We start from the raw sequence: 144,179 nt of genomic DNA on the forward strand, positions 1-144,179 counted from the left end.
TCCCTGTCAGTACTCTGTACTGGAAAACGGCTCGGTCCGCTGGATAAGCTCCAGCGGAACACTTGGACACAAGATATCCCGAACACTTGGTTCTGCCAAAATACATCTACACTCTCTGCAGTCAGGTGAATAGAGTCTGTCTGTCAGGGGAAGCGTTTGGAATCCCGATCTCGACCTGTGTTCACTGCTTGACACTGGTTTACTGGAACCATTGGTCTCTCAGTTGCCCCTCTGCCATTCTGCTCCGTGTCTCTGACACTCCAGCACTGCAGTATCCGGCTCTGTTGGTGTCCTTACCTGTCACAGTTGCTCCAAATTTCTGAGGAGCCAGAATTCTTGTTTTATTCTCCCTCATTACATTCCCTTGCTATGTATGGATCTGTCCTAATTATCATATTTAGTATGGACTCGAAAGGGTCACTGGCTCGGAGGCTCTTGTTCGTTTTTTCTTTATATTCGGGAGACTGAACAGTTGTGCGAAAGCGAGTTTCATTCACCCGTGATTGTAAATCCCGCTGTTCTGTTATGGATATTTTACTTTGGAGGCAGAAGTTGTCAGATGTGTGTAACCCCTTCACGGTTCTCTAGTTATATGTGAGGTGTGGTCTCTGTTGTAGACAGTATTCTATAGTCCAGTAAGGAGATCACTACTACAATGGCTTAATTCTTATTATCTCACTTTATAGTTTTAACGTCAGACAGTATAAGAAGATTACGGGTCAATGACCTAAATTAGACATTTGCATACATTAGAATGAATCTAGACATAATAAACATACATTCTCCATTTATATGGATTCAAAGGAGAATCTGTCCCTGTGTCCAAATTCGAGTGCACTCTTTCATTGGTGCGCTTAAGTTGGAGCTCATGGTATGTATAATGTCTGCAAGACTTACGACTCCGAACCCCTTCGTTGAATTCTCTTCACGATCACTGAATCCCACTTTGAGTTCTGGATGCAGAGCTACTAATACGAAGGGTGGCAGCCGAGTTTGGAAGCCCAGGAAGGGATGCGGCAGCCATTTGCCTCCTGAGCCCTCTTTTCAGAGCTCCTGCCCTCTTCTCTTCCAGTCGCTCCTGTTCCCGCTCAAAAAACCCGACTCCACCCCTTCCTCCTGGGGTTTCTGCCTGGAGACTGCGCAGCCTCACTGTCTGCAACAGTTGATACTGGTGCAGAATTATGGAAAGTCTGCTCTTAGTCACATTGTGTCCTTAAATGTTCTTGCCGTACCTTCACATGGGCAACTTTAACCCAGGGATTTATAACAATGATAATACAGTGTCTAAGTTAAAGATTGATAACCATACTTAGCGTACATAACATTTCCAGTGGGTATTACACTCCCCCCCCTACCAAATATAGGCATGTCCCCATGACTAATGAACTTTACACATAAATGGTTGCATGCTTCCCAACCATGTATAAAGGGAGGTAACATATCGAACCGTCGGGGCTAGCATTACACTTGGCACTCCTGGTGTACTGTATGTCAATCTTTCAGGAACCTTCTAAACTCGCTGTGAGCTCCTTATTTCGGATACCCGGTCTTCTTCCTTAGTAGTAATAGGGACAAACTGAACTGGCCAGGGACCAGCCTCTTCAGAAAGCCCAACTGCCTCAGGTAAACCATGACCTCTCAGGTTCTCTGATGTCTGGATCAACACAAACTGCTTCTTGGTAGCTGTATCCAAGCAGCGCTCAACTATCCTAACCTTTCCAAAGGCTTTGACACAATTCAGAGCCCTTAGCAAGACATCATCAGGGGAAGCATTAGCAACACCATTCAGCACAATGGCATGAGTAGTAGCTATTTGCTTCCGTTTGCACCAAGCTTCAATCTCAATAACATCCATCTTTTCTGCTCAAACAGCCCAGTAGAAACCACAAACCACTCTCTTAGCAATGAGCATTCAATACTGTTAGTTTACTGACATAAATAGACCACAATCCCGGAAGAGCCCCCAAAATGTAACCCCTTCACGGTTCTCTAGTTATATGTGAGATGTGGTCTCTGTTGTAGACAGTATTCTATAGTCCAGTAAGGAGATCACTACTACAATGGCTTAATTCTAATTATCTTACTTTATAGTTTTAACGTCAGACAGTATAAGAAGATTACGGGTCAATTACCTAAATTAGACATTTGCATACATTAGAATGAATCTAGACATATTAAACATACATTCTCCATTTATATGGATTCAAAGGAGAATCTGTCCCTGTGTCCAAATTCGAGTGCACTCTTTCGTTGGCGCGCTTAAGTTGGAGCTCATGGTATGTATAATGTCTGCAAGACTTACGACTCTGAACCCCTTCATTGAATTCTCTTCACGATCACTGAATCCCACTTTGAGTTCTGGATGCAGAGCTACTAATACGAAGGGCGGCGGCCGAGTTTGGATGCCCGGGACGGGATGCGGCAGCCATTTGCCTCCTGAGCCCTCTTTTCAGAGCTCCTGCTCTCTTTTCTTCCAGTCGCTCCTGTTTCCGCTCGAAAAACCCAACTCCACCCCTTCCTCCTGGGGTTTCTGCCTGGAGACTGCGCAGCCTCACTGTCTGCAACAGTTGATACTCGTGCTGAATTATGGAAAGTCTGCTCTTAGTCACATTGTGTCCTTAAAAGGTCTTGCTGTACCTTCACATGGGCAACTTTAACCCACGGATTTATAACAATGATAATGCAGTGTCTAAGTTAAAGATTGATAACCATACTTAGCGTACATAACATTTCCAGTGGGTATTACATGTGATATCGGGAAACACAAATGGAGCTGAGCGACAGTTTAGTCTGCATCTCCTTCTTCACCAGACCCAGTCATATAGGCCGCCAACTAAAGGGGGATTGCCCGTGGATCGGCTCTCTACCCCTGTATAGTCCAGGGAGATGAACACACGGGGACGCTGTTAAAGTGAATAAACCAAACACTGAATCTTTGTTCAGAGTTAGATCATTATAGCTGCAGTGCCGGGGGGAGCCACTGCAACCATTCTGGTGCCGATCACTGATATTAAACTGCAGCTTTAGTGCGCGTAAGGGACGAAGGGAATTTTACCGCGTGATTAACAATCACGTTATTTATCCGGAATGGAGAATGAATTCATATTAGCTTGTTACATATAATTACCTCAATATGTTATAATTTAAAGCAACTGCTGCTATAATGTGTGAGGTGACCTGTTGCTGCTCCGGGCCTGTCCCAATGGGATTATCGGTCAGCTCTAGCCCGGCTGGTGCCGACCGCCAGCGGGAATGGTGACCGACCCGACTCGGGAAGCTCCCGGCTCGGAGTCTTCATTGATCTCACATTCTCCTCTCTGTATCGGTGAAGTCAATTAAAAAAGTGAGCGCCGCTCCACTATGAACCGCTCTTGGGAAAGGCATTAACTGGGATTGAATCCATCTGATTGTCGGTGTTTAATCACTCAATCCTGTTCCATTTATTTCCGTGCTGGGGAAAGTGCTGCAGCACATCAGAAAGTGAGCGGATTCAATCTTCTTTATATGTAATAAAATGATAATATCAGTAATAATGATCAGTAAAGTTGGTCTGAGACCAATGTTATCTCTCATGCGGCTTTACGATCTTGTTTCCCTGATTGACCCATATTTTCACTCACAAACCGGTATTCAGTGTTGAATAACAGTCCGGGTGAAGTTAGCTCGGGGGCTTGCAGTCAGAAGCAAATGCAGGCACTGTGGGAGTCTGGGCCTCACAGTGGGGCACAAGATAGTGTAGCTCTGGGGGGCCATTGGAGATTTGATAGTCAGGGGAATAGACAGGTATTTCAGCAGTCACAAATATGAGTTCCCAATCGTGTATTGCCTCCATGGTGCCCAGTGTATCATTGAAAGGGTGCAGGACATTTTGCGGGGAAGGGGAACAGGAGAAGTTGTGGTCCATATTGGAAACAATGGCATTGGCAGGAAAAGGGCTGAGTTCAAACAGGCAGAGTTTCAGAAGCTAGGAAAAAGATTAAAGAACAGGTCCTCAAAGGTGATCTGCTGTGAATGACTCCCAGTGCCACGTGCCAGTGAGCACAGAAACAGGAAGAGAGTGCAGGTGAATGCATGGCTGGAGAAGTGGTGCAGGAGGGAGGGCTTCAGATTCATGGGGCATTCTGACCAGTTATGGGGTAGGGTGCCCTGTACAGGCAGGAAGGGTTGCACCTGAACAGGGCTGGGACCAATGTCCTCAGGGTAGTTTAGTTCTTGCTCTGGGCGAGGGTTTGAACTAATTTGGCCGAATAAAGGGCACCAGGACGCAGCAGCAGTGAGGAGAGACCAGGTGCATAGAAATCTAGGAGGGAAAAACAGCAACAGAACAAACAATAACTTATTAAGAGCAGTAAGTAAATGGAGAAATAAAACAAAGCCGACTAGCACGGTGTAGGAATGCATGTGTGTCCGTACGAGGACTGCTACAAATCAAGTTGACGAGCTACAGGTGCAAGTTGCCACATGGGATTATGATAAATTCACTATGACGGCGGAAATCTGACTTAAACATGGGCAGGAATGTGAACTAAACATTCATGGCAATAATGTAGTGAGGAGGGGGAGGGAAGGCGAAAAGAAAGGAGGGCTGGCAGATTTGAGCAAGGATAATATTACAGTTATAAAGAGGGACGATATACTAGATGGTTCAAACACTGAATCTATTAGCTTGAAGTTAAAGAACAGAAAATGAGCTGTTACATTTCTGAGGAATGAAACAGCACTGGACCTAGTTCTGGGAAACAAATAGGGGAAGTGCAGTGTGATTCAAAGTGGGAACATCTGTGTAATAGTGATCATAATATAATAATGTGTAATTTGTTATGAACATGGTACAAGTAAAATCAAAGTTGAAAATAATCAAATGGAAGAGAACTAATATTTCACTGATTTCTGAAGTGGAATAAAAAAATTATCCACGAAAAAAGTAAAGGGACAATGACCGTCCTTCAATGTGGAAAAAGTTTGTGTACAGTACACACATATCCCCATAAAGACAGAAAATTGGGCTTCCAAATCTAGAGATCCCCGGATGACAAAGGAAATAGAGATTGAAATAAAACAGAAAAATGCGGTTCTTTAAGGTACAGAATACAACTGAAAACGAGGCAGAATACAGAGAGTGCAGAGGGCAATTGAAAAAGGATATAAGAGCAAAGGGAGAGTATGAGGAAAAGATTAGCTTGTATTGGTAAAGGGAAACCCAAAATCTTTTATAAACCTATAAATAGTGAAAGGATAGTTAAAAGAATTGTAAGGCCGATTAGGTGCAAAAAAGGAAGTGTAGAGGCATGACTGAGCTACTGAATGAATACTTTGCAAAAGTCTTCACAAAAGAAGAGGAGTGGGGAATAGAGATCTTGGATAGGATGAAATAGATTGAAAGGAGGTGCTAAATATGATGGCATCACTCAATGTTAAGAAGTCACCCTGTCAAGGTGGGATGAATCCTACGTTGCTAAGGGAAGCTAGGATGGAGATAACAGACGCGCTGACCACAATCTGTCAATCTGCTTTGATACTGGATTGGTGCCAGGGGGCTGGAGGATTGCAAATGCCACACACCTGTTCAAAAAAGCTGCGAGGAATAAACCAGGAAACTACAGGCAAGTCAGTCGAACATCATTGGTGGTTCGAAAAAAATATTAAAGACCATTGTCAAGCACAAAATTAATTCTCACTTGGAGAAACATAGGTTAATAACGGACAGCCATCAATTATTAGCTAAAGGTACTTCGTTTCTGACTAACCTGATTGAGTTCTTTGGTGAAGTAACAGAGATGGTTGATGAAGGTACTGCAGTACATGTTGTACCTATGGACTTTCAAAAGCCATTTAATAAAGTACCGCACAGAAGATTAATTGCGAAAATAGACGCTCATGATATTGAAGGGACGGTGGTAACTTTCGTAGTACATTGGCTATGGAATAGGAGGCAGAGAGTATTGATGAATGGATGTTTATCTGTCTGGAGTGAATTATGAAGTGGGATCTCCCAGGAGTCGGCATTAGGACCATTGCTTTTCTTGCAATCTATAAATGACCTGGATTGGGTACAGGGAATACACTTTCGAATATTGCGGGCGTTATAACATTTAGCAACGTATTAAATAGTGAGCATTATAGTAGCATAATTCAGGAAGACATAGACATATTGTGAAAGGGGCAGATGCAAGGAAAATGCAATTTAACGTGGCTAAGTATGAATGTTGCACTTTGAGAGGAATAATATGGAGAGACAGTACAATCTAAATGTACTATTTTGAGGTGGTGCAAGAACAGAGGGAACTGGGGTGCATATTGACAAATCTTTGAAGGTGACTGAGTAAGTTGAGAGGCTGGTTAAGAAAGCGTGTTGGATACTGGGCTTTTTAAATAGGGGCATTGAATATAAAAAACGAGGCAATGATGCTAAAACTTTACAAATCTCTGGTTATGCCTCAGCTGGATTATTGGATACAATTCTGCACACCACACTTTAGAAAGGATTGTAGGGTTATAGGCAAAATGCTGGGGATGTGGAACTAAATTGAACAGCTCTTCCGAAGAACCAGCACAGCCGTAACGGGCCGAAAGGCCTCCTTATATTCTGCATGAGTCTGTGATCCTGATGCAGGGTCGGTGACTCATTTCGTTTATCAGACTCACGCAGCTCAACGGCAGTGGGTGGAACCTGGCACCTGGCCTCTTCACATCTATTAATGGGCAGGTTCCTTCTCATTGGCGTACATTACCAGGCTGCAATTCACGGTTAACACCTTTCAAAATCTATTGGTTATTTTGAAAGAAACATTGGTTTCTGTAGAAACAGTTATCCACAAATTAGGTTCCAGTTCAGTCGGGGTGTCGGAAGGTGCTGGAGGGCCCGCTCGGTATCTGCGAACAACATTCGGTTAATGTTCAGGTCCCGTCACTGTAACCGGCTCCGGGGACGATGCTGCTGTCCTTCCTGACCCTCTTTTTACTGCAGCTTCTCAACTGTGAGTCATCGTTGATTATTATTATTATTATAATATGTGCCTCATTAATATAATGATTACTGAACTATTTGAGATGATGTGGAAAGTAAATGTTGTTTTCCTGAATTTTAATCGTTTCATGAAGAGCTTAATGAGATATCGGGGCTGGTTTCTCAATCATCTTCCACCTGCGGCTCTTGTACAGACAGAGCAGACTGGAGTTGAAAATCTAATCAGATTATTTAAACTGAGCCTGGTAGAAGTAGAGCGCGTTCACTGATAGATTAGACTGTATCGGAGCCTCGGTCCATTTACAGAAAACTGGCATATTTTATTCAAATTTGTCCTTCATTGGGACCGTATGAAGTGAATATTGCAATTGTTATTTAATTTGTAGAAGTTTCATTTAATACATATTTTGGGCTGTTTGTTTGACTTTAAGTTCCATCAACTTCAAATAGGGAATCAATTCTCAATTTCTGTCGGTGACAATCAGCACGCTTAAAATATTGTTCATCTGATTAACACTTATTTTAAATTCCCAGTAGAGATTTGTGTCAAACTTAGATTTAAATCCGAAATCGGTCACAAATACCGCGGCAGTTTATTTTTCTTTTGTCCCCTGCGGCTCTTCTGCAGACAGAGGAGACTGGAGTTGAAATTCTAATCGGATTATTTAAACCGAGCCTGTTGGAAGTAGAGCGCAGTCACTGTTAGAATAGACTGTGTCGGAGTCTGGGGTGTAAGTGAACTCACTGAGTGGAGAACACCAGTCAAAGCTGCACCTACTGCCGACTGAAACCACACACACATTTCTGTCACAATATTTCTCACTAGAAGTTCTGTCTGACCCGGTGTGATAGAGTGAACTGAACTATTTAAAAAACGTTATTCAGCATTAGAATGTTGGATAAGGTTTATACATAATGTACAATAAAATATTTACTAGTGGTGGAACTAATAGTGTATCAATTAGCCTCAACCATTTGTACAATTATAATTACATATATTCTCCAAATATTGATGTTTGTAACATTTCCTAAATATTTGGAGAATTTGCTGTGTGAGTGTTGTTATTTAGTTAGAGTATCTTCAAAATTATGAACTTTTAATATTAAACTATTTTTTTGTATCTAATACATTTATATGTACAGGCTGATGTAATAATGAAGCTTTCTCAGTCCCAGTCCACATGCCCCATACTTTTCATACAGAATCATGTAGAATTTAATGAGATATTGGAACTTGTTTCACAATCTCCCTCCACCTGCTCCATGCTTGTTAAACAGTGTCGTGTAGGGTTTAACGAGAGTTCGGGATTTGTTTCTCAATCTCCTTCCTCGTGCTCGCTATTTTTTGCTGAGGTTTTTTGTCGGTGACTCCGTTCAGTTTCCCTCTGTTTCCAGTGTGTGTTTGGTTATATTTATTAATCTCTATCAATAACAAATGCTGGTTTACTGACAGGGAAACATTATCGCACTGTTATCAGATAACTTGTGAGTTTAACGAAATACATTTCCGTGGTTAAATTTATTTTATTTTATAAAAGTGATTGGATACTAAAATTCTGTTTTGTAGATAATTTAAAGAACATTTTCTGCAAATCATAGAACCGAGAAAAACATCATGAAATGTATCTCACCCCCTGAATCATTTTCACAAATCCCCTGCTGATCAAATTCAATCTGAAGAAAATGGACATATTTTATTCAAATTTTTCATTTATTGGGACCGCATGAAATGAATATTGAAATGCTTTATGCAATTTTAAGAATTCTCATTTAAAACATATTTTCGGTTGATTGTTTCATTTTAAATTCCATCAACTACAAATAGGGAAACTTTACCCATTTCTGTCGATGGCATTCTATTCAGATGTAAGAATATTTTACATCTGAATAGCACTTATTTTAAATTCCCCGGTGAGCCTTGAGTGAAATTTAGCTTTTAAACCGAAATCTAAGACACTACCGCAGCAGTTTTGTTATTTTTTGTCCCCCACGGCTCCTGCACACACAGAGCAGACTGGAGCTGAAATTCTAATCGGATTCGTTAAACCGAGCCTGCTAAAAGTAGAGCGCATTCACTGTTAGAATAGAGTGTATCGGAGCCTGGGGTGTAAGTGAACTCACTGAGTGTAGAACACCAGTCAAAGCTGCACCTACTGCCGACTGAATCCACACACAAATTTCTGTCACAGGTAATTCTCACCAGAAGTACCGTGTTCAGTGAACTGAACTATTTTCAATCGTTTATTCAGTATTAGAACTTTGGAGAATGAATTTAATATTTTTAAATACTAACTAGACATGGAACAAATACTGTTTCAATTTGCTTTAATTAACAGTATAATCATTGTTAAGTTCACTCTCCAAATAAAACTGTTACTGAAATTTCCAAACTCTCCGGGATTGTGCGTATTGTTTTTTACTCAGTGATGATCTTGAAAATTATGAACTTCTTTCTGAAATTAATCATTCTATTTCATACATTTATATTAAATGTATAACGTAATAATTAACGTTTCTCAGTCTCCTTCAACATGCCCCATGTTTTTATACAATGTCATGTAGTGTTTAATAAGATTTCGGGACTTGTTTCTCAATCTCCTTCTAACTACTCGATACTTTTTGCTGAGTTTGTCGGTCGATTACTTCATTCAGTTTCTCTCTGTTTCCAGAATGTGTTTGGTTATATTTATTAATCTCCATCATTAACAAAGTCTGGTTTACTGACAGGTAAACCTTCTCGCACTGTTATCAGATATGTTGTCCGTTTAACGAAATGTGTTACCGTGATTCATTCTATTTGATGTTATAAAACTGATTGGATACTAAAATCCTGTTTTGTAGATTTAAAGAACATTGTCTGCAAATCATAGAACGGAGAAAACACATGATATGTACATCACTCCCGGAATCATTTTCACAAATCGCGTGCTGATCAAATTCAATTTACAGAAAATGGGCACATTTGATTCCAATGCGTCATGCATTGGGATCATATGAAGTGAATGTAGAAAAGGTTTCTTTAATTGTATAATTTTAACTTAATACTTATTTTGGGTTGTTTGTTTGATTTTAATGTTTCATCAACTTCCAATTGTAAACAATTGTTCAATTCTGTCGGTGTCAGTAAACATGTGTATTATATATTGATTCTGATTAAGACTTACTTTAATTTTCAGAGGAGATTTGTGCCAAATTTAGTTTTGAAACCGAAATCCAGCACAAATTCCGCGCCAGTTTGTTGTATTTTGTTCCCTACAGCTCTCCTACGGACAGAGCAGACTGGAGTTGATATTCCAGACGGGGTTTCAAACCGAGCCTATTGGAAGTAGAGCGCGGTCACTGTTAGAATAGAGTGTATCAGAGTCTGGGGTGTAATGAACTCACGAAGTGTAGAACACCAGTCAAAGCTGCAGCTGCTGCCGACTGAAACCACACACACATTTCTGTCACAGATATTTCTCTGTGGAAGTGATGTCTGACACCAAGTGATGCAGAGAATTGACCTAATTTTTTTTAAATAATTAGTTCATCTTTGGAGTGCTGGACAAGGAATATAAATATTGTGAAGTTAAATATTAACTAGAGGTGAAACCTATATTGCTTCAGTTGGTAATCATAAGTGTACTTATCAAGTACACTCGTCAAAAATGATGCTATTGAAAGATCCTAAATCTCCCCGGGATTTGCTGTATGAGTATTTTTGTTTAGTTAGTATCATCAAAACAATGAGCTTTTTATATTAAATTAAGCTTTCTACTTCATACATTTGGATGAACAATGTCAAATAATAATTAATGTTTCTCAGTCTCTTTCCAAATGGTCCATAATTTTTCTGCAGAATCATGTAGTGTTTAATGAGATAACGGGACATGTTTCTCAATCTGCTACCACGTGTCCCATACTTTATATATTGTGCCATGTCTTGTTTAATGAGTTATAGGGCCTTGTTTCTTAATATCCCTCCAATTGTACAATAGTTTTATATCGTGTCATGTAGTATTTAATGAGATAGCGGGATTGTTTCTCCATCTCCTTCCACATGTGCCATGCTATGGTAGCTTTGTGTAACAAACCCTGAATTTGTTTGTATATTTAACTACGGCAGATAGCGATCAGAGCGCGTTGTCCTGTTCTTGTCAATATTCGATGCGTCTTTGTTGATTTTCTAACCATTGTAACTTTTATCCAGACACTAGTTAAGGGCTATGGAGATATTTTGTTTGAAATTACTCTTTGTGCTATTAACGCTCAGAGTCGGGATTGTTTGGTGTGAGCTCCCTCTGGTGTTTTACTGAAGGTTTTAACATACAATTAAAGATTTTCAATTCATTTGCTTCCTAAAAATAGCAGGAGCTCATTTAATTGTGAAAGTTGATCAGGTCGGACTTGAAATAGTTTATTATAAAATAATTATTATGATTCTTGATATTCCTGATAATCTGACATGAGAAGAATTTTCATATAAACACTCTCTATTGACTCTATTTTCTAATCTCAAAATCAGCAATTCTAAAAGAAGCGTTGAGTTTTTAACGTTTTTGAGTAAAAACTGAAAGATTATTCCCACTAGTCTGTCAATGGATAACAATAAAATATGAATTTGCAGGACAGAAGTGTGTTGGTAAGGACTGCTGAGGCTCTCCTGGAGTGGAAGCTTGTAACGCTCTGTCAACATTACAGAACCCGGACCAGAACGAGACCACAGAGATTCTGTTTGGAAACTGCACTCATTCAAGAAATCTTGACAATCGCTGCTGAGGACAGGAATCGGTGTCACCTTGTCTGTAATATATAACCGAGGGAATAGAAAGAGACCTGGAGATCTGTAGGACACAATGTCATCAGGGGGATGGGGAGCAGGTCAACACGCACTCTCTAATATGTAACATTCGGAATAGAAAGAGACCTGGAGATCTGTGGGACACAATATCATCAGGGGGTTTGGGAGCAGGTCAACACGCACTCTCAAATATGTAACATTCGGAATAGAAAGAGACCTGGAGATCTTTGGGACTCAATATCATCAGGGGATTGGGAGCAGGTCAACATATTGGCTGCATTTTAAAAAGAAGCAAAGCTTATCCAGTAAACGAGAGGTCCATTATCCGAACATCATTAATGGCTAAAATGATGGACCAATCGGTGAGGACAGTTTACAAGAGAATTCGCTCAGCAGGAACATAATGACTAAAAGCCAGCACGGAGATAGGAGGCGTGAACCCGCCTGACAAACGGTTCATTTTGTTTTGTTTGTGGAATTTAGAGGTAAAATGAGAAGCAGAAACATCCTATTGCAACTTTACGGAAACTTTGTAATTTCCACGTGGAAAACATTGGTTTAAAATAAAAGACACTGAAATTCATCACACAATAAGATAATCTATAATTTAATTTCAATTATATTTATGTTCCATCATGAACTTTGGACGGAAATCCTATACTTCACTACCAAATATCACTGTGAGAGCGCCCTCAAATTCGGCTGCCCTCAAAGGTTTGTCACCATCCTCCGGCTGCTTCATGATGACTTGCAAGCCGAGACCCTGACCAACGGATCCACCACGTATGCATCGGGTCAAGCAAGGCTGTGTCATTGTATCAACGCTCTTCTCAATCATCCTAGCTGCAATGCCCCATCTCACCCTCAGTAAGCTCCCCGCTGGAGTGGAGCTAATTTATAGCAAACCGGACACTGTTCAAACTCCGTCACTTCCAGTCCAGATCCAAGGTCGTCCCAGCCTCTGTCATCGAATTACAGTATGCAGACGATGCTTGCATCTGCGCACACTCGGAGGTTGAACTCCAAAACATAGTCAACACCTTCACTGAAGCGTTCAAGAGCATTGGCCTTACACTAAACATTCGTAAGACAAAGTTCCTCTAACAACCTGCCCCCGCCACACAGTAATGCTCACCGATTATCAAAATACATGACGACGCCTTGGACAACGTGGACCACTTTCCATAACTCGGGAGCCTACTGTCAACAAGGCAGACGTCGTTGACAAAGTCCAACACCGCCAGTGTGCCAGTGCAGCCTTAGCTCACCTGAGGAAGAAAGTGTTTGTAGCTCAAGGCCTCAAACCCAGCACCAAGCTCAAGGTCGACAGAGCAGTAGAGATACCCGCCCTCCTGTATGCTTCAGAGGCATAGGCCATGTACAGCAGGCACCTCAAAGCACCGGAGAGGTAACACCACTGCTGTCTCCAGAAAATCCTGCAAATCCATTGGCAGGATATGTGCACCAACGTCAGTGTTCTCGCTCAGGCCAACATCCTCCGCATCGAAGCTTTATCCATGCTCAAACAGCTCCGATGGACGGGCCACAACGTCCGAATGCCCAATACGAGACTCCCAAAGCAAGCGGTCTGCTCGGTGCTCCAAGACGGAAGGAGAGCCCCAGGTGGGCAGAGGAAACGCTTCAAGGAAACTCTTAAAGCCTCCTTGAAAATGTGCAACATCCACAGCGACACTTGAGATCACCTGGCCCAAGGCTGCACAAAGTGGAGCAGAAGCATCCGTGAAAGCGTCGAACCCCTCGAGTCTCTTTGCCAGCAGCAAGCAGAAGCCAAGCACAAACAGCAGAAGGAGGGCACATCAACCCAAGCACACCACCCGCCCGCCCCTTCAACGACCGTCTGCACCACCTGGGACAGAGAAAGTAGGTCCCTCGTTGGACACATCTGTCACCTGAGGACTCGTTTTTAGTGCGGAAGCAAGTCATCCTCGGTTCCGAGGGACTGCCTAAGAAGAGGAAGAAGAGTATTGCAGCTGTGAAAAGAGCGGGCCTATCACCACCGCCTGCTCAGGGCAACTGCACACGGGTAAAGAATGGTCAGAGCACCGTCACCACTAATTTCAGGGCTACGGGGAAAGGGCACGGTACTAGGACTGATTGGATCGCTCTATCCAAGAGCCAGCACAGGCACGATGGGCCGAATGTCCTCCATCTGTGCTGTGTCATTCTAGGATTCTACAAGGAGCAGCTCCATCACCACCGCCTTCTCTGGGCACCTACACACTGGTAATAAATAGGGCCCGAGCACCGGCACCACAAGGAGAGAGTGCACCCAGGTGTCAGTCTGTGTTTGTGTGAAAATCATTCTCGATAAACTGTAAGCACTTTACAAATGTCAGCTTGCTGCATAGATTGTATTTGCGGTATTATAAGGAATGAAGAACAGATGAAATTACAAATCCCTTATCAGTTCTTTCGCAAAGTGACGGGAATTCTTACCCCGCAGTTCTTTGTATTTGTGACTTTTCTTTCTGACAGTTTTATTAATTTCTTGCCCCAGTGAACTCTAATTCACAATGTCTCATTTCAGGCAGACCCGGGAACAGTCAAGCTGACCCATCAGGTAAACGCCTTTTATTTTCACGTTATCTGGTATCTCTCTGTTCTGATCCATCCCATTGAAAATTAAGGCTGGGTGACAATCTCAGGGCCTTTTTGATCACCGATTAACCCGCTCCTCGTGTGTCCCTCGGACGGGAAGAGTGTTTCCCACGGACTGTTACTAAAGATCTTTAATTCCAGCTGAGAATCGGCTGCTGCCTTCATGCAGAGCGACAATAAACGGGGTCCCTGAAGGGCAGAGTTTGAAGGACCGGCTCCTCTGACACTGCTGCCGGTCCCACAGCAGCTCTCACATTCCACCTCACCAGTCAGTGCTGACATTTGGATCACATGACAATTCAGCCCCGCGTCTTCCTCTATTTTCTCCGGTTATTGCGGGGAATTTCTTCGAATCCTGACTGGGGCTGAGCTCTGACGACGTTCGGCCAATTGGTACTGATCATGATGGATAGCTGACCATTGCAGCCACGCCCATCTGCCGACCTCTGGAGGCTGGAATATATTCTGAGCCAATCGCTACCCCGGCCCCGTGGGAGCCGCTCTGGTGCTGGGAACTTCCCGCTGACTCACGGTGCCCTGCTCGTTTACACCGTTTATTAATATTTCCCTCTTCCTTTGCCATGTTTAATATTTATTCCCGGTTTAATTCGGGGTCTGGGCACTGTCGGCTGTTCCCACTGATTCCTCACAAGGTCCCTCTTGCCTGGTGAATGGGGCGGTCCGTGCGCCTGCAGACTGTGGTTTTCAATCACTCTAACCGCTTGATGTTATTTCTGATATATTACAGAGACGGTGAAGCTGAGACTGGTGAATGGGGGCAGTCCGTGCGCTGGGAGACTGGAGATTCACTACAGGGGACAGTGGGGGACTGTGATTGATTATCTCTGGGACGTGCCGGATGCCGCTGTTGTGTGCCGGGAGCTGGGCTGCGGGGCCGCGCTGTCAGCACCGGGCGGGGCTCACTTTGGTGAAGGGTCCGGGCCCATTGTGACGTCAAGTGTTCAGTGCGGCGGGACCGAGGCCGCTCTGCGGGAGTGTGATTCAGTTCGATGGGATCACTATCGCGGGTTACACGTTGATGATGCCGGCGTCATCTGCGCAGGTAAAAATGTATCTTCTGTCTCTCATCTCCCGCCGCCTCTGATTGTTTCCTGAATAAAGCGGAAGTAAAATAATCAGCGGGTGTCCGTCCCCGGAAAGCGAGAGATTATAATTCCAGTATTCCCCGGTTACTTTTAATGTTATATTATTAATATTACGATTACTGTTTGTGTTATAATAATATTACTATGATTATATACAATAAACACCCCCACCGGGAGCAGTAAATAGCTGACACTCGGCACATTTGCAATGCAAACAGAACAAGTTTCCATTCAGATTTGCTACAAAGCCGCAGTGAATGAGCTGACCCGCTGGAAATGTCACAATCTCAATCCAACTCTCCATTCTCAACCCAACAGCCGCTACCGGGCATGCGCCGTGAGCCCGGCTCTGCGCCTGCGCTCATCGCTTGTTGTGCGATCTGATATTTTCCACAGACTGTGAATCTGGGACTGGGGAGGGAGGTTTCTCCGCCTCGGGGAGCCTGGGCAATGGGTCCGCGGTTACTGTGGGCAGCACGGGAGGAACTACAGAGTAAGATCCCACAGTTGCCTAAACATTCCCATTCATTTCGAGTTCTGATAAATATTGAGAAGATAAAAAGTACAGAATCTCAGGCAACTCTCTGCAATAGGGAATTCAGGGGGAACAAATTTACCCAGAGAGTGGTTCATTTGTGACGTGCTTATATTTATGGCTCCTAGTTTTGCTCAGCCCACAAGTTCTCTATTTTACCCTATCAAATATTGTCATATTCTTAAATGCCACTATTTATTCACCCCCTCAGCCGACTCTATTCTAGCTTGTTCAATCTTTCCTGATACCTATTGCCTGTCAGTTCCAGTATCAACGTTGTAAATCTTTATTTTCTCAGTGCCTCTTTATCCATTTTATGAAATGGAAATCCGAACTGTGCGCAGTAATCTAAATATGGTCTACTCAAGGTTCTATACAAGTCGAACATAACTCCTCTCCTTTTCAGTTCTGTCCCTCTAGAAATAAACCCCAGGGCTTTGTTTGCATGTTCTATGGCTTTATTAACTTGCGTCGCTACTTTTAATGATTTGTGTATCTGTACCTCTAGATCCCATTGCTACACTACCCAAATTAGGCTCTTACTTTCCAAGAAAAAGGACCCTCTCATTCTGCAATCATATTAATGCCATCTTGTGTTGTTTATCGCAGTCTTCCTCAGTATTAACTATTGCGCCAACTAGATTTCATCCGCAAATTTTGAAATGTTGTTTCCATTTCCTGAGTCCAGATCATTTATGTAAATTGTAAACAACAGTCGTCCCAGGACCAATCACTGTGGCTCAACATTTCCGACCTATTACCAATCTGAGTAATTACCTTTTAACGATTACTCCCTGTTTCCTGTTTTGTGGACAAATGTAAGAAGTCACACAACACCAGGTTATAGTCCAACAGTTTATTGAAATCACATCTTTCGGAGCGCTGCTCCTTCGTCAGGTGAATTGGAGAGATGCATAAAGACACAGCTTATATAGTCAGAGAATAATGCCACATGATTACAGGTAATATTTCTAACTGCCATTTATCACACCTCAGCAGAGAGATAATCACAGCAATTAACGTGTGAATGGTGTCCAAACAGGTTAGTCAGGTAAACATTACATCAAAGAACAATGAGGTGGGATCACAAGGGGTCAAATGTTGCAGATGCTGGGGTCTGTATGAAAAACAAAAAACAGACAAAAGAACATTTTTTTTGCTGGAAATCACAGCAGGTCCAGCCGCATCTGTGTAGAGAGAACAAGCCAACGACGACTCGACTGGGTGACCCTACGTCAGGTGGTGTTACATGTAGCGTGACATGAACCCAACATCCCGGTTGAGGCCGTCCTCATGAGTGCGGAACTTGGCTATCAGTTTCTGTTCAATGATTTTGCGTTGTCGTGTGTCTCGAAGGCCGGCTTGGAGAATGCTTACCCGAAGTTCGGAGGCTGAATGTCCTTGACTGCTGAAGTGTTTCCCAACTGGGAGGGAACACTCCTGACTGGCGATTGTTGCGCAGTGTCCGTTCATCCGTTGTTGCAGTGTCTGCATGGTCTCGCCGATGTACCATGCTCTGGGGCATCCTTTCCTGCAACGTATGAGATAGACAACGTTAGCCGAGTCACATGAGTATGTACCATGTACCTGGTGGGTGGTGTCCTCACGTGTGATGATGGTACCTGTGTTGATGATCTGGCATGTCTTGCAGGGGTTGCTGTGGCAGGGTTGTGTGGGTGTCGTGGTCGCTGAAGGAACGCGATGGGCACCTACAGATGCTGAAATATGACCTCGTAAGAACGGAGTATGAAACTCGACTCATCGATCGACAGTTCTGACGGGCCACAGCGGAAAATCGCATAGACCTCCTCAGAAGATAAACACGGGACACAACCAGCAGAGTACCCTTCATCGTCCAGTACTTCCCCGGAGCGGAGAAACTATGCCATGTTCTTCGCAGCCTTCAACATGTCATCGATGATGACAAACACCTCACTAAGGCCAGCCCCACGCCTCCACTACTCGCCTTCAAACAGCCGTCTAACCTCAAAAAGACCATCGTTCGCAGGAAACTACCCAGCTTTCAGGAGAACAGCGACCACGACACCACACAACCCTGCCACAGCAACCTCTGCAAGACATGCCAGATCATCAACACAGATACCATCATCACACGTGTGGACACCACCCACCAGGTACATGGAACATACTCATGTGGGTCCAGGTTTTCAAAGGGAGCGGTCTGGGTCCCGGTTTCCAAAGGGAGCGGTCTGGGTCCCGGTTTTCAAAGGGAGCGCTCTGGGTCCCAGTTCTCAAAGGGAGCTGTCTGGATCCAGTAATATAAGGGTTGTCCGGGATTAAGATATCCTGTTTACTGAGAGCTATACTGAGTGTGGATTTGCATTGCCCGAAATCATTCCGGGTAATTCGGGGCATGTGCTGAATGGTTACTCGTTGTTAGTGCCGGAGGTCAGTGAGGAAGGATTGGAATCACTGTGGCTCCCTTCACATCAGCATTCGCTGTCTCAGTTAAAAAGCAACTGTGGGTAGGGGGGAGTGGGGAAGAGAGAGAGAACATGGCTGGAAATCTGCACTCCGGCCCGTGTTTCTCATCAATCATGGTCACTTTAATCGTCGTCTTGTGAGGACTTTTGCGGAAGTGTTTGATTAAATAAATAAGTGGCTATGGGAATGTCACTGTAAAATGTTGAATCTGATGTGAGAGATCGGTCCCTATATGGTGACTCCCGTTGTTTTCGGACGTGTTCTCATGTAGTTTCTGTCAATGGGAGAAATCAGAAATTGTGCCGGATGTTTGTTCCTTGCATTGTAGAGAAATTATATCCAACTAGTCTGGACGGGTCTCTTTCATTTATTGAAACTGCGATGCCAGTGGGATGTTACCCAGCATCATCCGCCAGATGTATAATCTGACGTATATTTTAAGGAGTGGCAATTTAAGGGAAGTCTGGGAATGGATAAGAAGTGGGGGCGATGAAGATATTTAGTGGAGAGCACCCACTAATACACTTGCAAAAATCTGGTCCAAACTGATCATCTTTGTGAATAAGATCACACTGGGGGAGGAGAGGGGAGTTGAGGAGACGAACCATAGGAGCAGAATTAGTCCATTCAGCCCCTCGAGCCTCTCCCGCCATCCAATTAGGTCGTGGATTATCCGGACACCATCTACCAGCCTTGCTTCATGTCTCATCAGAAACTTGCATTGCAAAAATATATTGGTCTCAGATTCAATATTATTAATTGAGCTTGCATCTACTGCTTTTTTTGGGAAAGATTTCCACACGTCTGCCAACCTTAATGTGAAGGATGATTCCCGAACTTCTCTGTGGAATGGCCTGGCACTGATTTTAAGGTTCTGTCCACTGGTCCTAGACTCCCCGCCAGTGGAAGATGATTCGATCTATCTGTCCTACCAGCTCCTTTCAAAATTCGATAAACACAATTTAAGCATTCCCTTAAACTTCTAAACTTCAGGAAATACAAACCTAGTTCATGCCATCTGTCCTCATAATTTAACCCTTGGAGCACTGGCAGTGTTCTGGTGAATTTGCGTGGCACTCCTTCCAAGGCCAATATCTTCGTTCTGTGGTGCGGTGCCCAGAACTGTACCCAGAACCCCAGCTGTGGTCTAACCAGGGCGTTGCATAGCTGTAGGAAAACCTCCTACCGTTTACATTCTAGCCCTCTAGATATAAAGGCTAACATTCCATTAGCCTTTTTTATGTTTTTGTAACTGACCACTGCAGTTTAGTGATCTGTGTACATGTACCCCTCAATTTCTTTAGACCTTCACTGTTTCTACCTTTTCACCATTTAGAAATTTACAGATCTATCTGTTCTTGATCGAGCGTATTTCTTGGCCTTGATCCTCAAATGTCTAATCAGCGAACAACAGCAATCAGCAAACAAACCGAATGCTCAACTGTGTAAGCAAAGGAGTGCAGGACAAATCATTGTGTCGGGATTTCACCGAAGAGAGCTCCATCCAGTCACGCCTTGTGCTCTGTGTATAGTTCCAGTCAGGAGGTACAAGAGGTCAGAGTTAAACTAGACAGAGCTCTGTCCAGGCCCCACATTGTGCACCATGTATAGTTCCGGGAACCAGGTACAGGGGGACAATTAAACCCTTGTAGTGGTGTGGAGCCAAAACTGGATTCGGATCTCTACAAGCCGCTGTGCTGAATAATGGGCCTTCTAGCGGGAAGTGAGATGCTGGAGGCAGGAAATGGAGCGAAATTGTGAATCTGAGAACAAACTTTAATTTGAACGTATCAATAGAATAAGGTGTGAAACACTGAAGGGTGAGAAAGACAGACTAAGGACTGCTGTCCGGATATTCTTCTCAAAGAGAACGATGGACGATTGGTCTGGACTCCGGTGTAGATTGATTGAGGAAAATAGAATAATTGAAAAGACAGATGTGAAAAGTCATCTTTAGGGGCATTCTGGGTTAATGAGTTGCACCGGCTCCAACTGTCATCATGAAACGGATGCATCATGTGTTGTGTAAAGGCAGGGTGTGCCTGGAGGGAGACGGGGTGGTCGGGAAATTCTCCCCTCGGTATCCTTCAGTTACAGGGTGAAAGCGGGGGCGCCCTCTGCCGGCTCATCTCGGCCTCTGCTTTCTGGAGGAGAACATGGATGCGGCCGGCCGCGGAGTGAACCCAAAGTGGGTGCAGGGAGGACAGAGATTGCTTGACTTCGATTTATTCTTCTCCCTCTATAGAGACTTTGCCGCATTCTCTCTGCTGATACAGTGCGTGTTTGTAACATCACAGTGTTCGCCACTGGGTAAGGTACCAACAAATAAAGCAATATTATAAAAAGCCAGAAAGACACAATATAACCAATAGCGTTAGAGGAAAAACAGTATCATCGGCACTGGAACAGAATGGAACCAATCTGAGAAGCAATAGTGTCAGATCAGTGATAAATCAGCTGTGTATTTATTTGTAAATATTTGTATTGTGATTATCGTGATTACTGTGATTATTATGAATTTTCAGATCACAGAATTCCTAGACTAGTTTCCGGAGACTCCCCATGCACAGGCAGACTTGAGGTCCAGTACGGCGAAACCTGGGGAACAGTGTGTGACCTTCACTGGGATTTGAATGATGCCAATGTCGTCTGTGCTCAGCTTCAGTGTGGAGTCGCGGTGTCCGTGCCAAGAGGGGCTTATTTTGGAGAGGGCACTGGACAACTGCGGAGCGATGTCTTTGAATGTACAGGCAATGAAACAAGGCTGATGGACTGCCCTGTTTCTCCAGTAAATCACCACGAGTGCACCCGCAGGAACGATGCCAGTATTATCTGTTCCGGTGAGTAAAGACTTACTGAACAACAGACAAGTTCATCCTTAATATTGGGAAAAATGAGGAAGGTGACATTCCTCTGTTTCTCTCAAAAATATCAGATATAATCGAGTCCTTACAGCTAACTATAATTTTTATAGGTTTGGACTAACACGTCAAAGTATCCACACTTAGTTTTCAATAGAATGTTTATAATCTTAAAGGTTTCTTCTGAAGTAAGCAGATTTGTTGCTAGTTTATTTACCGCCTGCACCGAATGTATTTTTCTCTTACACAGTTGATGTAGCAATCGGTGCCTAACAACTCATTGGTCGCGCACTGCCTCATTAATCTTGTGCACACATCATAGACCATCACGGTAGGTTCATTAATAGGACACCCCCTCATTCACTATGGGTTATCTTCACTAATAACACGCTGACATCATTGACCGTGCACATCTTTCAATGTACTTTTACTCATTAACAAATTACCCATCAGCTGACGTCATTAAACCGGCACTGTCCTCAACCCCGGGCACCATTTCCATTGCTGATGCTCCTGTGTGATGGCGCCTGCATTGCGGTCATTAGCCCGACAATCATTTGATTATCGGCGCAATGATGTCACCAGCCATCAACGTTAATGGTACACTGACTTAGGAGTCCCGCACTGAACTTCTTAGTGGTGCAGTCACTTTAATTAGCGTCAATCGTATTAACACGACACTGATCACTTATCTCATTAACTGTTCACTGACCTATATAATTGACCATTGTCCCCAAAAGTCGGACATTGACTTCATAAACATGCATTGACCTATTTAGATACTTTGAAGTGAACACCAGGCCCCATTAATTGCCCCACGCGGCAATAGACTTTCGACCCACCCTGTCCAGAGTCACACTTACTTAACAGCCGGGTATCAGGGTGCGGCTGTACTCCCGCAGTACAAGCAGGCCAGAGGGAAAAGATTGTGCAGTTATATTATAGCATCTAAGCACTTTAATCCCCACAGCTGATATGATGGGAAACAAATCCATATGAACAGAAGTAGGGGAGTTAGTAGTTCTATTCTGTTCGGTCATTCAATTAGATCATGACTGATAAGTACCTCAAGTCTATTTATCTGCCTTTGAACCATATTCCTTGATACCCTTAACTGACAAAAATCTATCACAGTGTTGAAATTTTCGATTGAACACAGCATTAAAACAGAAAGGAGAAAAGCAAAAGTCGGAGGCAAAGAGGCCAAGTGTTTAAATCAAATATGCCCACAGTACATAATAGTTCTAAAAGGTCTAAGAGTGTTAATAAAAGAAGCCTGAAGTCTTTGTTTATTATTGTGAGGAGCATTCATAATAAGGTGGATGAATTAGCTGCGCAAATAGATGTAGAAGAATATGTTATGATTGGGATTACGGAAACATGGCTCCAGGGTGACAAAGGCTGGCAACTCAACATCCAGGTGTAATCAATATTCAGGAAAGGGAGGCAAAAAGGAAAATGAGGTTGGGTAGCATTGCTAGTTAAAGAGGAGATTAACACAATAAAAGAGGATATTAGCTCTGAAGATGTGGAATCTGTATGGTTAGAGCTGAGCAATACCAAAGGGCAGAAAAAGTTAGTGGACTTTTATGCAGTCCCCCAAACAGTAAGGCCGAGGTTGGAGATGGCATTAAACGGGAAATTAGAGATGCGTGCAATAAGGTCACAACAGTTATCATGGGTGACTTTAATCTACATAGAAATTGGGCTAACCAAATTAGTAAAAATACTGTGGAGGAGGAATTCCTGGAGTGTATACGGGATGGTTTCCTGCACCAATATGTCAAGGAACCAACTAGGGATCAGGCCATCTTAGACTGGGTATTTTGTAATGAGAAAGGATTAATTAGCAATCTTGTTGTGCGAGGCCCCTTGGGGCGGAGCGTTCATAATATTAGGGTATTCATCATTAAGATGGAGAGTGACGTATTTGACTCAGAGACTAGGGTCCATAATTTAAATAAAGGAAACTGCAATGGAATCAGGCACGAGCTGGGTAGGATGGATTGGAGAATGTTACTTAACGGGTTGACGGTGGATATACAATGGCAAACATTAAAAGATCGCATGGATGAAGTATAGAATTTATTCTTCCGTGTTTAGCATAAAAATAGAACAAAAAAGGTGACTCAGTCGTGCCCAACAAGGGAAATTGGTGTAGCTTAAGATCCAAGGAGAGGACATATAAATTGGCCAGAAAAAGCAGCAAACCTGAGTTTGGGAGCAATTTAGGATTCAGCAAAGGAGGACACAGGGATTACTTAAGAGGGGGGAAATAGAGAATGCGAGTAAGCTTGCAGGGAATATAAACACTGACTGTAAAAGCTTCTATAGATATGTGAAGAGAAATATATTGGTGAAGTCAAGCATAGGTCCCTCGCAGTCATAATCAAGGGAAATTATAATGGGGAACAAAGAAATGGGCGACCAATTAAATAAATACTTTGGTTCTGTCTTCACAAAGGAGGACACAAATAACCTCCCAGAGATGTCTGGGAGCATAGGGTCTAATTAGCGGGAGGAACTGAATGAAATCAGTATTTGTAGGGAAATGGTGTTAAGGAAACTGATGGGATTGAAGGCCGATAAATCCCCATGGCCTGATAATCTACATCCTAGGATACTTAAGGAAGTGGCCCTAGAAAGAGTAGATGCATTGCTGATCATCTTCCAAAATTCTATAGATTCAGGTATAGTTCGCATCGATTGGAGGGTAGCTAATGTTACCCCACTATTCAAAAAAGGTGCTAGAGAGAAAACGGGGAATTATACACCAGTATGCCTGACATAGGTAGTGGGGAAAATGCTAGAGTCCATTATAAAAGATGTAATAGCACTTGGAAAACAGTGACAGGATCTGACAAAGTCAACATGGATTTACAAAAGGTAAAACATGCTTGACTAATCTACTGGAATTTTTGAGGGTGTAAGTGGCAGAATAGCTAAGGGAGAACCAGTGGATGTGGTTTATTTGGACTTTCAGAAGGCTTTCGATAAGGTCCCGCATAAGAGATTAGCATGTGAAGTTAAAGCACATGGGATTGGGAGCAAGGTACTGACTTGGATAGAGAACTGGTTGGCAGAAAGGAAGCAAAGATTTGGAACATACAGCTCTTTTTCTGAATGGCAGGCAATGACTAGTGGGTTGCCGCAGGGATCAATGCTAGGATCCCAGCTATTCACAATGTATATTAATGATCTAGAAGAAGGAACTAGATGTAATATCTCCAAGTTTGCAGACGACACAAAGCTGGGTGGGCGTGTGTACTGTGAGGAGGATATCGAGGAACTCCAGTATGATTTAGACAGTTTGGGTGATTGGCAGATGTATGGATAAATGTGAGGTTATCCACTTTGGTGTCAAAAGCAGGAAGGCAGATAATTATCTGAACGGCAATAGATTGGGAGAAGGGGAAGTGCAACTAGGCCTGGATGTTCTTGTGCAGCAGTCGCTGATGGTAAGCATACAGGTCCAGCAGTCGGTTAATAAGGCAAATGGTTTTTTGGCCGTTGTAGCGAGAGGATTCGAGTACAGGAACAAGGATGCCTTGCTGCAGCTGTACAGGTCTTTGCTGAGATCACACCTTGAGTATTGTGTGCAGTTTTGGTCGCCTTATCTGAGGAAGGCTGTTCTTGCCTTGGAGGGAGTGCAGCGAAGATTCACCAGACTGATACCTGGGATGGCAGGAATGACGTATGAGGAGAGATTGAGTCGATTGGTCTTATACTCACTGGAGTTTAGAAGAATGAGAGGGGATCTCATTGAAGCTTATAAAATTCTAACAGGACTAGACAGACTAGATGCAGGAAGGATGTTCCCGATGGCGGGTGAGTCCAGAAGCAGGGGTCAAAGTATAAAGATAAAGGGTAAGCCATTTAGGACAGAGATGGTGAGGAATTTCTTCACCCAGAGAGTGGTGAACCTGTGGAATTCTCTACCACAGAAGGCAGTTGAGGCCAATTCATTAAAAATATTCAAGAAGGAGTTAGATATATTTCTTAAGGCTAAAGGGAGAAGGCAGGGACAGGGTACTGAGTTTGGATGATCACCCATGATCGCTTTGAATGGCGGAGCAGGCTCGAGGGGCCGAATGGCCTACTCCTGCTCCTCTCTTCTATGTTTCTATGTTTCTTTCCTTTGGGCAGCAGGTGGAGAAATTCAAGATTTCCACCAACCATTTGTGATAAGTTTCATCCATATTTCAGTCTTTGGCCCAACTATCGTCAGCTGCTTCGTAATTGTCCTCCCTCATACATAACCTCAGAAGTGGTGCTGTTTGCTGATGATTGCATAGTGTTCAGCTCCATTCTCAATTCTTTAGATAATGAAACAAGTCATGCCCACTTGCACCAAGATGTGGACATCATCCAGACTTAGGCTGATAGGTCGCAAGTAACATTCGTGCCACACATGTGTCAGGCAATGTCCATCTGTACCATGACAAAGCCTAACAACCTCTGCTGACATTAATTGGCATTACCATCGCCGATCTAACCACCATCAATATCCTCGGTGTGGCCATTCGCTAGAAACCCTGCATGACCAGCCTATAAATGCCGTGACTAATACAGCAGGTCAGATGCTGGGTATTCTGCAGCGAGTGGCCCACCTTCTGACTCCCCAAAGCCTCTCCACCACCGACAAGGCTCAGGTCAGGAGTTGATGGAATACTCTCTAGTTGGGTGCAGCTGCAACAATACTCAAGAATTTCAAAACTATCCAGATGAAAGCCATCCACTTGATTGCCTGCCCATCCATCACATTAACACCCACTTTAATCACTGTTGTTATTCTGCTGAATCTGCGCTGCACCACCTCCAAGGCCTCCAAGGCCAATATAGCTTTCCTGAAATGCGGTGCACAAACTGAGAGCAGTGCCCCAGATTGGGTCTGACCAAGACTCGGTACAACTGAAACATCACTTCCTCCCTTTTATATTCCAAGCCCCTTGAGAAAACGACCAACATTCCGTTAGTTTTTTCAGGAAGAGCTATCAACTTTGAGTTATCAGACAACTTCATAACGGGGTCCTGCAGTAACTGTGATTGTTACAAAGAAATAATTAATTGATAAATTACAGATGTGCGATAAAGGTGGATAAGCTTTCCCTGTTTTCTATTTTGCCCCGTATATATAGTAAATGTGATTTCCAATCTATTTGAATCTGTATTTGTTACCAAAACAGGGAACCATGGACCCCGCTTGGTTGGTGGGGAGAACAGGTGCTCCGGCCGGGTGGAAGTGCTACACGGAGAGCAGTGGGGGACGGTTTGTGATGTTTACTTTGATTTGGAAGACGCCAGCGTGGTCTGTGAGCACCTTCAGTGCGGGGCAATCACCGCAACCCCGGGAGCAGCTCACTTTGGGGAGGGAACCGGCCCAGTATGGAAGGAAAACTACAGGTGCCGGGGGAACGAGTCCCGCTTGTGGGATTGTCCGGTTTCATCCTGGGATCAGTTTAGCTGCTCACATGGAAATGACGCCAGTGTCATCTGCTCGGGTGAGTCCACTCAGTGTATTGAACTGAAATACAGCAACTGTTCTCCTGTCGAGCAGAGTCTCACACCAGGGGCTCTATTTCTGTAAGTCACTGATTCACTCGCTTTACTGATCAAGATCACCTTCTTCCTCTGACACTAAGCGAGTCTGAGGTGTGTGTGTCGGTCGATTGGTCTGAAGTAAATTAGCAATGAATCAAAGGGTTATAATCAAGTGCACGTTTAATACAAACATATCTCGTGTTACGGTGAAAATCTCTGTAAAAAGGAAAAATCCCCCGGGACCACTGCTATAGCATGGAAATACTGCACCAGTATTGCAACCGATATCAATGTTACCGGCTCAAATTTGAATCAACATAGAATTCTCCGCAGAGATCAGCTGTATTTTAACAGAAAATGCTGTTAATTTAAACGAGATAAATAGTGCGAGATGAGTTTTAATATCCATAAACTGCACTGTATCTCTGATTATTTCACGAACTTTTCGTACATCACCGTTATCCCAGTGTCCTGGAACACATTTATCCCTCAACAAGCACCACCTTGCAACAGATTATCTGGTCCGTTATCTCATTGCTGTTTGTGGGAACTTACTGAGCGCAAATCAGCTCTCGCGTTTCACACTTAAAACATCGCAACTTGTGGACAGGAGGAGGCCCTTCAGCCGCTCCGGCCTGTCTCGCCGCTGTCGCAGTTACTACAAATCTGAAGTACTTCAGTGGCTGTGAAGAGCTTTGGGCCGTCCGGTGTTCGGCGCTTTGCTTCAATTGAGGCCGCGCCACCCGGAAGGGCTGCAAAGGAAAAGCGAGCTTCAGCCACACCATTTTGTTGGGCGGAATATGGTGGAAAATTTGGGCGCAAACAGGGTCCACAATGGATCACATCAGCTGAACTGTTAGCAGCCAGAAGCTATTTTAAGCCCGTGCTCCTGCCTTTGATCACAGCTCATATCAATAGCCGACCTGGGCCGCACGCCCTCAGTTAGTTTTTATCACATTTCCCCAGATTAGCCTCCGGAAGCTGCTCGGCATCTCTCTAAAATCAATTCACAGAGAAAAGATAATGGCGGAGAGGATCGGCCTCCAAGCCTTGTGGGTGATTATTATACAAATGTGATCATTAAAAATTAATAATAACGGTCTGGGTGAGAGTTAGTAAATTATGGGATATTTTGGCTCAGTTTAACCGTAGCTGTCAATGTGTTTCTTTTTGTAGATGAAGGTTGGCCGCCGAGACTGACTAATGGGGGAAGCCGCTGTGACGGGCGAGTGGAGATTTACTACAACGGCAGCTGGGGGAGAGTGCGAGACAACCTCTGGGACCTCAATGATGCCAACGTGGTCTGCAGACAGCTGGGCTGCGGCTCTGCGATAGCCGCTTATAACTCTTCAAAGTACGGAGAGAGTGAAGGGCCCGTGTGGGTGAATGATGTCCAGTGTGAAGGAAACGAGCCTCAGCTCCGCAACTGCAGCTCATTCACATTGAATCCATCTCTCAATGACAGCATCGGCGTGGGGGTCCTGTGCTCAGGTGAACAAATGGTTCAATTTTACAGAACCATAAATGGGAATATCTTATCTGCTGAGAAAAGTGGTAATATTGGTCATTTGTTCCTCGGTGACCCTACACCAGTTATTTAACTCAGGGGGTGACAGCAAAGCGAGAGGACACCGGCTGAACAGTGAAACAACAACAACAATAACTTGCATTGTTTTGCGCCTTTAACAAAGACAAACGTCGCAAGGCGTTTCAAAGGAGCGCAATCAGAGAGGAAACTGAAACAGAGCCCAACAAGAAGAAAGGGCGACTAAAAGCTTGGTCAGAGGGTAGATTTCAGGAGGCCGGCTAAAAGGTGGAGTGGCTGAGATGTTTAGGGAGGGAATCCGTGGTTGCAAATCAGTTACATTGTGCATAATATCAGTGTGGACATTTGTGCTGGAGTTGTACTGGAGTAAGTTTCATTATACTGTGTATAAATGTCGACAGATGTTTTGGCCTGTACTGGTTTAAGTGACATCATACAACATGTGAATGTAGACAGACGCTCTGAGGCTGAAATGCTGTAAGTTCCATTTTGCAGTATGTTAGTCCAGGCTAATGTTGTGGGGTTTTATTGATGTAAGTACACTTACACACTGCATAGTGGAACTTACATCAGTGCAGCCCCAGAACATCTGTCTACACTTAGATACTGTATACTGGAAGACAGATGTTCTGGGGTTGTATTTGTTTACGTTGCATTATGCAGGACGCAGCCAAAGTAATAAACAGGTTTGTGGATAAGACTTTAAACTCGTCAGACGTGGGGGATTCTGGTGAAATGAACATCAGCCTGAAGTTAAAGGAAATAGGAGATCGGAGTAAATATAATACAAGGTAAAACAAACGTGTGTTACATAAACGGGCAGGAAACATATACAGTTATGGAACATGAGTATAAAATGTTTGTTAAAATAGAGGAAGTGGAACGATTAATAACGCATTCAATTGCCTGAGCAACAATGTGCGCAGCATTCGAAGCAAAATGGGGGAACTGGAGACAATAAATCCCAGCAGCCTTGTGTAAGAGGAATATCTGAAACATTTCTGTGCTGTGCATTCTATGTAATATGTGAGGTGAGACAGATGTTCTGCTGTATCGTTTCATTTAGCTGTCATAGATGCATTAAAAGGACAGAATGTTTTCACTGGAAAAGATACATTGGGTTAGATTAAGTGATGAAGTTCATGTGTATTGGAAGTATAATCCTCCTGTATTGTTCTTCAACAGATAACGTGCAGTTAAGGCTGTCCGACGGTGGAAGCCCATGTGCTGGGCGGGTGGAGGTTTATTACAATGGGACCTGGGGCTCAGTTTGTGATGATTCCTGGGACCTGGCCGACGCTGACGTGGTTTGCAAACAGCTGGGTTGCGGGAATGCGGTTGACATGGATCTTCCTGCTGATTGTGGACCAGGACCAGGCCCAGTTTGGTTGGATGAAATGAACTGTTCTGGCAACGAATCGTTTCTCTGGGAATGTCCCTCAGCACCGTGGGGTAAACACGACTGTGCTCATAAAGAAGATGTGAGGATGATGTGTTCAGGTAAGGGCATTTTCAACCTCCTCATTTTCTGCAGTCTTATTCGTGATGCTGCAGACGGGAGATATTACATGGAATTGCACAAAATTACAGCACAGAAACAGGCCATTCGGCCCAGCTGGTCTGTGTGGTGTTCATGCTGCAGACGAGCATCTTCCCACCCTAATAACAGCAGAAAATGTTAGAAATACTCACCAGGCCAGGCAGCATCCGTGGAGAGAGAGACAGGGTTTACGTTTCAGGTCTGGGGTTTCTCTCTCCACGGATGCTGCCTGGCCTGCTGAGTTTTTCCAGCATTTTCTGTTGTTATTTCAGATTTCCAGCATCCGCAGTATTTTGCTATTATCTTCCCACCCTACTTCATCTAACCCTATCTGTATATCTTATATTTCTTTCTCCCTCGTGTACTTATCTAGCTTCAACTGAAAGGCATTTATGCCATTCGCCTCAACTATTCCAGGCGGTCGAAGTCCCCAATTCTGGCCACTCTCTGGGTAAAGAAGATTCTCCTGAATTCCATATTGGATTTATTGATGACTATCTTATATTTATGATCATTAGCTTTGGTCTCCGCCACTTTTAGTGATTAGTGAATCTGTATCCCACGATTCCTTTGCTCCTCTATCCCAGTTAGACTCTTATTTTCCAAGGAGCATGTGGCCTCCGTATTCCTCCTACCAAAACACAACACCTCACGCTTACCTATATTAAAATTAATTTGCTAATAACACGCCTATTCTGCCCGTTTATTAATGTCTTCTTGTATTTTGTCGCAGTCTTCCTCAGTAATAACCATACCCCCCAATTTGAAGACACTCGTAAATTTTGAAATCCTACTTCCCATACCCAATTCAAATCGTTTATGTAAATGATGAGTAACAGTGACCCCAACACCGGTCCCTGTGGAAGAACACTTCCCACCTTCCACCAGTCGGAGAAACGACCATTAACCCCTACTCTGTTTTCTGTTTAGTATCCAGCTAGCTATCCATCCTGCTACTTCTCCACTGACTCCACATGCTCTGGCCTTAGTCATGATTCTACAATGTGCTACCTTATCGAAGGCCTTTTCAAAATACACGGATCTTACACCTACTGCTTTAACCTTGTCTACAATTTCTGTAACTTTTTCAAATAATTGAATAGCGTTGGTCAAGCATGAGCTTTCGTTTTGAAATCCGTGCTAACTTTTCTTTCTTATATATTCGGAATGTAAATGTATTTCCATTACATTTCTGAAATAATTACCCAGTGAGCACAACCGGTGCAACATAAGTTGTGCAGTGTGAACACACAGCGAGTTATCAATCGAACCACCTGGATATTTCTTCTTTCGTTGACAGAGCACAAAGAGATGCGGCTGGTGAATGGAAAGCATCGCTGTGAGGGAAGAGTGGAAGTGTTCTACAATGGGACCTGGGGAACAGTGTGCTCGGACCAACTGGATCGACATGATGCAAAAGTGATCTGTAAACAGTTACAGTGCGGCCCCCTCACATCTATTGAGTATAACACTCGGTTATTCAGACCGGGATCCGGACCGATTTGGCTCGATGAGATGGAGTGTAAATCACATGAGTCCTTCCTTTGGCAGTGTCAGACAGACCCGTGGGGGGAACACAACTGTCATCACTGGGAGGATGCAGGTGTTGTTTGTTCAGGTAACACAAGGAAACTGTCAGTGTGTGGGTGTCATTTCTAAAATAGATTTCCAATACAGTCAGCATATTTCCCTTCTCAACAGGAACAAAAGTGCCGGAGAGATCCCACAGTTCAAGTGTCTGCTTTCGGGAATCTGGTTCTAAACATGGACATTCACCAGGTGCTTCCTCCTCTTCATTATACCAACTATCTGACTTGTATTCCAGGCTTGCACTAAATAAATAACAGTAACTGATTCTCTTTGATAGACTCGGGACAACCGTTGCGCCTGGTTGAAGGCAACAGCAACTGCTCCGGGAGAGTGGAGATATTGTCTAATAACAGCTGGGGCACGGTGTGTGATAACTCCTGGGATATGGCCGATGCCAATGTTGTCTGCAGACAGCTGGGTTGCGGCCCCGCTCTACTGGCCGCAGGAGGGGCTGCAATTGCCCAGGGTGCCGGTCTTATCTGGCTGGATGAGGTGAAGTGCACCGGAAGTGAATCCTTTTTGTCCGACTGTCGTTCCTCACTGCCAGGTCAACATGACTGTGATCACAAGGAAGATGCCAGTGTGGTTTGTTCCGGTAACATGCCTCATGGATTTCGGAAATTAAGAACAATGTTAATATTTTTTATGTAAAATCCTAATATTTGAAATTGATGAAATGTTTGTACAATATATTCCACAGGGCTCGATTTGCCTCCTGCGGCTTCTCCGCCCACACCTGCAGGTACCTACAATTATTAGTACTATTACTAGTATTAATTTTAGCGTTCGTATAATTTTTATTGGTGTTATTGATATTTTCTTGGTTTTGTTCATTTCTGAAGATAATGTGAGCGGTTTCAAATTGACTGGAACTTTTAAAAAAATACAAGGCGGACTGTGTCTGTGTTAAATCTCTCTTTAATCTTGTGATTAGAACAGGGAGGTAAAACCACCTCGATCCCTGTTGCCGTCTGCATAACCCTCGGAGTTCTTCTAATCTGTGAGCTGATCGCACTGATGGCGGTAATACAGAGAATGTCAAAAAGAAGAGGTGAGGCTCAAATCTTACCGCTGAATTAACACTTGATCTCAGTTCGCTTCATAACCTGGCGAGTCACCAGTTCATTGCACTTTATCATATGGCCTCAATTGGCTCCCCTTTAAGCAACGCTTCGATTTCATAATTCTCATCCTTGTTTTCAAATCCCTCCATGACCTCGTCCCTCCCTATCTCTGTAATCTCCTCCAGCCCCACAAACCCCGAGATATCTGCGCTCCTCTAATTCTTCCCTCTTGAGAATCCCTGATTACAATCGCTCAACCATTGGTGGCCGTGCATTCTGTTGCCTAGGCCCTCAACTCTGGAAATCCCAGCCTAAACCTCTCCATCTCTCTTTCATCCTTAAACACGCTCCTTAAAACCTACCTCTTTGACGAAGCTGTTGGTCATCTGCTCTAATTTCACTTTGTGACTCGGTGTCAAATCTGTTGTCTAATAATACTCCTGTGAAGCGCCTTGGGACGTTTTACTACCGCAAAGATGCTATATACGTACAAGTTTTTGTTATTGTATATGAGTGCCACATGGTATTGTTAGAAATAAATCTGAATCCACTTTTGGCGGATTGTTCCATTCAATGTGCTGCCCGAATTAGTAAAATGGGACATTTAACATAGAGAGTTTATAAAGTGTCTACATTCACTGTCCCAGTTCATCAGCTGGTACATGAGATTCTAGAAGAATTTACGTGCTGCAACAGTGGGACAGAAATCTTATTGATCTGTTTGGGCTGTGCGCTCAGTTATTTATTGGTCTGTTATTCTTCCTTTATCAGTTGGGTATCCATTCCGCCCCTTCAGTTTCTGGGTCCGGATTCCCAATCTCGAACTCTCTGACCGGCTCTGCCCACCATTTTGAGAAGTGACAGTGTTATAGGAATTTCTGCATTCTCCGGTGACTATTCTACATCCCAACACAACTATTTCACGCATATCTCACCCAGCCAACACACTCCTGCTCTGTGTACACAGCAAGGCAAAGAACCATCACCGCCTCACTCGCGCTTCCAAACTGATGCTGTCCGCAGAGATCAGTCAACTTCACCCAGCTTCTCTTCGGCTGAACCCCCCGTGCGGCCCCGTAACTGAGCGATCAACTGGTGATCATTTCCCCTGATACCCACTCATTCCCTCTTCCCGAGGTCAATACAACTGGCCGCAGTCTGCTGGAGGTGAACATGTGTCTGTACAGAGTCACAGACACACACACGGAATCACACACACAACTAAACTCCTCCACATTCACGCTAACTGATTCTGTCCCTTGACTATCACTATATCTGTTATTTGGATTTATTCTCAGATGAATTCCTGTGAAATGCGCGTGAAGTGAATCAAAATGTTAATCTCCCCGCCCTCCCTCCAACAGGTGCTGTCACTCGTGGCAGGGAGTCAGCTGTTGGTTTGCACCAAGAAATTTATGAAGAGATTGCGAATATTCCAACCGGCGAGGATTCCACTCAGACCCAGGATTCAGGTCTGTATTTTCCGTTTGTTATCGAATCTTCACTGGACAAATGTCGCCTCCCCTTAAATACCCCTTTCAAGGTTCAATATACTGACTGGACACGGACAACAGTCCGCTCACTATCCCCATGTGAGGAGTTCTATAACAGTGAGAGTGTCTCTGTATCCGTGTGTATAGTGAGAGCAGCAATGGATTTGGGAAGATTCCCACTGGTCGGTATTTGTCAAAGAACGGGTTTTCGGTTTGGTTGTAAATAGCGAGCAGTCGCTGTTTCCATTTCCCACACGGCTCCACACGGTCTCCCTCAGATATCTGAGCCCAGGAATAATAAACCCATCGGCTGATTGTATTCTTTATTTTATATTCACTCAAACATCACCTGAAGACACAGATCGATTGAAACCATCTTCATTCCTTCACTTATAACCTTTCCTTTACAATGGCCCAGATATTCAGATCCTTACATAAGAACATAAGAAATAGGAGCAGGAGTAGGCCAATCGGCCCCTCGAGCCTGCTCCGCCATTCAATAAGATCATGGCTGATCTGATCCTAACCGCCAATCCACTATCACAGAACCATCTCCTGAATCTAACATAATAAGACACACGAAATAGGAGCAGGATCAGGCTACACGGCCCCTGGGCCCGCTCCGCTACCCACAGGGCCATGTCCGATCCGAACCCAGACTCATGTCCAAATTCCTGCCCGCTCCCCATAACGCTTAATTCCCTTTACTTCTAGGAAACTGTCTATTTCTGTTTTAAATTTATGTAATGATGTAGCTTCTACAGCTTTTTGGGGCAGCATATTCCATGGACCTACCACCCTCTGAGTGAAGTAGTTCCTCCTCATCTCAGTTTTGAAAGAGCAGCCACTTATTCTAAGACTATGCCCCCTAGTTCCAGTTTCACCGATCATCGGGAACATCCTCCCCGCATCCACCCGATCCAAACCCTTCACAATCTTATATGTTTCAATAAGATCGCCTCTCATTCTTCTGAACTCCAATGAGTAGAGTCCCAAGCTGCTCAACCTCTCCTCATATGTCCATCCCCTCATCCCCGGGATTAACCGAGTGAACCTTCTTTGTGCTGACTCGGGAGCAAGTATGTCCTTTCTTAGGTATGGACACCAAAACTGTACGCAGTATTCCAGGTGCGGTCTCACCAATACCTTGTACAACTGAAGCAATACCTCCCTATTTTTATATTCTATCCCCCTAGCAATGAAAGCCAACATTCCATTGGCCTTCTTAATCAGTTGCTGCACCTGCATACTAACCTTTTGAGTTTCGTGCACCAGGACCCGTAGATCCCTTCGTACTTCAGTACTTTCCAGTTTCTTGCCATTAAGATAATAACTTGCTCTACGATTTTTCCTGCCAAAGTGCATAACCTCACACTTTCCAGTATTGTATTCCATCTGCCAAATCTCTGCCCACCTACTTAGCCTGTCTATGTCCCCTTGTAGGTTTTTTATGTCCTCCTCACTCACTACTTGCCCTCCCATCTTAGTATCATCTGCAAACTTTGATATGTTACACTCGGTCCCCTCCTCCAAATCGTTAATATAGATTGTAAAGAGTTGGGGACCCAGCACTGACCCCTGCGGAACACCACCAGTTACTGATTGCCAGTCTGAGAATGAACCATTTATCCCAACTCTCTGCCTTCTGTTAGATAGTCAATCCTCTATCCATGCCAGAATATTACCCCCAATCCCATGATTTTTTATCTTAAGCAATTATCTTCTGTGTGGCATCTTGTCAAATGCCTTTTGGAAGTCTAATTACACTACATCCACTGGCTCCCCTTTATCCACCCTATATGTTACTTCCTCAAAGAACTCCAGCAAATTTGTCAAACATGACTTCCCCTTCATAAAACCATGCTGACTTTGTCCTATTAAATTATGATTATCCAAATGTCCTGTTACTGTCTCCTTAATAATGGACTCCAAAATTTTACCTACCACAGATGTTAGGCTAACCGGTCTATAGTTTCCAGCCTTCTGTCTACTGCCCTTTTTAAATAAGGGTGTTACATTAGCAGTTTTCCAGTCTGCCGGGACCTTTGCGGAGTCCAGGGAGTTTTGGAAAATTATTACCAATGCATCCACAATCCCTACCGCCACTTCCCTCAAGACCCTAGGATGTAAGCCATCAGGTCCAGGTGATTTATCCGCCTTGAGTTCCATTATTTTACCGAGTACCACTTCCTTAGTGATCTTGATCGTGTTTAGCTCCTCCCCCCCTTTAGCCCCCTGTTTGTCCAGTGTTGGGATATTCTTAGTGTCATCTACTGTAAAGACTGATACAAAATATTCATTCAATGTTTTTGCCATCTCCATATTTCCCACCATTAATTTCCCAGTCTCATCCTCTCAGGGACCAACATTTACTTTAGCCACCCTTTATCTTTTTATATAACTATAAAAACTCTTACTATCTGTTTTTATATTTTTTGCTAATTTACTTTCATAATCTATCTTCCCTTTTCTTAATCAATCTTTTTGTTATTTTTTGCTGTCTTTTAAAGTTTTCCAAATCCTCTATGCTCCCACTAGATTTGGCTACCTTATATGCCCTTGGTTTTAGTCGAATACTATCCTTAATTTCTTTACATAGCCACGGATGGCTGTCTTTTCTTTTACACCCTTTTCTTCTCAGTGGAATATTTTTTTTTTGGATGTTGTAAAATAACTCCTTAAATGTACACCACTGATCATGTATCGTCTTACCCTTTAATCTATTTTCCCAATCCACTCTACTCAATTCCGCTCTCATACCTTCATAGTCTCCTTTATTCAAGCTTAGCACGCTTGTTTGAGATCCATCCATCTCACCCTCTCATTGAATATGGAATTCAACAATGTTATGGTCGCTCATTCCAAGGGGATCCTTTACTAGGACATTTTTAATTAATCCTGTCTCGTTACACAGGACCAGATCTAAGGTTGCTTGCCCCCTGGTCGGTTCAGTTACGTACTGCTCAAGAAATCCATCCCTAATAGGGTGTTTCCGTGTTGTGTACGCATGCGCAGGGACATCAGAAATGCCGGTTTCATGCATGCACAGCGCATGCACTGAAAAACGGGATTTCCAATCTGCCAAAAATGGTCTTCACAGATCCTCTGCCTGCCTGGTGAAGGGCCTCCGCGAGCAGAGAGTTACGCTTCTGGAGACCCTCCACCTGCAGAAAACCCTTACAATTCTTATGCCTGCTAAAAGCAGGCCTGCTTTAAACAGGATAAGAGAAGAAAAAAGTAAAAAAAAACAATGTTTTCACTCATTTTTCATTTGGAAATTCTTTCAAAAAGGTAAGTTTATTTTTAGCCCCGTAAAAAACTTTAATTATTCTTTGCAAAAATTTAATTTTTGTTTAAAGTATTTAATTTATTGTAATTTCAAATAGGTGATGTTTTTAAAAAAAATTTACTTATATTTTACTATATTTTTGGGGTCGTCGTAGTCGTACCTGTCTTCATACTGTTCCCATTGGGGAACTGTATCAAGTGGTGGAAGGATTTCTGGCTGCAATTAATGGCCTTCTGTGACCGTAACCATCTTCATACCAGCCATTATGGTGGTTTGTCCTATGGCAGGAGGGTTTTACGGGCTCCCACAACCCATACGAGGAGTGGGGGGGCACCCACACCGACGGATGCAAGAATCCCGCTGGATGTCAACCCAGAATTTAGAGCCGGAGCTCCGACTCCACTTGCTGGGACTGTCTGGAGCGGGGTTAGAAACCCTACGCTTTCTGGCCCAGCGACGGGGATGGTACCACTACGCCAAAGGCCCACTCCGTTTCTGGGTTGATATCCATTCATATATTGGACAAGACTCTCTGTCAGTTGTATGAACTGAGATTCCCATCTTTAATTGGCTCCCCATGGCCCACGTGATCCCAGGAATGATTGGGAACTGCATGTGCCTCTGGGATACGTGGGCCCTGAGCACTTGGAGTTGGAGAGATCCAGGAGTGGAACTATACGCACCTCAGGAGACCTCAGGTAAGTGCGTAGATTTTTTTCAGATTGTAGGCCTCCGCACGTGGGAAGTCTCCAATCGGAAAATACGGCCCAAAATTGGCCTCGAAGTTGCGATCGGAGGCTTGCCCTAGACGAACTTCTCTGAACCGGCAGAAAAGTACGCAGCTACCTGCTGCCTCCAGACTGTTCTGCCCCTGTGCCTTCAGGAGCCAACTGGGTAAATGTCCCGTATCCCAGGGACACAAGGGGTTCGCAAGCAGATTTTCCGTGCCGGATGACCGAGTCCACGGTGTGTACGCAGCCGTTAGTGCCCCACAATTCCGGGTTTCCACGATGCGCATGCATAAATACCCAGAACATGCGATCTGTCAAGTTTCTGCTCGAAAAATCCACCGCATCCCCGGAATTTAACATTTGTTGGCAGAGAGTTGGGTTATTTACCCAACTACTGCCCAGCAAATGCCCGTGAAACTCTTACAACTGGTAAAAGCAGGGGTAAAGATTTACTTTAATAGCATAAGACTTTAAATAAATATTAAAATATTTAAAAAAGTTACTCAAACTTAATAAACCTTAAAATTTGTTTAGGTTATTTATAGCCCCTTTAAAACTTTCAAATTTATATTTCAAAAAAATAAACCTTTTGCTTGAAATGTTTAAATAAATTGTATTTTAATTAATTTTGAATGTGTAATTATTTGTTTTTATGTAACTGGTGTGTAATTGTCTTTTTTAGGGGATTCCTTTTCATTCTTTTGGGGATTCCGTCCGTAATCATATTAGCATAATGGCGACTCCCCTTTATGATTGGTTGAATCGGCCCACGTGATCCGAGAGGGGCTTGTGAACCACGTGAGCCCCGGGTGTGCGCGGAGAGGCCCAGGACTGCATGTGTCCGAACCTCCGAGACCATCAGGTCGGATCGCACTATTCTTGTGATTCGGAGGCATTCGCCCACGGGAAGCCCCCGACCGCAAATTGAAAGCGCAGTTTCACACCACTTAAATAAAAATAAATAATCACAGGCTCCAAATTAGATAAAATACAATTTTATTAAACATTTTAAACAATTATTTTTGTAGAATAAATATAAACATTTTTAAAGGGGCAAACAATGACCTAAACTAATTTTAAAGGCTTAAATCACTTAAAAAAGTGTATTTCAATACTTATTTAAACACTGGTAAAAGAAGGCGTAAGGGTTTCGTGGCCATTCGCTGGGCAGTAGTTGGGCATTCCAACGATCTGTTAAAAAGAATCTGGACAGATTGCAATTTCTAGGTTGTCGTGCATCACACGTGGAACCCCGGAACTTGCGGGAAACTTACGATGGTGTGTGTACACCGTCATAGGCCAAGGGCAATCCAGGCCATCATTTCCTGTGTCAGCTGACCTTGGAGTCTCTGTCACTAACATTTCATTTTATTCCCTTTAAACAATGCCATAAAAACTCACTGCTTTTATGAGGCGACAGCCGCATTGTCCCAGATTCCATTTCTCTCAGTGACTGGATTCCTGTATCTGGAACACGTTCCTCGCAGGAAATCCTAACCAGGGATTGGTTGTTTCTATCCGACGTATTCTAACAAGTTGTATTCTGATATATAACATTAATTTACAAATTGTGCTGTAGGATACTACAGAAATAACGCTTATTGAATCGATGAAACCTTTGTCTTGGGCTATTTTTAGGGAGGGATTTAACCGTTAACATAAATCACTCGGGTAAGAAACAGATTGATGAACGAATCGGATATTGTCCTCCTTGCACTATTTTCTGACCCATGTGTGGGGCGGGGGTGCAGGGATCATGATCAGGACACCCCGCTCACTCTCTGCATTAACCAGCTACGTTATACAATATTTTCTCCGCTCTGATACCTCAGATATTACCTGTACTAATGGGCTGTACTGTATGTTAATGTTTCTGACCGCCGGGAGCCGTCATTTATGGTCCATTCTTAGTTACCCTGATAAGGTGGTGATGGGCCTTCTTCCTGAACCGCTGCAGTCCTTGTGGTGAATGATCTCCCACAATGGTGTCAGTTACCAAATTCCAGGATATTGTCACAGGGAAATTGCCTCTGAACCACAAGTAAACTCCGCACCTACCTGGTGCCTCTGGACCTTTGGACACTTGTGCTCCTGGGCCTCCAGGCATATGCCTGTGTAAAGGCCCACGTATCCCAGGAGCACATGCGTCCCTGGGATCACATGGGCCAACCCAACAAATCACAAAGGGGGAATCTCATTATGCTTCTGGAGATTCAATTTAAAGAAAGACTTGCATTTATATAATGCCTTTCACGACCACTGGACTAAAGTACTTTTGGAGTGTAGTCACTGTTGTAATGTGGGAAATGCAGCAGCCAAGTTGCGCACAGCAACCTCCCACAAACAGTACTGTGCTAATGACCGGATAATCTGTTCCTGTTATGTTGATTGAAGGATAAATATTTACCTAGGAATCCACATCAGCATAATAGGAATCCTCTAAAAAATACATTTTAACAACACTGCAATAAAAATAGATCATCACATGGTCCAAATGAATTGAAAGAAAACGTACATAAATATTTAAAAAGAAAATTTAATTTTTTGAAAAATAAACGTTAACTTTTTTCAAGGCGCAAATAATAAGAAAACTAATTTAAATAATTTAAATAAATTTATTTTACTATGTATTTAAATGCTTACACTGGTACAAGAGGCCTTACTCCTGCTTTTACTAGGTGTAAGGGTTGCGTGGTCATTCGCTGGGCAGTAGTTGGCATATAGCCGAACCCTGCGCCAGCGAATGTCCATTTCCTGTGGATGAGCTTGATCTCTCAAACAGAATCTTGACAGATTGCAAGTTCTGGGTTTTTGTGGGAGACTTATGACGATGTACGCTGTGTGTATGCGCTCATAGGCACTGGAAAATCCGGGCCATTATGTTATCTGCTCCGATGTCCTGAACAATACCTCCAATAATCCATTTTTTGTGTTTGACAGTTGCGGGTTCCATTGACTCGCTCAATCAGATTGAAAATTACACCAGTGACATTTTGTGTGACACTGACCCGGGATCAGAAAATCCTGAAGGGAAATCCTTCAGTATACAGGGTGGGTACATTTTTACTTCCTCTAATCTCTTTTTTGGACTTCACACTTTCACAGAAATCACAGAAACCCCACAGTGCAGATAGAGGCCATTTCGGCCCATTGAGCCTGCACCGACACATATCCAACCCGATCCCCGTAACCCCTACACCAACACATATCCCACCCTATCCCCGTAACCCCACGTATTTAATCCCCCTAACACTAAGGGTCAATTTATCATAGCCAATCAACCTAACCCGCACATCTTTGGACTGTGGGAGGAAACCGGAGCACCCGGAGGAAACCCACGCAAACACGGGGAGAATGTGCAAACTCCACACAGACAGTCACACTTTCTACTACTTAAAACCAAAAACTAAAGATAACAGAGCTTACTTGCCGATTAATGACACTGCCAAGGACCCGTAGTAAAGGACATTGATTTTAGTTGCAAAATATTGTAGAAACAATTTGGGTTGGAAACAAAATCATGTCAATTTCCCCCAATGGAATAATGGATTTTTTGTATTCCTGGATTTGTTGGCAAGGCCGGCATTTATTGCACACTCCTAATTGTGCGTCAGAAGGTGGAGGTGAGACGCCTTCTTGAACCACTTGATTCCCTGTGTTGAGGGTACTCCCTAAGTGATGTTACAGAGAGAGTTACAGGATTTTGACCCAACGACGATGAAGCAATGTCGATATATTCCCATGTCGGTGGTGGAGGGAGTGAATGTTTAAGATGGTGGATTGGTGCCAAACATGCGGGCTGCATTATCCTCGATGGTGTCGATCTTCTTCAATGTTGCAGGAGCTGCACTTATCCAGGCAATTGGAGAGTATTCCATCACACTCCCGACTTGTGCCTTGTAGATGCTGGAAAGGCTTTCGGGAGTCAGGAAATGAGACAATCGCCACATAAGTACCAGCCTCTGATCTGCTCTTCTAGCCATAGTATTTATGTGACTGGTCAATGGTGACACCTTCCATTACTTTGCTGATGATTGAGAAAAGAATGATGGGGCGGTAATTGGATGGAATGGATTTGCCCTGCGATTTGTGAACAGTTGATACCTGGGCAGTTTTCCACATTGCCAGTGTTGTAGCTGTACTGGGACATCTTGGCTAGAGGTGCGGCTGCTTCTGGAGCACAGGTCTTCAGCCGGGATGTTCATCGAGCCCATAGCCTTTGCTGTACCCAGTGAGCTCAGCCGTTTATTGATATCACGTGGAGTGAATTGAATTGGCTGAAGAATTGCTTCTCTGATGGTGGGGACTGAGGAGGAGGCCGATATGGATCCTCCACTCGGCACTTCTGGCTGAAGATCTTTGCAAATGCTTCAGCCTTGTATTTTGTACTCACGTGCTAGGCTCCACCATCATTGGGGATGGGGATACTGATGGAGCCTCTTCCTCCTGTTAGTTGTTTAATTATCCATCACCATTCACTACTGGATGTGGCAGGCCGGCAGAGCTTTGATCTGAACCGTTGATTCTATAAATTCTATACCCTTGCTGCCCTCAGTGCTTCTTCCAAGTAGTGTTCAACATGGGGGAGTACTGATTCAGCAGCTGAGGGAGGGTGGCAGGTGGTAATCATCAGCAGGTTTCATTGCCCCTGCTGGGCCTGAAGACATAACACTTCATGGTTCTGGGGTCAATGTTCAGCACTCCCATTGCCACTCCCTCCCGACTGTATAGCACTGTACCGCCACGTCTGGTGGTTCTGTCCTGCCAGTGGGGCAGCACATACCCAGGGATGGTGATCGAGGACTTACCTAAAGGCTTTAAGGTATGATTCTGTGAATATCACAATGTCAGGCTGTTGCTTGCTAGTCTGTGGGAGAGCTCTCCCAATGTTGGCACAAGTCCCCAGATGGTAGTGTGCAGGACTTTGCAGCGTTGACTGGGCTGTGTGTGCCGCTGTCGTTTCCAAGGGGGATCATGATCAAGAAACCCCGCTCACTCTCTCTGAACTAACCGATTACGTTATACACTATTTTCTCTGCTCTTATACCTGAGATATTACCTGTACTAATGGACTGTACATTATTGTGTCCGACTGCTGGGAGGGCCGGCATTTATGATCCATCCCTAGTTACCCTGATAAGGTAGTGGTGGGCCTTCCTCTGAACCACTGCAGTCCGTGTAGTGAATGATCTCCCACAATGGTGCCAGTTACCAAATTCCAAGATATTGTCACAGGGACGATGAAGGTATTATATTGCCTGCTCCGATGTGCTAATACATCTCTCCAAATCAATCCACTTTTTGTGTTTTACAATTTCTGGTTTCATTGAATCCCTCAATCAGATCGAATATTACACCAGTGACATTTTGGGTGACAATGATTCGGGATCACAACATCCTGAAGGGAACGCCTCCAGTATTCAGGGTGGGTATATTTTCACTCCCCACGATCTCTTTTTTAGACTTCAAGCTCTCTACCAACAAAAACCAGCAACTAAAATCTTCAGAACTTACTCGCCGAAAAATGCCACTGCCAAGGATCTGTAGTACTGGAAAATGATTTTAGTTACAAAATATTGTGGAAATACTTTTCATTTGAAATAAAATCATATCGATTTCACACAATGATATAATGGAAGGAAACATTCAGTTCATTGTGTTTCCTCACCCGCCTCTGTGGGCCGTGAAATGTGAAATGTGTGTGCAGATTGGTTGGGTGATTCAGTGGGATATTTGTGACTTTAAAACGGAGACTGAAGTACCTCGAAACGACCCGATCCAATCATAACCCAGGATAACGCCACTTCACCCGAAGACCAAATTGGTCCACTCACCCACCATGCAGGGCCCGGGTAGATTGAGTTATAATATTATCATTCTGAGCACTCAGTGCTGGCATTTGGTTTCAGTGGCAATCTCTATTTCCTCCCAGGTCCGGTTCCGGGAGATTATGACGATGTTGAGACTGGAGTCACTGACACTCAGGGCGGTCACTTTCTGCTGGACGGTGGTCCTGATGATCTCCTCACACTCAGAAATGCCGGCGGTGAACGCTCCACTGTCTGTGAGTTACATCTCTGACATTCCCGCAGTCACCAGCCCTCTGTGCAGGAATGGACTGGCGCTGTTTTAAATTCGCTTTCAATCGGCGGTGACACAGAGCGATGGTTGATTTAAGTTCATGTTGTGATTACAGGGAATGAATTGTTCTAGAAACATAGAAGATAGGAGCAGGAGTAGGCCAGTCGGCCCCACGAGCCTGTTCCGCCATTCAACGAGACCATGGCTGATCATCCAAATTCAGTATCCTGACCCTGCTTTCTCCCCATATCCCTTGATCCCTTCAGTCTTAAGAAATATATCTAACTCCTTCTTGAATATATTTAATGAAGTGGCCTCAAATGCCTTATGTGATAAAACATTCCACAGGTTCACTACTCTCTGGGTGAAGAAATTCCTCCTCATCTCAGTCCTAAATGGCTTACCCCTTATCCATAGACTGTGACCCCTGGTTCTGGACTCCCCGCCATCAGGAACATCCTTCCTGCATCTAGTCTGTCTAGCCCTGTTAGAATTTTATAAGCTTCAATGAGAAAGGAGACGTTCTAGAAAAGAGATCCTGATGCTGTTCAGTGTGGATTATCTTCCTTGTTAATACTCGCACCAGGAATCATTCCAGTGCTCAAACTGAACCGCCCGATTCTCGGATATTAGATGCACCTCGTCTGCTGTCACCCAGCGGTAAAACACAGCACGGGGGTGTGGGTAGAAAACAATTCTCTTCCACTCACAGACCAGCAAAATCCAGCCCCTTCACCAAATTGACAGATATATGTGACCCACACTGATGCGAGTTTTACCGCCATCATTAACCCATAATCTGTCTCTCCCACAGTGTACAGCTCTCAGACCCGCACTGATCCCGGTTTACCGGTTCCTTCTACTCCTGGTAACAATGACCATGTTCACCGTGACACGTTGACAACCCCGGACATTCCGCCACCGATGGGCAGTAACTGTGTGGCTCAAAATGTTACAACTACGTCAAGCTGGTAAGAGCAATGTTTTTTTTATCTGTTGCATTGTTTGTGCCCCAGTGCTGGGGGAGTGTCCAGTCCCGGGTGGGTTCTACTGTGTGACAATGGGCAGTGTGTTCAACCGTTAGTGATACTGAAACTAGCAGAGAGAACATGCTGTGTATTTACTGTTGAAATAAATACCCCATTATACTGGCTGTAATTAATTCAATTCTGCGATTGTGGGGAGCGTGTTTAACGGCAAATGATACTGAAACTGTCAGAGAGAAGATGTTGTTTATTTATTTAAATAAAAGGCAAATTGAAGTGACATATCAGGGAGAATATTCTGAGTAGTGAAAAATACTTCATTTGATTGTATGGTCTGTTTGTGAATTGTTTAATCCTCTCTCTCTCTCAAGGTGTTTGTTTTTTCCTTCAGGTGAAAGTCAGCGGAAAATCCCGGATGCGATGTCCCGGGGCATGTCACAGAGAGGTGGGAAATATTCTGTGTGAAATCTGAATGTCCATTAATTTTTACAACGGTGTGAACATGCTGAATGTGCTTCTCTTCACGATATAAACAGCACTTTGTTAATCAATCGCCATGTTAATTTCTTTTGAAATACATAGATTTAACTTTTCTCGATATTTTGGCTGCGTTCTGCTTAACTAAATGTTATAAAACAGAAAGAATGTATTTCGGACCGTTGCTTTGTGTACACTAATAGTGCAAGTTACAGCTCTGCGTGTATTAAAACTTTGTAACCGAGTTTAAGAACCTGTATTTATTAATGAAGGGTTTATATGAACTTCATTTTGTAACCGCTTCATTTTTTCTTACTCCATTTAAGATGGTTCAGAACCCGCAGGGGGTCAATTGAATGGTCTGTCTGTTTTATCTCCCTTTATTGTAACTGTTCCCTGCACTGCCATATAGTCGACGTACAGAGACTGCTGCAGTCACATAATGGAAGTGGTGATGTACATATTAAATATTATGTTTGAAATGTGTGCCATTGTCGATGTTCATGTTTGTATTATGTCCCATTAATAAACACAGACCAATTTCTAGTTACAGCACAACGATGGTTTACTGCACTACACCTGTCCCTGGGGAGTCGGCGTTTGGCGGGAGACCAGGAAAATCTAATCAGAGTCTCACGGCCACTGTTTTAGGACTTTAATTCTAAAAGCTAAATATTACAGTTAGACGCAGTGAGCAATGGTCATTCAATGAGCCAAACCACTGTACCGTGGTGTCCGCGATGCTTATTCCATCAGTTTGACCACTGCAATGGCAAGCATCCACCAGCAGAGGGCGCACATTATTATAAATAAAAACAGAAAATGCTGGAACCACTCAGCAGGTCAGGCAGCATCTGTGGAAAGAGAAATAGTTAACGTTTCATGTCAGTAATATCTTCAGAAATTTAAAATGTTAGAGATTAACTGCTTATAGCAAATAAAGAGCTCGGTAAAAGGGCGCATGAAAAGGATGAAAAGGCAGCAGATCTGTGTCAGTAGGGAGGGCAGGAGTGATTCAGTGAATCCTCGCTTCTCTCACTCTGATCTATGTCCCTATGAACTTGCAGCAGTCCATTCTCTCAGGTCCAAACCTGACATTATCATTAAATCTGCTGATAAGGGAGTCGCTTATGTTCTGTGATGAAAATACCTCTACCTTGTGTAGCCTAAACACAAACACTCTGAAATCTGCTCCTCCCTCCCCGGACCAGGACACTAACACCAAACATCAAGCCATCCTTTCCCAGACTGTCACTGACCTCATCTCCTCCGGAGACCTTCACCCCACGGCCTCCAATATAATAGTCCACTAACCTCACACAGCCCCTTCCACCTGCTTTCAAACATCCACAAACAGGACCACGCTGGTAGACCAATCATGTCAACCTGACCCTTCCCCACGTAGGTTATTTCTTCCTATCTCAACTGTAACCAAAAGCGGTTCGCAAGCACTCCTGGGATCACATGAGCCGGCCCAACCAATAAAAGAAGGGAATCCCCATTCATAATAATGGGAGTTTCTTACGTACTGAATTCCTATGAGTACGAATGGGGATCACTTAAAAATACACGAACACATAAAATAAATAAAACATTTATATATTTAATATTAATTAAAATGCCATTGAATTAACTATTTTAAAATCAAATTTAATTTTTTTTGAAACAGGTTATCGTTTTAACGGGGCTACAAATACACTTACCTTAATGGACCGGGTTGTTAATGTATTAATGAGTGATAAAATTATATTTTGCTATTTTTTAAAACTCTTATGCTGGTAAAAGCAGGCCTTACACCTGCTTTTGCCAGGCTTAAGAATTTCACAGGCATTCAGCGAGCGTAATTTCGGACAAATAGCGCAAAACTCCACCCGCACAGGCCCATCTCCCTGGAATGCAGAGGATCTGTCAAGAAGATTCAGGTGCCTAAAACCAGAACGTGCGCGGCCCCTACGGTCGGTACACACATCATACGCACCCGTACGGGTCACAAAATACGGCCCAAACTCTCTGACATCTCCTCGTCCCTCCCCCGCACCATGACCCCACCACCGAACATCAAGCCATCCTTTCCCAGACTCTCACTGAACTCATCTCAACTATATATGTTCTCCCCTTGTTTAATATCTTCCGATGCCATCCACCTTTTTAACTATTCCAGTTTCTTGGCCATAGTCATCTTCTTTTCACCGTAGACGTCCAATCCTTCAACAACCTCATCCCCACCAGGACATTCATCCCCTACTCCTCCATCGCTCACCAGGTTGTCCCGTCCCTTTACATCTCCAGCTCTCATCATGACGTCCAGTCCCTCTACACCTCCACCCCTCCAGGATGGCCAGCGAGCCCTGCGCTTCTTCCAAGCATGGCGGCCCAACCAATCCAGATCCACAACCATCCTCCTCCATCTAGCCAAACTCGGTCTCACATTGAACAGCTTCTCCTTTGACGCTGCTCACTTCCTCCAAATAAATTTGTCACTGGTGAACCCATATGGGTCCAAGCAATGCCTGTCTTTAAAAGCTATATATGGAACATTCTTTGCTTCAGAACTTGTCAGGTCACATCCCTGACATCTTTTTTCCGGTATGTTGATGTCTGTGCGGCTTCCTGCTCTCGCCCTGAACTGAAACATGTAATCAACTTTGCTTTTCACTTCCACCGTTTCACATGATCCGTCTCCGACTCTTCCCTTCCCTTCTTGACTTCCTGCCTACATTTCTTGGGTTAGGTTACTTAAATTGTCTACTGCAGGGCCACTGAATCCCACAGCTACCCTGATCATACTTCCTCCCAACTGCTTCGAGTAAGGTCTCTATTCCATTCTCCCAGGTTCTTCGTCTGCCTCACATCTGATCCGATGATGCCACCTTGCATTTCGGGACTTTAGAAAGGCCTTCGTTTTTGCTTTCCCAAGGATTCTCCTCCACAGATGTTGACAGGGCCCTCGACTGTGGAGGGAGAGAAAAAACAGGGAAATACAGGCCAGTTAACCTGATATCAGTCGTCGGGAAAATGCTGGAATCCACTGTTAAGGAAGTGGTATCAGGGCACTTATAAAATCATAACATGATTAGCCAGAGTCAGCATGGTTTTATGAAAAGGAAAATCGTGTTTGACAAATTTATTAGAGTTTTTTGAAGATGTAATTAGCAGGGTACATAAAGGGGAACCAGTGGATGTGGTATATTTGGATTTCTAAAAGGCAATCGATAAGGTGCTACATAAAGGGTTATTACAGAAGGTTAGGGCTCATGGGGTTGGGTGTAATATAGTAGTATAGATAGAGGGTGGTTCACGGACAGAAAACAGAGGGTAGTGATGAACAAATCTTTATCAGGTTGGCAGGCTGTAACGAGTAGGGTGCCACAAGGATTAGTGCTGGGGCCTCAGCTATTTACAATCTATATTCATGACCTAGATGAAGGGACCGAGTGTAATTTATCCAAGATTGCTGATGATACAACGTTAGGGGGAGCAGTAAGCTGAGAGGAGAAACAGTCTGCAATGGGATATAGATAGACTAAGTGAGTGGGCAGTAAGGGGGCAGATGGAGTATAATGTAGGGAAATGTGAGGTTAGTCACTTTGGTGCAGCCAGGTGCATGCACATATCGACCTTGCACTTACCTCCTCAGCAATCTCCAGCCAGGCTGCCTTTGTCTGCTGAGGAGGCTTCCTCCGGCCTTCGGGATTCATAGAATCATCGAGTCATATCGGCACAGAAGGAAGCCATTCGTCCCATCGAGTCCGTGCCATCTCCTTTCAGGGAAAACCAGTCAGTCCCATTCCCCCGCTCTATCCCCCTAGCCCAGCAAGTTTGTTTCCTCAAGTGCCGTTCCAGTCTCCCCTTGAAAACTTTGAGTGTGTCCACTTTCACCACTTCCGTCGGCAGCGAGTTCCAGATCATCACCACTCGCTGCGTAAAAAGGTTTTCGTCACGTTTCCCCTCTATCTCTTACCCAAAATCTTAAATCGGTGTCCCCGAGTCCTTGTAACAGCAACTAGTGCGAACAGCATTTCCCCGTCTAATCTTTTACACCTCTATCAAATCACCCCTCAACCTCCATTGCTATAATGAAAACAAATCCAACTTTTCTAATCTGTCCATGTAGCAAAGATCCCCCATCCCCGGAACTATTCTGGTAAATCTCCTCTGCACCATATCAAGGGACTTCACATCCTTTCTAAAACTTGTGGTGACCAGAATAGTGCGCAATACTCCAGTTGTGGCATAACCAGCGCTTTATAAAGATTCAGCATAACTTCTGTACATTTGTAACCAATACCTCTATTTATGAATCCCCATATGCTTTGCTAACCACTCTCTTAATATGTTCTGCCACCTTCAGGGACCTATGTACATTAACTCCGAGGCCCCTCTGACGTTGCACACTCTGTAAATCTTTGCCAATAAGTGTATATTTCATCTCCCTGTCCCTTCTGCATCACCTCACACTTCTCTGTATTAAATTACATCTGCCACTTGTCTGCCCATTCTGCTATACTTTCTATATCCCGTTGCAATCGCTTTCTATCATCCTCAATGTATACCACACCCCCAAGTTTGGTGTCATCGGTAAATTTAGAAATTCTACTTTGTATTCCAATATCCAGGTCATTTATATATATCAAAAAAAGCAATGGGCCCAGCACTGACCCTTGGGGCATACCATTGTCTACCATCCTACAGTGTGTAATATCCACACGATCCTGCTTTATGCAGCCACTGGCTGTTCTATCTGGTTCACATTAACTTTCACCTTTGATCAATTTGTGGTCATTTCAGTCATAGAGATATTCAGCACAGAAAGAGGCCCTTCGGCCCACCGTGTCCGCGCCGGCCATCAAGCCCTGTTTGTTCTAATCCCATTTTCCAGCACTTGGTCCGTAGCCTTATAAGCTATGGCGTTTCAATTGCTCATCTAATTGCTTCTTTAATGTTGAGGATTCCTGCCTCTACCGCCCTTTCAGGCAGTTAGTTCCAGATTCCAACCACTCTTCGGGTGAAAAAGTTTTTCCTCAAATCCCCTCTAAACCTCCTGCCACTTATCTTGAAGCTATGCCCCGTGGCTATTGACCCCTCTACTAAGGGGAAAAGTTCATTTCTACCGACCCTATCTATGCCCCTCATAATTTTGTACACCTCAATCAGGTCCCCACTCAGCCTTCTCTGCTCTAAGGAAAACAACCCAAGCCTGTCCAGTTTCTCTTCATAGCCAAAGCCCTCCAGCCCAGGTAGATCCTGGTGAATCTACTCTGCATCCTCTCCAATGCATCCTTCCTGTAGTGTGGCGACCAGAACTGCACACAGTATTCCAGCTGTGGCCTAACTAGCGTTTTCTACAGCTCCATCATAACCTCCATGCTCTTGTGTTCTATGCCTCGGCAAAGGAAGGCAAGTATCCCATATACCTTTTTAACCAACTTATCTACCTGCCCTGCTGCCTTCAGGGATCTATGTACATGCACACCAAGGTCATTGTGATCCTCTGTCCTTCCTAGGGCCCTACCATTCATTGTGTATTTCCTTGCCTTGTTAATCCTCCCAAAATGCATCACCTCACACTTTTCACTGTTAAAATCCATTTGCCACTGTTCTGCCCAACTAACCAACCCGTCTATATCGTCCAAAGGATTCCTTCCTCGCTGTTTACCACTCCACCAATTTTTGTGCCATCTGCGAACTTACTGATCATACCTCCAACATTCATATCTAAATCATTAATGTACACTACAAACAACAAAGCCAAAAGCTGAAAACGAACTAGAGCTTCCTGGGAGTCCTCAGTGAATCGGAGAGCAGCCTTGGAGTTTGCAGCACTCATGGTCACCTTGGCCCATTCAAGCTGCAACAGTAACAAGAAATGAGAGGCTGAGGCTACATGGAGCCCTTAAAAACAAGTGTAGCAATGACCTCATCAGTGCAGACCAACAGACCCGCTCCCAGTCACTGCAGCAGGCAGCGCGCACCTCGGGACTAATTGGTCCAATTAAATCAAAATGGGACATCGGGAGCGGCTGAAACCGGCAACGGGTCCGAAACCCGTCCACCAGGCAATCCGGCTCCATCCCGCCTCCTCCATTAAAATCGAGGCCAGCTGCAAATTTGACCCCGAACTCCATCAAAGTTCTGTTTTTGCTCCCAGCCTGATGTATAATTACCCTGATAATTTATCTTCCTTAAAGTTAACTTAATGACAATGTGATTCTGTCTCAGGGTAAGTGCGGGCTCTCCAAATGTGTCACTCGCTAACTGGTGGCCATGGCAACACGGATCTACTGGTCGTTATCGTCAGTCTGATATTGAGGCAGATTCCTATTGCTTTTTGGGAACAGTTTCGTTTTGTGGAGTCCATTCCAATGTGTAATATCCACACGGTCCTGCTTTATGCAGCCACTGGCTGTTCTGTCTGGTTCACAGTCACTTTCACCTTTCATCAATTTGTGGTAATTTGTTGCCAAAAGCTGAAAACTAATTATTGCACCAAGCTAATGGCGGCTGTGGTTCTAGGAACAGTGACTGTGCTGAGCTGTTTAAAGAACATTTTCCGGTTCTTTATGTTAACAGATTGGAATATGCTTGGGAACTCGCCCTGGTTTTGTTTTGTCACAAACTCGGTTCGCATTTCAAGGGAGTGGGGAGCTATCGAATTCCTTCATTATATTCTAACCCCGTGTGTCCCATTTATTCTGATTTTGTTCCTCAATGCTTTAACTGTCAGACACATTTTCGTGGCCAAAAGTCTCGTGCCTGTTTCCGAATTTTAGTGCTTGCATGTTGCAGTGACATTACTTTAAAGGCAATTAGATGAATGTTTGGAGAAGTATATCCATCAATATTAGGGTTTGGACTTTACCCATGACACTGTCCTACAAGCTGATCCATTGGATTGCGTCAGAATTTGCATTGAGGAAGAATTAGGTATAAAAACATGATAAAGAGAAAAGGCCTGATGGACTACAGCTTACTTATGGCCTGTAAAGCTCTCTCTAAACAGCTACAGGAGTGACAAATCAAGTGTGAGGATCTGGAACCTGCAAAGTTAGCAGAATGTGAAAAGCAGTCGGTTAAAAACTTGAATGTCTCACTGACTCCCCAGTTAATATGAAACAATAGGTTTGGAGGGGGTGAATGCCCGAGTGCAGCGTGAGTATTCGCAGCTGAACGATGATGTGTCAGAGCTAGATCGTGCATTCAGAATGGTGCTTCAGGACAGAAGTGACGGGAGTGCGGCGAGCTGTAACTCGGAGACAGCGTCCGTTGCCTCTGTGTCCGAGGGCCGATCAGCGGCGGGATCCCTGTATCCCCCGGTAGCTTCCACCAGAGGTAGTTACAGAGGGTAATGCGGTGGGACAGGGCTTGAGATCTGAATCTGACAGTGAGGGTGATGAGCTTCTGATAGAGGCAGTGCTGAGATCAGGACAGTGGCCGGTGCCTCCGGTATCGGGGTTGTTGCGGTTGGGTTTGCAATACCCAGATGCAGATGCGGATAATGTGGAGCCACCAGCAGCTACTGCGGATGCTGCTCCCCGACCTCGGGGAAAGTTTTAAAAGAATTAGCGAAGGATGGAGGGATGTTCGACCCTGACAAGGGATCGATCTTTGATCATGTTAGGCAGGTGGAAGATGTGAGGATCAGGCTGCAATACAGCCGGAGGACCTGATCCAGCTTCTTCCTCGCAGCCTCCCTGTGGGATATGGCTCTCTATTCCCGCTAATCGGCAAGAGGTCGGGAAAACCCCGCATCAGTTGTTGGGAAGTTAAAGTAGACTCTACAGCCGGAGCAATCAGGGTGGCCTTGGTTCCTGGGACTAGGCAGAGTCCCAGTGAAGTCCCGGTTGAGTGTTGTGATGGGTTATGGTGCTGATGGACGCGTGTCCCTGAACTGCCTCAGGCTGCCGATAACTTGTCTCACAGAAAGTCGCGAGTTCGAGGTCTTCAGCCTGCCCGGCGGCAGCGCCTGGACGATTCATGTCACTGGCAAACGCTCTGCTTTTCCCATTTACAAGCAGCTCTGATTCGCCTCTGGAGCAGCCGGAGACAGGCAACGGGGTAGAACAAGCCTAAAATATTCGGGTTTGAGGAGCCCAACCAGCAAAAGCAGGCGGAGCCCCTGAAAGCAGAGGGGCCGATCAGAGCGATAATTGGGGGCCGGATCTGGAATCCACCGCCACACAGCCCCGGGTGGAATAAGGATAGCGGGTGCCAAGAGAGACAGTACCCTTACACGAGGGATACAGTGTCCCTACCCGAGAGAGATAGAAACCCATTCCCGGCAGAGACAGTACCTCTACCCGAGAGACAGCATCCCTATCCGAGGGAGACAGTGCCCCTACCCGAGAGAGAAAGAGCCCTACCCGAAAGAGACAGTACTCCTAACCGAGAGTGGCAGTACCTCTACTGAGAGAGACAGTACCGCTATCTGAGAGAGTCAGTACCCTTGCCCGGCAGAGACAGTACTCCTACCCGAGAGAGACCGTACCCCTACCCGAGGAAGACAGTACCCCTACCCGAGAGAGACAGTACAACTACCCGAGAGAGACAGTACCCCTACCCGAGAGAGACAGTAAACCTACCCGAGAGAGACAGCACCCCTACCCGAAGCGACAGTGCTGCTCCCCGAGGGAGACAATACCTCTACTCGAGAGAGACAGTTCCCCCACCCGAGAGAGATAGTGCCCATAACCAAGAGAGACTACACCGCTACACGAGAGAAACCTTACCACTACCCAAGAGAGACTGTACCCCTACCCGAGAGAGACAATACGCCTAGCTGAGAGAGAGAGAGTACCACTACAAAAGAGAGACAGCACACTTACCAGAATGAGACAGTACCCTTACCCGAGAGGGAGAGTACCCCTACTCGAAAGAGACATTAGCTCATCCCAAGGTTGACAGTAACACTATCCGAAAAAGACAGTACCATTACTCGAGAGTGACAGTGCCCCTATCCGAGAGAGACAGTACCACTAACGGAGAGAGACAATACTTCTACCCGAGAGAGACACTAATCCTACCCGAGAGAGACAATAAACCCAACTGAGAGAGACAGTACCACTACCCGAGAGAGACAGTACCCCTACCCGAGAGAGACAATACCTCTACCCGAGAGAGACAATACGCCCAACTGAGAGAGACAGTACCACTACCCGAGAGAGACAGTAATCCTACTCGAGAGCGACAGCTCCTCTACCGAGAGAGACAGTGCCCCTAAACGAGAGAGACTACCCCTAGCGGAGAGAGGCAGTAATTCTACCGAGAGAAACAGGTACCCTACCCGAGAGAACCGGTACCCCTACCCGAGAGAGACAGAGCCCTACCCGAGAGAGACAGTAATCCTACCCGAGAGCGACAGCTCCTCTACCGAGAGAGACAGTAACCCTTCCCGAGAGCGACAGCTCCTCTACCGAGAGAGACAGTAACCCTTCCCGAGAGCGACAGCTCCTCTACCGAGAGAGACAGTAACCCTTCCCGAGAGTGACAGTCCCCCTAGCCGAGAGAGAGGGAGCGCTACCCGAGAGCGACAGTACTCCTAACCGAGAGAGACAGTACCTGTACAGTAAGAGACAGTACCCCTATCCGAGAGAGTCAGTGTCCTTACCCGGCAGAGACAGTAAACCTACCCGAGAGCAGCAGTACCCCTACCCGAGAGTGACAGTACCCCTACCCGAGAGAGACAGTGCCCCTACCCGAGAGAGACAGTAAACCTACCCGAGAGAAACAGTACCCCTACCCGAGAGATACAGTAACTCTACCCGAAGAGTCAGTGCCCCTACCCGAGGGAGACACTACCCCTACTCGAGAGAACAGTACACACACCCGAGAGAGACAGCGTCCCTATCCAAGACAGACTACACCTCTACACGAGAGATACTTTACCCCTACCTGAGAGAGACTGTACCCCTACCCGAGAGAGACAGTAGCCCAACCCGAGGGTGACAGTAACACTATCTGAAAGACACAGTACCATTACTCGAGAGAGACAGTACCCCTACCCGGGAGAGAAAGTGCCTCTAACCGAAAAGTCAGTGCAACTACCCGAGGGAGACAGTACCCCTACTCGAGAGTGACAGTTCCCCCACCCGAGAGAGACAGTGCCTCTATCCAAGAGAGACTACACCACTACACGAGAGACACTTTACCCCTGCCCGAGAGAGACTGTACCCCTACCCGAGAGAGACAATATGCCTAGCCGAGAGAGATATTACCACTAAGCAAGAAAGACAGCACATCCAACAGAGTGTGCCAGTACCCCTACACGAGAGAGTCAGTACACCTATGCGAGAGAGAAAGTAGCCCAACCCGAGGGTGACAGTACCACTATCCAAAAGTGCCTGTACCATTACTCGAGAGAGACAATGCCGCTACCCGAGAAAAACAGTGCCCCTATCCGAGAGAGAGAGCACCACTAACCGAGAGAGACAATACCTCTACCCGAGAGAGACAATACACACAACCGAGAGAGACAGTACCACTTCTCGTGTGTGACAGTACATCTACTCGAGAGAGACATTCCCCCACCCGAGAGGGACAGTACCACTAACCGAGAGGGACATTACCTCTACCCGATAGAGACACTAACCCTACCCGAGAGTGACAATACCCCAACCGAGAGAGACAGTGCCCCTACCCGAGAGGGACAGTACCTCTACCGAGAGGCACAGTACCCCTACCCGAGAGAGAGTACCCATACCCGAAAGTGACAGTAACTCTACCGAGAGAGACAGTACCACTACCCGAGAGTGACAGTACCCCTACCCGAGAGAGACAGAGCCCTACCCAAGAGAGTCAGTACTTCTAACCAAGAGAGACAGTACCTCTATAGAGAGAGACAGTACACCTACACGGGTGAGACAGTAGACCTACCCGAGAGAGACAGTAACACTACCCGAGAGAGATAGTACCTCTACCCAAAGAGTCAGTGCCCCAACCCAAGGGAGACAGTACCCCTACACGAGAGTGACAGTACCACCACCCGAGAGAGACAGTGCCCCTATCCAAGAGAGACTACACATCTACACGAGAGCGACCTTTCCCCTCCCTGAGAGAGACTGTACCCCTACCCGAGAGAGACAATATGCCTAGCCGAGAGAGAGATTACCACTAAACAAGAGAGACAGCACACCTAACAGAGTGAGACAGTACCCCTACCCGAGAGTGACAGTACCGCTACACGAGAGAGACTGTAGCCCAACCCGAGGGTGACAGTAACACTATCCAAAAGTGCCAGTACCATTATTCGAGAGAGACATTGCCCCTACCCGAGAAAAACAGTGCCCCTATCCGAGAGAGACAGTACCACTAAACGAGAGAGACAATACCTCTACCCGAGAGGGACACTAATCCTACCCGAGAGAGACATTACCCCCAACCGAGAGAGACAGTACCACTACCCAAGAGAGACAGTAACCCTACCCGAGAGAGGCATGGGGGGAGTACAGCGAAGATTCACCTGGCTGATACCTGGGATAGCAGGAATGACGTATGAGAAGAGATTGGGTCGATTGAGCTTGTACTCGCTGGAGTTTAGAAGAATGAGAGGGGATCTCATTGAAACTTATGAAATTCTGACAGGTCTGTACAGACTAGATGCAGGAAGGATGTACCCGATGGTCGGGGAGTCCAGAACCAGAGGTCAGAGTCTAAGGATAAGGGGTAGGCCATTTAGTACAGAAATTAGGAGGAATTTCTTCACCCAGAGCGTGGTGAACCTGTGGAATTCTCTACCACAGAAGGCAGTAGAGGCCAATTCATTAAACATATTCAAGAAGGAGTTTGATATATTTCTTAAGACTAAAGGGATCAAGGGATATGGGGAGCTAGCATGGACCGGGTACTGAATTTTGATGATCAGCCATGATCACATGGAATGGCGGACCAGGCTCGGGGGCCGAATGGCCTACACCTGCTCCTATCTTCTATGTTTCTATGTTAAGTACCCCTATGCGAGAGAGATACAGTAACCTACTGGAGAGGGTAAGTAACCATACCATTGTGAAACAGTACCCCTACCAGAGTGTGAGAGTGTCCGTACCCGAGAGAGACAGTACCCCAACTAGAGAGAGACAGTACCTCTACTGGAGAGAGACAATTCCCCTACCCGACAGAGACAGTGCCACAAACCTAGAGAGACAATACACCTAGCCAAGAGAGAGAGTACTCTTACACCAGAGAGACAGTGCCCCTACCCGAGAGAGACAGAGCACTTCTCGAGAGGACAGTACCCCTACCCAAGAGAGACAGTGTCCTGGCCGAGTGAGACAGTACCCCTACAAGAAAGAGAGTTTCCAACCCGAGAGAGACAGTACTCATACCCAAGAGAGACAGAAACCCACACCGGACACAGACTGTGCCCCTACCCGGGAGAAACAGAATCTCTACCCAAGAGACACAGTGCCTCGACCCGAGAGAGTCAGTACAACTACCCGAGAAAAACAGTACTCCTAACCGACAGAGACAGTGCCCCTACCCGAGAGTAATCCTAGCCGAGTGTGACAGTACCCCTACTGGAGAGGGGCGCTAACCATAATGGAGAGAGACAGTACCACTACAGGAGAGAGACAGTCACCCAAGACGAGAGTGACAGTACCCCACCCCGAGAGTGACAATATCCCTAGCTGAGAGAGACAGTACCACTACCCGAGGGAGACACTGCCACTACCCGAGAGAGACAAATTCCCTATCTGAGAGAGAAAGTACCCTTACCCGAGAGGGACAGTGCCCCTATCCAAGAGAGACAGTGCCGTACCCAAAAGAGACAATACCCCTACTCCAGAGAGACATTGCCCCTACCCGAGAGAGTCAGTGCCTCTACAAGAGAGAGAGAGTGCCCCTACCAAAGTGAGAAAGTACCCCTACCCGAGATAGACAGTACCCCTACCCGAAGAGTCAGTACCCCTACCCAAGAGAGTTAGTACCCCGACCTGAGAGAGACAGTAGCCCAACCCGAGGGTGACAAGTACCACTATCCGAAAGAGCCAGTACCATTACTCGAGAGAGACCATGCCCCTACCCGAGAAAAACAGTGCCCCTATCCGAGAGAGACAGTACCACTAACCGAGAGAGACAATACCTCTACCCGAGAGTGACACTAATCCTACCCGAGAGAGACAATACACACAACCGAGAGAGACAGTACCCCTACCCGAGAGAGACAATGCCCCTAACCGAGAGGGACAGTACCACTAACTGAGAGAGACTTTACCTCTACCCGATAGAGATACAAACCCTAATCGAGAGCGACAATACCCCCAACCGAGAGAGAAAGTGCCCCTACCCGAAAGAAACAGTACCTCTACCGAGAGGGACAGTACCCCTAGCCAAGAGCGAGTACCCCTACCCGAGAGTGACAGTACCTCTACCGAGAGAGACAATACCCCTACCCGAGAGCGTCAGTACCACTACCCGAGAGAGACAGAGCCCTACCCGAGAGAGACAGTACTCCAAACCGAGAGAGACAGTACCTCTACAGAGAGAGACAGTACCCCTACTCGGGTGAGACAGTAAACCTACCCGAGAGAGACAGCAATCCTACCCGAGAGTGACAGTACCTCTACCAGAAGAGTCAGTGCCCCTACCCGAGGGAGACAATACCCCTACTCGAGAGTGACAGTACCCCCACCCGAGAGAGACAGTGCCCCTATCCAAGAGAGACTACACCTCTACACGAGAGAGACTTTTCCCCTACCCGAGAGAGACTGAACCCCTACCCGAGAGAGTCATTATGCATAGCCAAGAGAATGATTTCCCCAAACAAGTGGGACAGCACACCTAACAGAGTGAGACATTACCCCTACCCGAAATTGACAGTACCCCTACCCAAGAGAGACAGTAGCCCAACCCGAGGGTGACAGTAACACTATCCGAAAGTGCCAGTACCATTAATCGAGAGAGACAGTGCCCCTACCCGAGAAAAACAGTGCCCCTATCCGAGAGAGACAGTACCACTAACCGAGAGAGACAATACCTCTACCCGAGAGGGACACTAATCCTACCCAAGAGAGACAATACCCCCAACCGAGAGAGACAGTACCCCTACCCGAGAGATGCATGGGGGGAGTTCACCGAAGAATCACCTGGCTGATAATTGGGATGGCAGGAATAACGTATGAGGAGAGATTGGGTCGATTGGGCTTCTACTCGCTGGAGTTTAGAAGAATGAGAGGGGATCTCGTTGAAACTTATGAAATTCTGACAGGACTGTACAGACTAGATGCAGGAAGGATGTACCCGATGGTCGGGGAGTCCAGAACCAGGGGTCACAGTCTAAGGATAAGGGGTAGGCCATTTAGTACAGAAATGAGGAGGAATTTCTTCACCCAGAGAGTGGTGAACCTGTGGAATGCTCTACCACAGAAGGCAGCCGAGGCCAATTCATTAAATATATTCAAGAAGAAGTTCGATATATTTCTTAAGGCTAAAGGGATCAAGGGGTATGGGGAGAAAGCAGGGACCGGGTACTGAATTTGGATGATCAGCCATGATCGCATTGAATGGCGGAGCATGCTCGAAGGGCCGAATGGCCTACTCCTGCTCCAATCTTCTATGTTTCTATGTTAAGTGCCCCTACCCGAGAGAGAGACAGTAACCTACCGGAGAGGGCCAGTAACAATACCGGTGTGAGAGCATACCCCTACCAGAGTGAGACAGTGTCCGTACCAGTGAGTAACAATGCCACAACCCGAGAGAGACAATACCCCTCGCCAAGAGAGAGAGTACTCTTACACGAGAGAGACAGTGCCCCTACCCGAGAGAGACTGAGCCCTTCTAGAGAGGGACAGTACCCCTACCCAAGAGAGACAGTGTCCTGCCCGAGAGAGACAGTACCCCTACCAGAGAGAGAGAGTCCCCTACCCGAGAGAGACAGTACCCATATCCGAGCGAGACAGAAACCCACATCGGACACAGACTGTGCCCCTACACGAGAGAAACAGAATCTCTACCCGAGAGATATAGTGGCTCGACCCGAGAGAGTAAGTCCGACTACCCGAGAATAACAGTACCCTAACCGACAGAGACAGTGCCCCTTCACAAGAGAGACAGTAATCCTACCCAAGAGTGACAGTACCACTACTGCAGAGAGACACTAACCATAATGCAGAGAGACAGTACCCCTACAGGAGAGGGACAGTCACCCTAGCCAAGAGTGACATTATCCCACCCCGAGAGTGACAATATCCCTAGCTGAGAGAGACAGTACCCCTACCCGAGTGTGACAGTGCCGCTACCCGAGAGAGACAATTACCCTAGCTGAGAGAGAAAGTACCCTTAACCGAGAGGTACAGTGCCCCTATCCAAAAGAGACAGTGCCCTACCCGAGAGAGACAATACCCCTATCCCAGGGAGACAGCGCCACTACCCGTGAGAGTCAGTGCCCCTACCCGAGAGAGACAGTGCCCCTACCAAAGTGTGACAGTAGCCCTACCCGAGATGGACAGAACCCCTACCCGAGGGAGACAGTAATCCTACCCTAGAGTGACAGTGCACATACCCTAGAGAGACTGCACCCCTACCCGAGAGAGACAGTGCCCTACCCGAGGGAGAAATTACCCCTACCCGAGAGACACAGTACCCCAACCCGCGAGAGGCAGTGCCCCTACTGGAGAGAGAGTCATAGAGTCATAAAGTCATAGAGTTTTACAGCACAGAAAGAGGCCCTTCGGCCCATCGTGTCTGCGCCGCCCATCCATCCCTGTCCAGTCTAATCCCATTTTCCAGCATTTGGTCCATAGCCTTGTATGCAATGGCATTTCAAGTGCTCATCTAAATGCTTCTTGAATGTTGTGAGGGTTCCTGACTCTACCACCCTTTCAGGCATTGAGTTCCACATTCCAACCACCCTCTGGGTGAAAAAGTTCCTCCTCAAATCCCCTCTAAATCTCCTGCCCCTTACCCTGAATCTATGCCCCCTTGTTATTGACCCACCTACTAAGGGGAAAAGTTCCTCTTTATCTACCCTATCTATGCCCCTCATCATACTGGAGAGAGAATGTGCCCCTACACGAGAGAGACAATACTCCTACCAGAGAGATACAATATCCCTAGCTGAGAGAGACTGTACACTTAACCGAGAGAGACAGTGCCCCTACACGAGAGTGACAGAGCTCTACCCGAGAGAGACAGTACCCCTACCATAGAGAGACAGTGCCCCTACACGAGAGTGACAGTGCTCTACCCGAGAGAGACAGTACCCCTACCCGAGAGAGAAAGTGCCCCTCAGCGAGAGAGACAGTACACCTACCCAAGAGAGACAATACCTCTACACAAGAGTGACAGTGCCGCTACCCAATGGCAACAGCACACCCACCCTTGAGGTACAGTGCACTTACCCGAGAGAGACAGTAACACATAACCGACAGAGAGACTGCCCCTATCCGAGAGCGACAGAACTTCTACTCGAGAAATAATGTGCCCCTACCCGAGAGAGACAGTGCCCCTACCCGTGCGAGACCATACCACTAGCCAAGAGAGACAGTAACCCATACCCAAGAGAGACTACCCTTACCCGAGAGAGTCAGTACCCATACCCGAAAGAGACAGTAACCCTTCCCGAGAGAGAAAGTACCCCTAACCAAAAGAGGCAGTACCCCTACCCAGCAGAGTTATTGCCCCTACCCAAGTGAGACAGTGCCCCTTCTGGAGAGTGACAGTGCCCCTACCCGAGAGAGAAAGTACCCCTACTGGAGAGAGGAAGAACCCCGACCCGAGAAAGACAGTGCCCATACCCGACAGAAACAGTGCCCCTACCCGAGAGAGACAGAATCCCACACCGGACAGAGACTGAGCCCTACCCGAGAGAGACAGAGTGCATCGACCCGAGAGAGACAATACTCCTACCAGAGAGATACAATATCCCTAGCTGAGAGAGACAGTACCCTCACCCGAGAGCGACAGTTCCCTTACCCGAGAGAGACTGTGCCCTACCCGAGAGCGACAGTACCACTACCCGAGAGAGACAGAGCCCCTATGTGAGAGAGACAGTGCCCCTGCCCAAGAGAGACAGTACCCCTACATAAGAGTGACAGTGCCGCTACCCAAGGGAGACAGTACACCTACACTTGAGGTAGAGTGCACCTACCCGAGAAGGAGACAGTAACCCATAACCAACAGAGAGTATGCCCCTATCCGAGAGCGACAGGACCTCTACTCGAGAAATAAAGTGCCCCTACCTGAGAGAAACAGTGCCCCTACCCGAGCGAGACCATATCACTAGCCAAGAGAGACAGAAAGACATGTCCGAGAGAGGTAGTACCCAGACCCGAGAAAGACAGTACACCTACCCGAGAGAGACTGCCCCTACCCGAGAGAGACAGCACCCCAAACAGAGTGGGTCAATACCCCTACCCGAGAGAGACAGAACCCCTACCCTAGAGACACAGTACCCCTACCAGAGAGAGACAGTACCCCTAGCCGAGAGTGATAGTACACTTTACCTGAAAATTCAGTGCCCCTACCCGAGAGAGACAGTACCCCTACCCGAGAGTGTTAGTACCACTACCCGAGAGAGACAGTACCCCTACCCGAGAGATTCAGTACCCATACCTGAGAGAGGCAGTACATCTACCGGAGAGAGACAGTACCCCTACCCATGAGTGACAGTACCCTTACCTGAGAGAGTAAAAGCTAAATTGGATTCCTACCAAACTATAGAACATCAGATCATATCTTCACCCTACAGACCCTAATTGACAAACATGTTCATCAAAACAAAAGCAAAATCTATGCATGCTTTATAGATTTCCAGGAGGCTTTCGATTCCATCTGGCATGACGGTCTATTCCTGAAACTTATCGAAAGCGGGGTAGGGGAAAAAACATATGATGTAATTAAATCAATGTATACAAACAATAAATGTGCAGTTAAAATTGGAGACAAACAAACAAAATACTTCCCACAGGGGCGGGCGGTAATGCAGGGCTCGCCCATCTCACCGACACTCTTTAATATTTACATAAATGAATTAGCAAACTACTTGAACAATCTACAGCACCCGGCCTCAACCTATATGAATCCAAGGTTAAATTCCTCCTCTATGCAGATGACCTGGTTCTGCCCTCACCAACTAAGGAGGGTCTGCAGCAGAACCTGGATCTGCTGGAGTCGTTCTGCCAGACCTGGGCCCTGACAATAAATCCCCAAAAAACCAAAGTCCTTGTGTTCCAGCAAAGATCCAGACATCAGGGCCCCAAAATAAATTTCACACTAGGAACAACCAAAATTGAACAAACCACTAACTACACATACTTGGGCTGAAAAATCAGTTCTACGGGAAATTTTCATCTGGCTGTGAATGAACTGAAAGAGAAAGCAAGAAGGGCTTTTAATGCCATTAAAAAATCAATCCAAATAGAAATCCCAATTAGCATTTGGCTCAAAATTTTTAAATCAGTATTTGAACCAATTGCACTCTATGGCAGTGAGGTGTGGGGACCGCTAACACAACAAGAATTTGCAAAATGGGACAAACACCCAATTGAGATCCTACATGCAGAATTCTGTAAAAGTATCCTCCGGACTCAAAGGAAAACCGTAAACAATGCATGCAGGGCAGAACTAGGCCAATATCCATTCATAATCACTATCCAATAAAGAGCCACCAAATTTTGGAAATACCTAAAAATGAGCAACCCCCACTGCTATCATTACGAAGCCCTGAAATGCCAAGGGAGGACCATAAAGAAGAATACCCTCAGTTAACTGGTCCTGGGACACAGTGAAGTAACAACTAACACTACTAACAATAAGCAGCCCCAGGACAGTGACAGCGTAACACAAAGAATTTGACCCAACACAGTCGTCATTAAGCAAAAGGAAAAATATCTGTCATATTGGGCAGAAACAACAAAAACCCCAAAAAAACTCAATTGCTACTTGGCCCTAAACAGACAATACAACATGGCTGATTACATGACCATGGTAAAGGATAGCAAACTGAGAAAAACCTTGACAATGTACAGACTTAGTGAACATAGCCTGGCGATCGAAAAAGGTAGGCACAGGCAGACCCGGCTACCAAGAGAGGACAGGATATGCTCACACTGCAGTCAGGGAGTGGTGGAGACAGAGATGCACTTCCTCACAGTTTGTAGAAAATATCAGGGCACAAGGGAGAATTTCTACCCAAAATTCACAAAAACATGCCCGGAATTCAGAAATTTGAATGATGATCAAAAACTCCCATATCTGCTAGGGGAAGAGAGAAATTGTGTAACCTTAGCGGCACACTATGTTACAGCTTGCCATAAACAGAGGGACAACCACTAAATATAAGAAAAGAGTATAGACAAATTATATGAATGTATATTTATACACTCAGGGATATATCTGTTTATACACTGTATGGATAGATCTGTATTTATGTGTTCAACCATGAATGTTTTTCGATGCTTTGGCAACATAAGATGCACCTTGTCATGCCAATAAAGCGATTTGAATTGAATTGAATTGAATTGAGAGCCAGTACATCTACCGGAGAGAGACAGTTCCCCTACCCGAGAGGGACAGTACACTTACCTGAGAGAGGCAGGACATCCACCGGAGAGAGACAGTACCCCTACAGGAGAGGGACAGTACCCCTACCAGAGATAAACAGTGCACCTACCCGAGAGTGAGAGAGCCACTATCTAAGAGAGACATTACCTCTACCCGAGAGGGAGAATACCCCTAACCAAGAGAGAGACAGTACCTCTTTCCGAGAGTTCCAGTACCCCTGCCCGAGAGATACATTACACCTATCCAAGAGAGACAGTGCTCCTACCCAACAGGGACAGCATTCTGCCACAGATAGAGAGACACACTACCCCGCAGAGACAGCGCCCCATCCCGAGTGAGACAATGCCGCTACTGGAGGGAGACAGTGCCCCTCCCTGAGAGAGGCAGTACACCTACTGGAGAGAGGCAGGACCCCTACCCGAGAGTGACAGTACCCCGACCCGAGAAAGACATTACCCATGCCAGAGAAAGACAGTACCCCTACCCGAGAGAGACAGTAAACCTACCCAAGAGAGACAGTACCCCTACCCGAGTGAGACATTACCCCGACCCAAGAAAGACAGTAACCCTACCTGAGAGAGAGTGCCCCTAACTGATGGAGACATTGCCCCTACCCGAGAGATACAATACCCCAACCTGAGAGAGATGGTACCCCTACGGGAGAGAGACAGTAAACCTAGCCGAGCGAGACAGTACCCCTACCGGAGATAGACAGTACCCCTACCCGAGAGAGTCAATTTCCCTAGCTGAGAGAGAATGCACCCTTACCCAAGAGAGGCAGTGCCACTACCTGAGAGAGACAGCGCCATGGCGGAGAGAGACAGTACCCCTACACGAAAGAGACTGTACCTCTACCCGAGAGAGACAGTGCACCTACCCGAGAGTGACAGTACCCCTACCCGAGGGAGACAGTATCCCTAACCGAGAGGGACTGTACCCCTACCCGAGAGGAACTGTACCCCTACCCGAGACAGACAATATGCCTAGCCGAGAGAGATATTACCACTAAACAAGAGAGACAGCACAACTTACAGAGTGTGACAGTACCCCTACCCGAGAGAGTCAGTACCTCTACCCGAGAGAGACAGTAGCCCAACGCGAGGATGACAGTAACGCTATCCGAAAGAGCCAGTACCATTACTCGAGAGAGACCATGCCCCTACCCGAGAAAAACAGTGCCCCTATTCGAGAGAGACAGTACCACTAACCGAGAGAGACAATACCTCTACCCGAGAGAGACACTAATCCTAACAGAGAGAGACAATACACACAACCGGGAGAGACAGTACCCCTACCCGAGAGAGACAGTGCCCCTATCCGAGAGGGACAGTACCACTAACCGAGAGAGACTTTACCTCTACCCGATAGAGACACTAACCTTACCCGAGAGAGACAATACCCCCAAACGAGAGAGAAAGTGCCCCTACCCGAGAGGGTGAGCACCCCAACCGAGAGGGAGAGTACCCCTACCCGAGAGCGAGTACCCCTACCCGTGAGTTACAGTATCTCTACCGAGGGAGACAGTACCCCTACCCGAGTGCATCAGTATCCCTACCCGCGAGAGACAGAGCCTTACCCGAGAGAGACAGTACTCCTAACCGAGAGAGACAGTACCTCTACAGAGAGAGACAGTACCCCTACCTGGGTGAGACAGTAAACCTACCCGAGTGAGACAGTAACCCTACCCGAGAGTGACAATACATCTACCCGAAGAGTCAGTGCCCCTACCCGAGGGAGACAGTACCCCTACTCGAGAGTTACAGTACCCCCACCCGAGAGAGACAGTGCCCCTATTCAAGAGAGACTACACCTCTACACGAGAGAGACTTTACACCTACCCAAGAGAGACTGTACCCCTACCCGAGAGAGACAATATGCCTAGCCAAGAGAGAGATTACCCCAAACAAGAGGGCCAGCACACCTAACAGAGTGAGACAGTGCCCCTACCCGAGAAAAACAGTGCCCCTATCCGAGAGAGACAGTACCACTAACCGAGAGAGACCATACCTCTACCCGAGAGGGACACTAATCCTACCCAAGGTAGACAATACCCCCAACCGAGAGATTCAGTACCACTACCCGAGAGAGACAGTACCCCTACCCGAGAGAGGCATGGGGGGAGTTCAGCAAAGATTCACCAGGCTGCTAACTGGGATGGCAGGAATAACGTATGAGGAGAGATTTGGTCGATTGGGCTTGTACTCACTGGAGTTTAGAAGAATGAGAGGGGATCTCATTGAAATTTATGAAATTCTGACAGGTCTGTACAGACTAGATGCAGGAGGGATGTACCCGATGGTCGGGGAGTCCAGAACCAGGGGTCAGAGTCTAAGGATAAGGGGGTAGGCCATTTAGTACAGAAATGAGGAGGAATTTCTTCACCCAGAGAGTGGTGAACCTGTGGAATTCTCTACCACAGAAGGCAGCAGAGGCCAATTCATTAAATATATTCAAGAAGGAGTTCTATATATTTCTTAAGGCTAAAGGGATCAAGGAGAATGGGGAGAAAGCAGGGACCGGGTACTGAATTTGGATGATCAGCCATGATTGCATTGAAAGGCGGAGCAGGCTCGAGGGGCCGACTGGCCTACTCCTGCTCCTATCTTCTATGTTTCTATGTTAAGTACCCCTACCCGAGAGAGAGACAGCAACCTACCGGAGAGGGACAGTAACCATACCGGTGTGAGACAGTACCCCTACCAGAGTGAAACAGTGTCCGTACCCGTGAGTGACAGTACCCCAACTGGACAGAGACAGTACCTCTACCGGAACTGAGACAATTCCCCTACCCGAGAGAGACAGTGCCACAACCCGAGAGAGACAATACCCCTACCAGAGAGAGAGGGATTCCCCTACCCATGTGAGACAGTACCCATACGCGAGAGAGACAGAAACCCACACCGGACACAGACTCTGCCCCTACCCAAGAGAAACAGAATCTCTACCCGAGATATACAGTGCCCCGACCCGAGAGAGTAAGTCCGACTACACGAGAAAAACAGTACCCCTAACCGACAGAGACAGTGCCCCTACCCGAGAGAGACAGTAATCCTACCCGAGAGTGACAATACCCCTACTGGAGAGAGACACTAACCAAAGTGGAGAGAGACAGTACCCCTACAGGAGAAGGACAGTCACCCTAGCCGAGAGTGACAGTACCCCACCCCGAGAGTGAAAATATCCCTTGCTGAGAGAGACAGTACCCCTACCCGAGGGTGACAGTGCCGCTACCTGAGAGAGACAATTTCCCTAGCTGAGAGAGAAAGTACCCTTACCCGAGAGGGACAGTGCCCCTATCAAAAAGAGACAGTGCCCTACCCGAGAGAGACAATACCCCTACCCCAGAGAGACAGTGCCCCTGCCCGAGAGAGTCAGTGCCCCTACCCGAGAGAGACAGTGCCCCGACCAAAGTGAGACAGTACCCCTACCCGAGATAGACAGTACCCCTACCCGAGACAGACAGGAAACCTACCCGAGAGTTACAGTGCCCATACCCGAGAGAGACTGCACCCCTACCCAAGAGAGACAGTGCCCCTACCCGAGAGAGAGAGTGCCCCTAACCGAAAGAGAGAGTTCCCCTACCCGAGTGAGACTGTACCCCTATCCTAGAGAGACAGGACCTCTACCCAAGGGAGACAGTAACCCTACCCGAGAGTGATAGTACCCCTAACCGAGAGAGACAGTACTCCTACCCGAGGGAGAAATTACCCGTACCCGAGATAGGCAGTACCCCTACCCGAGAAAGACTGTGCCCCTACCCGATGGAGACAGTACCCCTATCCAAGAGAGACAGAAACCCAAAACCGACAGAGACAGTACCATATCCGATAGCGACAGAACCTCTAATCGAGAAATAATGTGCCCCTACCCGAGAGAGATATTAACCCTGCCCGAGCGAGACAGTACCCCTGCACGAGCGAGACAGTACCACTACCCGAGAGAGACAGTACCCTTACCCGAGAGAGAGAGTACCCCTATCCGAGAGAGATAGTAACCCTACCCGAGAGAGACAGTACCACTACCCTAAAGAGACAGTACCCCGAACCGAGAGATAAAGTACCCCTACCCGTAAGAGACAGTACCCCTACCCAAGTGAGACATTACCTCTACCCAAAAGAGGCAGAACACCTGCCCGGCAGAGACATTGCCCCTACCCGAGTGAGGCAGAGCCCCTACTGGAGAGAGACAGTGCCCCTACCCGAGAGAGACAGTACCCCTACTGGAGAGAGGAAGTACCCCGAACCGAGAAATCCATTACCCATACCCGAAAGAGACAGTGCCTGTACCCGAGGGAGACAGTACCCCGACACGAGAGTGACAGTACCCCTACAGGAGAGAGACAGAAACTCTACCCGATAGACAGAGTGTCTCGACACGAGAGAGACAGTACCACTACCCGAGAGTTCCATTACACCTACTGGAGAGGGACACGAACCATACTAGAGAGAGAAAGTACCTCTACACGAGAGAGACAATACTCCTACCAGAGAGATACAATATCCCTAGCTGAGAGAGACTGTACCCTTACCCGAAAGAGACAGAGCCCCGACATGAGAGTAACAGTGCCCTACCCGAGAGAGACCGTACCCCTACCCGAGAGAGACAGAGCCCCTACACGAGAGTGACAGTGCCCTACCCGAGAGAGACAGTACCCCTACCCGAGAGAGACAGTGCCCCTAAGTGAGAGAGGCAGTGCACCTACCCGAGAGAGACAGTAGACCTACCCAAGAGAGACAGTACCCCTACACAAAAGTGACAGTGCCTCTACCCGAGGGAGACAGCACACCCACCCTTGAGGTACAGTGCACTTACACGAAAGAGACAGTAACACATAACTGACAGAGAGACTGCCCCTATCCGAGAGCGACAGAACTTCTACTCGAGAAATAATGTGCCCCTGCACAAGCGAGACAGTGCTTCTACCCGAGCGAGTCCGTACCACTAGCGAAGAGAGACAGAAACCCATATCTGAGAGCGACAGTACCCAGACCCGAGAAAGACAGTACCCCTACCCGAGAGAGACTACCCCTACCTGAGAGAGACGGTACCCCTACCCGAAAGAGTCAGTAACCCTACCCGAGAGAGAAAGTACCCCTAGCCAAAAGAGGCAGTACCCCTACCCGGCAGAGTTATTGCCCCTACCCAAGTGAGACAGTGCCCCTACTGGAGAGAAACAGTGCCACTACCCAAGAGAGAAAGTACCCCTACTGGAAAGAGGAAGAACCCCGACCCGAGAAAGACAGTGCCCATACCCGACAGAAACAGTGCCCCTACCCGAGAGCGACAGTACCCCAAAACGAGAGAGACAGTACCTCTACTGGAGAGAGACAGAATCCCACACCGGACAGAGACTGTGCCCTACCCGAGAGAGACAGAATCTCTACCCGAGAGACAGACTGCATCGACCCGAGAGAGACAGTACCCCTACCCGAGAGAGACAGAACTCCTTCTGGAGAGAGACACTAACCAAACCGGAGAGAGAAAGTACCCCTACCCGAGAGAGACAGTACTCCTACCAGAGACAGACAATATCCCTAGCTGAGAGAGACAGTACCCTCACCCGAGAGCGACAGTGCCCTTACCCGAGAGAGACAGTGCCCCTATGCGAGAGAGACAGTGCCCCTACCCAAGAGAGCCATTACCCCTACATAAGAGTGACAGTGCCGCTACCCGAGGGAAACAGTACACCTACCCTTGAGGTAGAGTGAACCTACCCGAGAGAGACAGTAACCCATAACCGACAGAGAGAGTGCCCCTAACCGACAGCGACAGAACCTCTACTCGAGAAATAAAGTGCCCCTACCCGAGAGAGATAGTGCCCCTACTCGAGCGAGACCATACCACTAGCCAAGAGAGACAGAAAGACATATCCGAGAGAGATAGTACTCAGACCCGAGAAAGACGGTACCCCTACCCAAGAGAGACTGCCCCTGCCCGAGAGAGACAGTAGCCCTAACAGAGAGAGTCAATACCCCTACACGAGAGTGACAGAACCCCTACCCTAGAGAGAGAGTCCCCCTACCGGACAGAGACAGTACCCCTAGCCGAGAGAGATAGTACACTTTACCAGAAAATGCAGTGCCCCTACCCGAGAGAGACAGTACCCTTACCCGAGAGTGTTATTACCCCTACCCGAGAGAGACAGTGCCTCTACTCGAGAGTGACAGTACCCCTACCCGAGAGTGACAGTATCCCTACCCGAGAGATTCAGTACCCTTACCTGAGAGAGGCAGTACATCTACCGGAGAGGCAGTACCCCTACCCGAGAGTGACAGTACCCTTACCTGAGAGAGCCAGTACATCTACCGGAGAGAGACAGTACCCCTAAAGGAGAGAGACAGTACCCTTACCTGAGAGAGGCAGTATTTCTACCAGCAAGAGACTGTACCCCTACAGGAGAGGGACAGTACCCCTACCAGAGATAAACAGTGCACCTACCCGAGAGTGAGAGTGCCTCTAACTTAGTGAAACATTACCTCTACCCGAGAGGGACAGTACCCCTAACCAAGAGAGAGACAGTACCTCTTCCCGAGAGTGACAGTACCCCTACCCGAGAGGGGCTGTACCCCTATCTGAGAGAGAAAATACCCCTGCACAAGGGAGACAGTTACCCTACCCAAGAGTTCCAGTACCCCTACCCAAGAGATATATTACCCCTATCCAAGTGAGACAGTGCTCCTACCCGACAGAGACAGCATTCTGCCAGGGATAGAGAGGCAACCTACCCCGCATTGACAGCGCCCCTACCCGAGTGAGACAATGCCCCTACTGGAGAGAGACAGTGCCCCTACCTGAGAGAGACAGTACACCTGCTGGAAAGAGGCAGTACCCCTACCCGAGAGTGACAGTATCCCGATCCGAGAAAGACATTACCCATGCCCGAGAAAGAGAGTACCCCTACCTGAGAGAGACAGTACACCTACCCCAGAGTGACAGTGCCCCTACCCGAGAGAGACAGTAAACCTACTCAAGAGAGACAGTACCCCTAACCGAGCGATACATTACCATGACCCGAGAAAGACAGTAACCCTACCTTAGAGAGATTGCCCCTAACCGACGGAGACATTGCCCCTACCCGAGAGATACAATACCCCTACCCGAGAGAGATGGTAGCCCTATTGGAGAGAGACACTAACCATACCGGAGAGAGACAGTACCCCTACGGGAGAGAGACAGTAAACCTAGACGAGCGAGACAGTACCCCTACCGGAGATAGACAGTACCCCTACCCGAGAGAGTCAATTTCCCTAGCTGAGATAGAAGGTACCCTTACCCAAGAGAGACAGTGCCCCTACCCGAGAGAGACAGTGCCATACCGGAGACAGACAGTACCCCTACATGAAAGAGACTGTACCTCTACCCGAGAGAGACAGTGCCCCTACTCGAGAGCGACAGTACCCCTACCCGAGGGAGACAGTATCCCTACCCGAGAGAGACAGTGCCCCTACCCGAGGGATACAGTAACCCTACCCTTGAGGTACAGTGCACCTACCCGAGAGAGACGGAATCCCATAACCGACAGAGAGAGTGCCGCTACCCGGGAGTGACAGAACCACTACTCGATAAATAAAGTGCCCCTACCCGAGAGAGACATTAACCCTACCCGACAGAGACTGTGCCCCTAACCGAGAGAGACAGTACCCCTACCCGAGAGAGACAGTAAACCTACACGAGAGAGACAGTACCCCTGCACGAGAGTGACAGTACCCCTACCCGAAAGAGACAGAAGCCCTACCCAAGGAAGACAGTACTCCTACCCGAGAGTGACCTTACCCTTCCAGACAGAGACAGTACCCCTACCCCAGAGAGACAGTGTCCCTACCCGAAGGTGACAGCATCCTGCCAGAGATAGAGAGACACTCTACCCGGCAGGGAGAGTGCCCCTACCCGAGTGAGACAGTGCCCCTACTGGAGAGGGACAGTGCCCCTACCGGAGAGAGACAGTAACCCTACTGCAGAGAGAAAGAAACCCAACCCGAGAAAGACAGTATCCCTACCCGAGAAGATACAGTACCCCTACCCGAGAGAGTCAGTACCCCTACCCGAGAGGGACAGTAACATTACCCGAGAGAGACAGTAACCCTACCCGAGAGCGTGAGTACCCCTACACGAGAGGGACAGTGCCCCTACCCAAAAGAGACAGTAGCCCTACCCGAGGGAGACAGAATCCCTAGCCGAGAGTGAGATTAACCATCCAGACTGCGAAAGTAACCCTACCCCAGAGGGACAGTGTCCCTACCCGAAAGAGACAGCATCCTGCCAGTGATAGACTGACACTCTTCCTGGCAGGGACAGTGCCCCTACCCGAGTGAGATAGTGCCCCTACTGGAGAGAGACAATTCCCCTACCCGAGAGAGACAGTACCTCTACTGGAGAGAGACAGATACCCCGACCCGAGAAAGACAGTATCCCTAAATGAGAAGAGACAGTACCCCTACCCGAGAGAGAAAGTACCCCGACCCCGACGGAGGTTTGCTAGCACTGTTGGGGGGGGTTTAAACTAACTTGGCAGGGGGATGGGATACAGAGGGGAGCTGAAATAGGGGGGGATGTGCTGCCAATTATAGAGAAAAAAACAAGTCAGCTTGGTAGACAGGGCAAATATATAAGGGCAAGGCTGGAGGGCATCTATTTTAATGCAAGGAGTCTTGCAAATAAGGTGGATGAACTGAAGGTGTTGATAAACACATGGGAGTATGATATTGTTGCTATCACGGAGACATGGTTGAGGGAAGGGCAAGAGTGGCAGCTCAATATTCCGGGGTACAGAATCTTCAGGCGAGACAGAGGGGGAGGTATAAGAGGAGGGGGTGTCGCAATATTAATTAAGGAGTCAATTACTGCAGTAAGGAGGGATGATATATTAGCAGGGTCCTCTAATGAGGCCATATGGGTGGAGCTTAAAAACAAAAAGGGGGCAAGCACTTTGCTGGGAGTGTACTATAGGCCTCCAAACAGTCAGGGGGAGATAGAGGAACTGATATGTAGGCAAATCTCAGAGAAATGTGCAAATAATAGGGTAATAATAATGGGGGATTTCAACTTCCCCAATATTAACTGGGATAGTCAGAGTGTGAAAGGCTCAGAGGGTGTAGAATTCTTAAAGTGCATCCAGGAGAGCTTTTTGAGCCAGCATGTAGAAAGTCCTACAAGAGAGGGGGCGGTACTGGATCTAATTCTAGGGAATGTGGCCGGCCAAGTGGAAAAAGTGCTAGTAGGTGAGCACTTTGGTGATAGTGACCATAATATGGTAAGATTTAAGGTGGTCATGGAAAAGGACAGGGATGGGCCAGAAATAAAGGTTCTAAATTGGAGGAAGGCCGATTTTAATAGGATAAGGCAGGATCTGGCCAAAATGGACTGGGATCAGCTACTTGTAGGAAAATCCGCATCGGAGCAATGGGAGGCTTTCAGAAGGGAGATTGAGATCATACAATGGCAACATGTTCCCGTAAAGGTCAAGGGTGGTTCCAAAAACCACAGGGAACCTTGGATGTCAGGGGATATACGAGAATGGATTAGGAAAAAAAGGAGGGCTTTTGGTAGACACAAAAGGCTAAAGACGGAGGAAGTCCTAGAGGAGTACAAAAAGTGCAGGGGGATACTTAAAAAAGAAATTAGGAGATCAAGGAGGGGCCATGAAATAACACTGGCGAGCAAAATAAGGGAAAATCCGAAGATGTTTTATAAGTATATTGAGGTTAAGAGGATAACTAGGGAAAAAATAGGGCCCATTAGGGACAAAAGTGGCAATCTGTGTGTGGAGCCGGAAGATGTAGGAGGGGTTCTAAATGAATTTTTTGCATCTGTTTTCACTATGGAGAAGGACGATGTAGACATAGAAATAGAGCGGGGGGACTGTGATATGCTCGAACATATTAACATCGAGAGGGAGGAGGTATTGGCGGTTTTAGCTGGCCTAAAAATGGATAAATCCCCAGGCCCGGATGAAATGTATCCCAGGCTGCTGTGTGAGGCAAAGGAGGAGATTGCTGGGGCTCTAACACATATATTCAGGACCTCTCTGGCCACAGGGGATGTGCCAGAGGACTGGAGAACCGCTAATGTAGTACCATTATTCAAGAAGGGTAGTAGGGAAAAACCGGGGAACTACAGGCCAGTGAGCCTAACATCAGTGGTAGGAAAATTATTGGAAAAAATCCTGAGGGACAAAATTTGTCTCCACTTGGAGAGGCAAGGATTAATCAGGGATAGTCAACATGGCTTTGTCAAGGGAAGATCATGTCTGACTAATTTGATTGAATTTTTTGAGGGGGTGACTAGGTGTGTGGATGAGGGTAACGCAGTGGATGTGGTATACATGGATTTCAGTAAGGCCTTCGATAAAGTCCCGCACAGGAGACTGGTCAAGAAGGTAAGAGCCCATGGAATCCAGGGTGCCTTGGCACATTGGATACAAAACTGGCTTAGTGGCAGAAGGCAGAGAGGGTGATGGTCGAAGGTTGTTTCTGTGACTGGAAGCCTGTGGCCAGTGGGGTACCACAGGGATCGGTGCTGGGTCCCTTGCTGTTTGTGGTCTACATTAATGACTTGGATATGAATGTAAAGGGTATGATCAGTAAGTTCGCGGATGATACAAAAATTGGTAGGGTGGTAAATAGCGAGGAGGGTAGCCTCAGTCTGCAGGACGGTATAGATGGGTTGGTCAGATGGGCGGAACAGTGGCAAATGGAATTTAACCCGGAAAAGTGCGAGGTGATGCACTTTGGGGGGACTAACAAGGCAAAGGAATACACAATGAATGGAAAGACCCTAGGCAAGACGGAGGGTCAGAGGGATCTGGGTGTGCAAGTACACAGATCCCTGAAGGCGGCGGAACAGGTGGATAAGGTGGTAAAAAAGGCATATGGGATACTTGCCTTCATTAGCCGAGGCATTGAATATAAGAGCAAGGAGGTTATGATGGAGCTGTATAAAACACTGGTTAGGCCACAGCTGGAATACTGTGTGCAGTTCTGGTCGCCACACTACAGGAAGGATGTGATCGCGTTAGAGAGGGTGCAGAGGAGGTTCACCAGGATGTTACCAGGGCTGGAGCGCTTCAGCTATGAAGAGAGACTGGGCAGATTGGGTTTGTTTTCCTTGGAGCAGAGGAGGCTGAGGGGGGACATGATTGAGGTGTACAAAATTATGAGGGGCATAGATAGGATGGATGCTGAGGAGCTTTTTCCCTTAGTAGAGGGGTCAATAAGAAGGGGGCATAGATTCAAGGTAAAGGGCGGGAGGTTTAGAGGGGATTTGGAAAGAACTTTTTCACCCAAAGGTTGGTTGGAGTCTGGAACTCACTGCCTGAAAAGGTTGTGGAGGCAGAAACCCTCACAACATTTAAGAAGCATTTGGATGTGCACTTGAAATGCCATAGCATACAAGGCTACGGGCCAAATGCTGGAATATGGGATTAGATTAGGCAGGGCTTGATGGCCGGCGCGGACACGATGGGCCGAAGGGCCTCTATCCGTGCTGTATTACTCTATGACTCTATGACTCTATGACCCGAGAAAGACAGTACCCCTACCCGAGAGTGAAAGAGTCCTACCTGAGAGGGACAATTCTCCTACTCGAGAGAGACAGTGCCTCTACCGAGAGAGCGAGTTACCCTACCCGAGAGCGACAGTACCCCTATCCGAGAGAGTAGGAGCCCTACACGAGAATGACAGTTCTCCTTCGCGAGAGAGAGAGTACCTCTACAGAGAGAGACAGTACCTCTACCCGGGTGAGACAGTAAACCTACCCGAGAGAGACAGTACCCCTACCCGAGAGAACAGTACCTCTACCCGAAGAGTCAGTGCCCCTACCCGAGAGAAACCGTACCCCTACCCGAGAGAGACAATATGCCTAGCCAAGAGAGATATTACCACTAAACAAGAGAGACAGCACAACTAACAGAGTGTGACAGTACCCCTACCTGAGAGAGTCAGTACCCCTACCCGAGAGAGACAGTAACCCAAGCCAAGGGTGACAGTAACACTATCCGAAAGAGCCAGTCCCATTACTCGAGTGAGACCATGCCCCTACCCGAGTAAAACAGTGCCCCTATCCGAGAGAGACAGTAACACTAACCGAGAGAGACAATACCTCTACCCGAGATAGACACTAATCCTACCCAAGAGTGACAATACACACAACTGAGAGAGACAGTACCACTTCCCGAGAGAGACAGTACCCCAATCCTAGAGGGTCAGTACCTCTACCGAGAGGGACACTACCCCTACCCGAGAGAGAGTACCCCTGCCCGAAAATGACAGTACCTCTACCGAGAGAGACAGGAACCCTACCCGAGAGAGACAGTACCCCTACCCGAGAGAGACAGAGCCCTACCTGAGAGAGACAATACTCCTACTCGAGAGAGACAGTGTGTCTACCGAGAGAGACAGTACCCCTACCCGAGGGAGACAGTAGCCATACTCGAGAGTGACAGCACCCCCACCCGAGAGAGACAGTGCCCCTATCCAAGAGAGACAATATGCCTAGCCGAGAGAGAGATTACCACTAAACAAGAGAGGCAGCACACCTAAAAGGGTGACACAGTACCCCTACCCGAGAGTGACAGTAGCCATACCCGAGAGAGACAGTAGCCCAACCCAAGGGTGACAGTAACACTATCCGAACGTGCCAGTACCATTACTCGAGAGAGACAGTGCCCCTACCCGAGAAAAACAGTGCCCCTATCCGAGAGGCACAGTACCAATAACCGAGAGAGACAATACCTCTACCCGAGAGAGACAGTACCCCTACCCAAGAGAGGCATGGGGGGAGTTCAGCGAAGATTCACCAGGCTGATACCTGGGATGGCAGGAATGACGTATGAGGAGAGATTGGGTCGATTGGACTTGTACTCGCAGGAGTTTAGAAGAATGAGAGGGGATCTCGTTGAAACTTATGAAATTCTGACAAGACTGTACAGACCAGATGCAGGAAGGATGTCCCCGATGGTCGGGGAGTCCAGAACCAGGGGTCACAGTCTAAGGAGAAGGGGTAGTCCATTTAGTACAGAAATGAGGAGGAATTTCTTCACCCAGAGAGTGGTGAACCTGTGGAATTCTCTACCACAGACGGCAGTAGAGGCCAATTCATAAAATATATTCAAGAAGGAGTTCGATATACTTTTTAAGGCTAAAGGGATCAAGGGGTATGGGGAGAAAGCAGGGACCGGGTACTGAATTTGGATTATCAGCCATGAGCGCATTGAATGGTGGAGCAGCCTCGAGGGGCCGAATGACCTACTCCTGCTCCTATCTTCTAAGTTTCTATGTTAAGTACCCCTACCTGAGAGAGAGACAGTACACTACCGGAGATGGACAGTAACCATACCGATGTGAGATTGTATCCCTACCAGAGTGATACAGTGTCCGTACCCGAGAGAGACAGTACCCAACTGGAGAGAGACAGTACCTCTGCTGCAGAGAGACAATTCCCCTACCCGAGAGAGACAGTGCCCCTACCCGAGAGAGGCAGAACCCTTCTCGATAGGGACAGTACCCCTACCCAAGAGAGAGAGTGTCCTGCCCGAAAGAGACAGTACCCTTACCAGAGAGAGACAGAAACCCACACCGGACACAGACTATGCCACAACCCAAGAGAAACAGAATCTCTATCCGAGAGATACAGTGCCTCGACCCGAGAGTGTAAGTACGACTACCCGAGAAAAACAGTACCCCTAACCGACAGAGACAGTGCCCCTACCCGAGAGAGACAGTAACCCTACACGAGAGTGACAGTACCCCTACAGGAGAGAAACAGTTACCCTAGCCAAGAGTGACAGTACCCCACCCCGAGAGTGACAATATCCCTAGCTGAGAGAGACAGTACCCCTACCCGAGGGTGACAGTGCCGCTACCCGAGAGAGACAATTTCCCTAGCTGAGAGAGAAAGTACCCTTACCCGAGAGGGACAGTGCCCCTACCCCAGAGAGACCGTGCCCCTGACCGAGAGAGTCACTGCACCTACCCGAGAGAGACAGTGCCCCTACCAAAGTGAGAAATTACCCCTACCCGAGAGAGACAGCACCCCTACCCGAAAGAGACAGTGCCCCATCCGAGGGAGACAGTACCCTTGCCCAAGAGAGACAGAAACCCAAAACCGACAGAGAAAGTGCCACATCCGAGAGCGACAGAACCTCTAATCGAGAAATAATATGCCACTACCCGAGAGAGACAGTACCCCTTCCCGAGCGAGACAGTACCCCTGCACGAGCGCGACAGTACCTCTACCCGAGAGAGACAGTACCCTTACCCGAAAGAGACAGTACCCTTACCCGAGATTTATAGTACCACTACCCGAAAGAGACAGTACCCTGAACCGAGATATAAAGTACCCCTTCCCAAAAGAGACTGTACACCTACCCAAGAGAGACATTACCCCTACCCAAAAGAGGCAGTACCCCTACCCGGCAGAGACATTGCCCCAACCCGAGTGAGACAGTGCCCCTACTGGAGAGAGGAAGTATCCCGAACCGAGAACTCCATTACCCATCCCTGAAAGAGACAGTGCCTCTACCCGAGGGAGACAGTACCCCTTCACATGAGTGACAGTACCCCAACAGGATAGAGACAGAAACCCACACCGGACAGAGACTGTGCACTACCCGAGAGAGACAGAAACTCTACCCGAGAGACAGAGTGCCTCAATACGAGAGAGGCAGTACCCCTAACCGAGAGTTCCATTACACCTACTGGAGAGAGGCACTAACCATACCGGAGAGAGAAAGTACCCCTACACGAGTGAGGCAATACTCCTACCAGAGAGATACAATATCCCTAGCTGAGAGAGACTGTACCCTTACCCGAGAGAGACAGAGCCCCTACCCGAGAGTGACAGTGCCCTACCCGAGAGATACAGTACCTCTACCCTAGAGCGACAGTGCCCCTAACCGAGAGAGACAGTGCCCCTACCCGAGAGAGACAGTACACCTACCCAAGAGAGACAGTACCACTACACAAGATTGAGAGTGCCGCTACCCGAGGGAGACAGCACAACTACCCATGAGGTACAGTGCACCTACCCGAGAGAGACAGAACCTCTACTCGAGAAATAATGGGCCCCTACCAGAGCGAGAACGTACCACTAGCCAAGAGAGAAAGACAGTACCACTACCCGAGAGAGACTACCACTACCCGAGAGAGACAGTACCCCATCCCGAAAGAGACAGTAACCCTACCCGAGAGAGAAAGTACCCCTACGCAAAAGAGGCAGTACCCCTACCCGGCAGAGTTATTGCCCCTAACCAAGCGAGAAAGTGCCTCTACTGGAGAGAGACAGTGCCCCTACCCGAGAGAGATAGTACCCCTACTGGAGAGAGGAAGAACCCCGACCCGAGAAAGGCAGTGCCCATACTCGACAGAGACAGTGCCCCTACCCGAGAGCGACAGTACCCCTAAACGAGGGAGACAGTACCCCTACTGGAGAGAGACAGAAACCCACACCGGACAGAGACTGTGCCCTACACAAGAGAGACAGTATCTCTACCCGAGAGACAGAGTGCATTGATCCGAGAGTGACAGTACCCCTACTGGAGAGAGTCACTAACCAACCAGAGAGAGACAGTACCCCTACCCGAGAGTGACAGTACTCCTACCAGAGAGATACAATATCCCTACCCGAGAGAGACAGTACCACTACCCGAGAGGGACAGTACCCCTACTGGAGAGAGTCACTAACCAAACAGAGAGAGAAAGTACCCCTACCCGAGAGAGACAATACTCCTACCAGAGAGATACAATATCCCTACCCGAGAGAGACAGTACCACTACCGAGAGGGACAGTGCCCCTACGCGAGAGAGAGAGTGCCCCTACCCAAGATAGAGAGTACCCCTACACAAGAGTGACAGTGCCGCTACCCGAGGGAGACAGTACACCTACCCTTGAGGTAGAGTGCACCTACCCGAGAGAGACAGTAACCCATAAGCGACAGAGATTTTGCCCCTATCCGTGAGCGACAGAACCTCTACTCGATAAATAAAGTGCCCCTACCCGCGAGAGGCAGTGCCCCTACCCGAGCGAGACCGTACCACTAGCCAAGAGAGGCAGAAAGACATATCCGAGAGAGACAGTACCCAGACCCGAGGAAGAAACTACCCCTACCCGAGAGAGTCAGTACCGCTAACAGAGAGAGTGAACACCCCTACCCGAGAAAGACAGAACCCCTACCATAGAAAGACAGTACACCTACCGGGGAGAGACAGTACATCTAGCTGAGAGAGACAGTACACTTTACCTGAAAAGACAGTGGCACTACCCGAGAGAGACAGTACCCCTACCCGAGAGTGTTAGTAATCCTACCCGAGAGAGAAAGTGCCCCCACATGAGAGTGACAGTACCCCTACCCGAGAGAGACAGTACCCCTACCCGAGAGTTTCAGTACACTTACATTAGAGGGGCAGTACATCTACCGGAGAGAGACAGTACCCCTACCCGAGAGAGACAGTACCCTTACCTGAGAGAGGCAGTACATCTACCGGAGAGAGACAGTACCCCTACAGGAGAGGGCCGGTACCCCTACCAGAGATAAACAGTGCACCTACCCGAGAGTGAGAGTGCCACTCTCTGAGAGAGACAATACCTCTACCCGAGAGGGAAAGTACCCCTACCCAAGAGAGAGACAGTACCCCTACCCGAGAGTGACAGTGGTCCTACCCGACAGAGACAGCATTCTGCCAGAGATAGAGAGACATCCTACCCTGCAGAGACAGCGCCCCTACCCGAGAGAGACACTGCCCCTACTGGAGAGAGACAGTGCCCCTACTTGAGAGAGACAGTACAACTACCCGAGAGTGACAGTACCCCGACCCGAGAAAGACATTACCCATGCCCGAGAGAGACAGTGCCCCTACGCGAGAGAGACAGTACCCCTACCCAAGCGAGACATTACCCCGACCCGAGAAACACAGTAACCCGACCTGAGAGAGAGTGCCCCTAACCGGCGGAGACAGTGCCCCTACACGAGAGATACAGTGGGGCAGAAATTCGGGTCGGGGGCTTGCCGCGCCTGCAAGCCCCCGATCCGCACTTACCCGACGCGCCTGCCGTTCACCTCCAACGACGCCTGGAATTCCTTTTTGAAAGAGAAGAATCCCCGGCAGCGTATGACGTCACGCCGCCCAGGAGTGCAGCCAGCGCGAAGCCTGTAGCGCGCTGTGCAACTGAGACACGCCCCTTAAGGTCTCATTGTAATAGGACACGCCCCAATCTTTCCAAGCAGCTGCAGAGGACTTTGTAGTTACACAGCTGCAGGGAAAGTACGTTATCTGCTAATTTATGAATGTTTTGTGAACTTTTATAAAATTTTAAAAACATTTAAATGATTTTGATGACTCTTAGATAGTTTTAAAGAGAATTGAAGCTATTTAAGTTTTTTTTAAAGCCTTGAAAACATTCTATTAATTCTTTTCAGTTAATTAGCAAGATGCACTAGTTAATTCGCTTGTATCTATCACTACTGGCATAACGCTGACTCCAGCACAAATGCCCTCCCCAGGTCACAGTGCAGAGCCAATTTGGTCCTAGGAGCCAGCAGCTGCGCCAGTCATGATGCAGGGCAGCGTAGCATTGCCTCAGCAACAACCCTTTCCTCAAGCCGCTGCTGAAGAGCAGGAACAATCTGACAGGGCCCTTGCAAATAGATCTGGAGGGCTCCAGTCACGGGTAGTGAAAAGGCGCAGGAAACGTTAGAGTGTCACCTTTAGCTCACTCCGCCACCTTCAACCCTCAGTCACACAGGCCAGTTGGCAAATCGTTAAATAGTTATATTTTTCACTTTATTTAAATGTTAAATGTTTTCTTACATATTTAAATTCAAGTGTTTATTTATGAAGGAAAGGATAGGTAACCTTATCGTTTCAGCAGTACACCCAGTAATCAATGTTCAAAGAATTTAAACATTTATTTAACTTCAAAAACTTTTACAACAAATGTTACAAAATTATAAAATAGCTAGTTTGCACTTTGAATGTCTGTATTGCAGTAAGAAAGTAAAAATTACTGTAAAATGTTTACACTTTCTTTTCTAGCAGTCACCATTTTGCACATGTTTGAAAACGTTAAAAGAGGTAGTTAGCATCTTAATTTTTTTAATTTCACTAAGAATCAAACACAAATGAGTTAAACCTGTTTACAAAGTGATTTCAAAACTGTTAACGTTAACATTTTTAAATTGCATAAAATAGGTCATTAACATCCTTGAACGAAGAAAGAAAGACAAGTAAAAACGAACTCTTTCCAATAACACTTCCTCAATGTTCCTGCCCATAAATTTTTTTAAGTTCATAACTGTTAGTTAAAATTTACAAGTTATTCACTTTATACATTGAAACAGAATCTGAAAAGTGTTTGATTATGCAATAAAAGGTCACTGTTTCACTTCAATATGTGTCTGATTCTGTCTTTGCCTTGCGGGGGGAGGGGTAGGTACAGGGCGTAACTACCGCGTGAAGGTGTTGGCTACCAGCAGTTCGCGAGCAGCCTTAGATTCGGCGGCACTTGGCTCCTCCCCATGAGGACTGGCAACATGAACATTGCCATCGACTTCATCTTCCACTTCAACAGGCAGCTGTTCCTCATTGTTAAGGGTCAGTCCTTCATGCAGGGCAAGGTTGTGCAAAGCACAACAGGCCAGCACAATCCTTGTCACTTTCTGGTGAGAGTACTGCAAGGTCCCCCCTGACCTATCCAGGCACCGGAAGCGTGATTTCAGAACTCCTATTGTCCTCTCCACCACTTGACGTGTAGTCACGTGTGCATGGTTGTATCTCTCCTGAGCCTCATTATTGGTATTGCGGTAGGGGGTCATCAGCCATGGTTTTAGCGGGTAGCCCTTGTTGCCCAATATCAATGCGGATCCTGTAGGCAATTTGCTGAGAGAATCATACATTTTAGAGTTACGGAGGACGAAGGAGTCATGATTACTTCCCCGGTGTCCTGAATTAACGTTTAGGATCCTCAGGTGCGCATCACATAATGTCATAACATTCAATGAATGATACCCCTTCCTGTTAATGAATGTCACAGGTGCATCCTTGGGTGCCTTCAATGCAATATGTGTTCCATCGACAGCCCCAATCACTTTGGGGAATCCAGCAATGCGATGAAATGCTAAGGCCATCTCCTTCTGATGACGAGCGGGCAAGTCATACATAATGAAATCAGAAATCCTACGGCAAATGGCTTCTGTGACCTGGTGAATGCAGACCCTCGCAGCATTCTTGGAGATGTTGGTTATGTCACCGTTGCCTGCTTGAAATGATCCACTTGCAAAGAAGTTCAATGCTGTGGTTACCTTCATGTTAACTGACAAGGCAGTGCGGGTCTTTGAGCGTGGCTCCAAGTCTGCCTTCAACATGTCACATAGTCGTCCAATTGCCTCTTTACTGAAGCGCAGCTGCCTGATACACAACTCCTCGGACAGCATTTCAAATGATCGCCTCTCCCTGTAAACTCTGTGGGGTGGGTAGCTGTTCCTTCTGATCAGGAGAAGTTCATGGTTCCTCAATCTTCTACGTTGCTCCCTGGCATTCCTATTTCTTTGAAGCAAATACACAAATAGCATCACGGCAAAATTTCTACAACAGGTCATGTTTCTCGCTCACAGGACTACTCCTCACACAGACATACCTGTACGGAGTAAATGGAAACACGGCAAAATTTCTACAACAGGTCATGTTTCTCGCTCACAGGACTACTCCTCACACAGACATACCTGTACGGAGTAAATGGAAATAGTTGTTAGTTATTTTAATAAACTGAGTGCCTATAAGAACATAACATAAGAACATAAGAAATAGGAGCAGGAGTAGGCCAATCGGCCCCTCGAGCCTGCTCCCCCATTCAATAAGATCATGGCTGATCTGATCCTAACCGCCAATCCACTATCACAGAACCATCTCCTGAATCTAACAGAATTAGACACACGAAATAGGAGCAGGATCAGGCTACACGGCCCCTGGGCCCGCTCCGCTACCCACAGGGCCATGACCAATCCGAACCTAGACTCATGTCCACATTCCTACCCGCTCCCCATAACCCTTAATTCCCTTTACTTCTAGGAAACTGTCTATTTCTGTTTTAAATTTATGTAATGATGTAGCTTCTACAGCTTTTTGGGGCAGCATATTCCATGGACCTACCACCCTCTGAGTGAAGTAGTTCCTCCTCATCTCAGTTTTGAAAGAGCAGCCCCTTATTCTAAGACTATGCCCCCTAGCTCTAGTTTGACCCATCATCGGGAACATCTTCCACGCATCCACCCGATCCAACCCCTTCACAATCTTATATGTTTCAATAAGATCGCCTCTCATTCTTCTGAACTCCAATGAGTAGAGTCCCAATATACTCAACCTCTCCTCATATGCACATCCCCTCATCCCCGGGATTAACCGAGTGAACCTTCTTTGCACTGACTCGAGAGAAAGTATGTCCTTTCTTAAGTTTGGACACCAAAACTGCACGCAGTATTCTAGGTGCGGTCTCACCAATACCTTGTACAACTGAAGCAATACCTCCCTATTTTCATATTCTATCCCCCTAACAATGAAAGCCAACATTCCATTGGCCTTCCTAATCACTTGCTGCACCTGCATACTAACCTTTTGAGTTTCGTGCACCAGGACCCCCAGATCCCTTTGTACTTCAGTACTTTCCAGTTTCTTGCCATTAAGATAATAAATTGCTCTACGATTTTTCCTGCCAATGTGCATAACTTCACACTTTCCAGTATTGTATTCCATCTGCCAAATCTCTGCCCGCTTACTTAGGCTGTCGATGTCCCCTTGCAGGTTTTTTATGTCCTCCTCACTCACTACTTTCCCTCCCATCTTAGTATCAATTGCAAACTTTGCTATGTTACACTCGGTCCCCTCCTCCAAATCGTTAATATAGATTGTAAAGAGTTGGGGACCCAGCACTGACACCTGCAGAACACCACTAGTTACTGATTGCCAGTCTGAGAATGAACCATTTATCCCAACTCTCTGCCATCTGATAGATAGCCAATCCTCTATCCATGCCAGAATATTACCCCCAATCCCATGATTTTTTATCTTAAGCAATAATCTTTTGTGTGGCACCTTGTCAAATGCCTTTTGGAAGTCTGAATACACTACGTCCACTGGTTGCCCTTTATCCATCCTATACGTTACTTCCTCAAAGAACTCGAGCAAATTTGTCAAACATGACTTCCCCTTCATAAAACCATGCTGACTTTGTCCTATTAAATTATGATTATCCAAATGTCCTGTTACTGTCTCCTTAATAATGGACTCCAAAGCTTTACCTACCACAGATGTTAGGCTAACTGGTCTATAGTTTCCAGCCTTCTGTCTACTGCCCTTTTTAAATAAGGGAGTTACATTAGCAGTTTTCCAGTCTGCTGGGACCTTTGCTGAGTCCAGGGAGCCTTGGAAAATTATTACCAATGCATCCACAATCCCTACCGCCACTTCCCTCAAGACCCTAGGATGTAAGCCATCAGGTCCAGGTGATTTATCCGCCTTGAGTCCCATTATTTTACCGAGTACCACTTCCTTAGTGATTTTGATCGTGTTTAGCTCCTCCCCCACTTTAGCCCCCTGTTTGTCCAGTATTGGGATATTCTTAGTGTCATCTACTGTAAAGACTGATGTAAAATATTCAATCAGTGTTTTTGCCATTTCCATATTTCCCACCATTAATTTCCCGGTCTCATCCTCTAAGGGATCAACATTTACTTTAGCCACCCTTTTTTCTTTTTATATAACTATAAAAACTCTTATTATCTGTTTTTATATTTTTTGCTAATTTACTTTCATAATCTATCTTCCCTTTCTTAATCAATCTTTTTGTTATTTTTGCTGCCTTTTAAAGTTTTCCCAATCCTCTATCCTCCCACTAGATTTGGCTACCTTATATGCCCTTGTTTTTAGTCGAATACTATCCTTAATTTCTTTACTCAGCCATGGATGGCTGTCTTTTATTTTACACCCTTTTCTTTTCAGTGGAATATATTTTTTTTGGAAGTTGTAAAATAACTCCTTAAATGTACACCACTGATCATGTATCGTCTTACACTTTAATCTATTTTCCCAATCCACTCTACTCAATTCCGCTCTCATACCTTCATAGTCTCCTTTATTCAAGCTTAGCACGCTTGTTTGAGATCCAACCTTCTCACCCTCTAATTGAATATGGAATTCAACCATGTTATGGTCTCTCATTCCAAGGGGATCCTTTACTAGGACATTTTTAATTAATCCTGTCTCGTTACACAGGACCAGATCTAAGGTTGCTTGCCCCCTGGTCGGTTCAGTTACATACTGCTCAAGAAACCCATCCCTAATACACTCAATGAACTCATCCTCAAGGCAGCCCTGCCCAATTTGATTTGTCCAATTAATATGATAGTTAAAGTCCCCCATAATTATAGATGTTCCCTTATTACAAGCCTCAACTATTTCCTGATTGATACTCCGTCCAACAGAGTTGCCACTGTTCGGAGGCCTATAGACTATGCCCACTAGTGTTTTTTTCCCCTTATTATTCCTTACCTCCACCCAAACTGTTTCATTATCCTCATCTTTTGACCCAATATCATTTCTCTGTATTACAGTGATTCCTTCCATAATCAACATAGCCACCCCACCTCCACTTCCTTCCTGCCTGTCCTTCCTGATCGTTAAATAACCTGGTATGTTTAATTCCCAGGCATTGTCACCCTGCAGCCATGTTTCTGTAATGGCCACAAGATCATACCCATATGTAGTTATTTGTGCCATTAACTTGTCTATTTTGTTATGAATGCTACGTGCATTCAGATAGAGAACTTTCAAATATGTTTTGTGACACTTAGTTCCTGCTTTTGCCCTTTTTATTACTTTACCTTTTACTCCATACCTTCTGCCCCTTCCTGACACGCTCTGTTTTTTAATTTCCCCACTGCTACCTAAGTCTATCACCATCTTTGTTGTCAATTTTATTATTTGCTCTCTAGGAACCTCCCCCCCACTAGTTAGTTTAAAGCCCTCTCTACAGCCCTAGTTATATGATCCGCCAGGACTCTAGTCCCAGCACTGGCCAAGTGAAGCCCGTCCCAACAGAACAGCTCCCTCCTGCCCCAGTACTGGTGCCAGTGTCCCAGGAAGCAAAACCTATTTCTCCCACACCAGTCTTTGAGCCACGCATTTAACTCTCTAATTTTATTTGTCCTAGCCAAATTCGCTCGTGGCTCAGGTAATAATCCAGAGATTATTACCCTTGTGGTTCTGCTTTTTAATTTGGCCCCTAGCTGCTCAAACTCCCTCAGCAGAACCTCCTTCCTTGTCCTTTCTATGTCGTTGGTACCAACATGGACCACGACAACTGGATCCTCCCCCTCCCACTCCAAGTTTCTCTCCAGTCCAGAGGAGATGTCCTTAACCCTGGCACCGGGCAGGCAGCACAGCCTTCGGGACTCTCGCTCTCGGCTGCAAAGAACTCTATCTATCCCCCTAACGATACTATCCCCTACCACTACAACATTTCTTTTAACTCCCCCCACTTGAATGGCCCCCTGCTCCACGGTGCTGTGGCCAGGTAGCTCATCCTCCCTGCAGTCCCTGTGCCCATCCTCACAGGGAGTAAGAGCCACAAACCTGTTAGACAAGAGCAAGGGCTGCGGCTCCTCCAACACTACCTCCTGGATCCCCGTACCTGCCTCACTTCTAGTCACACCATCCTGACCCTGGCCACGGACGACATCTGAATTAATTAATCTAATTGGTGTGAATACCTCGTGATACACAGAGTCCAGGTAACTCTCCCCCTCCCTGATGTGTCTCAGTGTTTGAAGCTCGGACTCCAGCTCTTCAACACGGAGCCGGAGTTCCTCGAGCAGCCAACACTTACTGCAAATGTGATCACCGTGAGCATCAATGGTGTTCACCAGCTCCCACATATTGCAGCAGCAACACATCACCTGATCTCCCATTCTATGTAATTAATTAAATTTATTAATATTATTCTTAAATACGCTCTGCCCCGATTATAGATGGTGAATATCACACCTTAGAAACTATAAACCAAAGAGATTTAAGCTTAAAAAGGGAGAAATACTTACCAACCAATCACTTACCCGCTTTCTGGTGACGTCACACTTGGATTACTTTTTACCTCTCTCCTTCCCTCCGAGTTCCCAGACTGGAGACTGGTAAACCTTATCTGGGTCTCTGGGGCCTTTTATAGCCCCGCTCTGCCGCTCGAGATTCCCGCCGACGCTGTGAGGCCTTACCTGGTCTCTGGAACTTTTATAGCCCCGCTCTGCCGCTCGAGATTCCCGCCGACGCTGTGAGGCCTTACCTGGGTCTCTGGGGCCTTTTATAGCCCCGCTCTGCCGCTCGAGATTCCCGCCGACGCTGTGAGGCCTTACCTGGTCTCTGGGGCCTTTTATAGGCCTATGCCAGGAAGCTTGCTTTAACATCTTGCAAACACATCCTTCCCGCCTGATGAATATCACAGGCCTACATCCTTTTCTAATAAATTACATCTGCAGAAATTCATCATTACATAAATACATTCATCCACGTACTGAAAGGAATACATACATAAATGCACATCCTTAATGGATTATATACAGACATACATTCAATCATACATACATACTTACTAAATATTACTGATGACAATTTCATTTTGTAAGCATATTATTATTTTTAAAACAGTAAATTTAACATTTTATAAAAATAAATTCAATGAGACCTTGCCCACAGCCACAATTGCTCCTTCTAACTACAGTACTGAAAAATCGTTTTAAACAAAAAAAATGTTTTAAACTTACCTCAGCCTTTCTTAAAATAACTTTCCTCCCTTTCCCAAACAGAAATAGAATGACTTTCACAAGCTCCACGATGACAGACTTCTTCCTCTGAAGCTTCTCGATCGCTTTACTCCTGCTTTTTTCATTTCCAAGTTGTCAGGACTTACCCTCACTGAATACATGAATGAAATCGACGAAGTTCACTGCGCACGCGCTGCCTGTGCAGTCGCACGCGCTGTGTCTCTGAACCGCTTCGTTCAGAGGACAGGAAATGCCGGTTTTCCCCGCATGCGCTGTGCATGCTGAAAACCGGCATTTCCTCCGGCCAGACGCGTGAGTACCCCGACCGTACTCACGCGTTCAGAGAGGAATTACTGGGCCAGTACCCCTACCCGAGAGAGACGGTAGCCCTATTAGAGAGAGAAACTAACCATACCGGAGAGAGACAGTACCCCTATGGGAGAGAGACAGTAAACCTAGCCGAGCGAGACAATACCCCTACCGGAGATAGACAGTACCCCTACCCGAGAGATTCAATATCCCTAGCTGAGAGAGAAAGTATCCTTACCCAAGAGAGACAGTGCCCCTACCCGAGAGAGACAGTGCCATACCGGAGAGAGACAGTACCCCTACATGAAAGAGATGTACCTCTACCGGAAAGAGACAGTGCCCCTACCCGAGACGACAGTACCCCTACCCGAGGGAGACAGTACCCCTACCCGAGAGAGACAGTGCCCCTACCCGAGGGAGACAGTAACCCTACCCTTGAGGTACAGTGCACCTACCGAGAGAGACAGAAACCCATAACCGACAGAGAGAGTGCCCCTACCCGGGATAGACAGAACTATTACTCGCGAAATAAAGTGCCCTTACCCGAGAGAGACAGTATCCCTACCCGACAGAGACAGCGCCCCTACCCGAGAGAGACAGCACCCCTACCCGAGAGAGACAGTAAACCTACCCGAGAGGGACTGTACCCCTACAGGAGAGTGACAGTACCCCTACCCAAAAGAGACAGAAGCCTGACCCGAGGGAGACAGTACTCCTTCCCGAGAGTGACCTTACCATTCCAGACAGAGACAGTAACCCTACCCCAGAGAGACAGTGTCCCTAACCGAAGGTGACTGCATCCTGCCAGAGATAGAGAGACACTCTACCCGGCAGGGAGTGTGCCCCTACCTGAGTGAGACAGTGCCCCTACTGGTGAGGGACAGTGCCCCTACCCGAGAGAGACAATACCCCTACTGGAGAGAGACAGATACCCCGACCCGAGAAAGACAACATCCCTACCTGAGAACAGATAGTACCCTACCCGAGAGAGAAAGTACCCCGACCCGAGAAAGACAGTACCCCTACCCGAGAGTGACAGAGCTCTACCTGAGAGGGACAATACTCATATACGAGAGAGACAGTACCTCTACTGAGAGAGGCAGTAATTCTACCCGAGAGCGACATTACCCCTACCCGAGAGAGACAGAGCCCTACTCGAGAGAGACAGTACTCCTAACCGAGAGAGCAAGTAACTCTACAGATACAGACAATACCCCTACCCGGGTGAGTCGGTAAACCTACCCGAGAGAGACAGTACCCCTACCTGAGAGAACAGTACCTCTACCCGAAGAATCAGTGCCCCTACATGAGGGAGATTGTACCCCTACTCGAGAGCGAAAGTACCGCCACCCGAGAGAGACAGTGCCCCTATTCAAGACAGACTACACCACTACACGAGAGATACTTTACCCCTTCCCGAGAGAGACTGTACCCCTACCCGAGAGAGACAATATGCCTAGCCGAGAGAGATATTACCACTAAAAAAGAGAGACAGCACAACTAACAGAGTGTGACAGTACCCCTACCCGAGAGAGTCAGTACCCCTACCCGAGAGAGACAGTAGCCCAACACGAGGATGACAGTAACATTATCCGAAAGAGCCAGTACCATTACTCGAGAAAGACCATGCCCCACCCGAGAAAAACTGTGCCCCTATCCGAGAGAGACAGTACCACTAACCGAGTGAGACAATACCTCGACCCGAGAGAGACAATAATCCTACCCGAGCGAGACAATACACACAACCGAGAGAGAAAGTACCACTTCCCGAGAGAGACAGTACCCCTACCGAGAGAGACAGTGCCCCTATCGGAGAGGGACAGTACCACTAACCGAGAGAGACGTTACCTCTACCCGCTAGAGATACTAACCCACCCGAGAGAGTCAATACCCCCAACCGAGAGAGACAGTGCCCCTACCCGAGAGGGACAGTGCCTCTACCGAGAGGGACAGTACCCCTAACCGAGAGAAAGTACCCCTACCCGAGAGTGACAGTACCTCTATCGAGAGAGACTGGAACCCTACCCGAGAGAGACAGTACCCATACCCGAGAGATACAGAGCCCTACCTGAGAGAGACAATACTCTTACTCGAGAGTGACAGTACCTCTACCGACAGAGACAGTAACCCTACCCAAGAGCGACAGTACGCCTACCCGAGAGAGACAGAGCCCTACCCGAGAGAGACAGTACTCCTAACCGAGAGAGACAGTACCTCTACAGAGGGAGACAGTACCCCTACCCGGGTTAGACAGTAAACCTACCCGAGAGAGAGAGTAACCCTACCCGAGTGTGACAATACCTCTACCCGAAGAGTCAGTGCCCCTACCCGAAGGTGACAGTACCCCTACTCGAGAGAGAAAGTACCCCTACTCGAGAGCGACAGATTCCCTATCCTAGAGAGACAGTACCCCACCCGAGGGACACAGTAACACTACCTGAGAGAGATAGCAGAGCTACCAGAGAGAGACAGTACCCATGCCCCAGAGAGACATTACCACTACCAGAGAGAGACAGTACTGCTACACGAGAGAGAAAGTACACCTACCCGAGAGTGACAGTGCCCCTACCCGAGTGAGACAGTACACCTACCCGAGAGTAACAATGATTCTACACGAGAGAGACTATACCTCTACCCGAGAGAGACTGTACCCCCACCTGAGAGAGAGAATACCCCTAGCCGAGAGAGAATGCACCCGTACCTGAGAGAGACTTTACCCCTACCCGAGAGAGAGAGTACCACAACCCGAGAGGGACAGTACCACTACCCAAGAGAGTCAGTGCCTCTAACCGAGAGAGAAATTATCTCTACCCGAGATAGACAGTACGTCTACCCGAGAGAGACAGTACCCCTACCTGATAGAGGCAGTAGCCCTACCCAAGGGAGACAGTGCCCCAACCTGAGAGAGACAGTACCACTACCCGAGTGAGGCATTGCCCCTTACCGTGAGAGAAAGTACCTCAACACAAGAGAGACAGTAACTCTACCCGAGAGCGACAGTATTCCTACCCGAGAGGTACAGTACCCATACACGAGAGAGACAGTACCAATAACCGAGAGAGACCATACCCCTACCCGAGAGAGACAGTGCCCTACCCGAGTTAGAAAGTACCCATTCCCGAGAGAGACTGTACCCCTACCCTAGAGAGACAATACCCCTATTCTAGAGAGACAGTACCCCTACCCGAGAGAGACAGAATCCCATACCCGAGAGAGACAGTGCCCCAATCCGAGAGAGACAGTGCCCTACCCAAGACAGACAGTGCCCCTACCCGAGAGAGACAGAAACCCATACCCGAGAGAGACAGTGCCCTACCCGAGAGAGACAGTACCCCTTCTCGAGAGAGACAGCTCCTCTACCCGAGAGTGACAGTACCCCTACCGGAATGAGATAGCATGCCTACTCGAGAGAGTCAGTGCCTCTGACCATGAGTGACAGCACTCCTACCCGAGAAAGATAGTTCCTCTATCTGAGAAAGCCAGAACATCTACGAGCGAGACAGTACCCCTACCCGAGAGTGATAGTACCCCCATCCGAGAGAGACAGAGCCCATATCCGAGAGAGACTTTACCCCTAACCGACAGAGACAGTACCGCTACTCGCGAGAGACAGTAATCCTACCCGAGAGAGACATTGCCCCTTCCTGAGTGTGACAGTAAGCCTACCCAAGATAGACATTACCCCTACCCGAGAGAGACAGTGCCCCTACCCAAGAGTGACAGTGCCCCTACACGAGAGTGACAGTACAACTACCCAAGGGAGACGGTACCCCTACCCGAGAGCAACAATACTCCTACTCGAGCGAGACAGTGCACATATCCGGGAGAGAAAGTACACCTACCCGAGAGAGACAGCGCCCCTAACCGAGAGAAATAGTACCCCTACCCGAGTGAGACAGAGCCCCTACCCGAGAGCGACAGCAACCCTACCCGAGAGAGGCAGCAAACCTACCTGAGAGTGACTGCACACCTACCCGAGAGAAGCAATAACTCTAATCTTGTGAGAGTGCCCCTATCCATGAGTGAGTGTGTAACCCTACCCGAGAGTGACAGTACCCCACCAGAGAGAGACAGAAGCCCTACCCGAGAGTGTCAGTGCCCCACCCGAGAGACACAATACACGTACCAGAGAGAGACAGAACCCGTACCCGAGAAGGACAGTACCCCTACCCGATAGACACAGTGCCCCTACCCGAGAGAGACAGTGTCCTACACAAGAGAGACAGTCCCCATACCCGACCGAGTCTGTGCTCCCAACCTGAGTGAGACAGAACCTCAACCCGAGAGTGACAGTGCTCCAACCCGAGAGATACAGTACCCTGCCCGAGAGTGACAGTGTCCCTATCCGAGAGAGATAGTGCCCTACCCGAGAGAGACAGAAGCACATACCGACAGAGACAGTGCCCATACCCGAGAGAAACGGTTTCCCTACCCGACAGAGAGAGTGCCTCTACCCGAGAGAGACAGTACCCCTACACGAGATTGAGAGTACACCTACCCGAGAGAGACAGTACCTATACCCGAGAGAGTCAGTGTCCCTAACTGAGAGAGACAGTACCCGTAGCCAAGAGAGACAGTACCCATACCCGAGAGAGACTGTACCCCTACCCGAGAGAGAAAATACTCCTACCAGAGAGAGACAATACCCATATTCGAGAGAGACAGTACCACTACCTCGAGAGACAGTACCCCTCCCCGAGAGAGACAGTTCCTCTACCCGAGAGAGGCTGTACCCCTACCCGAGAGAGACAGTACCCCTAAACGTGAGAGACAGCTCCCCTATCCGAGAGAGACATTAGCCCTACCCGAGAGAGGCAGTACCCCTACCCGAGAGCGACAGCACCCCTACCCGAGAGAGAAAGTGCCAAAAACCAAGAGAAGAGATAGTGCACCTACGCGAACGAGACTGTGCCCCTACACGAGACAGACAGTACCTATACCTGAGAGAGACAGTACACCTACCCAAGAGACACAGCATACCTACACGAGAGAGAAAATGCCCCTTCCTGAGAGAGAGAGTACCCCTATCCGAGAGTGACAATACCCCCAAATCAATAGAGACAATGCTCCTACCAGAGAGAGACAGTGCCCAGATCCGAGAAAGAGAGTTCCTCTTCTGTGAGAGACAGTACCCGTACACGAGAGAGACTGTACATCTACCCAAGAGAGACTGTACCCCTACCCAAGAGAGACAGTAATCATATCCAAGAGATACAGTACACCTAGCCGAGAGAGGCAGTAACCCTACCCGAGAGATACACTGGCCCTACCCGAGAGGGACAGTGCCCCTACACGAGACATAGAGTACCTCTACCCGATAGAGACAGTAGAGCTGCCCAAGAGACACAGCATGCCTACCCAAGAGACACAATGCCCCTTCCTGAGAGAGACAGCACCCCTATCCAAGAGAGAAGGTACCCCTACCAGAGAGAGACAATTCCTGTAACCGAGGGAGACAGTATCCCTACCCGAGTGAGAGAGAACCACTACCCATGAGAGGCAGTGGCCCTACCCGAGAGAGAAAGCACCTCTACCCGAGTGAGACAGGAACCTTACCCGAGCGAGACAGAGCCGCAACCCAAGAGAGACAGTGGCCCTACCCGAGAGAGACAGAAAATCCACCTGAGAGAGACATTACCCCTACCCGAGTGAGACAGTGCCTATACCCGAGAGAGGCAGTACCCCTACCTGAGAGTGACAGTACACCAACCCGAGAGCGATTGTACCCCTACCTGATAGAGGCAGTAGCCCTACCCAAGGGAGACAGTTCGCCAAACCGAGAGAGACAGTACCCCTACCCGAGTGAGGCATTGCCCCTAACCGTGAGAGAAAGTACCTCAACACGAGGGAGACAGTAACTCTACCCAAGAGCGACAGTATTCCTACCCGAGAGGTACAGTACCCATACCCGAGAGAGACAGTAGCAATAACCCAGAGAGGCAGTAATCCTACCCGAGAGAGACAGTGCCCTACCCGAGTTAGAAAGTACCCATTCCCGAGAGAGACAGTACCCACACCCGAGAGACACAATACCCCTACCCTAGAGAGACAGTACCCACACCCGAGACAGAGACAGAATCCCATTCCCGAGAGAGAAAGTACCCCAATCCGAGAGAGACAGTGCCCTACCCAAGACAGAGAGTACCCCTACCCGACAGAGACAGAAACCCATACCCGAGAGAGACAGTGCCCTATCCGAGAGAGACAGTACCCCTTCCCGAGAGAGACAGTTCCCCTACCCGAGAATGACAGTACCCCTACCGGAAAGAGATAGCATGCCTACTCGAGAGAGTCAGTGCCCCTGACCATGAGTGACAGCACTCCTACCCGGGAGAGATAGTGCCTCTACCTGAGAGAGCAAGAACATCTAATAAGCGAGAAGTTTCCCCTACCTGAGAGTGATAGTACACCCACCCGAGAGAGACAGAGCCCATATCCGAGAGAGACATTTCCCCTAACTGAGAGAGACAGTACCGCTACTCGAGAGAGACAGTAATCCTACCCCAGAGGGACATTGGCCCTTCCTGAGTATGAGAGTACACCTACCCGAGATAGACAGTACACCTACCCGAGCGACGCAGTGCCCCTACCCGAGATTGACATTGCCCCACCCGAGAGAGATATTACACGTACCAGAGAGAGACAGAACCCGTACCCGAGAAGGACTGTACCCCTCCCCGATGGACACAGTACCCCTACCCAACAGAGACAGTGTCCTACACGAGAGAGACAGTCCCCATACCCGACGTAGACTGTGCCCCCAACCTGAGTGAGACAGAACCTCGACCCGAGAGTGACAGTGCCCCAACCCGAGAGATACAGTACCCCTACCCGAGAGTGACAGTGTCCCTATCCGAGAGAGACAGTGCCCTACCCGAGAGAGACAGAAACACATGCCGACAGAGACAGTGCCCATACCCGAGAGAGATGGTTTCCATACCCGACAGAGAAAGTGCCTCTACCCGAGAGAGACAGTACCCCTACCCGAGAGAGACAGTACACCTACCCGAGAGAGACAGTACCTATACCCGAGAGAGACAGTGTCCCTATCTGAGAGAGACAGTACCCGTAGCCGAGAGAGACAGTACCCATACCCGAGAGAGACTGTGCCCCTACCCGAGAGAGACAATACTCCATATTCGAGAGAGACAGTGCCACTACCGCGAGAGACAGTACCCCTCCCCGAGAGAGACATAGAAACATAGAAACATAGAAGATAGGAGCAGGAGTAGGCCATTCGGCCCTTCGAGCCTGCTCCGCCATTCGATGAGATCATGGCTGATCATCCAAATTCAGTACACTGTCCCTGCCATCTCCCCATATCCCTTGATCCCATTAGCCTTGAGAAATATATCCAACACTTTCTTGAATATATTTAATGAACTGGCCTCCACCGCTCTCTGTGGCAGAGAATTCCACAGGTCGACCACTCTCTGGGTGAAGAAATTCCTCCTCATCTCTGTCCTAAATGGCTTACCCCTTATCCTTAGACTATGACCCCTGGTTCTGGACTCCCCAGCCATCAGAAACATCCTTCCTGCATCTATTCTGTCCAGGCCTGACAGAATTTTATAGGTTTCAATGAGATCCCCTCTCAATCTTCTAAACTCCAGTGAGCATAAGCCCAATCGACACAATCTCTCTGCGTACGTCATTCCTGCCATCCCAGGTATCAGCCTGGTGAATCTTCGCTGCACTCCTTCCATGGCAAGACCGTCCTTCCTCAGGTAAGGCGACCAAAACTGCACACAATACTCAAGGTGCGGTCTCACCAAGGCCCTGTTCAACTGCAGCAAGACATCCTTGTTCTTGTACTCGAACCCTCCTGCTACGAAGGCCAACATACCATTTGCCTTCTTAACTGCCTGCTGCACCTGCATGCTTACCTTCAGCGACTGGTGCACAAGAACACCCAGGTCTCTTTGCACTTCCCCTTCTCCCAATCTATTGCCATTCAAATAATAATCTGCCTTCCTGTATTTGCCACCAAAGTGGATAACCTCACATTTATCCACATTATAGTGCATTTGCCATGTTTCTGCCCATACCCCTGGATGTTGAGTTCCCAGTCCTGGCCTTCCTTGAGCCACGTTTCCGTAATCCCAACCAAATCGTATTTGTTTACTTCTATTTGCACAGCCAATTCATCCACCTTATTACAAATGCTCCTCGCATTAAGACACAAATCCTTCAGGCTTGTTTTTTTAACGCTCTTAGACCTATTAGAATTATTATTTACTGTGGCCATGTTTGATTTAAACCGTTGATTTCTCTGACTGCCACTTTTGTTTTTCTCCTTCCTATCTTTTGCTTTTATCCTTGTTTCCCTTTCCTCTGTCTCCCTACTCAGGCTCCCAAACCCCTGCCATTATAGTTTAAACCCTCCCCCACAGCACTGGCAAACACTCCCCCTAGGACATCGGTTGCAGCCCTGCTCAGGTGCAAACCCTCCGGTTTGAACTGGTCCCACCTCCCCCAGAACCGGTTCCAATGTCCCAGGAACTTGAATCCCTCCCCCTGGCACCATTCTTCTAACCACGTATTCATCTGAAGTATCTTTCTGTTTCTACTCTGACTAGCACGTGGCACTGGTAGCAATCCTGAGATTACTACCTTTGAGGTCCTGTTTTTTAATTTATCTCCTAACTCCCTATATTCCGTTTTTAAGACCTCATCCCGCTTTTTACCTATATCGTTGGTGCCTATATGCACCACGACAACTGGATGTTCACCCTCCCCTTCCAAGATGTTCTACAGCCGCTCGGAGACATTCTTGACCCTTGCACCAGGGAGGCAACACGCCATCCTGGAGTCTCATTTACGGCCGCAGAAACGCCTCTCTATTCCCCTTACAATTGAATCCCCAATTACTATAGCTCTACCCCTCTTTTTCCTCCCATTCTGTGCAGCAGAGCCACCCCTGGTGCCAGGAAGTTGGCTGCTGCTGCCTTCCTCTGATAAGCCATCCCCCCCAACAGTACTCAAAGTGGTGTATCTGTTGGAGAGGGGGATGGCCACAGGGGCTCCTGCACTACCTGCCTGCGCCTAGTGCTCTGCCTGTTGGTCACCCGTTCCCTTTCGTCCTGTCCAACCTCTACCTGCGGTGTGTCCAACTCCGAAAATGTGCTATTCACGATGTCCTGAGCATCGTGAACGCTCCAGTATGTAACCAATCGCAGCTCCAGCAACGCAATGCGGTCTGTCAGTAGCTGCAGCTGGATGCACTTCCTGCACATGTAGTTGTCAGGGACACAGGAAGTGTCCCTGAGTTCCCACATTTCGCAGGAGGAGCAGATCATGGGGCCCGGCTGTCCTGCCATGACTTACCCTTTAATTAATTGAATTTAAATTAAATCAATCAATCTCACTAATTACACTACAATTAACTGGTTTACCAACAGTCCCTGCTACACTAGAGAGACCTTAGAATCGATAAACCAGCGTTAAAGTTTAAAAAAAGAGAGAAATACTCACCAACCAATCACTTACCTGCTTCCTGGTGACGTCACACTTTGATTACTTTTTACCTCTCTCCCCTGCTGTTGAATTGGTATGCCTCGCCTCGCCCCTCCTTTTTAAGTTGCCGCGCTGCTTGTATCTCACGCAGGTCCGCTCTGGTCGGGCGTCGCTGCTCACTCCACTCCCAGGTCCGCTGCTGTGGTCGGGCCTCGCCTCGCTCCTCCTTTTAAAGTTGCCGCACTGCTTGTACCTCACGTAGGTCCGCTCTGGTCGGGCGTCGCTGCTCACTCCATACCCATGTCAGCCGCTGTTGTCGGGCCTCACCTCGCCCCTCCTTTTAAAGTTGCCGTGCTGCTTGTACCTCACGCAGGTCCGCTCTGGTCCTGCGTTGCTGCTCACTCCACTCCCAGGTCAGCCGCTGTGGTCGGGCCTCACCTCGCCCCTCCTTTTGAAGTTGCCGCGCTGCTTGTACCTCACGCAGGTCCGCTCTGGTCGGGCGTCGCCGCTCACTCTGCTCCCAGGGCAGCCGCTCTGGTCGGGCCTCGCCTCGCCCCTCCTTTTAAATTTGCCGTGCTGCTTGTACCTCATGCAGGTCCACTCTGGTCGGGCGTCGCTGCGCACTCCACTCCCAGGTCAGCCGCTGTGTCCTCTACCCGAGAGAGACAGTACCCCTAACCGAGAGAGATAGCACCCCTATCCGAGAGAGACATTAAGCCTACCCGAGAGAGGTAGTACCCCTACCCGAGAGTGACAGCACCCCTACCCGAGAGAGACAGTGCCCCTACACGAGACAGACAGTACCTCTACCTAAGAGAGACAGTACGCCTACCCAAGAAACACAGCATACCTACCCGAGAGAGACAGTGCCCCTTCCTGAGAGAGAGAGTACCCCTATCCAAGAGTGGCAGTACCCCCAAATCAAGAGAGACAATACTCCTACCAGAGAGTGACAGTGCCCAGATCCGAGAGAGGCAGTTCCTCTACTGTGAGAGACAGTACCCATACCCGAGAGAGACTGTACCCCTACCCGAGATAGACAGTAACAATATCCAAGAGATACAGTACACCTAGCCGAGAGAAGCAGTACCCCTACCCGAGAGATACACTGGCCCTACCCGAGAGAGACAGTGCCCCTACACGAGTCAGAGAGTACCTCTACCCGAGAGAAACAGTACAGCTACCAAAGAGACACAGCATATCTACCCAAGAGAGAGAGTGCCCCTTCCTGAGAGAGACGGTACCCCTACCAGAGAGAGACAACTCCTGTACCCGAGGGAGACAGTACCCCTAACCAGAGTGAGCGAGAACCATTACCCAAGAGAGACAGTGGCCCTACCCGAGAGATGTAAGAAATCACACAACACCAGGTTATAGTCCAACAGATTTATTTGAAATCACAAGCTTTCGGAGCGCTGCTCCTTCTTCAGGTGAAGTGGAGAAATGCATAAAGACACAGCTTATATAGTCAGAGAATCATGTCAGATGTTTACAGGTAACCTTTCCAACTGCCATTTATCACACCTCGGCAGAGAGATAATCACAGCAGTCAAAGGTGTGAATGGTGTCTAAACAGGTCAGTCAGGGAAACATTACATCAAAGAACAATGAGGTGGGGTCACAAGGGGTCAAATATTGCAGATGCTGGGGTCTGTATGAAAAACAAAAAAACAGACAAAAAACATTTTTTTTTTTGGCTGGAAATCACAGCAGGTCCAGCCGCATCTGTGTAGAGAGAACAAGCCAATGTCGACTCGAGCCTGGATGACCCTGCATCAGGTGGGGTTACATGTAGCGTGACATGAACCCAAGATCTCGGTTAAGGCCGTCCTCATGGGTGCGGAACTTGGCTATCAGTTTCTGCGCGACGATTTTGCGTTGTCGTGTGTCTCGAAGGCCACCTTGGAGAATGCTTACCCGAAGATCGGAGGCTGAATGTCCTCCGAATGTCCTCCGACATTCAGCCTCCGATCTTCGGGTAAGCATTCTCCAAGGTGGCCTTCGAGACACACGACAACGCAAAATCGTCGAGCAGAAACTGATAGCCAAGTTCCGCACCCATGAGGACGGCCTTAACCGAGATCTTGGGTTCATGTCACGCTACATGTAACCCCACCTGATGCAGGGTCATCCAGACTCGAGTCGACATTGGCTTGTTCTCTCTACACAGATGCGGCTGGACCTGCTGTGATTTCCAGCCAAAAAAAAAAATGTTTTTTGTCTGTTTTTTTGTTTTTCATACAGACCCCAGCATCTGCAATATTTGACCCCTTGTGACCCCACCTCATTGTTCTTTGATGTAATGTTTCCCTGACTGACCTGTTTGGACACCATTCACACCTTTGACTGCTGTGATTATCTCTCTGCCGAGGTGTGATAAATGGCAGTTGGAAAGTTTACCTGTAAACATCTGACATGATTCTCTGACTATATAAGCTGTGTCTTTATGCATTTCTCCACTTCACCTGAAGAAGGAGCAGCGCTCCGAAAGCTTGTGATTTCAAATAAAGCTGTTGGACTATAACCTGGTGTTGTGTGATTTCTTACATTTGTCCACCCCAGTCCAACTCCGGCATCTCCACACCATGGCTACCCGAGAGAGACAGCACCTCTACCCGAGAGAGACAGTACCCTTACCCGAGTGAGACAGAGCCGCTACCCAAGAGAGACAGTGGCCCTACACGAGAGAGACAGCAAATCTACCTGAGAGAGACATTACCCCTACCCGAGTGAGACAGTGCCTATACCCGAGAGAGACAGTACCCCTACCTGAGAGTGACAGTACACCAACGCAAGAGCGACAGTACCCTTACCCGATAGAGACATTACCTCCACTAGAGAGATACAGTACCCCTACCCAAGAGACACAACATGCCTACCCGAGAGAGACAGTGGCCATATCCAAGAGAGACATTAACCCTACCAGAGAGTTACAGTGCCCCTACCTGAGAGAGAGAGTAACCCTACCCGAGCGTGACAGTGCCCCTACCTGAGAGAGACATTAGCCTTACCCAAGTGTGACAGTATCTTATCCGTGAGAGAGAGTACAACTACCCAAGAGAGACAGTACCCCATCAGAGAGAGACAGTACCCCTAGCCAAGAGAGACAGTACACATATCAGAGAGAGACAGTACCCCTACCCAAATGAGACAGTACCCCTACCCGAGCGAGACAGTACCCCTATCCGAGAGGGACAGTACCACTACCAGAGAGAGACAGTACCCCTACCAGAGAGAGACAGTACCCCTAATGGGGAGAGACAGTGCACTTACCGGAGAGAAACAGTACACCTACCGGGGAGAGACATTGCCCCTAACCGAGAGAGACAGTACCCCTATCCGAGAGAGACAGTGCCCCTACCCGAGAGATACAGTACTCCTTCCCGAGAGGGACAGTAGCCATATCTGAGAGAGAAAGTACGCCTACCCAAGTTAGCTAGTACCCCTACCCGAGACATAGTGGACCTACCCGAGAGAGATAATGCCCCTACACGAGATAGAGGGTAACTCTACCCGTGAGAGACAGTACGGCTACCCGAACGACACAGCATACCTACCCGAGAGAGAAAGTGCCCCTTCCTGAGAGAGACATTACCCCTATCCAAGAGAGACAGTACACCTACCAGAGAGAGACTATTCCTCTACCCGAGAGAGACAGTTCCCCTACCCGAGTGAGGCAAGCCACTACCCAAGAGAGACAGTGGCCCTACCCGAGAGAGAGAGTGCCCCTACATGAGACAGAGAGTACCTCTAACCGAGAGAGACAGTACATCTACCCAAGAGACACAGCATACCTGCCCGAGAGAGACATTGCCCCTTCCTGAGAGAGACAGTACCCCTATTCGAGAGTGACAGTACACCTACCAGAGAGAGACAATACACCTAACCGAGAGAGACAGTACCCCTACCCGAGTGAGACAGAGGCACTACCCAAGAGAGACAGTGGCCCTATCCGAAAGCAACATCAAATCTACCCGAGAGAGACAGTACCCCTACCCGAGTGAGACAGTGCCTATACCCGAGAGAGACAGTGCCCCTACCTGAGAGAGACAGTAGCCCTACCCAAGAGACACAGCATGCCTACCCGAGAGAGAAAGTGCCCATATCCAAGAGAGACAGTAACCCTACCCGAGACTCAGTGCCTCTACCCGAGTGTGACAGTAACCCTACCAAGAGAGGCTGTGCCCCTACCTGAGAGAGACAGTAGCCCTGCCCGAGAGTGACAGTACCCGTACCCGAGAGAGTCAGTAGCCCTAATCCAGAGAGAGAGTGCCACTATCCGGGAGAGGGAGTACACCTACCCAAGAGAGAGAGTACACCATTGGAGAGAGACAGAAGCCCTACCCGAGAGAGACAGTACATGTACCAGAGAGAGACAGAACCCATACCCAGGAGAGACAGTACCCCTACCCGAGAGACAGTACCCCTACCCAAGAGAGACAGTCTCCTACACGAGATAAACAGTACCCCTACCAGAGAGAGACAATACCCCTACCCGAGAGTGGCAGTAACCCTACCGGAGAGAGAAAGTAAACCTACCAGAGAGAGACAGTAACCCTACCAGAGAGAGACAGTACTCCTACCCGAGAGAGACAGTACACCTACCCGATAGAGATACTACCAATACCCGAGAGAGACATTACCCCTACCGAGAGAGACAGTACATCTACCCGAGAGAGACAGTACACCGACCCGATAAAGATAGTACGACTACCCAAGAGCGACAATACTCCTCCCAGAGGGAGACAATGCCACTTCCCGAGAGAGACAGTGCCCAGATCCGAGAGCGAGAGTACATCTACACAAGAGAGACTGTACCCCTACCCGATAGAGAGAGTGCCACTATCCAAGAGTGACAGTATGCCTGCACGAGAGGGGCAGTACCCCTACAGAGAAAGACAGTACACCAACCCGAAAGAGACAGTAACGCTACCCAAGTGTGACAGAGCCCCTTCCCGAGAGAGACAGTACCCTTCCCCGAGAGAGAGAGCACCCCGACTCGATAGAGATAGTATACCTAACCGAGAGTTACAGTGCCCCTACCTGAGAGAGACAGTACACCAACCCGAGAGAGACAGTACACCGACCCAAGTCAGAGAGTATCCCTTCCCAACAGAGACAGTACACCTACACGAGTGTTACAGTATCCCTACACGAGAGAGACAGTACCCCGACCCGACAAAGACAGTATAGCTATCCGAGAGAGACAGTACTCGTACGCGAGAGTCACAGCATGCCTACCCGAGAGAGTCAGTGCCCATATACAAAAGAGACAGTACATCTTCTGCGAGAGGCTGTACCCCTACACGGGAGAGACAGGACACATAACTGAGAGAGTATGTGCCCCTATCCGAGAAAGTAAGTACGCCTTCCCGAGAGAGACAGGAGCCCTACACGAGAGGGACAGTGCACCTTCCCGAGAGAGACAGCGTCCCTACCTGAGGTAGATGGTACCCCTAACCGAGAGGCAGTAGCCATACCCGAGAGCGACAATACCCCTACACGAGAGCGATAGTACCCCTGCCTGAGAGAGACTGTATGCTGACCTGAGAGAGACAGATCCCCTGTCCAAGTGAGACAGTACCCATACCCGAGACAGACTGTGCCCACACCCGAGAGAGACAGCACCCATACCCGAGACAGCCACTACCCCTACCAGAGGGAGGCAGTACCCATACCCGAGAGAGAAAGTACCTCTACTCGAGAGGGACAGTACCTCTACTCGAGAGGGGCAGTACACCTAGCTGAGAGAGACGGTACCCCTACCCGAGAGTGACAGTGCCCCTACCCGAGATAGACAGTACCCGTAACCAAGAGAGATAGTACCCCTATCTGAGAGTTCCGGTGGCCCCTACCTGAGAGAGACAGTACACCTAGCTGAGAGAGACTGTACCCATCCCTGAGAGTGACAGTGCCCCTACACGAGAGAGACAGTACCCGTAACCTAGAGAGAGAGTACCACTACCCGAGAGAGACGGTGCCCCTACCCGAGAGATACAGTACCCATACCTGAGAGGGACAGTACCCTTACCCGGGAGTGACATTAACCCTGCCGGAGAGAATCAGTACCCCTAGCCGAGAGAGACATTACCCCCACCCGAGAGAGACAGCACCCATACCCGAGACAGACTGTGCCCCTACCTGAGAGAGACAGTACCCCCACCCGAGTGAGACAGCACCCATACCCGAGGCAGACAGTGTACCTACCTGAGAGTGACAGTACATCTACCTGAGTGTGACAGTACCCCTACCCGAGAGAGACATTACCTCTACCCGAGAGAGACATTGCCCCTAACCGAGAGAGGCAGTACACATAACCGAGAGAGACAGTACCCCTACCCGAGAGAGGCAGTTCCCCTACCCGAGAGAGACAGTGCCCCTACCCGAGAGAGGCAGTAACCCTACCCGAGAGTAACAGTACACCTACCCGAGAGAGACAGTGCTCCTACCCGAGAGGGACAGTACCCTTATCTGAGAGAAAGAGTACTCGTACCCGAGAGTGACAGTACATCAACCCGAGAGAGACAGTAACCCTACCCGAGAGAGACAGTACCCCTACCCGAGAGAGGCAGTACCCGTACATGAGAGAGGCAGTACACGTACCCGACAAAGACAGTTCCCCTACCCGAGAGAGACAGTACCCCTACCCGTGAGTAGTAGTACCCGTCCCGAGAGAGGCAGTTCCCATACACGAGAGAGACATTGCCACTACCCGAGAGATACAGCGCCCATACCGAGAGTGACAGTACACCTAGCTGAGAGAGACTGTACCCGTACCCGAGAGAGACAGTGCCTCTACCCAAGAGCGACGGTACCGCAAACCTAGAGAAATAGTACCCCTACCCGAGAGTTCCAGTGGCCCCTACTCAAGAGAGACAGTACACCTAGCTGAGAGAGACTGTACCCATCCCCGAGAGTGACAGTGCCCCTACCCGAGAGAGACAGTAGCCGTAACCTAGAGAGATAGTACCACTACCCAAGAGAGACGGTGCCCCTACCCGAGAGATACAGTGCCCCTACCTGATACTGACAGTACCCTTACCCGGGAGTGACATTAATCCTGCCGGAGAGAATCAGTACCCCTAGCCGAGAGAGACATTATCTCTACCCGAGAGAGGCAGTACCCCTGCCTGAGAGTTAAATTACAGCTATCTGAGAGAGACAGTACCCCTACCCGAGTTGGACAGCACCCCTACCCGAGAGAGACAGTACCCCTACCCGGAAGAGACATTACACCTACCCGAGAGAGACAGATCCCTACCCGAGAGGGACAGGGCCCCTACCCGAGAGAGACAGTACAGTTACCCGAGAGAGACAGTACACCTACCCGAGAGAGGCAGTGCCCGTACCCGAGAGTGGCAGTACCCATACCCGAGAGAGACATTTCACCTACCCAAGAGAGACAGCGGCCCTACCCGCGAAAGGCATTACACCTAGCTGAGAGAGACTGCACCCCTACCCGAGAGAGACAGCTCCCCTACCCGCGAGTGAAAGTACAACTACCTGAGAGAGACTGAACCCCTACCCAAGAGAGACAGTGCCCCTACCCGAGAGAGACAGTGCCCGTAACCTAGAGAGATAGTAGCACTATCCGAGAGAGATGTTGCCCCTACCCGAGAGATACAGTACCCCTACCTGAGAGTGACAGTACCCCTACACGGGAGTGATATTGCCCCTGCCGGAGAGAATCAGTAACCCTAGCCGAGAGAGGCTTTATCTCTACACAAGAGATGCATTACCCCTACCTGTGAGCGCCAGTGCCCCTACCCGAGATTTCCAGTACAGCTATCTGAGAGAGACAGTATCTATACCCTTCACACCCTCATTGAAAAACATAAACACCAAACAAAAAATGGGAAAATATTCGCCTGTTTCATCGACTTCAAGAAAGCCTTTGACTCTATATGGCACGAAGGGCTCTATTATAAACTTCTTCAGTGTGGAATAGGGGGCAAAGTCTATGACCTTATTAAATCAATGTATCTGAAAAACAAATGCGGGGTCAAAATTGGAGACAAACGCACCGATTTCTTCACCCAGAGAAGAGGCGTCCGGCAGGGCTGCAATTTGAGCCCGACCCTGTTCAACATATACATAAATGAATTAGCAGACATGCTGGAGCAAAGCGAGTCACCAGGTCTCCGTCTCCTGGATGGAGAAGTGAAGTCCCTGTTCTATGCGGACGACCTGGTTCTGCTGTCTCCCACAGAACAGGGATTACAGCAACAACTAGACCTACTCGACAAATACTGCCAAAATTGGGCTCTAACAGTAAATCTAAAGAAAACCAACATCATGATTTTTCAGAAAAGACCCAGATGTCAGGAAAACAAATATCAGTTTACCCTCAGTGATACCACTATAGGACACACTATGAGCTACACCTACCTTGGTCTAACTATTACAGCATCAGGGAGCTTCAGCATAGCAGTGAATGCACTAAAAGAAAAAGCCCGAAGAGCCCTATATGCAATAAAAAGAAAATTCTACAACATCCAAATCCCAATCAAAATCTGGCTCAAAATTTTTGACAGCATAATCCTGCCCATTGCACTGTACGGTAGTGAAGTATGGGGCCCGCTAAATCACCAAAGCTACACTAAATGGGAAAAACACACAATAGAAGCCCTACATGCAGAATTCTGCCGAAGCATCCTTCGCACCCAAAGAAAAACGCCAACAAATGCATGCAGAGCCGAACTAGGCAGATACCCACTGATAATAAACATCCAAAAACTAGCACTAAACTTCCTAAATCACCTCAAATCTAGCTCCCCAGACACCCTTCATTTCAAAGCCTTTCAGACCCAAGAGCTAAACCCAGAAAAGAGTCCCCTGAGTCAGCTGCTACTGAAACTAAATACTCAGCCGGACCCTGACCAGCCCCAGACCAACACAGCCGTCCAAACACCAATCCGAGTGAACCAAATCATTAAAAAATGCAAAGAAACCTACCTGGAACATTGGAACAAAATAACCGAAAGCCAAAGCAGATTAGAATGTTACCGGGCCCTAAAAAGAGAATATAAACTGGCAGACTACCTCACGACCATCAGAGACACAAAACAGAGACAGACCCTCACCAGGTACAGACTAAGCGACCACCAACTGGAAATTGAAAAAGGCAGATACAAGAAATCCTGGCAGCCTAGAGAGAATAGAATATGCGATCAATGTCTGGCTGGCGAGGTTGAAACAGAAATGCATTTCCTCCTAAAATGCGAAAAATTCAACACATCAAGAAACATATTATTCAACAAGCTAAGCCAAACAACCCCAGATTTCAAGGAATTGGATGATCTGTCAAAATTGAGATTAGTCCTAGGAGAAGGAGACAGACCATACCTTGGGGCTAAATATGTAACAACATGTCACAACCTGAGGACTGTTTAAAAGTAAGACTGTTTAAAATTAATATTGAACGTACCAAATGAAGTAGAAAGACTGTTTAAAATTAATATTGTTTAAAAGTAATATTGTATATACCCAACAAATGTCAAATCGATTGACACCTACAGAATGTTGGAAAACTGTACCTTTTTGCTATGTAAGCTTTGGCAATATGGTTCTCTGTAAACTTTCATGCCAATAAAGCATTTGAACTGAACTGAACTGAACTGAACAGTACCCCTACCCGAGTGGGACAGTACCCCTACCTGAGACAGACAGTACCCCTATCCGGGAGAGACATTACACCTACCTGAGAGAGACAGATCCCTACCCGAGAGGGACAGTGCCCCTACCCGAGAGAGACAGTAAACCTACCTGAGAGAGACAGTACACCTACCCGAGAGAGACAGTACCCCTACCAAAGAGAAACAGAACCTCTAATCGACAGAGACAGTGCCTCTACCCGATAGACACAGTACCCCTGCCCGAGAGAGACAGTACCCTTAACCGGTAAAGATAGTACCCCAACCCGAGAGAGACAGTACCCTACTCCTAAGAGACAGTACTCCTACCTGAGAGAGACAGTACCCCTAAGCGAGTGAGACAGTACCCCTACCCGAGGCAGACAGTGCCCCTACCTGAGAGAGAGAGTACACCTACCCCAGAGAGAAAGTACACCTACCCGAGAGGTACAGGACCACTACCCGAGAGAAACAGTACCCCAACCTGAGAGAGACGGTACCCCTACCCGAGATAGAGAGAGCATCTACCCGAGAGACAGTAAACATAACGGAGACAGACATTGCCCCTACCCGAGAGAGACAGCGCCCCTACCTGAGAGAGAGTACATCAAGCTGAGAGAGACTGTACCCCTACCCGAGAGAGACAGTGCCCCTACCCGAGAGAGACAGTACCCCTAACCTAGAGAAATAGCACCCCTGCCCGAGAGATAAAGTGGCCCCTACCCGAGAGAGACAGTACACCTAGCTGAGAGAGACTGTACCCCTACCCGAGTGAGACAGTGCCCCTACACGAGAGAGAAAGTACACCCAACCTAGAGAGATAGTACCCCTACCCGAGAGAGACAGCGCACCTACCCGAGAGAGACAGTACCCCTACACGAGAGTGACTGCACCCCTTGCCGGAGAGAGTCAGCAACACTAGCCGAGAGAGAGAGTACCCCTACCTGAGAGAGACAGTGTCTCTACCCGAGAGAGAAAGTACCCCTACCCGAGAGAGACCGTACACCTATCAGAGCGAGACAGTGCCCCTACCTGAGAGAGACAGTGCCCCTACCCGAGACAGACAGTACTCCTACTCGAGGGAGACAGTACCCATACCCGAGAGGGACATTACACCTGCCCGAGAGAGAAAGTACCCCTACCCGAGAGAGGCAGTATACGTACCCGGGAGAGACAGTACCCCTACCCGAGAGTGACAGTACCCCTACCCGAGTGAGGCATTACCCGTCCAGAGAGAGGCAGTACGCATACCCGAGAGAGACATTGCCCCTACCCGAGAGGGACAGCGCCCATACACGTGAGAGACAGGACACCTAGCTGAGACAGACTGTACCCGTACCCGAGAGAGACAGTGCCTCTACCCGAGAGAGACGGTTCCCCTAACCTAGAGTAATAGTACCCCTACCAGAGAGATACAGTGGCTCCTACCCGAGAGTGACAGTAAACCTAGCTGAGAGAGCCTGTAACCCTACCCGAGATAGACAGTGCCCCTTCCCGAGGGAGACAGTGCCCCTAACCTAGTGAGATAGTACCCCTACCCGAGAGAGACCGTGCCACTACCCGAGAGAGACATTATCCCTAACTGAGAGAGACAATACCCCTACCCGGGAGAGACATTACCCCTGCCGGAGAGAGACAGTGCCCCTACCCGCGACAGACAGTACACCTACTTGAGAGAGACAGTAACCCCACCCGAGAATGACAGTACCAGTACCTGTGAAAGACAGTACCCCTACCCGAGGGAGACAGTTCCCCTACCCGAGAGAGGCAGATCCCCTACCCGAGAGCTGCAGTAACCCTACCGGAGAGTGAATGTTCCCCTACCCGAGATTGCCATTACCCGTACCCGAGAAAGACAGTACCCCTACCCGAGAGAGACAGTACCCCTACCCGAGAGAGGCAGTATCCGTACCCGAGAGAGACAGTACCCCTCTCCGAAATAGACAGTACCCCTACCCGAGAGAGGCAGTACCCGTCCCGAGAGAGGCAGCACCCATACCCGAGAGTGACAGTACCCCTACCCGAGAGAGGCAGTACCCGTACCCGAGAGAGGCAGTACCCATACCCGAGAAAGCCAGTACCCCTACCCGAGAGAGACAGATCCCCTACCCGAGAGAAGCAGTTCCCATACCCGAGAGATGCAGTAACCCTACCCGAGAATGACAGTGCCCCTACCCGAGAGAGACAGTTCCCCTACCCGTGAGAGACAGTACACCTACCGGAGAGAAACGGTGCCCCTACCCGAGAGAGACAGTTCCCCTACCTGAGAGAGACAGTAATCTTACCCGAGAGTGATAGTACCCCTACCCAATTGAGACAGTGCCCCTACCCGAGAGAGACTGTACACCTACCCAAGATAGACAATGCACCTACCCGAGAGGGACAGTACACTTATCCGAGAGAGACAGTACCCGTGCCTGAGAGAGACAGCACCTCAACCCGAGAGAGATATTACCCCTACTCCTGAGAGTCAGTACCCCTAACCGAGAGAGACAGTACCTCTACCCGAGAGAGCCAGTGCCCCTACCTGATGGAGAGAATACCCCTAACCCAGAGAGAATGTACTCCTACCCAAGGAAGACAGTACCCCTACCTGAGAGAGACGGTACCCCTACCCGAGAGTGGCAGTGCCCATCCCCGAGAGAGACAGAGCATCAACCCGAGAGACAGTTACCCTACCGGAGACAGACATTACCCCTACCTGAGGGAGACAGCGCGCTTACCCGACAGGAACAGTACCCCTAAACTAGAGAGATAGTACCCATACCTGAGAGAGACAGTGCCCCTTTCCAAGAGAGTCAATACCCCTACCTGAGAGAGACAGCAACCATACACGGGAGAGACATTACCACTGCTGGAGAGAGTCAGTAACCCTACTCGAGAGTGACAGCACATGTGCCGGAGAGATTCAGTACCACTAGCTGAGAGAGACAGTACCACTACCGAGAGAGACAGTGCCCCAACCCGAGTGAGATATTACCCCTACCTGAAAGAGAACGTACCCCTACCCGAGGGAGAACGTACCCCTACCAGAGCGAGAGAGTGCCCCTACCCGAGAGAGACTGTACCCCTACCCGAGAGACAGTGACCCTACCTGAGGGAAACAGTGCCCCTACCCGACAGAGAGAGTAAACCTACTTGAGAGAGATAGTACCCCTACCGGAGAGGTACAGTACCTCTACCAGAGAGAGACAGTGCCCCTACCAGAGAGAGACAGTGCCCCTACACGAGAGCGTCAGTGCCCCTACCCGAGAGAGACAGTTCCCCTACCCGAGCGTGGCAGACCCCCTACCCGAGAGTGGCAATAACCCTACCGGAGAGTGACATTCCCCCTACCCGAGAGAGACAGTGCACCTACCCGAGAGAGAAACTGCTCCTACCCGAGAGCTCCAATGCTCATACCCGAGAGAGACAGTTCCCCTACCCGAGAAAGACAGTACCACTACCGGAGAGAGACATTGCCCCTACCCGAGAGGGACAGTTCCCCTACCCGAGAGAGGCAGAAACCCTACCCGAGAGGGGTAGTACCCCTACCCAGGAGAGACAGTGCCCCTTCCCGAGAGAGACAGTTCTCCTACACGAGAGAGGCAGTTCTCCTACCCGAGAGAGGCAGTAACCCTACACGAGAGGGACAGTTCCCCTACCCGAGAGAGGCAGTAACCCTACCCGCGAGTGACAGTACCCCTACCCGAGTGAGACAGTTCCACTACCCGAGAGAGACAGTGCCCTACCCGAGAGAGACATTAACCCTGCCCGAGAGGGAGAGTGCCCCTACCTGGGAGAGACAATACCCCCTACACGAGAGAGACAGTACCTCTACCCGAGAAGACAGTACAACTTCCCGAGAGTGACAGTGCCCCTACCCGAGAGAGACAGTGGACCTACCTGAGAGAGACAGCACACCTACCTGAGAGAGACAGTATCGCTACCCGTGTGAGACATTAACCCTACCCGAGAGAGACTGTACCCCTACTGCGGAGAGAAAATACACCTACCCAGGAGAGAGAGTGCCCCTACCCGAGAGTGACAGTACCCCACCGGAGAGAGACAGTTCACCTACGGGGTAGAGACTGTAACCATACCAGAGAGAGACAGTTCCCCTAACCGAGAGAGACATTACCCTACTGGAGAGAGTCATAGCCCCTAACCGAGAGAGATAGTGCCCCAACCCGAAAGAGTCAGCGCCCCTACCCGAGAGAGGCAGGGCCCCTACCCGAGAGAGAAAGTACCCCTACCGGAGAGTAACAGTCCCTCTACCCATGGGAGACAGTGCCCCGACCCGAGAGAGACAGTACACCTACCTGAGAGAGACAGTACCTCTATCTGGGTGAGTCAGTACCCCTACTTGAGAGACCAGTGCCCCTACCCGAGAGAGAAATGAATCCTATACGATAGAGACAGTACACCTACCCAGGTGAGACAGTACATCCCTCCGAAAGAGACAGTGCCTCTACCTTTGGGATGTTGCGGACCTGTGCTGGGAGCGCGAGAAAGATAAAGTTTGTGGCAGCGGAGACCGGGAACAGAGCCTGCGGTCCTGAGAAAGAAAGAAATATCATAGTGTGGCATCACAGTAAAGCAGGTAAGTGATTGCTTGGTGAGTACTTTTTTACTTAATGAAAACAGTAAGTGAATTAAAAATAAGATTATTGTTTATTTTAATCTCGGGCTTGTGGGCTAAATTACAAAGCTTACTCTATTAAATAGAGGAAAATAATTGATTGATGAGGAGTTAGTGACTGTTTTCCTGTAATGTTTATTGTTTATTTCTGCTAATTTAGTTACCAGTCTATTAAATAGAAGCATGGCAGGGCTGCTCAGTCCCGTGGAATACACATCCTGTGCCATGTGCGATTCCAGGATGCTTCTCGTGACCTGGACAAACTTGTGTGCAGGAAGTGTCGCAGCTGCAGCAGCTCGAGCTCCGGGTTACAGAGCATGAGCGGCGGCTGGAGTCACGGCAGTGCATCCGCGATGCTGAGGAATTCATGGGTAGCACGTTTCTGGAGGTGGTCATCCCACAGCTTAAGAGTGTGCAGGCAGAGAGGGAATGGGTAACCGTCAGACAGAGAAGGAGGACCAGGCAGGTACGGCAGGAGTCCCCGGAGTGCAGCTCGCTAACTAACAGGTTTTCAATTCCGGATGCTGATGAGGATGATGGTTCCTCTGGGGAGTGCAGCCAGAGCCAAGTCCATGGTGCGATGGGTGGCTCAGCTGCAAAGGTAGGGAGGAAGTAGCGAGGAAGGGCAATAGCAATAGGGGATTCAAAAATTAGGGGAACAAACAGGCATTTTTGTGGCCACAGACGTGGCTCCAGGATGGTATGTTGCTTCCCTGGTGCCAGGGTCAAGGTGTCACTGAAAGGCTGCAGGATATTCTGAGGGAGGAGGGTGATCAGCCAGAGGTCGTCATCCATACAGGTAGCAACGACATAGGCAGAAAGACGGAAGAGATTCTGCAGGCAGATTTTAGGGAGCTTGGAGGGAGATTATAAAGCAGAAACCCAAAGGCAGTAATCCCCAGATTCATCCAAATTCAGTACCTGTTCCTGCCTTCTCTCCATATCTCTTGATCCCTTCAGCCTTAAGAAATATATCCAACTCCTTCTTGAATATATTTAATTAATTGGCCTCTACAGCCTTCTTTGGTAGAGAATTCCACAGGTTCACCAATCTCTGGGTGAAGAAATTCCTCCTCATCTCTGTCCTAAATGGCTTACCCCTTATCCTTAGACTGTGACCCCTGGTTCAGGACTCCCCGACCATCGGGAACATCTTCCAGCATCTAGTCTGTCTAGACCTGTTAGAATTTTATAAGTTTCGATGAGATCCACTCTCATTCTTTGAAACTCCAGCGAGTACAAGACCAATCGACCCAATCTCTCCTTATACGTCATTCCTGCCATCCCAGCTATCAGCCTGGTGAATCTTTGCTGCACTCCTTCCATGACAGGTACATCCTTCCTCAGATAACGCGAACAAAACGGCACACAATAATCAAGATGTGGTCTCACTAAGGCCCTGTACAGCTGCTGCAAGACATCCTTGTTCCTGTGCTCAAACCCTCTCGCTACGAAGGCCAACATACCACTTGTTTTCTTAACCGCCTGCTGCACCTGCATGCTTACTTTCAGCGACTGCTGCACAAGGACACCCAGGTCTCGTTGCACTTCCCCTTCTCCCAATCTATTGCCATTCAGATAATAATCGGCCATCCTGTTTTTGCCACCAAAGTGGATAACCTCGCATTTATTCACCTTATATTGCATCTGCCATGCTTCTGCCCAATCACCCAACCTGTCCAAATCATACTGGAGTTTCTCGGCATCCTCCTGACAGCACACACGCCCACCCAACTTTACATCATCTGCAAACTTGGAGATATTACTTCTAGTTCCCTCGTACAGATCATTAATATATATTGTGAAAAGCTGGGGTCCAAAGACCGATCCCTGCGGTACCCCACTAGTCACTGGCTGCCACTCGGAAAAAGAGCTATTTAGTCCAACTCTTTGCTTTCTGTCTGCCAACAAGTTCTCTATCCAAGTCAATACCTTGCCCCCAATCACATGTACCTTAAATTTACATGCTAATCTATGATGCGGGACCTTATCGAAAGCCTTTTGAAAATCCAAATACACCAGATCCACTGGTTCTCGACTATCTATTTTACCAGATACATCCTTAAAGAATTCCAGCAGATTAGTCAAGCACGATTTAGCTTTTGTAAATCCATGTTGACTTTGTCCGATCCGGTCACTTTTTTCCAAGTGCTCTGCTATTGCATCCTTTATAAAGGACTCTAGCATTATCCCCACTACCGATGTCAGGCTTACCGGTCTGTAATTCCCAGTTTTCTCTCTACCACCCTTTTTGAACAGGGGTAACATTAGCTACCCGCCAATCCATGGGTACTGTTCCAGAGTCTATCGAATTTTGGAAGATGATCAGCAATGCATCTACTATTTCTAGGGCCACTTCCTTAAGTACCCTAGGATGTAGCTTATCAGGCCCTGGGGATTTATCAGCCCTCTATCCCTTCAATTTCCCTAACACCATTTCCCTACAAATACTGATTTCTATCAGTTCCTCCCTTTCATTAGACCCTAGGTTCCCCGACACCTTTGGGAGGTTATTTGTGTCCTCCTTTGTGAAGACAGAAACAAAGTATATATTTAATTGGTCAGCCATTTCTTTGTTCCCATTATAAATTGTTCTGATTCTGAATGCAAAGGACCTATGCTTGACTTCACCAATCTTTTTCTCTTCACATATGTTTAAAAGCTTTTAAAATCAGTGTTTATGTTCCCAGTAAGCTTACTCTCCTATTCTATTTTCCCCCTTATTTTATTCCCCAGCTAACAGCAGCTTGCATTTACAGGCCGCCTTTAATGTAGCTTCACAGGAGCGTATGACAGACAAACAATTAACAGCGAGCCACATAAGGAGATATTGAGACAGGTGACCAAAAGCTGGGTGACAGGTAGGTTTTCAGGAGCATCTTCAAGGAGGAGAGAGAGGCGGAGAGGTTTAGGGGGGAATTCCAGAGCTTGGGGCTGAGGCAGCTGAAGTTACGGCCGCCAATTGTGGGGCGATGAAAATCGGGGACGCACATGAGGCCAGAATTGTAGGACAGCAGAGACCGTGCTGGGCTGGAGTACGATATGGGGGAGCAGAGTTTTGGAGGAGCTGAACTTTACGGATGGGGAAATGGGTGGCCAGCCATGAGAGCTTTAGAATTGTCGTGTCTGGAGGTAACAAAGTCTCGGATGAGGGTTTCATTAGCAGATGCGCTGAGGCAGGGGTGGAGACGGGCGATGTTACGGAGGTGGAAATAGGTGATCTTGATGACTGAGAGGATATGGGGGTCGGAAGCTCAGCGTAGGGTGAAATAGGAGACAGAAGTGAAAAAACAAGCAGAGAATAACCATTTGAGTCTGTACAAGCAAAGAATCTGATAAGTTCCCAGGATTAACTCACAGTCTCGATGTATATGTAACACATTGACAGCAACATTGCCTAATGTCAGGGCAGAAGGGGTGTAAGAATTAGCAGAAAGATGAAACTGCAGAAGCTGCTTGGCCCATAAGAATACTTACAGATCAGATCATGGTGTGAATTGCAGAGCTCCGTACAGCTTGTAGAATACTAGCAGTTCAATTATCGACAGTCTCACAACCTTTTCAAACTTTCATGAATACTTTACAATTCATATGGGTGTGTATAAGTGTGTCTGTGAGAGTATGTGAGAGTATTTGGATGATTGAGTGTGGATGTGATTGTGTGTGTGTGAGTATGTTGTTGTCACTGAGTGTGTATGAGTGTATGTGCATGAGTTAGTGTGTATGTGTCTGGGTGAGTGAGTGCGTGTGTGAGACTGAGAGTGAATGTGTGTGTGAGACCATGTCTGTGTGTGTGTGTGTTTGTGTGTGTTAGAGTGAGAGTGAGAGTGAGTGTATGTGTGTGAGGGTTTGTGTGTGTGAGAGTGAGTGTGTGTGTATGTGTGTGATGGGGTCTCAGGATAATTTGCTGAGCAATTGACCCAATGTTAGTAAAACTGTGATCTGTTTAGTTCTCAGCTCTGAGCTGCAAACACAGGATCAGAGGATAGTTAAGGATCAGACATTCAGCCATCGAGACAGATCCTACACTCCCGACATTGCAGCCATCAGACTTTTAGTAAATGATGCAAGGATTATTACCCCTACTCTATCCTTGATTTCATTCCAAGTGTCGATCACCCATTGTGTAAAAAGTTTGTTGGCTTCAGTCCTAAATGTATCTATTACCAGTTTAAACCTGCGTCCCCTTGTCTTACTATAACAATTCAATTTAAATGAATAATCCAGATTTCCTTTTCCATTCCATGATCAATCATGGGTGCAGAAGGAGGCCATTCAGCCCCTCGAATTGTTCTGACATTCAATTCGATCATGGCGGATCAGTAATCCAAGGAAGATTGTGAGAAGCATTAAATGAAATATTTCAATCAATCTCCGCTTGCTACCAGGTACAATTTAGTTTCTGAGCTGAATTCAGGAAATTGGATTCATTATAGCCCTCAGATTGAGAAAGCAGCCACTTAATGAAAGGGAACAGATCTGTCCTTCAATCATAGATTGAGCAGATATAGAATCACAGAAGGAGTGCATTCGGCCCATCGTACTTTTGAAAGTTACTACTGAATCTGCTCTCAATATTTTTCTTTCAGTCGTGATGGGAGATCTAGATCAGATGAATTGCTGTTTGATGTTCAACAATCTCAGACCAGACAACAGTGCCGTGTATTACTGCTATGTGGATTTCCAGGGTTTCAAGGATCCTACTTTCACAGACCTGTCCAGCAATAGGTTGTCCAAATGTCGCAGTTTCTTACATCTCGGTTGATCGGCCACATTGCTGGAACAGGTTGAGGGATGTCAATGAGGGGAATGCAAACAAATGTTTCTAAAACATTGCCCTCGGCAACTGCATCAGGAGCAGTCCTTCTCTTTTTGAGATAACCTTGGGTCAAGATTGACCAGGAGTTGAAATAATCATACACAGGTTAATGGGCTTTATAAATAGAGATGGAGAGTACAAAAGCAAGGAGGTCATGCTAAACCCTTTCTTTATAAAACTGGTTAGGCCCCAGCTGGAATATTGTGTCCAATTCTGGGCACCACACACTTTAGGAAGGATGCCAAGGCCGAAAAGAGGGGCAGAGGGGACTTACCAGAGTGGTTCCAGTGAAAAGGGACTTCAGTTATGCGGAGAGACTTAGAGAAACTGGGATGGTTCTTCTTAGAGCAGAGAAGTTTAAAGGGATATTAAATAGAGGTGTTCAAAATGATGAAGGGTGTTGATAGAGTACATAAGGATAAAATGTTTCCACTGGCATAGGGTCGGTCGTTAACCAGGGGACACAGATTTTAGGTAATTGGCAAAGAAACTAGGAGGAGAATTACTTTCCTGCAGGGAGTTGTTGTGATCTGGAATGCACTGCCTGAAATGATGTTGGAAGCAGATTCAATAGTAATCTAACTTGGGTTCACTCTTTTTTAACTTATTCTCGGGATGTGGGCATCACTGGCAAGGCCGACATTTATAGCCCATCCCTAATTGCCCTTGAGATGGTGGTGGTGGGCTTTCTTCTTGAACTGCTGCAGTCCGTGTGGTGAAGATGCTCCCACAGTGCTGTTAGGCCGAGAGTTCTGGGAATTTTACCCAGGGACGATGAAGTATCGGCCGATATATCTTCAAGTTGGGATGGTGTTTGTGACTCAGAGGGCAACTTGGAGGTGATAGCGCTCCCCCACACCTGCTGCACTTGTCTTTCAAGATTGGGTGAGCTTAAGGAATATTTCTGAAGCAGAATAGTAAGAGCTTTAGTCTCTACCTGGCACATTTCTCGCGACCTGGCCACTTGCCTTTAAGTGATTTCAAGGTGCACTGGGAGGCAGATGTTCGGAGATTTCACCAGAGACAATGAAACTCACTGGTTGGAGGCAATGGTGTAAAACTGCAAACTTTGAGTTCATTCCATATTTCTAGCATTTTGCTGAACTTCAGTTGCCTCACGGGAACAGGAAGAGGCCCATTCAGCCGCTCGGGCCTGTAACCATAGGAACAAGAGGAGGCCATTCAGACCCTGGGGACTGTCAGTAGGAAAAGGAGGAGGCCCATTCAGATACTCGAGCCTGTTACAAAGGATGTGCGGGTTAGGTTGATTGGCTATGATAAATTGACCCTTAGTGTTAGGGGGATTAAATACGTGGGGTTACGGGGATAGGGTGGGATATGTGTTGGTGTAGGGGTTATGGGGATCGGGTGGGATATGTGTCGGTGCAGGCTCGATGGGCCGAAATGGCCTCTATCTGCACTGTGGGGTTTCTGTGATTCTGCGATTCTGTGAACAGGAGGAGGCCATTCATTCCCTTGAGCGTGTTACATAGGAACAGGAGGAGGCTCATTCAGCCCCTCGAGCCTGTTACATAGGAACATGAGGAGTCCCATTCTACCCTTCTAGGTTGTTACATAGGAACAGGAGGAGGCCATTCAGACCATCGAGACTGTTAATATTGACAGGAGGAGGCCATTTAGCCCCTCAAGCCTGTATTTTTTATTCGTTCATGGGATGTTTACATCGCTGGCAAGCCAGCATTTATGGCTCATTTCTAGTTGCCCGTGAGAAGGTGAAGGTGAGTAGCCTTCTGGAACCGCTGCAGTCCATGTGGTGAAGATACGCACAGAGTGCTGCTAAGGAGGGAGTTCCAGGATTTTGACGAAGCGACAATAAAGGATCGGCGATATACTCCCAAGTCAGGATGTTAAATGACTTGGAGGGGAGCATGGTGTGGGTGGTGTTCCCATGCGCCTGTTGCTCTTGGACTTCTAGGAGACAGAGTTCGCAGGTTTGGGAGGTGCTGCCGAAGAAGCATTGGTGAGTTTTTGCAGTGCATCTTTAGATGGTAGACAATGAAGCCATGGAACGCCAGTGGTGGAGGAAGTGTATGTTTAAGGTGGTACATGGGATGCCAATTACGTGGGCTTTGTCTTGGATGGTCTCGAGCTTCTTGAGAGTTGTTGGAGCTGCACATATCCAGGCACGTGGAGAGTATTACACCACTCTCCTGACTTGTGTCTTGTAGATGGTGGAAAGGCATTGGGGAGTCAGGAGGTGAGACACTCGCCGCAGAATACCTAGCCTCTGACCTGATCTTCTTTCCAGCGTATTTCTGTTGCTGGTCGAGTTAGTTTTCTGGTCAATGTTGACCCCCCAGGATATTGATGGTGGGGTGTTCGGCAATGGTAATGCCGTTGAATGTAAAGGGGCGGTGGTTTGATGCTCGTTTGTTGGAGATAGTCATTGCCTGGCACCTGTGTGATACTAATGTTGCCTGCCACTTATCAGCCCAAGCCTGAATGTTGTCCAGGTCTTGCTCCATGCGGGCATAGACTTCTTCATTATCTGAGGAGTTGTGAATGGTACTGAACACTGAGCAGTCATCAACGAACATCCACATTTCTGACCTTATGTTGGAGAGAAGGTCATTGATGAAGCAACTGAAAATGATTGGCCCTTGAAACTGCCCTGAGGAACAACTGCAGCGATGTCCTGGGGCTGTGATGGTTGACCTCCAACCACTACAACCACTTCCTTTGTGCTGCATGTGACTCCAGCCAGTGGAGCGTTTTCCCCCAGATTCCCATTGACTTCAATTTTACTAGAGCTCCTTGATGCCACATTAGCTCAAATGCTGCCTTGATCTCAAGGGCAGTCACTCTCAACTCACCTCTGGGATTCAGCTCCTTTGTTCATGTTTGCAGCAAGGCTGTAATGAGGATGGCAGCCGAGTCGTCTTGGCAGAACCCAAACTGGGCATCAGTCAGCACGTTATTGGTGAGTAAGTGCTGCTTAATAGCAGTCTCGACATCACCTTCCATCACTTTGCTGATGATTGACAGTAGACTGATGGGGCAGTAATTGGCTGGAATGAATTTGTCCTGCTTTTTGTGGACAGGGCATACCTGGGCAGTTTTTCACATTGTTGGACAGATGCCAGTGTTACAGCTGTATTGGAACAGCTTGGCTGGAGGCGCAGCTAGTTCTGGAGCACAGGTTTTAGCACAGCAGCCGGGATGTTGTCGGGGCCCACAGCCTTTGCTGTATCCATTGCGCTCAGCCGCTTCTTGATATCACATGGAGTGAATCAAATTGGCTGAAGGCTGGCTTCTGTGATGGTGGGGACCTCAGGAGGAGGCCGATATGAATAATCGAATGGGCACTGCTAGCTGAAGATGGTTGCAAACGCTTCAGCTTTGTCTTTTGCACTCACGTGCTGGACTCTGCCTTCATTGAGGATGGGAATGTTCATGGAGCCTCCTCCTCCCATTAGGTCTTTCATGGTACACCATCATTCATGACTGTATGTGGCAGGACTGCAGAGCTTTGATCTGATCCATTGAGTGTGGTATCGCTTAACACTGTCTATAACATGCTGCTTTCGCTTTTTAGCATGCATGTAGTCCTGTGTTGCAGCTTTCCTGGGTTGGCAGCGGATTTTAAGGTATGCCTGGTGCTACTGCTCGCATAAACTTCTACACTCCTTATTGAATCAGGGTTGGTCCCCTGGCTTGATGGTAATGGTAGAGTGAGGAATATGCCGGGCAATGAGGGTACAGATTGTGGTGGTATACAAATCTGCTGCATATAAATACTTATAGAGTCACAGTATATGTAATAAGATTAATACAAACGAAAAATAAGATGTTTCAACTACCCTTTCACATCCTCCCTTCCCTCTATCCGGGGCCCCAATCTCTCCTCCCATGTGAAACAGAGATTTACTTGTACTTCTTTCAATTTAGTATACTGTATTCACTGCTCACAGTGCGGTCCCCTTTACATTGGGGAGACAAAACCAAGATTGACATCAGTTTGCTGAACACCTCCGTTCAGTCCGCAAGCGTGACCCTGAGCTTCTGGTTGCTTGCTTTTTTAATTCTCCGTCCCACTCCCACTCTGACCTCTCTGTCCTCGGCCTCCTCGACTGTTCCAATGAAGCTCCACAGAAGTTCTAGGAACAGCACCTCATCTTTCCATTAGGCATTTTCAACCTTCTGAACTCAACATTGAGTTCAACAATTGCAGATCATAACTACTGCTCCCATTTATTCAGCCAGCAGGTTCTGGTAATGGTTCTGCTGTTGCCATTTATTGCTCCTCTAGACCCATCTTTTGTTGCCTTGCACCATCATCCATGTTGTCTTTTAATCAATCCTGTCTTCCACCCTTTCACAGACCTTCCCTTTTTCATTTCCTCCCATTCCCTTTCACTGCCTCTGTACATGCTTAAAACAGTCTAACTTTTTCCAGTTCTGATGATAGGTCATCGACCTGAAATGTTATTTCTGTTTCTCTCTCCACAGATGCTGCCTGACCTGCTGAGTATTTCCAGCATTTTCTGGTATTATATTAATAAAACAGTGTCAGGGACTACGACTGAGCAAATAAACCAGTTTTCAGTGCTGAATACTGGTGAGGGTGCCGACACCTCGAAGGAGTACAGTCCAGATCGCATCGACAGCACCAGGGGACAAGTGACTGCATGGGGGGCACGGTGAAGTGTAGGAATGCAGTGGCTGTGGGCGATTTAATATTCAGTAGACAGACAGGCGTTTCTACAACGGCCAACGTGAGTCTTGCATGGTCTGTGGCCGCTCCCATTGCCATGTGCTATTGCATGTGCGAACAGTAAGATAAGGCAGGATGATGCCGGCTGAAATGTTATGCAGGAGAGCCGGCTTTACATTCCTCGGAGATTGGGACCACTTCTGGGGCAGGAGCGACCTGTACAAAATGGACGCATTGCACCTCAATCTGGCAGGGACCAATGACTTTGCACGGAGGTTGACGAGTGCTATGAGTGAGGATTTAAACTAATTTGGCAGGGGGAGGGGCACCGTGATGAAGCAATGGATAGGAGAGACAATGTGCACAGAGGACTTGGGGTGGCAAAAAGCATTAGAATAAAGAGTAGCTCTGAAATAGTCAGTATCAGAGAAGAGGAAATTAGAGGCAGCCCAGTTGGGATTTGGAGTACATGTGCTTAAATACACAGAACGCGTTCAATAAGGTTGGTGAGCTGCAGGCACAAATTACCACATGGTATTATGATATAGTGGCATAACGGAAGCCTGGTCAGACAAGGGGAGGATTGGGATGTGGGCCAGATGGGATCTAGGTTACTGAGGGAAGTAAGCATGGAAATTAGGGAAGCTCTGGTCACTAGCTTCAAACCCTCCTTCGATATGTGGTTAGTGCCACAGTGCTGGAGTATAGTAAATGCGACATCCCGTTGAGTTGTTTCATTCCACGTAACACGGGAATGAATTATTTGCCTGTTGCAGACTTGTGGTCATTTTATAGTAACACCTCAGCTGTGTCCATTCATTGATCTGTATTAACTATTCAAGCTCTTTTCATTCTCCAGATATATATTCACTCTTGGAGAAATCAGACCCACATTTAAATTGATTTATTTAGTTACAATGGACAGTTTCTGCAAACAACCGTCTACCTTCGGATCCCCTCTTTGGATTGGATCATGACGAGTGATACAGGCCGCACTCTTCCTGATTGTGTTAGATTCCTTAGAGCTTCAATGTTTCATTGACCTATATACACAGATACAAAATTAGCCTCAACCGCTCCGGGATTCTTCTAATTCATTTTAAGACTATAGGGAGAATTGCTGCTCCGGTTCTACATGAATTTACTGATAGATTTGAATGCAGAAAGAGTCTATTTATCCTGACCTGTTGATATTTTTTTGCGATAGGTTTGGGAACGTTTGCATAGATTATCGCCATCTTGTACTCTGATTCAGTCTTGGCGATAAGGGATAAGTTTATTTGCTGACACTAAGCTGTCATGTGTTTCCAGTGAATTAATGACATTACCCAGATATGCTTCCCCCGATACATTGACCTGCTGGATGATATGCAGCCTATCTTCAAACCCCCAGATGAAATGTCCAGCAGCAGTATGTCAATGTTTCACGGGAACATTCAACAAAACGCGAGCTCATAAATCACAACAAAGCCAGGTGCTTCCTGTCAGTTCAACAGAACAGCAAAACACACAGCGACTGCTCTGAGGCTCTGCAGACAGTGAGCGGCTTTTCACACACTGGGGTTATGGAAGGTCATTCTGGATTCCAAGTGATCACCGTTGTTTACATGTGTTATATCCATGTGTTAATAGAGACACTGAAGGCAGGAGTTGGTTTCATAGGTGTTTACTGAACAAAGTCTGGAGGTGAACTAACAGATACAACACAATATACAGGCTTATATAGACCGAGTGGCCATTACCGGCATTACAGTACACAGGGGGCTCTTAAAGGCACATACACTACAATTCCTCCCCTTTTAGCCAACCAGTACATAATATTTTAAGTAATCATTAATTACATGTTACAAGAACAATAATCTACACATTGCTGCAGTTAATCAATTATAAGTCAGCCTCTCTGGAGGCTTCCTGACTCGGTCTGGATAACGCTTCGGTGGTGTAGTAGTTTCTGGTGGTGTAGTAGGTTCTTTTGGCAAGGCTGATTCGGCTTGAATGCCAGTGTCGGGTTCAGCTGGTTCCAGTATCACCGGATCGGACGTAGATACTATGGGTATCTCTACTTCATCATTAGGCATATAGAGTTGTGGTGTAGGTTGTCCCTTTTCGGATGACTCTATGATCTGGTCAGCATGGCGCCTTATTATGCTTTCTCCAATGTCCACGGTATACATCAGCGGTCCTAGTCATGTGCAAATAGTTCCAGGCTGCCATTTCTCGGTACGGTAGTCCCGGGCCAATCTGGAAGGTTCTAGTTGGCCTTTCATTCATGCCTTGAAATTGCCGGTTCTCCACGTCCCTTCTGATGTTTGGCTTGATCAAATCCAGCCGGCATCTTAGGCTTCTATTGAAGAATATCATGGCGGGAGTTTAGTTTGTAACCATATGTGTTGCATTCCTGTATGCAAACAAGAAGTTATCTAACTTATGCTGAAGTTTTATGTCTTCATTACCCATGGCCTTTATGGCCTTCTTGAAGGTCTGGACAAACCTTTCAGCCAATCCATTGGTGGCGGGATGGTATGGGGCGGACGTGTAGTGCTTAACCCCATTGTTTTTTAAGAACTTCCTGAATTCTTCGGACACAAATTGCGGTCCATTATCAGAACAGATCTGGTCAGGCAGCCCATTCCTGGCAAATATGGTCCTGAATACTGTGATGGTTTTTTCCGTGGTGGTGGAGGACATCTTTATTACCTCCGGCCACTCGGAGTGTGCATCAACCGCGATTAAGAACATTGAGTCTATAAATGGACCAGCAAAGTCGATGTGTACCCTTTGCCATGGAAATGAGGGCCACTCCCATGGATGTAGAGGGGCTTGTGGTGGAGCGTTTTGGACCTTCTGGCATCCTAGGCAGCTCTTGGTCATTCCTTCGATGCCTCCATCGATACCTGGCCACCATACAAACGCCCTGGCTAGGCTCTTCATTTTCACTCCACCCAGATGCCCCTCGTGAAGCTCCTTTAGCACTTTATCCTGGAGTTTGGGTGGAATCACCACTCTGGATCCACACATCAAGGTTCCTCCGCACACTGACAGCTGTTCTCTTCTTTGCGAGAATGCTGGCAACAGTGGTTCGCCATGTACTGGCCATCCCTTCACTGTTAAATCATAGACTCGTGAGAGAGTCGGGTCATTTCTCGTTTCCCTTTCAATGGCAGAATTTGTTACTGGTAGACATTCGACTATGGTAGAGTGGAACATCTCCACTGGGTCTACTGTAGGTGCCTTTTCTACCGTTGGCAACGGTAGACGCGATAAACCATCAGCATTCCCATGCTGTTTTGATCCTTTGTATTCTATGTCATATTGGTGTGCCCCTAGAAAAAGGGACCACCTCTGTAGCCTTTGTGCTGTCATAATGGGAACACCCTTTTTAGGGTTGAATATGGAGATGAGGGGTTGATGGTCAGTCATTAAGGTAAATTTCTGTCCGTGTAGGTTTGGTTGAATTTCTTCACTCCCCATACCAGGCTGAGTGCTTCCCTGTCGATTTGGGCATAGTTACGCTCAGCTGAGTTCAATGAGCGTGACGCAAAAGCTATCGGCCATTCCGAACCATCAGGGAATCTATGCGATAATACTGCTCCTACGCCATAAGGGGATGCATCGCACGCCAGTCTGATTGGCAGTGATGGGTTGTAATGAGCCAAAACTTCCTTGGACGTGATTAAGTCTTTGCATTTATGGCAGGCACGTTTACAGTCTTCGCTCCATTTCCAAATTACTCCTGTTTGTAGCAGTTCATTAAGAGGGTGCAGAAGTGTTGATAAGTTCGGTAAAAATTTATGATAGTAATTTATCAATCCCAGGTACGACCTTAATTGTGAAACATTTTCAGGTGCTGGGGCTTTTATGACCGCTTCAATTTTTTCAGGTGACTTATGCAACCCTTCCTTATTAATTATGTGGCCACAATATGATATTTGTTTCTGGAAAAATTCGCACTTGGGGCATTTGCTCGAAGACCCCGTTCTCTCAGCCTAGTGAGCACCTGCTCCAAATTGGCAAGGTGTTCGTTGTCGTTTTCTCCTGTTACAAGGATGTCGTCTAGCTAGCATTGAGTCCCCAGAATCCCTTGGAGGACTTGCTCCATAGCTCTTTGCCAGATAGCTGGAGCTGATGCTACTCCGAAAACCAGTCGATTGTACTGGTACAGGCCTTTGTGTGTATTTATCGTGAGATACTTTTTAGAGGCCTCTTCAACTTCCATCTGTAGATATGCCTGTGCCAAGTCAATTTTGGTGAAACGTTTCCCTCCGGATAGTGAGGCGAAAATATCTTCTATCCTCGGAAGAGGATACTGTACCGTGTGAAGGACCGGGTTTACAGTCACCTTGAAGTCTCCACAGATGCGAATTTTTCTCTGTTCTTCAGATTTATCATTATTCAACGTTTTCTTCATGACCGGGATGATGGGTGTTGCCCACTCGCTCCAATCTATCTTGGATAATACGCCTGCCTTTTCCAAATTCTCCAACTCTGCCTCGACTGCTGGACGAATTGCATATGGCACTGGCCTTGCCTTAAAAAACTTGGGAATTGCTGCATCTTCCACTCTTATTAAGGCGGTGATGCCTTTTAAGGTTCCTAGTTTCTCTTGAAACACTTTCTTGGCGTTGGCCAAGATGTCTTTTAATCGTTGAGGTATGACGTCATCGTCATTTTTTTTCTTACTGGTCACCGTCAGTGCCTGAATGGAGTGCCAGTCTAAACGTATCTTCCTGATCCATTCACATCCCAACAGCGGTGGACCACCATCTTGTAGAACGTATAAATACAACTTCTGTATTTCCTTGCCGTTGTATACAACAGGCACCCTTATTTTTCCTTTGGGGTATACTTTCTGCCCCGTATATGTTTTCAAGATAATTGATGTGTCTTTTAAAGGTATATGTGGAAATAGCTGCTTATAATCCCGTCGATTTATGATGGTCAGAGCTGATCCTCTATCTAGCTCCATTTTAACTGGGGACCCTGCTATCATGAGGGTAACTCAAATGGTCTGGTAATCTTCTTTGGCAATTACATTATTTAATTTAAGACAGCTTAGTCTCTTGTTTCTGGAGTCGCTATCACTCTTCTGGTCTTCTGATACGACTGTACGCCATCATTTGTACCTTTCTGTACTTTTCTTTATTGATTTTTTTTTTCCTGTCCGTGGATTGTTTTTGTCCAGATCGGCATACCCGTGCAATGTCTCCAATCTTTCCGCATTGCCTGCATGCTTTTTCCTTGAACCAGCTGTCCCTCTGCTCATGGGTGGATCTGCCACAGTGATAACATCTCTCGAAACCCTGTGTCATTTCATGGGAGCCGAAGTCCTGTGTCTTTTGCTGTATCTCTGCAGCTCCTCTTGCAGCTGCTTCGTATGATACAGCCATACTGAAAGCCTTGTCCAGTGTCAAATCTTTCTCAGAAAGTAGCCTTTTCTGTGTTCCTTCACTTAGGAGACTGCAGACGAATTTGTCTCGAAGAGAATTTGCCAGTCCTGCCCCGAATTGGCAGTGCTTTGATAGCTTTCTTAATTCGGTGAGGTAATCAGCGTTACTTTCATTCTTGTGCTGATTCCTCTTGAAGAATTTGAATTGTTCCGCTATAAGCAGCGGTGTTGGGATTAAGTGCTCCTGTAGGGTATCAACAATTTCCTTAAAATTCTTGTCCTTTGGTTTGGCTGGAGTGATTAAGTTTCGTAACAGCCCGTATGTCTTTGCGCCCATTAGATTTAGAAGTACTGATGCATTTTTATCATTTTCTATTCCATTTGTTGTGCAATATACCTTCACTCTTTCCACATATGTGGTCCAGTCCTCTATATCGTTATCAAAAGCATAAATATTGCCAGCCTTAGGCATCCTGGAAAAAAATGGCGCTTCCTGCGCTTTTCTTTCTTCCCTGCAGAAAAGATATGGCGCTGCTGCTGCTGAAAACGCTGTTTTCCGCGGGTTTTTTTATTTTTTTTAATTTACAGTTGGAGACTAGTCCCGCCGGACTCTCTGGGACTTTTCCCACCTCTCTGCTAGGTCCGAACGCCGACCTGCTTTGCAGCACCGGCCCTCTCCCAAGTGCTCCCCCCCGTCTGTTTCTGCTTGCCTCCGCCTTCGCTGCTTGGCCTCGCTGCAGAGCCAGCCGATGGAGCCCCAGCCCGCCGCCCAGGAAGGATTATTGCAGTACCTGCCACCAGCTCCGCTAGCTGGTGAAACCACAGGTTTTTTTTCTTGCTTTTCTTTGACTTTGGACGTCTGAGGAATCGATGTCCTTGAGGTGCTGCCGAATTGCAGGTAAGTCCGTTTCCAATTCGTCACCACTGTTGTATCCGTGTGTTAATAGAGACACTGAAGGTAGGAGTTGGTTTCACAGGTGTTTACTGAACAAAGTCTGGAGGTGAACTAACTGATACAACACAATATACAGGCTTATATAGCCCGAGTGGCCATTACCGGCATTACAGTACACAGGGGGCTCTTAAAGGAACATACACTACCACATGGAACACATATCGTCTCTCCCTGGCATAGTACATCGAAGGTGAAAATGTACAACATCTGATTACCAGTAAATATATCTGTGGGCTCGGCTTCTCTCTGAGAGTGTCACTGAGTGATTGAAACACATTCCCTTAAATATCTGGCAAGTTGTCTGAAAAAGTTGCAAAGCCCATTAATGGACTGTGACTGTGAAGCAGTACTGAGCAGCACGGCTCAGCCACACTGTCACTTTACAGTGGATCAATGCAGCAAAATGGTGAAAGAATCAATGCTGGTCCCTGGACAGTGGGTGACTGTAGAATCACTACAGTCAGTGATACTAGTCAAAGCAGAGTCTCTCTAGTGCAAAACTCGACAATAAATAAATGGGCAATAAACAATGGAGGTCGCTGTACAGTGGGTGAATGTAGAATCACTACAGTCAGTGAGAACAGTCACAGCAGGGTGGGCTCCAATACACAACAGTTCAAAATAAACAAAAATTGTATGAACCAAAATATATATTAGAAGACAATGATAGGTAATCAAATAAACACATTATGTGGAACATAATGTACCAAGAGGAAATCATCAGTGAAAATAAATGAACAATCATTCAGAACCGTGATCCTTGTGACGGGGCCGTGTTGGATAGAAACATTTTTTGGGCAGTATTTCTTCAGTGTGCACTGATTCAATGACTAGCTTTAAATAACTTGAACACACAATGATAACAATTACAAAGAACTTCCTGGAATCTACAGCACAGCAAAAAGGCAGCTCGGCACAACTGGACTGTGCCAGTGTGGAAATTCCACACAAGCCTCCTCCCACTCTAATGACATCATCCCACCATGCCCCGAATCCATCTATTAGCTTCCCTCTCATTTAAGTATCAAGCCTCCCATTGAATGTGTCAATGTTATCTACATCAAACACCCCATGTGGCAGCTAGATCTACAGTCTCACCACTGTCAGTGTGAAAAATAAATCCACCTAACTGCTTTACCTGATCTGTTAGTGGCTATTTTATATTAATGCCTCCTTGTTTTGGGCTCACCCACAAACCAAAACAGTTTCTCCACATTCACACAATCGGACTCCTTCATAATTTTGTAGATCTCTATGCTGTCTCCTCGTAGTCTTGTCTTTTCCAGAGAGTAGAGCCCCAGCCTGCTCAATCTTTCTGATAGTCACATCATCTCAATTGACGTAACATTCCTGAAAATCTTAGCTGCATTTTCTCTAGTCCTTCATTATCATTTTTACAGTATGGAGATCAGAACTGCACACATTACTCCAAGAGTGGTCTAAGCAAGGTCCTAGCTCAATTTTAAATTACCTCCCTGCTTTTGTATTCTCTCTCTTTAGAAATGAACCCAGCACATGGGACACTTTATGACCTTCATGTGTTGATAGGTTTAGTAATTTATGTATTTTTATTCACAGATCTCTATAGTCGTCTCCTCCACTTAGCTTATGATCATCAAGGAAAAAGTGGCCTCCTCATTCCTCCAAACTATACAAACCACCTCAAGAGAAGGAATGTTGCCGGGGATATAACAACAGAGAAGCTCTGTAATAGGGTGAAAGGCAGGGATGTTTAAATGGACAACAGATTCATTACCTGCGCACACTGTCCGAAATCCTGGGAGCAGTGTTTATGATCTGAAACTGTTGAACTCGATGTTGCATCTGGAAGGTTGTCAAGTACCTCATCGAATGATGAGCTACAAATAACATAAGAAATAGGAGCAGCAATAGGCCACTTGGCCCCTCGAGCCTGCTCCGCCAGTCAATAAGATCTTGGCTGATCTAGGGCACTTCCCAGCCCGATCCCCATAACCCTTCACACCCTTATCTTGCAAAAATGTGCCTATCTCCACTTTAACTGTATTTAATGACCCAGCATCCTCAGCTCTCTGGGGCAGAGAATGCCACAAATTTACTACCATCTGAAAAAAGAAGTTCCTCGTCATCTCTGTTCTTAATGGGCGACCCTTTATTCTGAGACTGTGCCCGCGAGTTCTAGATTTCACCATGAGGGGAAACATCTTCTCTGCATTTACCCTGTCGAGCCTGCTCAGTATCTTAAATGTTTCGATAAGATCACCTCGCATTCTTCTAACTTCCAATGAGTATAGGCCCAGCCTGCTCAACATTTCCTCATAAGTGAAATCCCTCATCTCTGGAGTTAACCTAGTGAATCGTCTCTGAACTGCCTCCAATGCAAGTATATCCTTCCTTAAATAAGGAGACCAAAACTGTACGCAGTACTCAAATTTCGGTCTCACCAGTACCTTGTACAGTTGTGGCAGGACTTCGCTGCTTTTATACTCCAACCCCCTTGAAATAAAGGCCAACATTCCATTTGCCTTTTTGATGACTTGCTGTACCTGCATGTTAGCTTTTTGTGTTTCATGCACAAGGACCCCCCCCCCGTCCCTCTGAACTGTAGCATTTCGTAATCTCTCTCCACTTAAATAATAGTTTGTTTTTTTATTTTTCCTGCCAAAGTGTATAACCTCGCACTATCACACATTATACTCCATCTCCCAAATGTTTGCCCACTCACCTAGCCTGTCTATATCCCTTTGCAGATTCTTTGAGTCCTCTGCAAAACTTACTTTCCCACCCATCTTTGTATCATCCGCAAACTTGTCTGCATTGCACTCGATCCCTTCATTCAAGTCATTAATGTAGATTGTAAATAGTTGGGACCCCAGCACCGATTCTTGTGGCACCCCACTAGTTACCTTTTGCCAACCAGAAAATGACCCATTTATCCCGACTCTCTGCTTTCTGTTAATAGGCCAATTCTGTATCCATTCTAATATATTACCCCCAACTTCGTTAGCTCTTATCTTAAGCAGTTACCTTTTCTGTGGCAACTTATTGAATGTCTTCTGGAAATCAAAATACACCAGATCCACTGGCTCCTCCTTGTCCACCCTGCTTGTTACATCCTCACAGAACTCCAGCAAATTTGTTAAACATGATTTCCCTTACCTAAAACCATGCTGACTCTGTTTGACTGAATTATATATTTTTTCTAAATGACCTGCTAGTGCTTCTTTAATGAAGAACTCCAGCATTTTCCCAACGACAGATGTAAGGCTAACTGATCAATAGTTTCCTGCTTTCTATCTCCCTCCTTTCTTAAATAGGGGTGTTACATTAGCGGTTTTCCAATCCGCTGGGACCTCTCCAGAGTCCAGGGAATTTTGGTATATTGCAACCAATGCATCCATTATATCTGCAGCCACTTGTTTTAAGGCCCTGGGATGCAGGCCATCTGGTCCAGGGACTTGTCGTCTTTTAGTACCATTATTTTCCCGAGTACTGTTTCCTTAGTGATAGTGATTGTCTTTAGATCCCCATTCCCTGTGGCCCATTAATTATCCATTATCGGGAGGTTGTTAGTGTCTTCTACAGTGAAGATAGCTGCAAAATATTTGTTCAGAATCTCTGCCATTCCCCCGTTCCCCATTATTAATTCCTCAGTCTCATCCGATAAGGGACCAACGGTTACTTTAGCTACCCTCTTCCATTTATATACCTGTAGAAGCACTTACTATCTGTTTTAACGAATCTTGCCAGCTTACTCTCACAATTCATCTTCTCTCGCTTTATTATTTTTTTAGTCATCCTTTGCTGTTTTTTTTTAAAATCCAAATCCTCTGGTCGCCCACCCATTTGGCAACATTGTTTGCCTTCGTTTTCAATTTGATACCATCCTTTACTTCCTTATTTAGCCACGGATGGTGTGCTCCCTTCTCTTAAAATATTTCTTTCTTACTGGAATATATTTTTGTTGAGAGTTATGAAATATCTCCTTAAATGTCTGACACTGCATATCAACTTTCTTACCCTTTAATTTGTTTTTCCTGTCCACTTTAGCCAGTTCTGCCCTCATGCCCTTATAATTGCCTTTGTTTAAGATCAGGGCACTGGTTTGTGATACAACTTTCTCACCCTCCAACTGAATTTGAAATTCAGCCATGCTATGATCACTCTTTCCTAGAGTACCCTTCACTTTGAGATCATTTATTAATTCTGTCTCATTAGATAGTACCAGGTACAAGATAGCCTGCTCCCTGGTTGGTTCCATTACATACTGCTCTAGGAAAACATCCCAGATGCACTCTATGAACTCCTCCTCCAGGCTACCATGGCCAACTTGATTTGTCCAATCAATATGGAGATTAAAATCACCCATGATTATTACCGTACCTTTTCCACAGGCCTCCATTATTCATTGCTTTATACTCTGTCCAACTTTTTGCAATTTAGTATACTGCATTCACTGCTCACGGTGCAGTCTCCTCTACATTTGTGGGACCAAACGCAGATTGGGTGATCGCTTTACTGAACATTTCCATTCAGTCTGCAATCATGACCCTGAGCTTCTGGTCACATGTCATTTTAATTCTCCGCCTCACTCCCACTCTGACCTCTCTGACCGTGACCTACTGCACTGTTCTAATGAAGCTCAACGGAATCTCGAGGAGCAGTACCATGTATAGGATGAATAAGATGAGAGAAATGAATGAGTGGCTCAAAGACGGGTGTGGGAGAAATGGGTTTCAATTTGTAGGGCAGTGGCACCAGTACTGGGATAAGAGGGAGCTGTTCCTTATGGAGGGGGCCTGTAGACTACGCCCACCTGAGACATTTTCCTCTTATTATTTTTTATCTCCACACAGACCGATTCTACATCTTGATCTTCTGAGCCAATATCAGTCCTCACCACTGCACTAATCCCATCTTTTACCAACAAAGCCTCCCCAGCTCCCTTTCCTTTCTATCCATCCTTCCGAATTACCTTATAACCTGGAATATTCAGTTCCCAGTCCTGGTCGCCTTGCAACCACGTCTCTGTAATGGCGATCAGATCTTACCCATTTGTTTCTATTTGTGCCGTCAACTAATTTATATTGTAACAAATACTGCGAGCATTCAGATATAGAGCTTTTAACTTTGTATTTTTACCAATTATCCTTGTTGTGGGCATTTTTCTGTTACACTCTTATTTTTAAACATTTAAATATTTAACTCCATTTCGAAATTCAGCATCATTCCGCCAGGTGCTCAACAGCACACGGATGAGATAAGCCTCGAGAGACAACTACAGAGATCGTTCATTGAACAGCCACTCTCTAAAAGGTGACCCAATTTGTGGATAGAACTTCAATTGGCAATCACTTTATAAACAATGGAAATTTATACAAATATTGAGTGAACCGATGTGTTTAAAATTGTCTTTTGGAACATAATGAAACCGATGCAGAAAGAAATAAGGAGAGCAAGGGACAGGAGCAGAATCACTGTACAGAACCGTCAGGCACAATCTAACAAGAACTAAACAAAGTAAAGGCCTTGAGCCGAATCATTGTACTGAACGGTCCCTCACAATTTAAGAACAAGAACTAAATACACATAGAACAGGCACTCGCTGTCATAAGCACCGAAATAACATAAGAACATAAGAAATAGGAGCTGGAGCAGGTGATTTGGCCCTTCGAGCCTGCTCCACCATTCAAAAAGATCATGGCTGATTATCATCCTCAACTCCACCTTCCCACACTATGCCCATATCCCTTAATTTCAAAAAAATTGTCAACCTCTGTCTTGAATATACTCAACAACTGAGCAGCCACAGCTATCTGGGGTAGAATATTCCCAAGTTTCACAATTCTTTGAGTGAAGACATTTCTCATCATCTCAGTCCTAATTGGCCGACAACTTCTTTTGAGACTGTGGCTACGTGTTCTAAATTCCCCAGCCAGGGGAAACATTTTCTCAACATTATACATGTCAAGCCCCTTAAGAATTATATATGTTTCAATTAGATCACTTCTCATTCATCTAAACCCTTGGGAATATAAGCCTAGTCCACTCAATCTCTCATCTTAGGGCAATCCCCAGGAACCAGTGAACCTCCGTTACACTCCCTCGAAGGCAAGTAGTCTTTCCTTAGGTAAGGTGTCCAGAACTGTACACAGTACTCCAGGTGTGGCATCATTATGCCCTGTATAATTGTATTAAGACTTATTCACTTTTATACACTAATTCCTTTGTAACAAAGGCTAACAGATTATTTGCTTTCCTAATTGTTTGCTGCAACAGCATGTTAAGTTACAGTGAATCGTGTACAAGGACAACCAGGTCCCTCTGAATGCAAACATTTCCCAGTCTCTCAACATTCAAAAAATATTCTTCTTTTTTGTTTTTCCTACCAAAGTGGATAACTTCACAATTTCCCACGTTGTATTCCATTTGCAATGTTGTTGCCCACTCATTCAACCTGTCTATATCTCTTTGCAGCCTCTTTGCATCCTATTCTTAGCTAATATTCCAATCTAACATTGTATCATCAGTAAACTTTCATAATTTATGCTCAGTCCCTTCATTTATGTCATTAATATAGATTGTAAATAGCTGAAGCCCAAGCACTGATCCTTGCGGTACCATACTAGTTACAGCCTGCCAACCCAAAAAAGACCCGTTTATTCCTATTCTCTGTTTTCTGTCCAGTAACCAATCCTCAATCCGTGCTAATATATTGCACCTATCCCATGAGTCCTAATTTTGTTTAATAACCTCTTGTGTGGCACCTTATCGAAAGCATTTTGAAAATCCAAATACGCTATAACCACTAGTTCCCCCTTATCGATTCTACTAGTTACGTCTTTAAGATCCTGTATCAGATTTGTCAAACACGTTTCCTCTCATGAAACCCTGTTGACTTTGCCTAATCATATTTCGATGTTCTAAGTGCCCTGATACCACGTCCCTAATAATAGATTCTAGCAAAACTCAGCAGTCTGAGCTTCAGATCACATTCAGACTGAAGGTCAGCCCAAGAGCTTGCTTAAGAGCCCCTAATGGAGTGGTTGCCCTCATTGAACTGCAAGTCAATCATTTGGTAATCTCTGTAGAACTTCGCCGTGAAATTCTCCATATTCTTCTGTTTCTTCTATTAATGAGACTGATTTGGGATTATGGAAAATCCACAGGATAGCATAATTATCAGCCATACAAACCCCAGTCCAAACACAATACTCTCAATACCCACACACATATTCATCTGAGGTCCTTTTAAACGGTCTCTTTAGGTCACCGAGAACAGAACAAAAACTTTAAGTAGATATTTCAGCTGGTTATCGCTGTCATTTTCTAACATGATATAAAGGCAACTGTATAATAGGTCAGAATGGTTCAGGTCAGTTTTTGTCTATGTGTTTAACGGCTTGTTTAACATTCATCTAAATGCAGTCTGTGACTGACAGTAAACGCTGTAAACCACACGCTCTCTCAGTTAATACACTGATTGTAATCAGGATGTAGAAAGAGTTTTAAAAGGGCAAAACACCTAGGTTTAAACTATAAAATAGTACAGTGCTCAGACAAAATGGAAGAACTCTCTGCGAGACTATTGAGTTGTCTACATTTAATATTATATTTATATCCAGGATTAAAAGGATGATAAAAACAGAAAATGTTGGAAGTACTCAGCAGGTCAGGCAGTAGCTGTGGACTGAGTTAACGTTTCAAGTCGACGCCCTCCGCCACTTTTCCTGGCACGAACCTTCTCCTTTTCACCATGGACATCCAGTCCCTCTACAACGCCATCCCCCACCAGGCTGGCCTGAGGGCCCTCTGCTTCTTCCTTGAGCGGAGGGCCAAGCCATCCCCATCCACCACCACCCTTACCTTGCAAAACTTCTCCTTTGACTCCACTCACTTACTCCAAATAAAAGGTGTTGCTATGGGAACCGGTATAGGTCCTAGCGCTGACTGCCTTTTCCTGGGACACGTGGAACATTCTTTGTTCCAGTTCCAGACAGGTTCTCTCCCTCACCTCTATTTCCGGTATATTGATGACAATAATGATGCCACTTCCTGCTCTGCTCCGAACTGGAAAATTCCATCAACTTTGCTTCCAATTTCCATCTCTCCCTCACCTTCATATGCTCCATCTCCAACTCTTCCTTTCCCTTCCTCGACCTCTCTATCACCATTTCTGGGGATAAGCTGCTGACCAATATCTACTATAAGCGCACTGAGATCCACAGCTACCTTGATTTCACTTCCTCCCATTCCACATCCTGTAAGGACTTATTCCATTCTCCCAGTTTCTCCAATATCCGTCGTATCTGTACTGATGATGGCACCTTCCATTCCAGTACTTCTGATATGTCTTCCTTTTTCCTCAACCTAGGATTCCCCTCCACCGTGGTTGACAGGTCCCTCGACCATGTCTATTCCATTAAATGCACTTTTGATTTCACCCCTTACCCTCCCTCCCAGTGCCATGATAGTGTTCCCCTGTCTTCACCTTCCAACCCACCAGCCTTACCATGTAACGCATCAACCCATGCCATGTCCGCCACCACCAGCTTGATGCAACCAGCAAACAGAACGTCCCCTCCCCTCCCCTTTCATCAATCCAGCGTGATTGTTCCCTCCATGTTACCCTGGACCACTCTTCAATCAATCACAACATCCCCTCCCCATCCCACGGCATACTCCCATGCACACGCAGGACATGAAACACCTGCCCTGTTACCTCCTGCATTCCCACCATCTGGGGCCCCAAACACACCTTAAAGTTGATTCATAGAATCATAGAATAGTACAGCACAGAAGGAGGCCATTCGGCCGTCCTGTCTGCAACAGCGCTTTTAAAGAGGGATCCAGTTTTTCTCACTCCCCCGCTCTTGCCGCATATCCCTACTCTTTTATTCACCTTCAAGTGTGTATGAAATTCCCTTTTGAAATCTACTAAAAAATCTGTATCCACCAGACTATCAGGCAGTGCTTTCACCCAGAGGCCGGCTGGAACTCACTGCCTCAAAGGATTGTTGAGGCAGAAACACTCACCACATTTAAAATGTACTTGCATATGCACTTGAAGTGCCGTAACATACACGGCTACGGACTAAGTGTTGGAAAGTGCGATAAGGCTGGATAGCTCTTTGTCGGCTGCCACAAATACGATGGGCCGAATGGCCTCATTCTGTGCTGTAAATTTCTATGATTCTATGACCTGCTGAGTGTTTCCAGCATTTTCTGTTTTTATTTCAGATTTCCAGAATCTGCAGTACTTTGATTTTGTATTAAAAGGCTGATGTTATGCGAATATATCAAATATTGAACAGTGTTCTTTTGGCGCTATTGCCAGTGAGAAAGTACGCTCTCCTTTCTAAACCCCCCTTTTAGCTGGAGTAGAATAATCCCCTTTGCCTTACATTGCCCGTTACATTTCAGAAACAGAAACCCCACAGTGCAGATCGAGGCCATTTCGGCCCATCGGCCCACATATCCCACCCGATCCCCGTAACCCCTACACCAACACATATCCCACCCTTTCCCCATAACCCCACGTATTTAATCCCCCTAACACTAAGGGTCAATTTATCATAGCCAACCAACCTAACCCGCACATCTTTGGACTGTGGGAGGAAACCGGAGCACCCGGAGGAAACCCACGCAAACACGGGGAGAATGTGCAAACTCTACATAGACAGTCACCCGAGGCCAGATTCGAACCCGGGTTCCTGGCGCTGTGAGGCAACAATGCTAACCACTATGCCTCCGTGCTGCCTGACCCCTGTGTCCCTCTAACTATTTAGTGTCTGTCCCGTACATTTCTGGTGAAATTTCATCCTCAACCTCTGGGTATTAATCTGACAGGCGGATCGCATGCCCTGTCCAGAACCTGGCTGATTTTAATTCTACTGAAATAATGTAAATAATGAAATATTTAGTCAGACACACCAGCTTGCTATAGAACTTCACCCCTCAAAAAAAATAACTATTTCCCATCAATACTCGACTAAACAATTGAACTTAATCAGTAGTTTTTGTTCAACGTCCATTGATGCAGCTCTTGTTAATTAAAGGATATACAGCTTCCAAGGCCCTAAGATCTGGAATTCCCTTCCTAAACCTCTTTTTATATTATTCTAGATATGGCCACGGCAGGCACAGCCAGCATTTATTGCCCATCCCTAATTGACCTTCAGATGGTGATGGTGAGCCGCCTTCTTGTACCACTGCAATCCATTTGGTGAAGATACTCTCACAGTGCTGTTAGGTAGGGAATTCCTGGATTTTGACACAGTGATGATGAAGGATCGGCAATATACTTCTAAGTCAGGATGGTGTGTGGCTTGGAAGGGAGCCTGGAGATGGTGGTGTTCCTATGTGGTCGCGGATTTGGGAGGTGCTGCTGAAGAAGCCTTGATGAGTTGTTGCAGTGCATCTTGTAGATTGTACACACTGCAGCCAATGCACAATGGTGGTGGAGGGAGTGAATATTTAAGGTGGTATATGGGCTATTAATCAAGTGTTCTGCTTTGCCCTGGATGGTGTCGAGCTTCTTGAGTGTTGTTGGATGTGCACTCATCCAGGCAAGTGGAAAGTGTTCCATCACACTCCTATCTTGTGCCTTGTAGATGGTGGAACGGCTTTGGGGGAGTCAGGAGTCGATATGCTCACCACAGAATACTTAGCCTCCGACCTGCTCTTGTCACAGTATTTATGTGGCTGGCCAGGTATGTTTCTGGTCAATGGTGAACCCCCCGGATGTTGATGGTGGGGCATTAGGCAAAGGTAATGTTGTTGAATGTCAAGGGGCGGTGGTTAGACTCCCGCTTGTTGGAGATAGTCATTGCCTGGCACTTCTGTTGTGCGAATGTTACCTGCCACTTATCGGCCCAAGCCTTCACGTCGTCAAGGTCTTGTTGCATGCGGGCATGGAATGCTTCATTATCTGAAGGGTTGTGAATGGCACTGAAGACCGTGCAGTCATCAGCGAACATCCCCATTTCTGACCTTATGTTGGAAGGAAGGTCATTGAAGTAGCAGCTGAAGATGTTTGGGCCTAGGACACTGCCCTGAGGTACTCCTGTTGCGATGTCCTGGGGCTGTGATAATTGATCTCCAACCATTACAGCCAGTGGAGACTTTGCGCCCCGATTCCTATTGACTTCAGTTTTACATGGGATTGTTAATGCCACACTCGGTCAAATGCTGCCTTGATGTCATGGGCAGTCACTCTCAGCTCACCTCTGGGATTCAGCTCCTTTGTCCATGTTTGGACCAAGGCTCTAATGAGGTCGGGAGCCTAGTGGACTTGGTGGAACCCAAACTTTGCATCAGTGAGCTGGATATTGATGAATAAGTGCTGCTTGATAGCACTGTCGATGAATCCTTCCAACACTTCGCTGATGATTGGGTGTAGACTGATGGCGTGATAATGGGCTAGATCGGATTTGCCCTGCTTTTTGTGGACAGGACATACCTGGGCAATTTGCCACATTGTCGGATGGATGACAGTGTTGTAGCTGTACTTGAACAGCTTGGCTAGAGGCGTGGCTAGTTCTGGAGCACAAGTCTTCAGCACGAAAGCCGGGAAGTTGTCGGCTCCCATAGCCTTTGCTGGATTCAGTGCACTCAGCCGTTTCTTGATATCACATGGAGTGAATCGAATTGGCTGAAGACTGGCTTCTGTGATGGTGGGGATCTCAGGAGGAGGCCGATAAGAATTATCCAATCATCACTGCCAAAGCTTCATTCTTATCTTTTGCACTCAGGTGCTGGGCTCCACCACCATTGAGGATGGGGTTTTTCATGCAGCCTCCTCCTCCGGACTGGATGTGACAGGACAGTAGAGCTTTGATCTGATCCATTCATTGTGGATCGCTTATCCCTGTCGAAAGCCTGCGCTTCCACTTTTTAGCATGCATGTAGCTTCCCCAGGTTAGCACCTCATTTTTAGCTATGCATGGTGCTGCTCCTGGCATGCTACTCTACACTCCTTATTGAACCAAGGTTGGTCCCCTGGTTTGATGTTAATTGTAGAATTAGTGACATGCCAGGTTATGTGGTTACAAGTTGTGGTGGAATATCAATCTGCTGCTGTTGATGACCCACAGCGTCTCGTGGATGCCCAGTTTTGAGCTGCTAGATCTGTTCTGAATCTATCCCAATTAGTACAGTGGTCGTGCCTCTCAACACGATGGAGGGGGTCCTCAGTTTGAAGACGGGACTTTGTCTCCACAATGACTGTGAGGTGGTCATTGCTACTAACAATACTGGCATGGACAGATGCACCTGAGACAGGTCGTTTGGTGAGGAAGAGGTCGTGTTGGTTCTCACACTAACTGTCGCAGTCCCAGACTGGCAGCTATGCCCTTCAGGACTCGGCCAGTAGTGTTGCTACTGAACGGCATAGAAGTCCCCCAACCAGAGTACCTTCTGTGCTTCTCTTACTGCTTATTACAAGTGGTGTTCAACGTGGAGCAGTACTGATTGATCAGCTGAAGGAGGGCAGTAGGTGGTTTTCAGCAGGAGGTTTCCTTGCCCATTTGGCATCAGACATCATGTGGTCTGGAGTCAATGTTGCACACTCACAGGACCACTCTGCCACTACCCCTGGTGGGGCCTTGTCCTGTTGCTGGGACAGGACATACCCAGGGATGGTGATAGAGGAGTTTGGGACATTGGCTGAAAGGTATGATTCTATGATTATTACTATATCAGGTTGTTGCTTGACCAGTCTGTGTGGGACAGCTCTCCCAATGTTTTCACAAGTCCCCAGATGTTTGGTGAGGAGGACTAGGCTGGGTGTGCTGTTGTCGTGTTTGCAACCAGTGCCAAGGTCGATGCCGGGTGGTCTGTCCGGTTTGTTCTTATTATTGTGTTTTGTAGCAGTTTGTTACAACTGAGTGGCTTGCTGGGCCATTTCAGAGGGCAGTTAACAGTCAACTGCTGTGGGTCTGGATTCACATTTAGGGCAAACCAGGCAAGGACGACAGATTTCCGTCTCTAAAGGACATTAGTGAACCAGATGGGCTTTTAAGACAGTCCGATAGTTTCATTTCTGATATTGCTTTTTATTCCAGATTTATTTCATTAGCTGAATTTAGTGCGATTTGAACTTGCGTCTCTGAATCATAAGTCTCGGCTTCTGGATTATTAGCCCAGTACCATTACCATGATGCTACCCTCTCCACCTCTCTATCTCTCTTTCCCACTTTAAGACACTCATTGAAACCAAACTCTTTTACCAAGCTATTGGACGTCTGCCATATTGGCCAGGACTTTACGGGGTCTCTGATGGCGTACAACGTTGTAAGTGTCCCGCAATTCAGGGTTTCTGCACACAATGCACATGCGTGATAACACGGAACTTGCGATCTGTCAAGTTTCTCCTTCACAGATCGTACCCAGCCACTACACATTCACTTTCGGTGGCAGAGATTTGTGCTATTTGCCCAACTACTGCCCAGCTAATACCCACCAAACCCTTATTCCCGGTAAAAGATCATGTAAGGCCTTCGTTTACCAGCATAAGCATTTAAGTAAATGTTAAAATATATTTGAAATGATTTAAACATTCACTTACAACTAAAATTAATTTAGGTTATCTTTGTCCCGTTTAATTTTTTTAATATTAATTATTCAAAAAATTAATTACTTTATAAATATTTAATAAAATGATAATTTAATTAATTTTGAACCTGTGATTATTTATTTTTATGTCAGTGTTGTCAAGTTGTATTGATCATGTGATTCCTATTATGCTTATAGAGATTCCGTCCGGTGATCGATTCCCATTGAGCGCAATAGGAATCCGACCTTTGTCACTGGTTGGCCTAGCCCACATGATCACAGTGACACTTGCGAACCGCCTGTGCCCCTGGGACCCGTGGGCCTTTACTCAGGCGCAGGCCTGCAGGCCCAGGACCGCGAGAGTCAGAAGCTCCAGAGCCATCAGCTAAGTACGGAGGATTTTTGCGGTTTGGAGGTGTACGTGGGCGGCAAGCCTCCGACCGCAATTTCCAGGCCAATATCTCCTTATATGGCTGGTTGCTAATTTTTGTTTCATAAAGCGCCTGTGAAGCGCCATGGGACGTTTTACTATTTTATAGGCCCTGTATAGTTGTTGTTTTATTCCATTTATTGTTAAAGGTCAGTGGTATAATTCCATTTGCCTAAACTGAAGAGCAAACATGATCGCAATACATTTGGTGGATTCAGACTGTATTAAATGACAAGACTCACAGTTAGATTTCAGATAGAGAGGCCCAGGTAATCAGCGGGCGATATTAGACACAGAAGAAGAACTAAATCTAATGATGCGACTCCAGCAGACCTGTTGCCAGAATAGATACTTGTACAAGTATTTTTTTATAAACCCTTTAAAAAATGGGCGGACACCACAGGACTCACTGTTGGGAACTA

General features: G+C 47.1%; 1 protein-coding gene across 1 annotated transcript; it reads left to right on the forward strand.

The window, feature by feature from the left end:
- Positions 1-6,931: 6,931 nt before the first annotated feature.
- Positions 6,932-118,724, forward strand: LOC147098099 (scavenger receptor cysteine-rich domain-containing protein DMBT1-like). The gene is made up of 17 exons (XM_085970821.1): positions 6,932-6,977; positions 14,296-14,328; positions 15,115-15,429; positions 20,978-21,292; positions 26,500-26,814; positions 28,031-28,345; positions 29,586-29,900; positions 31,241-31,558; positions 31,642-31,719; positions 31,808-32,125; positions 32,231-32,272; positions 32,465-32,581; positions 33,959-34,066; positions 41,048-41,158; positions 44,040-44,171; positions 45,003-45,119; positions 118,549-118,724. Exons 1-17 carry the CDS (start codon positions 6,932-6,934, stop codon positions 118,722-118,724), a joined length of 3,171 nt encoding a protein of 1,056 aa, XP_085826947.1.
- The last annotated feature ends 25,455 nt before the right edge of the window (positions 118,725-144,179 follow it).

This window comes from Somniosus microcephalus, chromosome 30 (genome assembly GCF_052327205.1).
Source record: "Somniosus microcephalus isolate GS21.2 chromosome 30, FLI_Smic_1.0, whole genome shotgun sequence".
In the NCBI taxonomy this organism is placed as follows: domain Eukaryota; kingdom Metazoa; phylum Chordata; class Chondrichthyes; order Squaliformes; family Somniosidae; genus Somniosus; species Somniosus microcephalus.

What these genes read in the sequence shown, in the direction of transcription:
- LOC147098099 (XM_085970821.1), top strand. Translation starts at nt 6,932, where the DNA reads ATGCTGCTGTCCTTCCTGACCCTCTTTTTACTGCAGCTTCTCAACT. An exon ending in GAGAATGTCAAAAAGAAGAG is followed by an intron (nt 32,582 to 33,958) that starts GTGAGGCTCAAA and finishes TCCCTCCAACAG; the next exon opens with GTGCTGTCACTCGTGGCAGG. An exon ending in GAAATCCTTCAGTATACAGG is followed by an intron (nt 41,159 to 44,039) that starts GTGGGTACATTT and finishes ATTTCCTCCCAG; the next exon opens with GTCCGGTTCCGGGAGATTAT.